Source organism: Phycodurus eques, chromosome 6 (genome assembly GCF_024500275.1).
Source record: "Phycodurus eques isolate BA_2022a chromosome 6, UOR_Pequ_1.1, whole genome shotgun sequence".
NCBI classification, from domain to species: domain Eukaryota; kingdom Metazoa; phylum Chordata; class Actinopteri; order Syngnathiformes; family Syngnathidae; genus Phycodurus; species Phycodurus eques.
Genome location: NC_084530.1, coordinates 8,511,744 through 8,655,922, shown reverse-complemented (window position 1 = coordinate 8,655,922; position 144,179 = coordinate 8,511,744). Strand labels below are relative to the sequence as shown.

The 144,179-nt window shown below is 39.9% G+C and overlaps 1 protein-coding gene across 2 annotated transcripts; it reads left to right on the top strand.

Annotated features, from left to right (window-relative positions):
• The first annotated feature begins 44,272 nt into the window (after positions 1-44,272).
• tusc3 (tumor suppressor candidate 3) lies at positions 44,273-125,470 on the top strand. 2 transcript variants are annotated; one of them, XM_061679415.1, is made up of 10 exons: positions 44,273-44,387; positions 82,602-82,771; positions 86,263-86,380; positions 89,975-90,115; positions 94,729-94,869; positions 94,983-95,072; positions 111,865-111,928; positions 117,665-117,739; positions 123,727-123,817; positions 125,137-125,470. In XM_061679415.1, exons 1-10 carry the CDS (start codon positions 44,283-44,285, stop codon positions 125,150-125,152), a joined length of 1,011 nt encoding a protein of 336 aa, XP_061535399.1. In that variant the 5' UTR covers positions 44,273-44,282; the 3' UTR covers positions 125,153-125,470. The 2 variants fall into 2 exon arrangements, with proteins under 2 accessions (XP_061535399.1, XP_061535400.1); XM_061679416.1 differs by lacking the exons at positions 111,865-111,928; positions 117,665-117,739; positions 123,727-123,817; positions 125,137-125,470 and adding an exon at positions 110,711-111,858.
• Positions 125,471-144,179: the final 18,709 nt, after the last annotated feature.

Here is a 144,179-nt window from a genome sequence, read left to right as displayed (position 1 = left end):
TGTTCTCAAGAGGCGTTTGTGAATGAGGCCCAATAAACAACTCCTGAGATGAGTTTGACAAGACAGAACAAGTCCCAGAGTCCTCGCCTGGCTTCCACTTGATCTTGAAAACCAAGCAAGCAGAAAGATGACACGCATGCTAATGAAAAAGATGATAAATGTACTCACCTCCTCATGAACCAGTGCTGCAGAAGCCACAATTAATGTGTCACCTAAAACAGCTCATGATAGGCAAAGGCCTTAGTCAGCATCTGCCTCCTGTCCTGTTTTACACCACTAATCAGCTGTGTTCTTGATACAGTGAAGGTGTCAACGTTTTCTCTCTATTTAATGCAAGGGTGAGGGAGCTTTTCCTGATAATTGTTTGACCTTTTTAGAACTGCATGGCAACTGGATGAAATGCTCTCACAAGTTGTAGATTCCCCACACCAGATTTAATGTCAACAAGGACCTCAATTTGCTTTCACACGCACACAAAAAAACATTTCTCACCACTTAAATGTGACATTTCTGAACATTTACGGCACATCTTCATACCATCGAAACATACTGTATCTTGCAGATATCAAATATGAAAGACAGTACGGAGCAGTGTTGGCTGTGACTGCTCTTGGCAAAGTTGATGGTACCCTGACTTCATATTTTTTCGCACAACCTTTAGAGGCAATAACTGCAATTAAACCATTTCTGTAACTCTCGATACTTGTGCACCTGTTCACCACTCTTGTGAAAACTGCTCCTGCTGTCTCCAATTTGATTGTTACCTTCTCCTGACTGAATATTACAGCTCCTTCCGCAGATGTTCAATAGGATTTAGATCACAACTCAGAAAAGACCACTTCAGAATAGCGCTTTGGTGTTTTTAGCTGTGTGTTTTGGGACTTTGTGCATCTTATACCAAGGTCTCTGACACTGGGCAGCACATTTTCACACCAGAATGTCTTGATAGTCTTGAGATTTCATTGTATACAGCACAGCTTCAAGACCTTTGCCAGATGCAGCCCCAGACCTCCATGTTTCAAAGTAGGTATAATGTTCTTGTCTTTGTACGATTCATTTTTGTGCCCATAAACAAAGAGCTGATGTGATTTGTGCAAAAGCTCCAGTTGTGTTTCATCTGTCCAAAGGACACCCTCCCTCAAGCTTTGGGGCTTATTTCATTTACTCATCTCAACTCAACTTTATTTATGAAGCACTTCAAATACAACCACAGCTGAAAACAAAGTGCTGTATACAGATAAGAACCAAACTTTAGAAATAAAAACAATTTAAGATAAACAATTAAAACAAAAAGCACAATAAAAGCATTTTAAAAAGATGCTGAGTCTTAAGCTAAGTTGAAAGCCAAAGAATAAAATTGGGTTTTAAGACGGACAGTGAGAGGACTCCTCCCATGTGCAGAGCGAGGTCCTTCCACAGTGTGGGACCAGCGATGGAAAAGTGTGGGACCAGCGATGGAAAAGGGGCTATCGCCTCTGAGTTCAGACCTCAGTAGCTCAAGAAGCAGCTGATGAGCTGACCTGAGGCAGTGGAAAGGAGGTTAGGGATGCAGTAGCTCAGTGCAGTAAGGCAGGGCAAGACCACTTCGAGATTTAAAAACGAATAAAATAATCTTAAAATGTATTATAAACTGCACAGGCAGTCAGTGGAGGGAGGCCAGGACCGGAGTTATGTGCGCTCCCTCTTACGTACTACAGTTAGGAGGCCAGCAGCAGCATTTTGAGCTAACTGGAGACATTTAAGGGAGGACTGGCTGACTCCAAAATAAAGTACATGAGAGTAATCCTTACCCTTGTGGGTTTTTATTTCTTATTTTTTTATTTCTAGAATAATAGATCCCATGGATGGATGATTTTCATATGAAAACATCGCAAAGTAAACTTTCCATAAGATATGTGCATGTCTGTATTTCAGGGACTGTCTTCTTCATGCATATCACAAGAATTACACAATTCAGAAAACATTACTGGAGGCCTATTGGAATTAAAAAGCATAATTAAAGAAATGAGAAGTGAAAGCAGCGTCCCTGAGGAACAGATGCAGAGGCAAGAAGAAGAGCAGAGGAGGGAGATGAAAGCCAAAATGTATGAGAGTCGAGCCTCAGAGATGGCAGATTCCAGACTGGATAAGTACAAGTCTCCTATCACAAAACGTGTGCATATACATACAGTACATCGTGCCTGTGTGTGTGTGTGTGTGTGTGTGTGTGTGTGCATGGGCATGTGTGTCCGAGCATGTGCCAGGCCTGGACGTTTAAGTTGCCATATCTCATTCAAATAGTTTATTTGATCAAACGTCTTTGTTTTCATCCACTTTCCTGAAAAGCGGATGAAGTGGGGGAGCTACGAGTGAGGGAGGAATGCAGGGAGCATGTGAGGTGAAACAATAGAGAGAAGGTGGGATCTAGGTTTTGCGTTATAGCCCACTCACACAAAAGCACAATGGAAGACAAATATTTGGGTACAGTATAATAATCAAAATTACTAGCACATGTGCAATCCTCTCACTCTAACATTTGTCCATGTCAATATGTTGTCCATTATCTATACCGGTTAGATTATTCTCAGTCATGGATAAATTGGAGTATTATGTATCCCTGTTCATGAATAACATGGGATATTTTTAATCGTTATTGTTCATTTAGAATTAAAAAAAATTATAACGCATTAATTATGTAATTGTTATGCATCTGTCTGTCTTTATTTAATTCAGAATGTGTTTTAGAATCGACCAGCCAATGACTTCTTCAGCAGTAAAAATACCAATCACATTGCAGCCAGATTGTGCATGCATGCTGAACTTGAATGATATGCAAACCACAGCAAAGCAGAAGAATCCATGTTGATTGAGATAATGGGGAAATTCTGGATGATTTTTTTAACCTGGAGATTTTTTGTCAACGTCTTGTTGACAAACCTAGACCGGCCAATGACCGTAAGAACAGTGACTAAAATTTAAGCTTAATCAATGTCGATTTGGTCCACGACCGCCACTGCAGGAATCCTCATGAATCATACAGACTGTGTTTTGTTTGAGTACCCCAAACTTCGTTTTGTTCTGTTTACAATGCTGCTAAAGTCTGAGAATGAAATTGTGATGCGGCGACACCTTACAAAAACGTATAAGTGCTGAAATAAAATGAGTACAGGAGGAGGAAGTGGAAGAGTGAATGCTGATGAAGACAGTGATGGAGTGAAAGAAAAACAGATTGACGGAGGGGCCTTGAGAATAGAAACGCTGGGAAGCGAGCAGGTGCAGGAGGAATGATTTAAAGACAGGGTACAATTTGAAAAATGGAGGGCGAGAAAAATAGAGAGGAGAAAAACACTGAATCCCAAATGAAGGAGTTTTGTGAGAGTGGGAGTAGAGATGGTGAAGAAAAAATAAAGCTTTATTAAAGGTGGGTGGGGGTTACTCAAACACACCTTAGGTAGCTACATGAAATGAAATGCAGACACACACGCCCACACACACACACACACACACACATAATTATGATGACAGTTTTTAAGTACTGCTGTGTTGACAGGAAATGTGTTATACTGTATATACCTGTTTGGGGAATTCAGTCTGAACCATATGACATTTAAAGTACATATATAATCTCTCTCTCTCTCTCTTTCTCTCTCTCGCTCTCTTTCTCCCTGCTTCGCTCTCTCGCTCTCTCTTCACGGACATAGTGCCTCCTGAGGGCAGTATGTGGGACACCATTCTTTGTTCTGTGTTCATTGATCCAGAGCTGGAAAAGTCAGACCACTCAAGCTGTGACACAATCTTGGCTCCCACACACACTTATGCTTAAACAAGTATAATATACCGTACACACACCCATACACACCTGTGTGTGTGTCTGTGTGTGTGTAAGGTGGGGGTTGGAAGATGAATGGATGGCATGGAGGCACAATGTTGGTGAAGGAAGGAAGGAAGGAAGGAAGGAAGGAAGGAAGGAAGGAAGGAAGGAAGGAAGGAAGGATGGATGGATGGATGGAAGGATGGATGGATGGATGGATCGATCTCCGTTCGGGCAAATCAAAGAATCACACACGACGAGGACGCAGACAGCAAATATGCAAGCAAAAATGTTATGTACAACACAAGCTACATTTTTACTCTAATCTGAGTTTGACTGTATGCTTGATGGAAGTGTGTGAGAGAGAGAGAGAAGACTAAGCAGACAGCAATTGCTGCACAAGGTCAGGCCTACAGTATATAGATCATTTCCCAATCACCATATTATTGCCTTCAGCTCAGGATGGAAGAGAGATGAACATAACAGTTTTACAGCCTTTTCTCATTCAAAGGTGTGCACACACTCTCTCTCTCTCTCTCTTTCTCTCTCTCTCTCTCTCTCTCTCTCTCTCGGTTTTCCAACCCTTTTGAATTTTACTAAACCTACTCGGCCCAACGCGACTTTACTATTTCTATTATTTCTAAGTGTGCCAAGAAGATACTACATGGGTGATGTACAGTAAATCCCTTCTGGCTGATCATTGGCCCAACAGATTCATAATTTTTGCAATTGAGGATAAACGACTGGAAATGACCCAAATAAACTCACAGTGGTGGAATTTCTGGGACAGATAAATAATTTCTTGTGCTTAGTAATTGTCTTTTCGTGTCGTCATTGAAGAATCAAAGTGCAGAAATATTAGAGTTATAACCGGGCCCTACACAATAACTTCTCACCAGTGTGGTCACCCTATTCCAGTTTCTCAGGACACATACAGACATTGGTGTCGTCTGTGGGTGTGACATTAAGGCTATGTGTGCAATTTATGTAAGCCTAATCAACAGACCAAATAGTTCTTCTGGACAGGTACGTAACCCTGTGAGGAACATAGGGCAGTTAAATGTCTGTATAAATTGTGATCCTTCAGAGTGACACAACATAAAATGAATTTTAAAAAAATATTAAAATGAACTATTGAATATAGTAACAGAGTAAATACAATTTCCATTAAACCCACATGCTATGTTAGCATTTGCTGTGCCTTAGCACTAGTCTAGACAGTTTATTAGACTCCACAGTCTCCACTTTGCTCCAGCAGACAATTTTCTTGCTGCCGAACTTCTCCATCCATCAATCCACTTTCTATAGTGCTTGTCGTCATTAGGGCTGAAGCTTATTCTAGCTGTCTTTGAGCGAGAGGCAGGCTACACCCTGGATGGGTCGCAATCCGATCGCAGGCCCCCAGTCTCTTCTATGATAAAATGTGTATCCACCGGAGCCAACAGCCACATGCCAAGAAGTAAATGTGACCCAGATCATATTTCTCCATTTTTGTTGTTTGTCATTGTTTCTCGTCCCTTTTCACAGGTTCCCACAGTAATATTTTGAAATGGAGAACTAACTGTGCCAAAAGGAGGCAAGCAGAGCTGAGCCATGGAATATCTGCAATAGACCACTCTTGGGTGCCGGGTCACAATGATAGTAACAAATATAGCATTGTCCTTTTATGAGCCAGAATACGATTAAAAGTCTAGGCTGGCTTGTGTACACTTTAAAATTGACTTTTACAGCAGTTCCTCCAATTATTGAAGGATTAATTTAGTACATATTACTCCTTTAAATGTACTTGGAAAAACTTGCATTACCTCCACTTGACTGCATAAGTTCCCAGCCTAAAAAAAAAGTTTGTTGAAGGGTTTGAACTCAGATTCAACCCGTTCACGGAAGAATTTGTGAGAACAAAAAACAATGTACCAATGGGGCTTGACAGAATCGGGAGACGCACTTGGATGGTGGATGGTGCATGGCTCAGTAGAACGGGAATCATTAATGTTATTTGTTTATTGGCTTGTTGGCTACCAAACCTTACAAGCTGAGTTCAGGTGATGTGGAAAATAGGCAGTTCAACATTTGCCTGGAATTGAATATTGATCAGGGATCTGTTTAGTTCATCTGATGGAAAAATGCCATTATTTCTCTTGTTCTGCTACCTTTTGTCAGCGTGCATCCAGATGCTGGTGCAGCAGATTGTTTTTGTGAGAATTTTGTAGAAAATCATGCAAAACGTACTGCACATCCTTGGTCGAAAACTCATTTATTTTGGGGATGTGACAGTGAAATCTCTTAGTTTGAGATAGGCAATATACAGTGCCAGCATCATGGGGGAGTATGTGTGAGCCACGCCCCATCAAATGAGTTACTGTGCAACCCTCAAATGAGTTGTGCCCTCCCACAGGTCCCGGCAGTGTAGCCTTTTCGTGCCAATCTTTATATCTAATTTCATCAGTGTCAACTACTAACAATGAGCTAAAGATATAAGATAATCAAAATAAGAATGCATTTAAAATAAAATGAAAGTAAGAAAAACTGTCTTTGGTCATTTGCATATACAGTAGGAACGTCATTTCCTATGTCATAAACTAAAAGGCGACACCATGTTGGTTCAACTGGTGTTTGAGGGACGTGACGTGACTCAAGCGATTGGAAGGACAAATAAAGAAGCAGTGTCAAATGACCCTGAAGTTGTACAATTGTTTTATGAGTTTGTCAAACATTTCCAGGAAAACTTAAAACTCTGAAGCCACACAAAAATCTGTTTCATGAGAGTATTTGGCAAATCTAGTCAATACTTTGTTTTGCAATGCCACCACAGAAGTACAAGTGAATTTCCACATGTGAAATATGTCCTATGGAAAACAAATAAAATCAAATCCTGCCAAGTTTGAACACATCCACTTTCTGATTTTGTCCAACCTGGTCTCCAACATTTACACAATAAGTTAACGTGAACTGTGAACACATCTGTCAGACTTCATCCAATATCATATGATATTGTACACGTTTACTGTTTGCTGCCAGCAACACATAATGATAATGTTTACTGAAATGTACGTGGTATCTTTTCTATACAGTCAACAAGCATGGGAACTGGCCAACAAACATTCTGCAATAGGTTTGTCTGTACTCTCTTTCACTATTTTTCTCTTTCACCCCCTCTGGGGCAACCAGCTGTCTCATAGCAACAGAATCACACACACACATGCACACATTGAAAATATTAACTTGTGGATATTTCTTGTTCAAATGTGTGTATGGATATTTCTATCTCCAAATGCATTTCTATATGTGGTTTGCCGTGTGAGTTGTGGCAGTGTCAAATACTACGTTCACACTTGAGTTCTTAATGCTCAAGACAGATTTTTTTGTTCAGATTTGTTCTCGAGTGGGAACGTAGAGTACTTTGGCCCCATTGGACAAACAGAAGACGTCTGCTCTGGCGTCACTAGTTGGAGAGAGGTACTACCAGCAAAGACAATGGAACGGAAAGAGGCTGTTTTATTCATACATTATCTCACTTGTATGTTCTAAATGTAAAAAAAAAAAAAAAGTAGAAAATCAAAATAGGAATCAGAAGAAAGAAACTTTTTTTGTGGAGTTGCATAAAGGAGCTGTCCAGTTATTTTCCCTGTGGTATGTTAGTTGTGTGCTTAGTTCCTGCTTCTTGTCACTCAAGCGATGAAAATAAATTCCTGAAGCTGCATTTTTATCCACATTCTCACCAAAATGTTATGGCTTTTTCTTTCTGTCAAAGTAAAATGGATGAATATGTCTGTTTCCCATGTACTTTATTAAGATATAATTTAAAATAATAATTCACTGAAAATGTATTTCTACTACTAACATTTTTTTCTTTCCTCTGCTTTTCACTACTGGATATGCACAACATTTTAACAACATAATGAAACTTTAATGTGTCTTTTCAGTTTGATTTGCACGCCTTTTATTGACTATAAACAGCTTTGTTTTTATGTATTTTAGCGTCTCTGTGGGGGCCGGGCAACCAATTCTGTTGGGATGTTGAAGGTGATGTGTGGCTTAAAATGTTTGGGAAAGGCTGCTCAATCTAAACATGTTTGCATGTAGGTGATAAGCAATAGCAGATTACCTTCAAGGTTATTTTTACCTCCTTTTTTCCAAACTCTGGTTTGGTGTGATGAAGAGAGAAATTGAAAGTGGCAGGAATAAAGGGTGTTGAATGTAGTAACAGTCAAGGTGGGAGTCTGGGAGACACATGACGGGACACTTACTGTGATGGATCTTTCCTTTGCTCTCACAGCCAATTCAAGCATCGTCTTAACTTCAGCCTTTCTGATGGACTAAGTTATCTACTATGTAAAGGAAATTTACCAGAACAGACTGTTGAATGAGATCCAATAAAGTCGGTGTCTTTCGACTTAGTGGAGTAGCGCGTGCACCATTACCCAAGGTCATTCCTGTACACAACGTTCTCTGTAACCGTAAACAAATGCGTGTTGATCGCAAGCCTCTGCAAATTAGAACACCTTGTATGCGTGACCATGCAAGCTGCTCTATACAACCTCTCCACTTCCATCCCTCTAATAAAATGACAAAAAGAATACCAATGGTGTTTCCTAGAATTTATTACTGTAATCCAAAAAAAAAAAAAACTATTACCACAACATACTATAAGCATTTAAATTACAAAAATAAATTCAAGATTTTTCATGGTAGGTTAATTGAAAAACTCTAAATTGCCCATAGGTGTGAATGTGAGTGCGAATGGTTGTTTGTTTGTATGTGCCCTGCGATTGGCTGGCAACCAGTTCAGGGTGTACCCCGCCTCCTGCCCGATGACAGCCGGGATAGGCTCCAGCACGCCCGCGACCCTAGTGAGGAGAAGCGGCTCAGAAAATGGATGGATGGATGAATGGATGAAGTATTTTACAAATTGGAAACTGGTTTGTATGAAGGAATATTAGGGCCACTTTAAAATAAAAGTTAAAAATATAGGCCAAGCTACCATGTAGTTAGCCTTCGGTTGCAATACGTTCTATGAGTGGAGTTTGTCTTTGCAAGATATCTGGAAATGTTTGCTTCAAAGGAAAATGGCTCACTTTCTGTGTGATCTTCAGCATGTTTTTTTAGGTTGTATGTGCTGTCAGGTGTACAGTAGTGGATTTGATGAATAGGTGTGAAGGATTCCATGTCATTCAGTGCTGCTCACTGGTGGCCTCTAAAATACTGTATGTACACTTTAGCCAGAATAGATACGCCGAGAAATTTTGATGAGAAAAAGTTTGGTTTTAGTTGGCGGAATAATAATAATAATAACACGGAGAAGAAGGAAAGATTCCGAGAGCGCCTCCAGGCTCTGCTTGTCAGTTAACGAATGCCTTTTCAGATGGGCGTGCCAACCAGTGCCTTTGCTATATTTGAGGATAGACTTGGCTAATCTTCAAGTGACCGTGCTCCTGGTCTAATTTTTAGTAAAAATATTGCTATATGCTTGAGGCACCGCTGCTGGTTTGCTGCACAGACCCACCACTTGTTGATTTCGGAGAGGAGCCTGTCTTGTTAATGTCAAAACACGTGATTGGTGATTTATCGACTTCAAGCTATTTCCGGCCTTGCAGAGTGGCAAAGACAATTAGTCGGTTCAACCCATTGGAGGTGTAGGAGTAGTAGTAGGATAAGCAATTTTACATGTATTTACAGTATTATTATTTAGAAATGTTTTATTTATTTATTATTATTTATAGTGAAGGGTTTTCTTCACCAGGGAAATAATTCTTCAGCACGACGGTTCACAGTGCAGATGGACTATGACTCGAAGCATACTGCAAAAGAAGCCAAAGTTTTTAAAGGCAAAGAAGTGGAATGTTATGCAATGGCCAAGTCAGTCACCTGACCTGAAAGCAATTGAGCATGCATTTCACTTGCCGAAGCTGAAGGAAAAATGCCCCAACAACAAGCAGGAGCTGAAGACAGTTCCAGTAGAGGCCTGCCAAGAGTATCATCAACATGGATGAAATCCAGCATCTGGTGATGTCTACGCGTTCCAGACTTCAGCCTGTATATTCGCTGCAAAGGATTTGCAACCAAGTATTAAAAAGTGAAAGTTTGATTTACTGTATGAATGTTAATTTGTTGCATTACTTTTAGTCCTTTAAAAAATGGGAGGCATATATACAAACTGTTGTAATTCCTACACCGTAAACCTGATTTTGATGTAAATACCCTCAAATCAAAGCTGAAAGTCTGCAGTTAAAGCACTTGATGATGATAGACAGACACGGCATGGTGGACGACTGGTTAGCACATCTGCCTCACAGTTCTGGGGACCGGGGTTCAAATCCCGGCCCTGCCTGTATGGAGTTCGCATGTTCTCCCTGTGCCTATGTGACCGGTGATCTTCCGTGTTGTGTCGGTTTGAAGAATGGTGTGACACCGGGACCTTTCTGGAGATGATCTTTTATTCTGACAGAATAAACAACAGCCGAACCTCCGTATAAATTCGACTGTCCACTCGAGCTCCTACACAAAGAAAATACAGATGACGACATCGGCAACCCGGAAGTCAGTTCGGCTTGTCACAGCGTTAAGCCAGTGGTCTTCAACTGTTAAAAATACTATTTTTAAATGTAACTCCGCTGACATATACCCTCTATTTGACAGGAAAAGACATAACAATAACATTGAGACTAAAGATGCATAATAAACCAAGAGAAACATTAGGATGGTTCAGGATTACCAACTGAATGAAATATGTTCACCCACCTCTCCCACAGGACGATTGTACAAAAATGCAGAGGCGGGGCCGCAGAAAACATTTATAGTGAGGAGCACCGAGCTACATACACACAGTTTACACTGGATCGAAGGCATTTTCTTGTCAGGCAGTAACAGATTTTGTGTAATTATATATAAACTTCAATAAACACACAGAATGACCCGGTTACACCTGGGTGAGTCTTCTCCGGGCACTCCGGTTTCCTCCCACATCCCCAAAAAATGCGTGGTAGGTTGATTGAAGACTGTAAAGTCCCCTGAGGTGTGAATGTGAGTGCGAGTGGTTGTTTGTTTCGATGTGCCCTGCGATTGGCTGGCGACCGGTTCAGGGTGTACCCCGCCTCCCACCCAAAGGTAGCTGGGATAAAAGTAGAGGACTATCAAACCATGCGTAGAAGGCAAACTTTGCCTTCATTCACAGAGACACAGGCGAGACAAATGAAGCAACAGCAGGCATGAGGGCAAGATCAAGAGACTATTCCCATGAAAAAGAAACCGCATCATGCGTGCCACATCAAAACAAGTCTCTTTAATGTCTAAAAGAAAAGGGAATATGTTATTTTCCCTCTATGTAGTTTCAATTTCGTGAATAAAAGTTGCATGGGCTGTCTGTCGTCCTTTGTGGCATTGAAGCAAAGATGCAGGAACAAAGATGTGAGGAGTTGATTTGCTTTGAGCTTAAGATGAATGCTCCCAAACGTCAAGACTCATCCTCAACATTCAATACCTGCACTGATGTCACACCTGAAAGAACTTTTTATTTACAGTAGGCAGTGGTTGCTGTGATTTGGGAAGCCTGGAACAAGTGATGCTGCTGTGACATTGATTGACAAAATGCTTGTCTTTTATTTGTTTATCTAGCCTTTGTTTTCTTTTCTGGAGAGCAATGAGTTGAAAGTTTTGCACGGTGGTGCATTTTGCGTGGTAGTTCTTATCTTCCTGTTTATGTTGCCTCACATTAAACATGGAGTTTGCTCCTAGAAAAATTGGAATATTCACTTTCCTAATTGGGTAATGTCTGCAGTTAAAATAATAATAAATACCACTACACAACACAGCACAACTTAATTTATATTTAAAATAATAATAATTATAACTACCCAATCAAATTTAATTGGCCACTAGGTACACTCGCACACTCGGCTAATAATAACCTGTATCAAAAATATGACATTTAATCCTCAATTTTGAGGGACAGTGTCAGAGAGGTATTCGTTTAGCAATGTCTTTATTAGGGTCCTTCTGTGGTAAATAAAACAAAAATTTAAAAAAGCACTGAATAGAATTTACAGCCGCACTTTTAAACATATTGTTAAAGAACTCAACATTGTGAATTGCTTTTTCTTAAGGCTTTGATACAGCTCTTGTATTAAATAAGATTGTGTACATGTAGGTGATGTTTCTGCCAGGAAGTATATTTCAAAGCATTTTTACTGTCTTAACAAATATAATGGATGATTAGTCATAGCTTAGACTTTTAAAAAATGTGTTGTATCATGATGCTAGATTTTTTTCGACATGTATGACTGATTTGGGATGCTTAATATTCATTTCATGGAATTTCAATCCAATTACAATGTCACATTCTGGTTATAAAAGATTGTGTGTCTGCTATCTTCATTCATAAAGGGAGAAACCATCAGCCTGTCCGAGTGTGAGAAGATGTGATCCCATATCGACTTTTGCAGACGCTTGCATCTCAGCCACAAGCTCGCTGTGTTCTCATTCACTCACTGTGGGCCAAGCTCCTACACGCACGTTTGCTAGCCACTCACCCAAGAACCCCTGCATGACCTACTCCCATCAGTCACTGCTCCATCCCCTTAGCCTCAAATTGCAAAGTGCACTTATGTTTACCATGCCTGCTGCTGCTTTCAAAGAAAATACCACTACAGTACTTTAAATGGTGAGTATTGCCATCCCTTTGCCTTGTATATTCAAGCTGTCAGCTAATGTACCTATTCCCATTGAACTAATGCTGATGATATTTATGATTACGTTACCTGCTGCAAATTTAAGTAATACTGTCATCACAACCCGAATGACATCTACAAATAGATTGTATTGTGTTAATGGCATTGAGGAGGCCATCCAACAAGACACTAATTGCAGGTTTACCTGAACTGTCCAACTAAATGTTTTCAAATTCATTGCCCGTGGAATTAGCCTTTTTTGGACCAGGAGCATTTTTGTATTGCTAGAGTAGGGCTTTATTGCTGTAAGTGTCGCTGTGCTTTATTTTGCCAATTTGGAACTGCGCTGTCAGAGAATGGATCAGACTCTGGCTCTCATAGACTCTCATTTTACATAATGTTTGAACATTCTTAACTCTCATACACGTGCAAAATTAGCTAACCACTGTTATTATTAAAGCACTATCTTAAAACATTAAATGACACGTGACAGAGGTGGAATGCACTTCTCACACCTCATTAACTGTCACATTATGGTGTTGGTTTTACTGTTCTAAATGTGAGTCCGCTAACCTTTCTTCTCTCAATGACCCTTGTTTAGTTTGGGCCTTCTTTTGCCACAACAAAGCCGATGAAAAAGTGAAACACATATGCACAGTCCATACTTTGAGCTCACTGAAGTAAACTGTAGTGAAATGTTTATTTCAGTTAAATTGTAAGAGATCAGGTCGTAATCTGTTATGCTTATGTAGGCTCTTGCTGTATTCGATTCAGAATCCGTTGAGATTCCAAATTGTTGCTCTTGTGCTTTTTGTGCCATGCGCTCTCTTAACTCCTCTTAGGGCTTACTGCTGGTATTATTCGTGTTATTAATATCATTAAATGAGCAAACACTTTCCTTCAAACCAAGCCACTCTCTCTCCTCCACCAATTCCTACCCTATTTATTTATTTCTTAAACCAGTCAAGACAGCACCCCATTAAAGTCAATTTCACAACGACAAAGTAATCATACGTGTTCTCTACTTTTATAATGCCCAAAAGGGCCACCACTCAAAAAGGCTTAACGTCAGACCCTCCTTCGTTATTTGCTAGAAAAAATATTGTGCAGACATCATTTTGAAGAAGAAAACTTTAATGGTTGCCTTTGGTGTGGAATACTGCGTAGAAGTCCATGAGTTTTCTGTTCTTATTCTGTGATGTTCTTCTGAACATCAATGCTGTCTTTAATTTGTGTATTTAATTGAGGGATGTTTTGATCCTTAATAAAAGTTTCAATTTCTTTTTAATCTGGGTTGTTTGAATATGCGTATAAATTGCTATAAAAATGGTAAATTTAATTTATTTCTAGCGGTGACTGTGTACTATTGCCATTTGAATCTTGAATGGCTGTAATTAATGACATTTCTTTATTGCGCTGAAGTTTGTTCGCAAGGAATTTTCCCGATTTATTATTGTACTCAAAGTTAGTGTACCTTAACTGTTTGATACGAAGTTGGTTTCTTAGTGCATCTATCGGATTAACTGCATATTGTAAATCACATTCTAAATATGCTATATTACCGAAGCATAGACTATCAAATAGGGGACACCGATTGCAATTTGTGGTCAGTGGAATAATGAGGGTATCTGCATTTAAACCAATGAGGGAACAGTCAACATAGCCAACACTAATCAGTATGTCATATTTAATTGTTGTCACTTAAAAGTTTACATCGTCAGTCAATAGATTGGATATAGACTCTATCAAAACCAAGCATTTAAGACCTGCAGCCTCTTCCATGGCTGAACAGTCCACATTTGAAGCACCAGATTGCACACCTTCATCTCCTGCAAATGATTGCATGCCTACACATTGCCTGCCAGAGAAATGTTTCTAAAAATGCTATTTCAATGTTACCCAAATGGAAAATATCTTCCATGATCTTACACTTTTATTCTGACCTGTAACAAAAGTAACGGTTGCTATTATGCTTCATCTGTTTCAATAGTTGTGCATGATCCTGCTACCAAGCAAATGGGTAATGGGCAGATGCAGACTGGCGTACAGGGAAACTCCTGTTTCCCCGGTAAGAAACAGGGGTGATCTACTCTATGCACTGAGACTGCAGTGAGACTGTACAAATGGCCACAAAGTCATTTATTGTTTAAGGTAAGTGATTTAAATATTTGCTAATTTTATATGCATTTGTAAATTAGTTTAATTTAGGTGGCAATTGTCAAGTTCATGAGCGTCCTTTCGCTATGTTGGTTAATTGAACATTTCTGGCTTAACATTGTTTTGATAGATTTGCTTCGGAAAGTGTACTTACTGATCCTATGTTATGTTTGCACTGTGCTTGGCTTTTTGTAGGCTACTTTTTGTGCTTCCCTCTTAGAAAACCACACCCACACAACTGAACATATGCACGAAGATGAGAGGAATCGTGTTCAAGGAAATACTGAGGTAAAAGAGAAGAAGTCACAAATTTGAATTTGCAAATCTTATCATGATTGCCCTGTGGAGGTTTAAGCTATTAAAATTGAGCACCTTGTGCATTTTTTTGTTTCATGCTCATTTGCGTAGTATTGTTATTGGAGCGGTTTTGGTTCACAGGCATGGGTGGGAACGTCACAGTGGCTGGAGAAACAAACGTTGAGATGCAATTGGCGGAAGATGTGTGTACAGGAATATAAGTCTAGGTGCTTGATAAACAAGTGGGTAGTGACACACAAGTAACAATGCCCTGTTAACATTAGCCTTTACCTGCTATACCCGAGTGTGTTATTAAGTTTATTTGCTGTGCTCTTAATCACAAAACAGTCCGAAAGGGCTTCACAGGCCCGCAATTAGCAATGATTGATGATGATGTCGTGCAGCAATCGTTAAGTTAGACTCGTAATAAATAATTACAATAAATAAAATAAAAATATGCTGTCACATGATACCCCCTTAACATTTCTGCCTGCCCCCTCAACTAAGCATGCCTAGAACCTGCCCTGTTTACATGTACAGTACCTTGTCTTTCGGTGTGTACTCTTACCTTATAACTTCTGACTTGATTCTCCTGGATGTGTAAATGGTGGTAATTGCTATGACCCTTTTTCCTTGTTTATATTTTTAATTGAGATTTTTTTTTTTTTACAGGTAATTGATAACAGAATGAACTGATGAATTATGGTGCAAAACAACATCAAATGCAATTTTGTTTTCATCGGGTTAAATGAACCTGCCGACTGGCTGGCTCCTCACAGTGCGCATGAAGTGGGCCGGTCTGCCAACGACTCCCGGGCCACTTTCCCCCTAGTCCGCCCCTGGTAATGGATGGAAAAAAACTTACAATTTCAGATCATATCCCATATACTGTGCATCCAAATGCCCAATAAGAAATTATCCAATTTATTCTTGTCCTGATTTGCACTAAAGAAAGATAAAACAGTTAAGGTGCAAAATGGATTAGGAAACACAGATTTAGGGTTTTGCAAAGAGATTGGGAGGTTAATAATGTGTTGGCTGATTACTTGCCTGCTATCCCCCCTTGCCTGCTAGATATCTGGGACGAGGAGACAAAGCTTTGAGCAGTTCTTTCAAAAAATGAAAAAATAGCACCAAATTGAGAGCACTGATTTGTCTCCAAACTGGGGCTAGTGTTGTATTGTCAAACTCAAATTTAGAGAATCCTGTAGTGTTACTGAGTCATAGATTATGCTTTTTGTCTTGCAAAATTAGACTGCGTTTAATCGCTTATTTGGAATGTATGAAGATGCAGTACTATCTTTCTATTTCATGACCCTGAAAACCAATCCATGGCACCCAGCTTGACAGGCTTTGATTGCTCTTTCCTTCTCTCCTTGACATTCAGTGACTCATTTGGCTGATGATGAGCTCTCTGTTTTGTCCTTGAGTGAGCGAAAATCCCATACAAAAAGTGTTTCTGCGCATATTTACTGTATATGCCTGCAAGTGTGTGGGTGCGTGCGTGCTTGTGTGGCATATGCCTTTAATACACGTGGCCCACCCTGGCCTGTAAAAGTGACAGGCACGAGGATTGCGCTGTCACAGCCGGAGAAGAGATAACTGACTTGTCAGTAGAGTGAAGGGCGGGACGATAGATACGTGTCGATGCAATATGCTGCTGGTGACTTCATGTAAACATGCTGGACCATTCTGGTCACACGTATGGTGCACCTTTGGGGGAAGCGCTCATGGACAGTTAGATAAAGAGCAAATACTACCTGCTACAAAAATTTTTCTGTCATGTCAGTTTCAAATATAAATGTGCGTATCATTTACTTTTTACACAAATTAAACAATGTTTAATAATAAAATTATACTTAACTCATTCACTCCCAGTCCTCCATGTTAACACGGATATTTGATTTCAATAGTCGTCAGGATAAGGATAAATGTATACTGACTTGCATACAGAAAAACTAAGAAATATATCATACCTTTACTTTTCCATCGTAATTCTTGCTTTTCTAGGAGGACCAGGTGCCCAATTTTCAGGCAAATCCCTTTTCTGAGACTTATAAAAAGTACGGATTTACTGTTTTTAAATTAATTGTTCTTTATTGAAAAACAAATGGCCATATGGAATGACAAACTAATGTAACTTAGAAGGGGATATCTCAGCTAGTAGGCATTCTTGCTTCACTGCTTTTGAGTTACTCTTAATGCAGTCATTGGATGGTCTCCAATGTCGATCAAGATAGCATTACCGCTTTTTTTGTATTTTTGTTTTGTGGACACACTCTAAATAGAAAGGATTATGACGAGGCAATTGCTAGTGGAACTAAGTGATGTGTGGCTCAGAAATATTTGATTTATTTCGTGAAAACAAAGTACAAGAGTTCAATGGAAAATAGGCCTATTAAGGCTACCAGCATTTTCAGTTTGCAGTTACATCATTGTGCTCTTCAATACATTTAAATCATTACAGTTAAATGCCACACTCCCCAAGAACCTAAGCACTGACATGCAAATTCATACTGGCAAAAGGGTTTCCCCAAAAAAACCTTTTGGGGATACAGCTAGAGTGCACGTTTTACTTATTCTAAACAAATTTGGCGTCTTTGGCTAGTACAACTGAATAGTTTTCATTGTTGTACTACTTCTAAATATTGATTCATGATAGTTTTTTTTATATATAAGGACATCCAAGTGTTCCAGTGAGTCCATGCTGACTACATTTAGTATTTTGATGTTCAACTTAAGGAGCCCATTATCCATCCATCGATTTTCTGAGCCGCTTAGCCTCACAAGGGTCGCGGGAGTGCTGGAGCCTATCCCAGCTATCGTCGGGCAGGAAGCGGGGTACACCCTGAACTGGTTGCCAACCAATCGCAGGGCACACATAAACAAACAACCATTCGCACTCACATTCACACCTACAGGCAATTTAGAGTCTTCAATTAACCTACAATGCATGTTTTTTGTGGGGGATGTGGGAGGAAACCTGAGTGCCCGGAGAAAACCCACGCAGGCACGGGGAGAACATGCAAACTCCACACAGGCGGGGCCGGGGATTGAACACAGGGTCCTCAGAACTGTGAGGCTGACGCTCTAACCAGTCGCCCACCGTGCCGCCCAATTACTCAGTCAAATATTATAAATTATCGACCTAGCTATGGTAAGAGCAGAGTGGGAATTTTGGTAGAGGACGGAGTGACAGTCTTTGAGGAACAATATTTACTGTTTCAATGTCATTTCAACAATCCGTCAGTATGATAGCTACCTTGCTGCTTCGAGATGACAAATTAAACAGTATCAAGAGAGTAATTGTCTTCAGGTAATAATGGCCGCCACCTGCATGGTCTGACGATTGAGAAGGAAGGTTGAGAAAATGGTACGATAAGCACTTTAATTGCGCTTAATTTCAACATACGCCATAGATAAAGATACTGGGACACCCACTGCTTGTTATGATAGTGTATACACATTTTTGACAGGGATTGTCTAATACTCCATATGGGATAAATGAGATGAGATCAATCTTATTAGCGTAATTCAAGCCGCATCACAGAAAAAAAATAAAAATAAAACTGAATTACACTATAGCTGTTATGGCTTAAAGATCAAATAAACAGTCTGCAGCCAGGCTTTATGTATAAGCTACTCACGGAGTGTTGAAGTGTTAATGATTGAAGTAGAGGTGATTTATGCAGTGTGAATGTTGGATAGCGCTGCCAGTGATACACATACTTGTAGCATCAAGGCTTAAACACTGTGATATGAGGGAGAGCTAATTTGCCACATGCATCAATGAAATCACCTGGAGCATGTCCAAAATCCAACTCAACGGGTTTGGGAAATGATGACAATTGCACACAATGTCAATGCTTTACATCAGGGCCAGGTGGAGTTGTTGAGTTTTTAAACATGGTGTGTTTTCTCAACAGCTACAAATATTTGGATCTGAATAATGTCATTCACCGGACACACGACCTATCTACTTTTTATGACCTAAAACAATTTTATATTGTAAACACATTCCAGGATTTTACTGACTTAAAAAAGAATCAAACTCACATTTTAAAAGATTTTGTTACTTCAAATGGCATGTGCTCCATCACTGTTCTGTGATTACACTTTCTTGTGCAATCTGACTGCATGCTCATTGGCTTTTCAGTCACTGGCTGTGTAGTCGTGGGACAGTCTTAAGAACATGTCATAAATTTTTGGAAAAGCAGGCATCTCATTTTTGTCCAAAATAATAAGTAAAGTAACATATAATATTATGTAGGCAAACTATCATTCACGGTCACATTTATTTTCACAACTTACACAATTTAGAGTGTAAACCTCCAATGCTTGTTTCTGAAAAGTAGGAGGAAACCAGAGTACCTGGGTGTGTGTGTGGGGGGGGGGGCACGAATACATGGGGAGAACATGCAAATTCCACACAGGAAGGTTGGAGCCCAGATTTGAACCCACGGCCTCTGAACTGTGAGGCGGATGAGCTAACCAATCGTGTACCGTAGCCTGCCCTGTTTGGATATCCAATAAATTAAAATGTATCATAATAATAATAATAATAACAACAGGAAGTATATCAAACTCCCCACTTGCACAGCAATACTGTTCTGGCATAAAAAGGCACACAGATCTACCATTCTGCATGACCAAGCAGCCGAACAGCAGCAATGCAGCAAGGGAGTCTAAAAATGGCATTTTTTTCCCCCCTTTTCTTTTGTTTTTTTGGGTCATCTCAGTGTGTGGACTGGATCATTAGAAGTCACTTGCTTGAATTAGGACTACAACAATGATACATGTGGCACCAACGTGTTTTTCTACCTTATAAAACTATGTGTCAGGGTTTATTTGTTTCCCCCCGCTAGATCATTTAACCATAGGTGATATCCTAGAGGACTAGATGTGTAAATGTGTGTTTTACGTGTAATTCTTGTAGCTGAAGCATGATGTGGACTGTGGAGTTCCCTCTTAGCCCATTGTTTCCGCCATCATGTTTGCTTTTTACAGCCTGTTCTCCTTCACATCCCCAGCTCACTGATAATATAATCAATTGTACAGTATGGGCGGCACAGTGGACGACTGGTTAGCACATCTGCTTCACAGTTCTGACATTTTCAGCAATCAACTTGATAAAATAAAAATAAAAATAAAGATTGTCACGTAGTAGTAGTATTACTGGCACAGTGGGCACTGCTATCACAGAAATTTAGCACAATACTATTTGCTGTAAAACTTTGGATCCGTACTTGGGGTACTTCTTTAAAAAAGTAATTTGATTTGCCCTTATCAGCCCATAGCTCATTACCCTTTGCTTTGACTGTGTATTGGATGTGATATTAATAATGGTAATAGATGGCATGTAGGTTCGTGGCCTCTACAAGCTTTTCTTTAAGTACAAATCTGCACCTGTTCCCCAAAGTAGACTTACTGCACACGTCTGGTTCCAATATTCATGTTTCCATGTCTTTTCCTGGTTAATTATCAAAAACGAACTTGAATATAGTTGTTTTGTTTTTAAAGGAATCAGAATGCTTTGGTGCAAACAAACTATTGTAACACTCTGTGAACGCATAACTATCTGATGTCAGATTATCCATCAATCCACTATTAACAATAAAATAACATACCTGGATATATTAACGCACTATATGAACGTCTTATAATTGCATTTATTAGTCAGGGTTTGGATGTGGATCCCTTATTCTCCCTTTAATTTATGTCTGACTTTGTGGGAACAGTTTTTCTGCTCCCAGGGCACAAAACAAGCAAGCTCAATCATCAAACACATTTGGGATGAACTAGAACAGAAATAGTGAGCCAGGTCCTCTCTCGCATTCTCAAGGTAACCACTGTAAGCCAACCCAGTTCACTGACTATAAAGACTGTTAACACTTCACCAGCACATACATTTAATATACTAACATAAAAGTACATTATGTTCAGTAAATAGAGGAGTAAGCACTGCTTAGAAATGTGTGAGCACAGTATTCCCCCACGAGGTATTTTTAGCTGGAAGTGTTCTCCTGCAGGAATTGGTGTGTGTTGGTGGAGTTGCAGTGTGTAACTATTATAGCTGTGGAGAGAGGTGGACCCTGTAGCCCGCCCTTGGGCCAAGTTCAACACCATCATATTTGCTCTCAGGTTGGAAAGCGCAGTCGTTCTCCAGCCAATTCAGCGTCACTTCCACCGGAGTCCTTCACTTGAAAAAGCACTATTATGATAAATCTCTTCTCTTCTGTACATTTCATATCCCAATGAAAATTTCAGTTTGAAGAAAGAAACTAATGGCTAGTTGTGTTAATCCTTTTATAGGACACAACATACCCGCAAACAATAACGCATGCATACTTGGTTGAAATTATGTTTGCATGTCAGTCATTTAAATTATTTATGTGGAAATTTAAAGATCTTTAAATAGCCACAATAAAAAAAAAAAGATAGTTGTGCTTGAGTCTCATCAATACAGATGCATATATAGTATATAGTGCATATTTAGCAGACGTTAGCTTTGTTATGAATTTGATGTTAATCTCAGTATTTCAATAGCATGCAGCCTCTTCACCCAAAAATAAAAAAATAAAAAACTTTTACACTGCAGGAAGTTGTGCATCAAAGTTCCACTTGAGGTTACACCAGTTTTTGTTATTTTGTTTTAACAAAGAGTTTGATTCCCCCTCATTGTTCTGCAACTCCTACAGAAGTGCCCTTGGAAAAATCACTGAACCTCTAATTGCTCCGTTTTAGACGCTCAGTGCCCAGAAACGCATGACTGAACGAGCCTCGGGTGGCTACTGAATGGGGGAGAGAAACCTCAACGGGTAAACAGCCACCATGCGAATGTTGATTTTCTCTGGCTGTGGTTTAAAAGATGATATCTTTTCATAGCCAATTTAATGGGTAACTGACCATCATTTGGATTTTCTGAAACTTTACTTGGCAAGTTGGAAATATTTTAACTAACAGCTATAAACAAAACCCTCTGGAAGGTCTGTGGGACTAATGGACACAGTTTCAAACCGATAATTTATGTCAAAAGAAATTGTGTCTGTTTGTTTATTAAGTTTGACTTTTGTTTAAATCCTAAAAATGAAAATATTTGGAAATAGGCATCAAAGTGAACATCTTTTTCGACAATGTCTTTAGGCGTGGCATTTGGAGATAAATCACCACTAAAAAACAACAATGGAGAACCACAACTGTTTTTGCACTTGTGTTTTTATGCTTCCTAAGCAAAGTGTACATTTTATTGTACTCATGTGTCCAGTGGAGTTGCAACTACTTTTTTTTAAACAATGCTATTGTATGTATGTCACATTTTTCAGAAACTCACATGTAAACATCTAGTTTTAGATGTTTATACATTAGTTTTTAATGTGTGAATCAACCAAGCAAGAACATTTAGGGCCTAATAGCGAGTGGTAAATTGCGCATGCTGTTGATGGGCATTGGGATCTGATTTATTGAGATTGGCCTTTTAAAAGGACCCCAAATACTGTAATAGGTGCTAATTTGCATGTTGACTCACTCTAACAGATCGCACACGCTAATTTCAACAGGTGTAAAAGTGTTGGAGACCAATGTATTAAATATAATAAGTGTTAGTGGAAGAGGCTAACAAACATACGACTTAAATTCACCCCATTTAGCGTTTTTTTTGTGTACCTTGCTTTCATGTGGACTGTGTGTGTGTGATTTATTTTGTTACTGTCGCTGCTGATCTTTTCCTTCTGACACTCCAGGTACAGCGAGCAGTTGGTTGTCCATCACGCCTTTACTTGAAATGTTTACCAGCCTGTGTCTCTAACCAGGGGCAAGTCGAGGTCGAGTACTTACGAGACCATTTGGTGGAGGACCCAAAAAAGGGCTAACCTCACCACTAAATATAATAATAATATAAATCAGATGCAAATGCCCATCAAAAAAATGCTTATGAACATGTCCTATCGTGGCATAAGATACTTCACAGAGACGTTTCATATCGTATCATATACACTATTCAATTAGCTAGCGATCGGTCCAAGTGCCTAATTAGCATATTAGCTAATAGCTACGCAATACGCACCATTATAAGCACCTGCCCAGTCATTGCCGACACATAACACAGAGAAATTCAGGAGGAGACATTGAAGCATCGCCGTGTGGTCAACTGTCATTTCATAGATTGTGTCAGGGTTGTAAATCAAGCATTACCTGGGCATTAGCATTAACACAGCTGGAAATGTGCGTCGCGGTTTTGACCACAGATACGTAGATATGTAATAAATTTTGAGGAGAAATTCATAGGGTGGTGAAAGGCAAGTTGAGCCCACCCAAAATAGGGCTGGCCTCGCCACTGTCTCTAACCCGTATTAGTATTATGCAATACCTGGAAAACCACTCTGGGAGAGGCCAACATGACAGCACCAATTGTTACAGTGCACTGAAATGACTCCTAAATTCAACTGTTTGCCTATACTCCTCCCACAATGTGCGAAATGAACTCTGCTGCAATTTTTCGCATTTGACAGATTTAATGTGGCCAGTCAGTAGATCAGCTTTCCCATCAAGTTTGCATGCACAAACCTTCAGTAAATTCGGCCTTTAGTTTCCTGCTACGACGAAATGAAAGAATGGCATGTATCAATACAGCTATTTAAGAGCTGTTTAAAGACTAAACCTGAACTTGTAAGCGCAAAATTAAACTATTTGTTTTTTCAGATACAACTTGATCGCAATGTTCGAAATTCATTCCGCCTTTATTCTAATGCATCTACTTCATTACCCAGCTATTTGTAACAATCAATAGCACTTAAACCTCCCAAATTGATATTGAAACCTGAACTGATTTAGAATCAGAGACACTTTAATCACAATCACAGACACACACAAAAGAAATCCTTAATATTACATATTGCATCTAAAGTGGTATAATCCCAATGTCCCCAAAGTTGTCCTTGTTCACATCCTGTGATTGCATGCGCGCACACACACACACTCACACACACAACCTGAAAATTATTTATTTTGCGGGGAAATTAAGGTACCGAGACGGTGAACGACCGGTTAGCACATCTGCCTCTCAGTTCTGAGGACCGGGGTTCAAATCCGGCCTCGCCTGTGTGGAGTTTGTATGTTCTCCCCGTGCCGGAGTGGGTTTTCTCCGGGTACTCCGGTTTCCTCCCACATCCCGAAAACATGCATGGTAGGTTAATTGAAGACTCTAAATTGCCCGTAGGTGTGAATGTGAGTTTGAATGGTTGTTTGTTTATGTGTGCCCTGCGATTGGCTGGCAACCAGTTCAGGGTGTACCCTGCCTCTCGCTTAGAGTCGGCTGGGATAAGTTCCAGCACGTGACCCTAGTGAGGATAAGCGGTACGGAAAATGGATAGATGGAAATAAAGGTCTTTTCAGTAGTGTAATGATACACATGCTCTTCCCTCTAAAAATAGCTCAGTGGAGGAGACAGCAGATGCATTCAATGGTGCCAAGGATCTGATATACTAGCTCTCTAAAACACCTTGCAGAAGGACAGATGGATGGACAGGTGGAAGTGGACAAAAAAAATAATGTTTATTCAGCAGGCAGGGTGATGCACTCATACTGGGGTTGGTTGAAATTTGATTGGTGGACACCCAGAAATGTTCCTTGTGAATACAACATCTTTCATTCGGCCACGGGAGGTGTGCCATTACCATATGAACAACTTAGTTATGACCTCTGACAAGAGGGTGGGAATTTCACTTGTGTAAATTTGTTTTTGTTACTCAGGGCATCCTAACTGATTTTGGTTGAGGGAGTTAACATGGCCTGTCTAACATGGTCTCTTAAACAGAATTTTTTTAATGGGTGCCTATTTGTATAATACTACACTAAACTTAGCTTGCAATAAACTTCAGCACCACCACATCTAGAAATAGCCTTTAAAAAGACCTTAAGGTACAATAGCTTACAAGAAAAAACAATCTGATAAACCTTTAAATGTAATTCATAGCTGGTCAGATATTTTTCACTGCATGGCATCTCATCATTTTGATACAGCTATAGACTCAAGATTGACACTTAAAACAAACAATAGCTCTCATTCTGCAATCAAAAAGCAACAACAGCCTGTGTTGCAATAAATACAAGAAAACAATTATTTTTATAAAAAAGAATGTACGATGCTTGTCATTTTCAGATACAGTATGTTACCATGTCCACTTAAAATCATCAAGTGCAAGTTACAGCATCAGGAGAAACAAAGACAATCAATATACGATATGAAATACAATACACCCAACAATTCCTTAGGTCAAGTTGATGGACTAACATTTAAGTTTTTTTTTTTTTTATCAGAATGTCAATTTTCCTCTTTGGACTGTGCAACCAGTGTACCGGATCAAAGTCAATATCTTCTCAAAAACGTGATCACATAAAAAGCTGCCTGAAATGTCAAACCCCAGGAGAATGGCATCAATTTGCTGATTGTTTTATTTGTTGGGTACCAGCAACAGCAAGCAGTAAAAATAAAATGAACATTTCCACCCACAATTATTGGCTATGTTACAGTCCCATATGAAATGTGTCACTGTAACATTAGACCAAAGCCACAATCCCATGTGTTTGTATGCTGTACATTATTTGTTGAAGCTGGAAGATGTTGACTTGTTATTGCTGGAAAATGATTTTATTATGTTGCTCAAATTTCAAAGCTCCTTTGAATACATGCATGAATGATGAACAGTATTGGAAAAAACATTTTGCTATAGTTTTATTTTTACTCAACATTAATTTCATTGACATTAGTGAAATGTATTATTCACCCCCGCTCACTCACTCACAGAAATATACTGTATAGTATTTACACTGTAAATACTATCTACTATATTTGTATACTGTATATTATACAATACAGTATTGAACTTTCGTTACATACATCAACAGTCGAATGACATCCAATACAAAAGCTGTGTAAAAAAGAAATTCTGCCTTTACAAAGATGGGAATAGTCAATTTTGATAGTGTTCATACATCAATTTTTTAATAGCGCATGGCCTCATTAGGGTCATGGGAGAGCGGAGCTGAAGCCAATCCCAGCAGCATCCATCCATCCATTTTCTGAGCTGCTTCTTCTTACTAGGGTCGTGGGCGTGCTGGAGCCTATCCCAGCTATCATCGGGCAGGAGGCGGGGTACACCGTGAACTGGTCGCCAGCCAATCGCAGGACACAAATTAACAAACAACCATTTGCACTTACACTCACGTCTACGGGAAATTTTGAATCTTCAGTCAACCTACCATGCATGTTTTTGAGATGTGGGAGGAAACCGGAGTGCCCGGAGAAAACCCACGCAGGCACGGGCAGAACATGCAAACTCCACACAGGGGGGGCCGGGCATTGCTCCTCAGAACTGTGAGGCAGTCTAACCAGTCGCCCACCGTGGCGCCAATCCCAGCCCCAAAAGAGGCTTTTCCACCAACCAGCCCAGGAACTTAGTTCCTGGTAGCAAAAGGTTCATGTGGCTCATGTGGTTTATGTTTCCATCGCACTAATTAGTTCAGGAGGGTAGTTTAAGCAAATATTGCTCATTACTGACACTTACTGGATCTAAAAAACTTTGGTATTTCAAGCTTTCAATGTCTTATTTTATGTCATAATCTAAATTTGAAATATTTTTAATACCTTTAAAACCTAACCCTTTATCCTGGTGAGGCTATTGAGAACTGATTTGCATTTGCATTTGCATTTGTAATGCCAACCTAGCTGCATACAATCTTTGAGGAGTTTTATTATATAAAAGAAAATTTCAATAATTTCAAATATATTTATTTTATTGAAATGACATACCTAAATAGATTGCACAACAGAAGCTTGCAGATGACTATAGATGTGATTTATTAGCTGGAAAATGTGACATGAACCTGAATTTTTACAATAAATCACATCTATAGTCATCTGCCGGCTTCTACATTTATTTATATATTTATTTATTCTAAAAGAAGTCACTGATGGTGTCGTGGTACACTCGCCTGACTTTGGTGCAGGCAGCGTGGGTTCAGTTCCCACTCAGTGACAGTGTGAATGTGAGTGCGAATGGTTGTCCGTGTCTATATGTGCCCTGCGACTGACTGGCGACCAGTTCAGGGTGTAGTCCGCCTTTCGCCCAGAGCCTGGGATAGGCTCCGGCGTCCCGCGACCCTAACCAGGATAAGCGGTGTTGAAAATTGATGTTTTTTCTAATGTCTATGTCATGAACGGAACAGAGGACAGGATAGAATGCTGTTTTCCATTCATTCTCACTTATCCTGACTAGATGATATGCATTTCTTAAGTCTAGTTTGGTGAAAACCATAGCTCACTCCAGGAACTCAAAGGTGGTGGAGATGAGAGGAAGAGGGTACCTGTTTTTCACAGTTATGTCGTTGAGACCCCGGTAAGCAATACACGGTCGCAGAGTCTTGTCCTTCTTGTCCACAAAGAAAAATCCTGCTCCCGCAGGGGATGAAGATGGGCCGATAATCCCGGTTGACAATGATTCATCCACATACTCCTTCATAGCCTTGTGTTCCGGCACTGAAAGAGAGAACAACCTCCCCTGTGGAGGTGTGGTTCCAGGCAGCAAGTCAAAGGCACAGTCATAAGATCTGTGGGGTGGAAGGGATTTGGCCTTGAACTTGGAAAAAACGTCTTTCATGTCCTGGTAACAGGTGGGCACTTGAGATAAATCAGGATCCCCAGATGGGATTTGTGGATTGTCATTTGAAACATAGCTCTGAACATCACATGGAGGCTTGAAACAGTTCTGGGCGCAATTGCTGCTCCATGACATAACATGCCCAGAGGACCACTCAATGTGGGGTTTATGTAATTTCAACCATGGGTTCCCTAAAATAAGGTCATGATTCATGCCGTCAAAAACATGAAAACTAATGGGTTCCGAGTGAGAATCAGAAAATGTCAATGTGAGTGTTTTGGTGCGGTGAGTGTTCTTGCCCATAAAACTGCCGTCTGCAGCATAGGTGTTGCGGTGGCGTTTTATTTGAAAGGTTCTAAGGTGCATCCGTCTAATGAGGAGGGAGCTGAGTAAGTTTGCGTCAGAACCAGAGTCACTTAATACAGGTGTAGGAATTTCTTGATCAGGAGAGCATAGTGTCACTTTAGGAAGAACCTGAGTAGGCTTCCTTTAATGAAATTTAGACTCACCGCTCCCGTGCCCTTGTTACCGCCAACTTTGATGTGACAGTTGCTCACGGAATGACTCAACTGCCCGCAGTAGAAGCACCGCCCTTCTCTCAGTCGGGGTTGACGTTCCTCAGGGGAGAGATGAAACCTGCCCAATTGCATGGGTTCATCAGTGGTGACGCTAGCCAGTGGATTGAGACAGGGGATCTGCCTCGGTTTGGCTGGTCACCGAGGCTCGTCCTCCAAGTGCGCGGTGATGCAGCCCTCCACCGAACTCCATCCAGCTCGCGATCCAAAAGCCTTTTGTCGATATTTACGGCGGGAGCGATGAGAGTGTCCAAGTCGGTCGGCAGGTCTAGCGGGACCAAATGATCCTTGACAGCGGGGGATAGTCCTTGAAAAAAATGCATCGAGCAGTGCCCTATTATTCCACTGACTCTCAGCTGCTAGAATGCGAAACTCAATCGCGTAATCTGAAACCCTGCGCTTGCCTTGGTGTAAGGTGACAAGGGAGCGAGCTGCTTGGTGTGGAAAACTTAAATATTTGCTCCATAGTCTTTACGAAAAAAGCCCACAAATGACACGCGGCTGAATTGCGGCTCCATTCAGCAGTAGCCCACGCTTCCGCACAACCAGTCTGGTGGGAAATGACGAAAGCGATTTTTGCCCGCTCGGTGGGGAAGGCAGTTGCCTGCAGCTCAAAGTGGTGTTCGCACTGAGTGATGAATGGCTTAATATTCCCAGAATCTCAAGAGAACCTCTACGGTCGAGTGAGCTGCGGGCAGACAGCAACGGAGGTGGAAGGTGGTAGCATGGTAACTGCTTCACATGGAAACGTTGGTACCATGGCGATACCGGTTTTGTGCCAACTGGTTCCTTCTTCTGAATAATTTTTAAGAAGAACTTCAAACTGTGAGGCTACCTGTATCATCATATTGTCCTGATGCTCTGACAATCCCTCTAGATGCAGGTGGAGGGCAGCAAGCTGCTCATCCTGCTTCGAGAGGAGTTGACCCTGCGCTTGAAGGGCTTTGCGCACCGGGCCCGAGTCTGCTGGGTCCATTTTATGGCCAGCTCATTCTGTCATGAACGGAACAGAGGATAGGACCCAAAAATGCACGACTCCAAAACAAATGGACAGTTTCAAAAAGAGAGGTTTAATGTACCGGCAGAGGTCGGTACAGAGGCAGGCAATCCGAAAAAGGCAACCGTATCCAAAAACGTGAGGCAAAAAGGCGAGGTTGATAATCGGAACAGGGTCTAGTCTTACTGTGAGTCTTTGATGTGGAAACAAGGAATGCTGCAACGCGACGACAAGGTACAACGAACTGGCGACTAGAAAGAATGAGACACGAGGTTAAATGCAAGGGGTAATTAGGTTGAACGAGGCACAGGTGGTGAAGATGCTCTCAGGAGCAGGTGTGTACGAGACAGGGGGAAGACAACAACCGGAACACACGCCCCGTGACAGTCTCAGCATTCAGACAATTAAATTTTTTCTCCAGCTTGAGAGAATATCCGCTCATATGCTTTTATGGACCTTTTATTCACAATGTGCTATGATGTAATGTAATATTGAACTTGTTGCTATATCACATTGTGCAGTTTGTATATATTTTTGCTTCTATTTTGCTTTGTTTTACTCTGCTGTCTGCAGCCAGGTTGGCATTGCAAATACCTTACCAGGATAAGGTTCAATAAAAAAAATACAAATTATATATGACTTTATTGACAGCTTTTAGTCCGTTTTTAAATACAACACTGTGAAGTATTCGGTATCTATAAATGAGTTTTTATTGGGGGGTTCCAAATAAATCCAAGATAAATAAATCGAAACTTCCTGCAGCGGTTCCTGCGGTGAGAAAGCCCCTATAGACAAACAACCATTTACATTCACATTCACACCTATATGTGTAATTCAGAGTCTTCAATTAACTTTCCATGCATGCTTTTGGGACTACATAGAGAAAATGCATGGAAAACAGGCAAACTCCAGAGAGGGATTAATTTACCAAAAATATTTATTATCATAGTTTGCAGTGGTGTGGAACTGCACTGGATCAGACTTAAAACCTGACTTAAAGACTCAAACAAAATATTGGGTACAGATTTCATAATAATGCAATGCAATTCAACATCACAACAACTACAATAATAAACTGACAATTATTCTTATTGTAAAGGCAGACATTTTTGTATTGATCTCATTAGATTGCGCAGGTATGCCTCATGATATCTCCGTAGGGTCACCATAATGTTTATACAGTGTATAAATATAGCTAACGTATATATTTCTGGTCAGAAGTACCAACAACATCACACCCACTCCACCAGCAAGTAATATCTTTCAAGTGGGTGCTGTGCACTACACTTGAAAATGATCACGAACTGCTAGTATCACAACGTAAGAGTGGGGAAAGAGAGAGAAACAGCGATGGGATGGATTTTTCCCATCTCCGCTCTCTCTTAAGAATTCTTGCACATACCCTAAGAGAATTCCGTCCCCTTATTCAGGCATCCCACCGACGCACACAGCAGCTCTGTGCAAGCCAAGCATTATTGAAATTCTCCCCACGCACTGAATTGACGTACCACGACTGCAATTCGTTGAATGCCCTAACCAGAGCGCGATGCGCGGTGTTTGGAGAACCACACCAGCACACACTTTTTCTTTTCCTTTCTTTTTGTTGTTGTTGTTTTTTTGTTTTTTTAATATTGCGCTAAAAAAAAATCAAGAAGTGTAACATGAATCTAATGTCAGCATCTCACACAACTGGTCCCCCGTAAATCCATTCACCCAACAGCCAAGCTCGATGAATCCTAACTCTGTCCCCGGGGCGAGCGCATATGCACCCGGCTGAGCGTCTTACCTTGAGCGCTTCTATATCCAAAGATGCTGAGCGTTCCATGAGGAGGGTGAATCGGGCTAGTGGCACTCTGGAACCAGCATAGAAGTCCCGTGCGATGACCAAATCAAGGAAACTGTATATAGGCCTATAAATTGAATTGGAGAAAAGTTCAGATGTTCTTTAGAGTCCCAAACTCTGCTGCAACATCTCCTGGATCGCCATCATTAGATCGCAGCAATGGAGTCTCAGTGGAGTTGCATTTCCTGGGTGGACGTGTTGCTAAAATCTGGACTCGTAACACAGCCAAAGTGGTTTTCTCGGCGTGCAGAGGATGCGCACTTATTGCCCCTCTTGGTCTCAGTTACATTTGAGTAAGAAATCCCCCTCTGCTGGAATGAAGGATCTCCAGTGACCGGTTGCGGTGCAGTCTAGTGAATGCGTTACATCCTTGTGTGCCCGTGCAGCAGTTGAAGAGCCCGGAGAGCAGATGATGTTGAGTCTTTAGCGACCATGCGGCAACCCGCCAGAGATAGCAGCTCTCCCAAAAAGAAGAGGAAAGAGAACAGAATGTGAGGGAGCAAGAGAGAGAGAGAGAGAGCGGGGAGTGAAGAGGGCGAGAGAGGAGGGGATGGGAGGGGTGTGCGCTCAGGAGAAGATGCGAGGACAACCGCAAGAGTTGACACACAACAGAGGTGGTGGACACAAGCTGGGTGGTGGACACAAGCTGGGTAAGACGCCCCCTTAAGAACAACAATGTCGATTTTCTTTAAAAATATAAATAATTTCAATATCAACATAATGTACAGTATGCTTCAGTAAAAAATATTTAGAGGGCAATGAAATCAGACTTAGATTATAACTTTGTTATTATAAAACAAAATGTAAAATCTTCCAAATGGAAGATTGCCCCCTCCCCCACTGGTGGAAGACACCCCCTACCCCACAAGTCATTTTGATCCAGAGAAATGTGGTAGATATGCATAATCTTCCATTTTATTTTCAAATGATGACACTGCGGTACACGACTCAAATGTTACATAACATATACAGAAATGATTATTGAATATTTTCAACAATCGTTTGATTATTGCCAATTTCAATTTAGGCCTGTGACAAATCACAATTGCAAAGATTTGTGTAAAAGATGTGTAACTAGTATCTTATTTTAAATCAGATAACTTCACACACACACACACACAAGCACGCATACAAACAGGGGCAGAGCTATGTCGTGGCCATGGCCATACATGACAGAAAGCTGGCCACCCCGCCGGCAGGGGCATTCATTGTCCGCGGCCACCCGCCGGCTGGTGCAGCCACCCCACGGAAGCCGCAAATAGAGTGTTTTTCCAGGCGAAATATTTAGATCAGCAGACGGTATTCTGCTACCACTCGTTCAGTGTGGCTGTAGGGGGCATAAGAGAGCACATAGGGGCACGTTGGTGTCCTTCCTCTGCGCAGATGCCTATAAGTTCTTTAATTGTGTACAATGCAGACATAAATCAATGGTCATAATCAATTAAAAAGGCATAATATTAAAATAAGGCCTAATATTTCAAAGATATTTGTAATATTTCAATTACAACAGGACTCAATGAATTTTGCATAAGAAAAAAATATATACTGTATCTTGTTGTATTCTTGCAATGTCTTACCTTTCTGTACCATAAGGAAATGCCAGAAAAGTCTTATTATTAAAGAATAGCCTCATAAAGAATTGCCAGAGGTTGAATATATTTCCCTGAGTACCCTATAAAAGCCTAAAACACTTTAACTAATGTCGTAGCACTAAACATGTTATCCAACACAATTAGTGGTTCCTTGTAAAAAACTGTACAGCATCTCTCTTTCTTATCTTCCTTGAGCTTTGTAAGAATGTCGCCGCCTGCCGACCACGAGAGTATTTATATCATTTGTCACACTGGAGAAGCAACGAGCAGAGGAAGAGAAAGAAAATTAGTGGAACCACAGTCTTTTTCATTTATCATATTCATTTATTGTAGAAGTACAGTGCTGTATATCATTTGTGTGTGTCTAGTAGTTGAAATGAGTTAGACCATGATTTACAAATGGAAATAATATTTGTAAAGCAGAACTCACATTTTTATCATTGCATTGCTACATCTGCGGCACGGTGGACGACTGGTTAGAGCGTCTCCCTCACAGTTCAGAGGACCGGGGTTCAATCCCCTGCCCCGCCTGTGTGGAGTTTGCATGCTCTGGGGGGGTGCGTGCGTGGGTTTCCTCCCACATCCCAAAAACATGCATGGTAGGTTTATTGAAGACTCTAAATTGCCCGTAGGTGTGAATGTGAGTGCCAATGGTTGTTCGTTTATATGTGCGCTGCGATTGGCTGGCAACCAGTTCAGGGTGTACACCGCCTCCTGCCCGATGATAGCTGGGATAGGCTCCAGCACTCCCGCGACCCTTGTGTGGATAAGCGGCTCAGAAAATGGATGGATGGATGGATGCATTTCTACATCTGGAATTGGGTAAATAATAGACTGTACATAGGTGGGATTAAAGTGTGGGGAGGGGGGGGATTATTTTCATGCACACGTGAATCAGGTGACTGAAATTGCTCATTCTCACAGTTTTCACACTTGACTGTGATGTCCCAATTTACTCTTACTCTGTTTAATTTGTTCTTTTGGGAATACGCTGGCCACCTTCCCAATGGTAGATCGTGATGATCTCAATCAAAGGGCAGTTGTGAAACATGCACCAAGAGCAAATTAACACCAACCCAGCTGCATGGAAGTCAACTACGTAAACAACTACACTACCAAAGTCCAACCTATAACTCAGCAACAGAAATCATAAGATTTGACGGATGACAGAATTCTAACTTTCTTTGATTTTGGGGAATGGGGCTTCCATCTTAACTCAAAAAACAAAAAGAGAAAATATACTCCTGTTCAAAAGTATTGCAACAATTAAGCCAATTCATTAAATTTTTCTGTAGACTGAAATGTTTGGGTTTGACACTGAAAGATGAATATGAGAGAGATCAAACAGTTCAACTAAAAAGATACCAAATCTACTAAGCCCTTTGTTTGTACTAACTGCATCATGCCAGTGACCCACTGGTATCACCATACTTTTCCATTCATAATGTTTGATGCTTTATAGCATTGTGATGTCAATGCTGTGGGCAACAGGCAACAAAACTAAAGAATGGGTATAAGACAATCGTTCAAATCTGTTTTGTTGCTCCTTTTGTGGTGAGTATAGGTATATGTAGTGCTTCAGACAAGCAGTGAGTTCTCTAAGGATAGCTGAGCCATTTGTATCCGTTAAGCCACTTTATTAAGGAATTGTAGGCGAGCAGGACCACAACCTAGCTTGTTGTCCCTGAGGTGACATGAAACATCCCGGCAGCTAGTAATTTCAACTCATAATTTTTGTTGGCATTGAGTGGAAAACTTATTCCTGTCAACTCTCATTTTGACACTGCTTTGCGTGCTGGTTTACACCTGCCTTGCAGATGCGCTATTAATTAATTCATTCATTTTCCGGACCGCTTATCCTCACTAGGGTCGCGGGCATGCTGGAGCCTATCCCAGCTATCTTTGGGCAAAAGGCGGGGTACACCCTAAACTGGTCACCAGCCAAACGTAGGGCACATATAAACAAACAACCATTCACACTCACTTTGACACCTACGGCCAATTTAGAGTCTTCATTTAACCTACCATGCATGTTTTGGGGATGTGGGAGGAAACCGGAGTATCCAGAGAAAACCCACACAGGCACGTTGAGAGCATGCAAACTCCACACAGGCAAGGCCAGATTTGAACCCGGGTCCACAGAACTGTGAGGCAGATGTGCTAACCAGTTGTTCACTTTGCCGCCATTCACTATTAAAATATACAAAATAAGCCAGCAAAGTTTGTCTCAGGTTTGATGAATATCATTGCATGTGCTAAATTATTTGTGTATACTCCTCCCTCAATGTGATAAACGAAAATGTCCAGACATTTAGAGTGCTTTGCTGACACAATCCACTTGTGCCGGTTAGTAGATCAGCTTTCACCTCTGACTCTGTGCGCAATCAAGTTTGGCCCTTAGACGTCTGTTATTACACCAGTGGTTTATTTCTTCTTCAGGAATTCAAAATGATTGTAGGCTTATGCTTGTCTTCTCTCTGCAAATGTTTCTCACCCATAGACAGTTCTCTGGTTTTTATGTTGGTTACTTTCTAACTAGTATTATTACTCCACCCATATCCATATTGTCTACCGCTTATCCCCACTAGAGTCACAGGCTTGCTAGAGCCCATCCCAGCTTTCTTTGGGCGAGAGGCGGGGTACACCCCGAACTGGTCACCAGACAATTGCATTCACCCCCACTCACTCACTCACAGAAATATACTGTATAGTATTTACAATGTAAATACTATCCATCCATCCATTTTCTGAGCCGCTTCTCCTCACGAGGGTCGCGGGCATGCTGGAGCCTATCCCAGCTGTCATCGGGCAGGAGGCGGGGTACACCCTGAACTGGTTGCCAGCCAATCGCAGCAATGTAAATACTATCTACTATATTTCTATACTGTATATTATACAATACAGTATTGTCCGTTACATACATCACCAGTCGAATGACATCCAATACAAAAGCTGTGTAAAAAATAAATTCTGCCTTTACAAAGATGGGAATAGTCAGTTTTGATAGTGTTCATCCATCCATTTTTTTATAGCGCATGGCCTCATTAGAACTGGTCACCAGCTAATCGCAGGGCACATAGAAACAAACATCCATTCGCACTCACATTCGCACCTACGGGCAATTTAGAGTCTTCAATCAACCTACCACGCATGTTTTTGGGATTAGAATCAGAATCATCTTCATCTGCCAAGGAATTTGTCTCCGGTAGTTGGAGCCGCTCTAGTATGAGAGAGTCAACTGACAGAGAATACTTTTGAGACATAAAGACATTGAAAAACAGTCACTGAGCAATAAAATGTTGCTAGTAATCTGGTAATGCCGGTACAATTATTATTATTTTTTGACAATTGTGGAAAATAATGCAGAGCCCTCAAACAATTAGACCAGTTTGAATGACTAATAGAGCAATAGTCCGATGCAATGACCATTTTGCAAAGGGCGCCGATACTTCAAGAAATGTATGCAGTTTAAAGTGACTAGTAGTGCGATAAACTAGTCAAATGTTGCAGATACTACTCAGTCCATTGTGCAAATGGTGCAGATGCTACTCAGGCACATGAGTGGCCAATATTGGTCAACAACAGATATGCAAATCGTGCAGCTTGGCGAGATTTCTACAGTGAGTGCACAAGTAATGTATAATTGGCCCAACAGAAATGTGACAACAAACTCAAGACAGAAAATTGGCAGTGTGTTGCAATGGAATAGTGAGTTAACTGTTTAAGAAATTAATGGCAAGAGGGAAGAAGCTGTTGGAATGTCTGTTAGTTTTATCTTACATTGTTTGATAGTGCCTACCTAAAAGAAGGAGCTGGAAGAGCTGATGACCAGGATGTGGAGGGTCCAAGATGATTTTGCATGCTCTTGTCTTCTAAACTGTTTTTCTGACTTTACTGCATAGTTTCTCTTTGCAATGTTAATTTCTTTAGTCAGTTGGTTTCTAGTGCGATTATACAGGGCCCTGTCACCACTTCGATATGCGTCCTCTTTCGCCTGGCGAAGTTGCTTAGGTTTGGCATTGAACCACGGCTTGTTGTTATTGAATGTGTGAGATGACTTTGTTGGTACACAGTATATATATATATACAGTGTATACAGTGTCCGTATATTCAACCAGGCTGCCAGCTGAATTTTCAAAGACACTGTAGGCTGTAAAGTCTAGACAGCTTTGAAGTTCTATCTTTGCTTCGTTGGTCCACTTTTTCACTGTTTTCACCGTAGGCTTCGCGCATTTAAGTTTTTGTTAAGTTAATTAAGCAGTGATCAGACGAGCCCAGTCTTGCACGAGTGATGGCACGTTATGCGTTATTTAGCGTGGTATAGCAGTGGTCTAAAATGTTATTTTCTCTGGTAGGACAGTCAATGTGCTGCTTGTATTATATATTTAGTGTATTGAGTTTAGCTTTGTTAAAGTCCCCGAGAATAATGAGGGGTGGTTTTTTTTTTTCAATTTCATTTACTTAGCAGTGCGGCGTTCGTGTTAGCTTGAGGCGGAATGTAAACACCAGCGAGAATGAAAGATGCGAACTCACGCGGCGAGTAGAATGGCTTACAGTTCAGAAACAGCGACTCTAAATGCGGGCTGCAGTGTGTGCTGAGGTCTGTGATGTCCCTACACCATTTTTCATTGATATAGAAGCATATCCCGCTGGCTTTTGTTTTCCCCGATAATTCCATGACACGGTCTGCCCGATGAAGGTAGAAGCCAGGAAGCATAACGGTGCCGTCGGGGATAGCCTCACAAAGCCAAGTCTCCGTAAAGCACAGGGCGTCGGAACGTCCGAAGTCTTTACTGGTCTTTATCAGAAGATGAAGCTCGTCCATTTTGTTGGGCAGAGAGCGTAGATTCGCGAGGTGGATCGACGGGAACGCCAATCAGTTGTCCACTGTGTCGCCTTGTATTATCACTCAATTACTTAAATAAATAAATTAAATTAGTTACTTAAATAAAAGTTTTAAAAAGTAAAATTGAAGTCGTCTTGAAAATATCTGGGACAGATTAATATACCCTACATTATCTATTGGGTCTCTTCACTTTTCTAATCATTACTCTCCTCAATACATTTTCAAGTTAAAAAAGTCGTATACGATTTCCGATTTCACATCGATATTGAGTTTCATATGATTCCAGGATGTACCCCGCCTCTTGCCCAAAGGTGGCTGGGATAGGCTCCTTCATGCCCGTGAACCTCGTGAGGATAAGCGGTATGGAAAATGGATGGATGGATGGATGATTCCTGGAATGTATCACGTTTCCAGTAGATGATGATCCTTTGTTACTCAAAAACCCATCTGTCCTGAGTCCTACAGCTCAAAATGGGTGGAGGAGTGATTATTATTTTTGTTATTATCCACTGTTGACAACTATCAGTGAATGAATTCATAAAGTTCACTCTATAACCTCCTTTAAACAGCCAGCTTTACAATGAATGAAAAGATGTTGCTTCACAATGCAAACAGCCAGGAGCTTCACAATACAGGGCTGACTAAAAGCAGCGTGAGGAAAAGAATAAAGGATGGACATAAGAAAGTTTTTCAAGATAGTAAGTCTTCATCACTGCTGGTAGAAACAATTAGTTAGCTAAGGCCCCCAGCTAACAGCAGAAAGTCCATTGCTACTACTAAGTACAGTAGCTTGTCAAATACAGTGGACCCCCGCATACTTTGGCACCCGCGGATTCATGCAGATTTTTCTTTTCTTTTTCCTTTTTTGGGGGGGAAACACTCCCAAAAATGCGTTTTGGTGGTTTTCCCCCACTTATTGAAGAATATTTGGGGTACAAAACAAAACAAAACCAAAAAAAACAACTAATTTTTTTTTTCTAACAACCAAATCATTTAGGGTGGCTTAAGAACATTTTACAGGAGCTGAAGCTAAAATAGGACTAATGACGAACTGGTGTGGGTTCAAATAAAAGGTACCATCTCCTAGTCTCCGATCCAGATGAATACACCTGGTCCTGGAAATAAAATATTTCGATTTTAGAAAACAAAACAATTTTAGAAATGTTGTTTTTAGAATCAAAATCACACTGCACTGTATGAGCTAATCAACACAGACACAATGGCAACACTAAAAGTTGAAGTGCTTGAAATTGACTTGAGAGGTACGACCTAGTACGAACAGTACTGTATATTCAGGCTATTGTTGTTCCACTTAACTCTTTTTGATGTCGTAGAAGGCGTTTTAAAATGTTGGCGACTGTCAAACCTAATCAAGATGAACAAGATATTTGTGACTCTGAAAAGCCGGGGTGAAATTTAGCACCTCACTTCACCTAACCCTTTTTGATTAAAGCAATTGTAGCAATTGTCGTAGCAAGTCGTTTATACGCAGTGTTGGGAGTAACTAGTTACATGAAACAAGATTCTGTAATTTAATTACAAAATTTACATGATTGTAATCGGTTATATTACTGGGAGAAAATGTGTAATTAAATTACAGTTGCTTTGGGAAATGTCCATGATTACAATTTTAGTTACCAAAGGAAAAAAAAAAAAGAAAAACTTAAGTTTCCACAAATTTTCATGGAAACTGTCTCGTTTTTGTGTAATCCGTCTAACTATAAAAGCAACACAGATCAGAACAATATTTCTTTTACAGCACATATTTTCCATTTTTGTGCTTGGAAGAGGGCACAAGTGTCCATCCATCCATCCATTTTCAACACCGCTTATCCTGGTTAGGGTCGCGGGACGCTGGAGCCTATCCCAGCTGACTTCGGGCGAAAGGCGGACTACACCCTGAACTGGTCGCCAGTCAGTCGCAGGGCACATATAGACACGGACAACCATTCACACTCACATTCACACCGTCACTGAGTGGGAACTGAACCCACGCTGCCTGCACCAAAGTCAGGCGAGTGCACCACTACACCATCAGTGACGGCACAAGTGTCGCTATTAGTAATTCTTAATTATTCTCTTTGCTTCTACCACTCTTATTGTTCATGTAGCTTGAATGTCGTCTCAGATGTATTAAAGGATACATTCAAAGGTAAATAACATCTGTACTTGATGAACACATACACACACACACAGAGCGATGGGCTAACGGCGCAACCTCTAGAGAACACAAAGGAACATTTGTTAACGAGTCAGTGAGAGATAACGAACATCATATTAATGACCGTTTCGCTCATTCTCGATATGCCTTCTCTTGTTTTTTTCCTCTCTTTTTTTCTCTTTCTCTTTGCCTGCAATCCCCCCATTTTCCAAAATCTCGCTCCCTCTCCCCTCCCTCCTTTTTGATGTTGTGCACGCTCAACTGCGCTCCCTCTCTCACACTCATATGCTCCACAAACAGCAGCTCTTTTTCTATAAACACTGTCCTTTTGGTGTGTCTTTCAGGAGACATTTTTGTAAAGGCTTTGTCATATTTTTCAGAAGGGAGCGACTGACCTCAACCACAGTCACCTGGTCCTGTGCCAGCTCCATGACATCACCGACCCCAGGTCTTTCTCTTGCCTCCATGTCCCTCAGCTTCCTCTTGAATTAAAAAAAACACCATAAACAGTTTATTAATTCTGTCTGTCATTTACTTGGCATGGTACCACAAGCTGCTTGCTCACATATGCAAATGTTCCAGATTCATCACTTCAGTGCCAAAACTCTTCATCAGAAACAAATACTGCTACGCAATTAAATTACAGTACTTCTCTCACGGTAATGTAGAAAATTATGAATGAAAGAATAAACGAGACAAAGATATAGTGTCTGTAGTAAGTGGGTTAGTGAAAACAAAAGCTGGCTTCAGATACCTGTGTACGTATTTCCCACCTAGAGACTATACAGTGATGCATCAGTGTCAGCAGCACCTCTGCATAATTTGTCATCACAGTAAGGCTATACTGGATCCCATGTCAACTTAAATGTAATATTCATTAAGGAAGTTCGTGGCTGTTTTTCTTATTTTGTACTTTGAAGACTTTGGGGTCAAAGGAAAAAAACAATTAATGACTTCAGTTGCAACATAGCAATCAATTCACAGTGCTGATTTGTATATAATGAAAAATTGCCATCCCCTCAGAAATTGGATGCATATTAAGAGTTAACCAAGCCAAAATGGTCACTGGTCATCCACCAGTAGCCTGTGGCATTGAGTTTATGTGATCGTAAGGGCATAAATCAAGGGGTTATTATTCATCCTAGCGGTTAATTTGGCCCAGTAATTATCATGGAATTTGTCACTCACTGTCCATTGTAATGCTTGAAACTGAAGCAGATGTGTTGGGTAGTTTCTTTTAGAGTTCCTGAACTTCCGACTTGTAAATGCCACCAGGTACAACCCCTCTGGGTATTATTGATGAGAACTGCACCAATTCTCTCAAAACTGGCATCAACTGGGACATGGGTGAGACAGTCATGTTTTGGAAGGCCTGCAGGGGTCCACACTCTCCAAATGGCTTAGATCATTTTGTACTTGTCTGCAGACAAGCAGTTTTCTTGTTTTACTGTGTGGGATGGTGGCCTTTCGTGAGATCTGTAAGTGGTTTTACAATAGCTCAGTAGCTGTCAAAGAAACATCTGTCTTGGAACCTGTGTATATCTTCAGTAAACTGTGGTTTTCTGGGATAGCACAGAAAACCAGTTGCTGTTTTCTGAAACTCTGAAGTAGCTTAAATTAAAAAGCAATTTCATGAAATTATTTAGATGGATCAAGAATCTCAGGTGAGCTAATATTATGAAACCTTGCATCAATCAACCTGGTTACCTGATAACCAAATAAGACAATTTACACAACCTGTATTGCATTATTTATCCATGCCATGCTGTACAAACGTGTAACATACCAAAACACAAAAAACTGACTCCATTCATTTTTTTCAGCTGGTAAAACTTACTTGAGGAAAGCAGCGCAGCAAATCCATTAATGGATGCCCTGCAAGACAGAAAGAATTTAGTCCCATGCTCACATCCTTGAAAAGACAATATACAGGCTTTCGTAATGATTTGAAATTACACAATCACTATTACAGTACTTTAAAAAGTGACCAATGTTCGAAACTGAGTCTCATAAAGCTCATAAAGCTAAACTGAGTCTCAAAAAACTCCGCTGTCTGTAGCCAGGTCAGCATTGCAAATGAGAATCTGTTCAAAATTACCTTACCTGGATTCAAAAAATATGGCAAATAAAATGAATAAATAATAAGATGAATAATAGACCTGCTATGATGTGTGCTCCTTTTCAGTGGGCTCTCATGCTGTTTGAATACCTTAGTTCTAGTGCAGGGGTGTCAAACTAATTTTTGTCACGGGCCACATCGTAGTTATGGTTTCTCTTGGAGGGCAGTTATGCCTGTGAACCCATATGAATGTATGATTGCCTCATATTACATATGCACCAATTGATGGATAACTACTGTCAGGCTCCATAATTATTATTTTTTCTCTTAGGTCAATAAGACTCGAGAAATTGTTTAATGACTTCCTGAGGTGGTCAAAGGAGATAATCACCACAGCTTCAAAATCTTCTGGTCTCCATCACTGCTGCGTGTCACTGACGCATTCTATTCCAGACACAGAGCAGTACCGTAATTTCTCATGTATACCAGGCATTTTTTTTCAGAGCTTTGAATGTGAGTGCGAATGGTTGTTTGTTTAGATGTGCCCTGCGATTGGCTGGCAACCAGTTCAGGGTGTACCCCGCCTCTGGCCCAAAGATGGCTGGGATAGGCTCCAGCACGCCCGCGACCCTAGTGAGGATAAGCGGTACAGAAAATGGATGCATGGATGGATACTTTGTTTAATAATTGCATCATCTTATATCAATGCATACATGTCATGAACATATGTACCTCTGAGGGGCTGTGGGAAGAATATGCAATGTAAAAACTATTTGATTAGATCCTTATGATATACTCTATTGCAGAGATATTTCCATTAGCGTATCACTGCTTTTCTGCCTTATAGTATATTTCTTAAATGTATTTTATTTATTAGTTGTCTTATATGCTAATAAAATTCAGCATTAAATGCCATGTTCTGGCATTTAGTCAATTAGCTAATGAACCGTTACAACTCATACTGTAGCTATATAGCAGGTGTCCTAACCAATACTAAAGCTGATAGCTTTGGTTTTAATATCAATCTTAACAGAGAAAAGAATCTGCTTAATGTAAATATCGAAATGCCAACAGCACTGATGTAATGCTCTTGAGCATATATGTCAAACTCAGGCCCGGGGGCCAAATTTGGCCCACAATGTAATTATATTTGGCCTGCAAGACCATATAAAATGTGTATTAAAGCTGGCCCGCCAGTATATTGCACATGCGCCACTAATATTACAAATCCCAGAATGTGTGTGTTGGCCCATCAGTCTAGACCGGCGAGCGCCCCTTCCCTTTCTGTTGCTTTCGTTAGTAACTATGCTACCAGTCTCCTCGGGCAAATTTACACTTCCCCTTCCCAAAAATGGCCACACGAAAGAAGGAAAACAGTTAACTTCCAAGACAGGTGGGAGGCAGATTATCTGTTCACTAAAGTAACTGTTTGTCGTGTGCGGAGCAACGTGGCTGTAACAAAGAATATAACAAAATTGAATTAATGTTTTTTTTTTAATGCCCTTTATCAACTAGGCAGGAACTGTTAATAGTTTGAAGTTTGGCTTTTTATTGAAGGACATCTTATTTTTTTGGGTTGTTTTATTGTTGGCCTTTGATAAAAGATTTACATCAAAAAGAAAGGTCATTGGAGATAGATAAATAGAAGATAGAGAGACAGAAGAATTCATGTTATCTATTTAAATACAAAACAAAAAACAAATACCACTGATGTCCTTTATCGCAAATTTGATTTCTCGTGTTTATAATATTAAAGTTTGTTTTTTCCAGATTCGGTGTTTAAGCAAAATTTAAGTTTGTTGTCATATGATAAACTTTAATGCTACATTTCTGCAGAGAAGGGAAACATGGACATTGCAGTGATTTTTCATTAAATATTGAGTTTGGCCCGCGATGTTGTCCCAATTTTTTTATTTTGGCCTACCGTGAATTTGAGTTTGACATCCCTACTCTTGAGGCATCTACACTCAAATACCTTTTTGGACAAAAAATAAAATAAAAAAATACACCCCTCTTGATTGAGATGCTCACCTCGCACATAGAAATTAGATCAAGCATCCAAAAATTGATTTCTAACGTATATTGTTGTCATTGAGTGAAATACAGCTATTATTGACAAAATTAATTGATATGTAGGAAGTAGTTCTCTATGAAAATGTGCAATTTAGCACTAATCCAAAACGGGATTTTTGTGCCACGGGTCAGGTCGGAGTTCTGCTGAGTGCCATTGTAGTTTAATGTGTACAGTAATTTAATAATAATAATAACAATAATAATAATAATATAAAATCACCTTTCATTTCAAAGAAAGGTGCTACAGAGTGCTACAAAAATACAATACAATACAAAATTGCTATTGGGATAAAAGGCGTACTAATACACTGCATATTTTTTTGTACAAATAACTTTTTATTTATTATGAGCGTGTGTGTGTGTGTGTGAGTGTGTACGTGTTTGTTTGACCCCCGTGAGGATAAGCAATACAGAGAATGGATGGATGGATGAATGAGTATTTCGAGTTCAGCCTTCTCGTCTAAAAAAACTTCACTACCCAGAGGTGTGTGCGAATAATCGCTTTACGCTGATTGGTCAAAGCAGCGTCCAATCGCTTGGCCGAGACGTGTCTCGCAGCCAGAGCATCCTTCCGTCATGGCGTCTGTTTGGGTAAAATCTTTTGCTAACCTCCCGATCCTGTGTGTTTTCGTCCTCTTTGTGCTATGGCTGCCGTCTGGAGGAGGACAAAAGAAGAAGGAGGTAACGCTTTAACCGCCACAATGTATTTTTAGGAGAATATTGTGGTGTTGATTGATAGACCATGCAGGTTGAATCCGCCGTTGTGTGTCAAGGTACTGATGGTTTCACATCTAATGAATGACACCGAATGATACGTTACTGAATGACAGTAAAAACCATTAGTTTTGTGCTTTGTATTTGAATATGTTGTAGCTGCATTTTACGTCTCACAGTTTGTTGGATAGTAAGATTTCTTTAGCTTTCTATACATGATTTCCATAGAATCGCAGGCCATCGCAGCAATATTAACGATGGGCATCATATTACGGAAGAGCACTACTTAAAAAGTATTTTATGTTACCACTGTAACAGTAAGTTTGGATTCATTGGGAGCACCTGCAATGGTTTGTTTGCACTGTCATCTGGCACTGGATTGTATGGACTGTATATCCCAGTGGTTCACTTATTTTTTGCACTAGTATGAGAATGTATAAATGTTACTTAAAAGTGCCTTTACAGCTGTGTGTGTATGTAGATATTTCCCCCCTCAATTTATGTTATTCCATGTAGTCTGTGGAGGCAAGTTGCATTTACTTCGTTGTTGTCTGCTGGGGGAGAAACATCCGTCTGAGGGATGCGAACCAGATGGATGAAGTTATGAATAAAGCTGTTTACATTTGGAGGTGAAGATTAAGACTTTTGAATCAGTGAGCGACGAGATCACGAAGCGAACTCCTCTCCATCTTGCAGACTCTTTCAGATCCTCTCCATGACATTACAGTAAGAGTGGAGCTCTTGCTCAAAAAGACTCATTCAGCAATGCTACCATAAGAACTTATTTAGATTATCTATCCAACCATTGATATTCATTCATATAAAAAATCTTGGACTGTGTGGGAGGTGTATTTTCCTCAAATTGGTGCAAAGAATAATACATATTAAATTAGGCTTTACACGATCAGGATTTTTGGGACCAATCACCGATCAGCGAGTTTAAAAAAATGATAACCGAGCACCGATCCAATCACAAGATGGAGGAATGTGTCTATTTAAATGACCTGTTCATTTGCTATATATACACGTGTGTACTTAATTGCTCAAAAAAATATAGTTACAATAAATAATGTATCTTTGTTCCTCTATTTATACCAGTGAGGCATAGTGACAGACAGAACAAATGAATGGTCTTCTATTAGATGGCAGGAAGTAAATACAGTAATTAATGTATCCACATTTTTTTGTTTGTTGGTGTGCTGTGAGATTTCTCAATTGTAAAATATGTTCCTTGGCTCCATAAAGGTTGGAAATCATAGTACAGGCAGATGTGTATGTACATTTTATATTATGTTCCAAATTGTTGTATTGGCTCTGCCAAATGGTTGTGCAATAGCTCTGATCAATTTTCCCACTTCTCTTAGCTTCAAAATGGTTTTATTTTCTCCTATAGACAGCTCTCTGGGCTTCATGTTTGCTTAACAGCAAATGCAGTTTTCACAGGTGAAACCCAAAGCCAAAAGCAAGCACTATTTAATGTTTAAGCAATCAATCTAAAAGGCAACACCTGAGCAACTAGAAACACCCATCAGTCACGTGTTCCAATGCTTTTGGTCACTTGAAAAGTGGGTGACTTCAAACAAAAGGTGATTTTCCTTAGTTGTTTAACACTTCTAGATGTAAATACCATGAAATAAAAGCTGGCATTGTGAACTTTTGTCGCATATTCATATTTTGATCTGAAATCCAAATGTCTTTAGTATACAACAAAACCAAAGGAATTGACCTTGCCATTCCAATACTTTTTACACGCCGCTCTCTGCTTTTATTAATCAATTATTGCGTGCGCGATCTATTTTTAGACTTAGACTTCTACTTCCGCGTTGATGTCTATTTGCATAAATCAAATGTTACCACGAGTGTTGTTTGATTCCAGTTCACAAATCAAATGACACACACAGGGAGACACATGACTGCACACAAAGCCTTCGCGGGCCAATTCAAAGGGACAAATTTTTTTGGCGGGACGACTTGTGTTTGGGTTCAAAAGAGAACATTTCCTTAATTCCACTTTTATGGTATTTTGAACATGTTTTTTCCTCACGGTAGGTCCTTCATGGGGATTATCAGTTTTATATTCATCAAACTGTAATGATTCCAAAAACATTGCCTTAAACTTCCCTGCTGCACAGCCTCATCAGCACGTTTCTTCTGAATTAACTCTGCATACAAATGGAATGGAGTACATTAGGAAGGCATCGACAGAACACTAGATGTGTGCACAAATAATTGAATGGACAAATTAACAGTCAATATTTCAACAGCGAGTTGAAAGGGGAACAACGAACTGACAAATACATGCAGTGATTATCCACTGTTAGAAAAGCATCCTATGAGACATTGTATAGTTGATCGTAGAGCTGTGCTGCGAAAATTGTTTTTCTTTTCCTCCACTTAGTAATATTTTTACACCAGGCGTGGAGGGGCACACCAGCACTCGGATAAGGGTTTAATGACTAACAATTTTTTTTTTGTCAATTTTATGCTGATTATCAATGTTAATTTGCTACAGTTTTATAGAGCAGTAAATGAACTGCAGTAGTTTTGAATATGCTAAAAAAACTCAAGGCCTTTTCCCACTGCACTTTGTTTTCTTGGTGTTCACCTCTGGACAAGGTGCAGTGATGACAGTGCCATGGCACAAACCTGCCCATATTTGGAAGTTGTTCCTTTACGGTCTACCAGGAAGTATATCCAGGAGGCTTTTTCCGTTGGTTTGGACGTGAAGTAGACCATTTGTTATTTCTCTTGTGTTCCAAAGCACGGGACACTGGGACACCGCATTTATTATTACGTCCTCCATTTTCTCCATGCTATTTACTGTACAAGTCCGCCAAAATTTTTGGTTGTTAGCATTCTGAAACCACTCCAGCAATGAATGGGTTCGTCGATGCCGTGCTGCACTTTGCGAAGTGCAGTGTGAAAAGGTCTTAAGGCAATAAAGGCACAATAAAGTGTAGCGTGTATTGGATAAAAGCGTAATTCATTTTGGAAAATAATACGTCGGAAAGTGAACACCTGCCTTTACTTCCAGTGTAGTTCGACGTACGTCTAATGTTACAATCAAACTATCTTTGTCTTTTATATATTCATAAATTTTAGGAAGGCCGACGAAAGACCTAGCTCAATCTCAGTTCTTAGAAGGCTCGGTACATTAATAAAAATGAATAGTTCTCGATTATAGTGGTTTTAGTATTTCACTCAAACACACAAAGGAAGTAGAATTTTAGATAATTTTTTATTCAATCTACAAAGGAAAACTACAGGGTAAACAGTCAGGGGGACTTTACTACAAAAGGGTACAGATAACATTCGTAAAGAAGGCTGAACTGGTGACGTAAGAGTGGAATGAGGATGTGCGGGGAGCAATGCGAGAGCTCGGAATTTCTGTGACTGTTAGTATCACACAATTATGCACCAATTTGTACTCGGTAATCAGCAAGTTGTACTCTCGTTGCGCCGAACAAGATTTAGGCAGGCGGGTCGATCCTCCCGACAGGTGAATTTGAAGAAAAAGGAGAAAAAGAAAGAATTCAAGCGTAGGGGGGCTGCAGCGCTTGGGTGGCGTTGTTCGACACATGCTCAGAGGAAACTTGGTCCCTAAATCCTTCCTGCCGGATTCTTCTTTAGTGGTGCTTCACCCACACACAAAAGTGTAATTTTAGTTAGTTAGTTTTTAAGCACTGACTTTAACAACACTTCGTGATGGATAATACAATGCCAGATTACTAGTTTCTGCTCGGGTAAATTTTTGTCACTTTATATTGCATTCTCTTCAAAAGACCAACATGTATTTCCTGTTAGATTTGGACCATCCTTTGTTGTCATCCCTGCTAGCTTGTCCCATTTGAGTCCCAAATGGTCCAAACATTCATTTACCCCTATAAATAAATTACTCCCCACCGCAGTCCCGTTTATTGACTGGACAGCTGCCAGTTTTTTCAAAATTTTGAAGTCCACACTTATCCCATGTACAATGTAGCTGACCGTACCGTTAACGTTGCAGCTCTCACCCAAAGCCTGTGAAAAAATGTCAAAGTTTACCGCCCTGTGCTTGCACTTAAAGGTCTAGACTTTTCACAGAGTACTCAGTCCTGCTTATGTCAGTTTGTCAGGAGAGGGCTACATTATCAGACGCCTCCTTTTAATCAGGACATATTAGTTCTTCAGAGTCCACCAAGCATTCCTGATACACTCCATCGACAGAGGTTACTGTTTCTAGCAATTTTGTGGGATATAACGTAAGTGTTTTGGAAGCTAAATCTCTGGATGCATGAAGCCTTGTAAAGGGTCCTTGTTGGTTTTTCATTTCAGCGAGCAAAACATAATAAAAAACAAAATAATTTAACACTTCAACCTATGTGCCACAAACTAAGCAGATGGCTTTACCTTTTGACCGCTATAAATAATTATTTTGCAGTCAGGTCATAAAAAAATGGCATCGTGTATTATCTTTTCTAAAGCTTAAGATGACCTTTGGAGGGCCTGTTACACAGTCACCTCTACATGCATACAGTCGAGCTCACCATTATTGGCACCCCCTTCATTTTTTGCGTAACCTGTATAATAAAAAATAAATAGATATGTAAACATATAAGGATCTTTTAATTAGAGGTCCAAAGTCATGTAACAAAGAAAAAAATTTTTTTTCAACTTAGATATTGTAATTTCCAAGAAAAAGAAAAACAGAAAACAGCATGTGCAGCAATCAAGGCACCCCTCCTTAATATTTGGTTGCACACCCTATGGCAGCGATGACAGCCTCCAAACATTTCTTGTATGCATCTATGAGCTTTTTGCACTTTTCAGGTGGTAATTTCTCCCACTCTTGCTTTGCAATGTGTTTAATCTCTTGAACATTTGCAAGGTTCTTTTCCCAGTGGCCGATTTCTGCCCCTCCCAAAGATTTTCAGTTGTATTGAGATCAGGACTCATTGCTGGCCATTGTAAAAAAAGTCAATTTATTCCAGTAAAGTTCATTCCTGTGTGCTTTTCGATGTGTGCTTTGGGTCTTTGTCTTGGAGACAATATATTGAACCCATGATCTTCTCCTCAAACCAAGTTTTCTTACACTGGGTAAAGGCTTCTTTATACTCGCGCGGACGTCACTGCGGCTATCCCGCACGCAGTTTGTCTTTATACTCGAGCGCAACCCACGCACGGTGTTTTGAAAGTGTGCTGCAGTTCTCCTCCACTATACGCTCAGAAACAATGTCTGCCATGTGCGCGTCAAGCAGCGCAGGCCAATTCGTCGGTCAGGTGATGCAATCCGGGCGTTGTCGGCCACGCGAACGCGGGAGTATAAAGAGGCCACAAGACAAGACATTTGGCTCTCAAATTGTTTTTGTTTTCTTTCATGATACCTGTGAAACAGTCAACGCCTCCAGTACCAGATGTAGAAAAGCAGCCCCACAGCATTATGCATCCTCCTCCCTGCTTGACTGATGGCAGGGTTTTCTTTTCCTTAAAGGTGTCATTGCGCTGTCTGTGCACATACTCTTTGTGTGCATTGGTAAAAAGCTCTATTTTTGTTTCATCTGTCCATAAAATATTGTTTATCATTTGCTCTTTTTGTATCAAACGGATTCTCGATAGAATTTTTTTTTTCGCGTGATTCGTTTTCTTCAGAAGATACACCACATTTCGTAATTCATGGTTGCCAATAATGGTGACCACGACTGTTAAAAAAAAAAATAATAAAATAAAATCACACTTTAAAAATAAAAGCACAGCATACATGGATTTATAGGGGTTTATTTTTTTTTCTTATTCTCATGTGGACCGTACAGAAAAGGCCAACGTGCTAGATGTGTGGCCCGTGTGTGATACTTTGCTCAGGTCTAGCTTAGGGGCTGAGTAATAATGTACATTGAGAGAAGAATCTGACACAAATGAAAATAAAAAGTGTACTGAGGAAACATGGTTATGGCGGCGTGTGCTGAAAGTGGTCACTAATGTGAATGGTTTTGGAGGTTTACATCCACAGACAGGAAATATACTTTGCTTATTTTCCTTCGCAAGGAGTCAACCAGGATTTATGTATGTACGGGAAATAGCTTAATATAAAATTGAGTCCAAAAGGAAAAGGCGAGAGTTCAGCATTGAGATTCTGACAGACAGTAGAAAAGAAATGAAACTAATTTTTGAAAGGAACTTAGGGCAGCAGCGGTGGACCCTTGCCTCGCTAAATCCTGTAATATACCCCTCAGGAAATAGAGGAATATAGTCATGGAAAGTGAAGAATATTGCCCGTCAACTGTTGCTCATTCATCCCCTCAGCTTTGCTAGATATATCTGGCTTGTGTTGTGTTTCTGTCTTAAGGCTGACTACTGCACAAATAAAGAACCAATGTAAGCACTTCCTATATTGCGGCATCTGGAGTCAGCAAGGGGCAAAGAGAGGATAAAATGTCCAAGGCAGCTTCAGATGCATGAAGAATTATGGCTATCTTGAGACTTGTATATTTACAAAGTGACAGAGTTTGCAAAGTACTGGTACTGATACTGCTCCCAGGGACCAATATTATCGTTAAAATGATGCCATGATAAACTACTGAGTAATCCTTTAATTTTCAGGTCATAGGCTGAGCTGCTAAGTTTAGATCGTGGCTTAGAAATCTTAACACTGTGCAAGCGCTATTGACTCTTTTTTTCAGCTCTGACCTGTACTAAATTGAGTGTTTTCTTTGCTTGTTGCATTTATAGGCAGTTTTGTTTTTGTTTTAACATTTATAACTATTAGTCATAGTTGGTGATAGTAGCAGAATAAAATAATTGCTCATTGTTGCTCCCAGGCTACCCCTACAATTACGAAAGTTATTCTCTGTTTACAGTGTATTTATTCATAGACTGACTAAGGTAACAGCCAATAAACAAAAAAATAGAACTTAAAGTTGTGACATAATGTCTTCAACAAAACATCTATCCATCCATTTTCCGTACCGCTTCTCCTCACTAGGGTCGCTGGCGTGCTTGAGCCTATCCCAGTTATCTTCGGGCGAGAGGCAGGGTACACCCTGAAGTGGTCGCCAACCATTCGGAGGGCACATATAAACAAACAACCATTCGCACTCACCTTCATACCAACGGGAAATTTAGAGTCTTCAGTTAACCTATTATGCATGTTTTTGGGATGTGGGAGGAAACCGAGGTACCCGGAGAAAACCCATGCAGGCACGGGGAGAACATGCAAACTCGACACAGACGAGGCCGCATTTGAACCCAGGTCCTCCGAACTGTGAGGCAGATGTGCTAACCAGTTGCTCATTGTGGCGCCTTCAACAAAATATTGTCTCATAATTTCAGTGTCTTCAGTCGACTCTCAACAGTAGGGGTGGGGATCTCGCCACCTCATGCTTTGAATATTGATTAAATTCAGGGTTACAAATATCGATGCATCTTCTATACAATGGTACCTTGACTTACAGTGACCTAACTTGCAAGTTTTTCCAACTTAGAAGCAGTTGCATGGTTTTGCTTTGTGTTGCAAGCCAAAATTTGAGTAACGATTAAGCTTCCAATACGCCGCTGCTTGAGTGATGTGACAATAAAAGAGAGCTATAGTGGCCCATGCACTTTCAGCAGTTTATTATATGATACAGTCAAACACAAATGTAAAAGGCAAACACTTGTGAGCAGCTACTGTTGGCCAAAATTCACATTCAGACAGTTAAACAAAGACTAACCAGCTATGGTCCTGATGTCATTCCCTAGGCCACGCCCTTAAAGCAGACATACAAACCTACAGCATTTGTTGTTGTGACTTCTTGTCCCAACATATGGTAGTTACACTTTATAAATCCAGATTATTTCTTGACTTTCTCTTTTCCCTCATCTCGCTTTTTTTAATACAGTAGAGTGCTATTTTTGTTTAGCAAAGCTAATTTATTTATATAGTGCATTTCATACACAAGGTAACTCAATGTGCTTTACATGATTAAAAGCATTTAAGAACAAAGAAAAAAAAAACAGTTTATAAACATTTAAAACAAAGCAAAAACAATAAAAAAATTTAACCTGCACTTAAAAACATGCACACTTGGGGCTCACGTCACTTCTGTTGGCAACTTATTCCATTAGTGTGCAGCATAATAGCGAAATGCTGCTTCACCATGTTTGCGTTGGACACTGTACACCACTATTTGACCTGAGTCTGTGGATCTCAGAACCTTATTGGGTTTATATTCCATTAGCATTTATTTCATGTTTTCAGGACCTAAACCGTTGAGTAACATATAGACCAGTAGCAGAACTTGAAATGTATTCTTAAACTGACTGGAACCCAGTGTAAAGACTTTAGAATTGGAGTAATATGCTCTGACCTCTTTGTTCTGGTCAGAACCCGAGCTGCAGCATTCTGAATGAGCTGCAGCTGATTAATGCCTTTTTTGGGGAGTCCAGTCAGAAGAACATTACAATAGTCAAGTCTACTTGAGATAAAAGCATGTATGATCTTTTCCTGGTCTGCTTGACACATGCAAGCATTCACTCTGGATACGTTATTCAGATGGCAGTTTTAGTAATTGATTTGGTATGATTGTTGAAAGTCAGGTCGGAATCTATCAGAACACCAAGGTTTTGGACTTGATCTTTGGTTTTTAAAGAGAGTGACTCCAGGTATTTACTAACAGCAATCCTCTTTTCTTTATTGCCAAAAACAATTAACTCAGTTTTGTTGTGGTTTAATTGAAGAACATTTTGGCTCATCCAGTTATTTATCTGTTTTAGACAGTGACACAACACCTCAATTGAACTTTAGTCATCTGGAGACACTGCTAGATATGACTGCATGTCAACCATTTTAGACCACTGAAGTCGGTGATCTGGTGGTTTGAATGGACAGAGAAATTTTTTTTTAGGGTGACACAAATTTACTGTTGTCTGAAATGTAAGTCAGACAGAAGTCTAATAGGTGGGATATATTGAGTACAGATGAGTGCATTGTGTTTTTACACACAAAAAAAAGCCATAAAAGACAATTTAGATTGTAAGGTGCATCTTTGCAGTTGAATCAGTATCATTAATACGTGTCTTTGGTGGTGTTCATTTAATGGGAAAATAATTCGTCTTTCAGTGTACCTGTAAATTATGTTAAATTGTGTATTTCCCAAAATGTCAAACAGTTCTAACAAACATTCAAAAATATGCTGAAATCATTACTTATGATATGATACTTGTTTTGGTGGAATTGTTCTCACAGAGTGTTGACAGGAGAAGGGGCCTTGAGTCTGTATGGTTGTATTTGTCTCACAGCTCGTGCAAAGTAATGAAACGGTCAGTTGTTGAGATGATCATGTATTGAGAATTTACCTAAATAAATCTACTTTGACAGTAATTTCCTCTTTCTGCCCCACCTATATTGTTTTTCAGATAATAGGAATCTTCCTCACTCTCTTTAAGCTGTATAGCTGCAACTGAGTTTTTAGTCTTTCTATTTATGTGTCATCTTGTAGATGCTGGTCACATTGAGGCGTCCTCAGGTTATGTCGCCTGATCTACTTATTTTCCCCTTGACCTGCTGTCAAGCATGTCTTCTTTGTATTTTTTTCCTGACAATATTTGCCTTCACATGTGGCAAGACTGCAAGGGGAATAGCTTATTACTATAATTAAACGCATCATTACGCGTCATTTTTTTCGTGCATTGTTACAAAACATGAATTTGTAAATGCTAAGAAAAAAGGATTATTTGAAATGCTAATGTACAACTGTAAAATGCATTTTTATTCTTCTACAAGTTTTTGAATCACCATCGCTCATTGGATTTGAATTCAATCAAAGAGGAACAAGGGATAAGTTCGGTGGTGCTTTGTCACTTCGACAGTGCACAAGAAGCAGACGCGCACCTCTACTAGTCCCAATATCCTTGTTTTTGGCTAAAAGTTACAAGCTGAGCTTCTGCCGCCTCTGCTTTTTAAGTCCATTTTAGAGACAAGGAGGTAACTGCGATTGTGCTGTGTCGAAAACTTCAATTGTGGTTCCATGGATTTGTGGTTGCTGTTGTGAATGTTCACTCATCACCTGAACTTCAGCAGCAGTCACTAAGAAGGAAGGACAGAATCTCCTTTCATGACTTTCTTCTTTTTCTTCTTCTGCCTTATTTTCTGTTTGTTTGTTGTGAATTTTTTTTTCTTTTAGTATTCCACTCACTCGCTTCTCTCTTATGCATGCATGCCAGTTCTCAGTCAGTCTCTGTTGAGTCTCTCCATCCTTTTCTGCGCATGAAAATGTGTATGTTTCAACTGTTCAAGAGATGAATATTCTATCTCCTCCCTCCATTTTCTTTCTTTGACAATCTATGCCAAACTAATGCTGAAAAGCATTTGTAATTCAGCCGTGATTTGTTTGGATCACACTCATTAGATCTAGTTATGTAAATTATTTATGTAGTAGTGCCGGGCCTTTTCTCATAGTGACGGATAGCTTCAGTCACTTCAGTCAATTCATTTAACTCCTCTGTTCCTCCTCCCTCTCCTGCCATGTTTTTTGCTCATTTTATGAGTTGTTTAAAAGTCGGCTGACTCAATTTGGATTCAGTCGATCAATTTTAAGTTTTGTTGGGTGTCATCAGTCGTGCATATTCAAAGTAATAAAAGCAAAAGTAGTCAACTCCAGACCAGTCGGATGATGATTGGATGGTTTTCTGGCGTGTAGTTTAAAGTCAGTTTATGGAGATAGTCAACAAAAACTCAAACAATTGAAGTAGAGTTAGGACAACAGTAGATTTCACGCACACAAAGTATGGATGAACAGAGTGCACAAATTATGTTATGCAGGGTCTGACATTTAGCCTTTTTAGGTGAGCCAAGTTGTGGTGGCCCTTTCAGAACCTGTACTGGCCCCATATGTCCATGATATAATACGTTAGGCTTTAGTGTTTTATTTCATTTTTAGTGTCTTTATACTGTATTATATAAGCCTCTTTAGGAAATGATTAGTACAATTGCATTAATGGTGATGACTGTGTACTAACCTCACTAAAATCAATTTGCACAAATTACTAACAATGCTTCAAATAATAAATCAATGTCAAAATTATTAATATAAAACAATGCTTTCTCTTGTGCGTTGTTGTGTACATTATGTATATTATGTATTAAAATACATGTACATGCATATTGTGAAATATTGGGTGGTTGGTGGGAGGCTAAGCTTAGGGTAGCATTGTGTTTGTGTGTGTGCATGTGTGTTTAGTTGTATTTGTATTATGATTTAATTTTAATTATTATTTTGGATGTTGGTGTTGAAAGGACCCCTTATAAATGAGAGAATGCATCCCAAGGGGCTAGCCTTGAAATAAATAAATACATTCATTAATTAAATAAATAAAATACAAAATATTACAGATTTTTATTTTTTATTTTTTTTTATGTAAAGGCACCGGTCCACAAAAAGCGCCGAAACATAGTTTGTTTTTTTTACATTGGTTTTCTGAAGTGTTCCTGAGCCCATGTGGTGATATCCTTTTCACATTGATGTCGGTTTTTGATGCCGTGCCGCCTGAGGGATCGAAGGTCACGGGCATTCAATGTTGCTTACATGCAGTGATTTCTCCAGATTCTCTGAACCTTTTGATGATATTATGGACCGTAGATGATGAAATCCCTAAATTCCTTGCAATTGTACGTTGAGGAACATCCATCCATCCATTTTCTGAGCCGCTTCTCCTCACTAGGGTCGCGGGCGTGCTGGAGCCTATCCCAGCTGTCATCGGGCAGGAGGCGGGGTACACCCTGAACTGGTTGCCAACCAATCGCAGAGCACATACAAACAGACAACCATTCGCACTCACATGTACACCTACGGGCAATTTAGAGTCTCCAATTTATGCATGTTTTTGGGATGTGGGAGGAAACCGGAGGGCCCGGAGAAAACCCACGCAGGCACGGGGAGAACATGCAAACTCCACACAGTCGGGGCCGGGGATTGAACCCGGGTCCTCAGAACTGTGAGGCTGACGCTATAACCAGTCGGCCACCGTGCCGCCCGTTGAGAAACATTGTCCTTAAAATGTTCAACTATTTTCTCACGCACTTGTTCACAAAGAGGTGAACCTCGCCCCATTGGGATTGTACATACAAACAGGCAATATAAAAATACTCTCAGGAATATATTCAAACTCTGTGAAAAATTAGTAATATTAAAAATATTCGATTGTGACTTCTACTTTTTTTGTTACTGCAAGTGTGTATCTCATTGTGTGCACCACACTGCCTTGACCTCTGAGGGGGTTAAGACCTACATAGCACCAAGAGTGAATAAAACTATACCCCAGATGCAATGCCATCGCCCGTGGAGAAAGCAAATGCTGTTCCCACCATATACTGACAGTAAAAAATAACTGAATTGAACTTGAATTGTTATTTTGCACTTTAAAAGTATAATTTGTATTTATTATTTAGGTTTTTTTTCATGGTTTTCAAAAATATTATATATTCAGAAAGTGGTAGGAACATGGACTTATGGGCCAGTGTCAGCCGTCTTTCTTTTTCGGTTATGTGTTTGCATGTACTCCATTAATAGCTTCAGAAATTGCTTTCTCTAGTTCAAAGATGAAAATGAATACTCTATATTAGAGTTCTCCTGATCCGGTCACATGATTGGAAATTGGGGCCGATCAAGTAATTTTCCGCTGAAAATAAGGGGCAAGAATCAATTTCTGAAGCTATTACTGGGCAAGAAAATACACTCGCGCGGGCGGCGACTGCGCTGACGTCACTGCAGCTATCCCGCACGCAGTTTGCCTTTATACTCTAGCGCAACCCATGCGCGCTGTTTTGAAAATTGCTGCAGTTCTCCACCAAGTCAGGGGTGTTGCTACGGCTGGTATTGGCTGGGACACTACAGGGTGGAGTTTCCTCTGCATTTTTTGGCCATTTCTGTTAGCCGTTTTTATTTTCCTTTCCGGAACAAAGCAACAACCACGGCGACCGTGGAACGGTGTATGCTAGAACAAATGGACCTAGATGACCAGATGATGTTTAATTATGCTGCAAAATCAATCAAGAAGGCGGCATGTGGTATGTAGAACCAAGGGGAATGCCGAGTTCGTTGTCACAGCATGTGACTAAAACGGACCAATCGTGAGAGATGATGAGCAACAATTTCTGCCGTGTGCGCATCAAGTGACGCAGAGGGGCCGTGGGCCCAATGGTTCGGGTCACGTGATGCAATGCGGACATTGTCGGCCGTGCGAGCGCGGGAGTATAAAGAGGCCTTAATGCATTGCTGAGGTATCGAATCGGACTTGGTATTGGGAAGATATTCAAAATCAAGTGATTTGGACTCTGGTGCACAAAAAATGTGATTGGGACATTCTTACTCTATACCGTTGCTTCAAATTTTAAGAACTGACAAACTTATTTAAAATGCCAGTAATAAAGATGTTTGTTTTTAAAATAATGGCTGAATTTAACATCAAGTTTATACTTGCTAGGATAAGTATATAGTACAGTCATAAAACAAAGGAAAAACACATGATATGAGTGGTAAAAGGCTATGAATAAACTGTGACAAGCCAGCAACTGCGACATCCTCAGCATCCCTTTACTCACTTTTATGGGCTGCTCAGGGCTTCTCTCCTGCATGAGTCACGGCTCCCCTCTCCTCTGTGTGCTGCTCGTTTTCTGAGGGAAACATAAAAAAAAAAAAATACACTTTTACAGTCGGTCCTCCTGGCAGGTCTCCACCAAATAGATTCTGCCTGCTGTGTTTCGGGCACCTATGGTGAGGCATCCTCAGCTCTACAAGTAAACTTAGATTGTGTCATGTTGCCTTAAATTGCTGCAGCCAAAATCAGTCGAAATCTATACTGTTAATGGTTACTGTGCAGAGGATGAAAGTGTTTTTTTAAATTTTCTTCTAAAAGATTGGACTGCCACCATGGATGACTTACACATTTATGTTTGTGCATTTTCTGCACCGTCAATTAGAAATAATGTCCTATTTTTTAATAAAGGGATGGAAATATAAAAAGTTTTTTCCAATCCATCGATTAATCAAAAAATAATTGACAGATTAATCGAATATTACAAATCGTAAATTACAGCACTAGTATGCACCAAAAATTAGTGTATGTTAAGTAAGGAGTCACATTCAAAGTATTAAGAAAGTAATGTTTGATGGTCGTATGTTATAAGATCGCTATACATCTTTATACTCTTGTGTAATATGGAACAATTGTAAAAATTGCTCAAATGATTTGTTATTTCCTATGGGAAAACAATGTTTTGGAGCTGGACTGGTGTCCTCGAATGGCTTTTGTTCCATGTATCTACTGTATGTTTTACAGACTTTACAGGATCAGGCCAATCAGATTGGTAAAGTCTAGTCTTTGTTAAAGACATTTTACTTGTTTTTCTAAAAGCAAACTGTTAGCCATCGTAACTTGTGATCAGAAACGCCATCTTCTCATCATTCTTGACCTCCAAAGAATTTAACATTGCTCTTTTAGGCCCTTTATCTTTCACTATCACTTCTACTGACCTCAACACTTTTGAATTTTCATTCTTCACCCCTCAGTTTGCAGGCCTGTCCCCTGGCCTTTACTCCACTGCTTCTTTCCTGCAGCTTTTTTCCCCCACACATCAAACCCCCTTACCAAAGGAAGATAGGTGGCAAGTGTTACTATATAGCTGATATGAGTGAGTGTGATTTCCTGTTGTGCACCCTGTGTGCCGTGCGTGTGCGTATTTGTGTGTGTGTGAGCAAGAGTGTGTGTTTGTGTGTGTCTGGCTTGTAGCTGATAAGACCCCACACTCTTATCCTCCCAGACAGCCTTGTGTTGCTGTGACACTTCATAGGCTGAACCCATATAGTACTGTAAGACAGTTTCACATCAAAACGCATAACTACACACTGACACACACTAGTACATACAGTCACACATAATGCTGACTATAATGTTTGATTGAAAGGTTTAAAGTGGATCCTTACTGTAATGCTGAGTGTTGGGAGTTTTAGTGGGTGTCCATGTTGCCTGTCAAAGATAACTGATACATTTCTTATTAAATGCATAGTCTTTGTGGTTCAGTGCCACAAAGCCTTTTAACACTGTGTAAGGCTTTAATCTACACCTGTGAGTGTCCGCGTGTGCATATATTATATTGAGTAAGATTTCATGCAAAAAGTTTATTGAATTCCAACTGCAGTATTTTGCAATTGTGTCACTGCATGAGTTGTGTGGGCATATTGCATGACAGCAGTGAAAGTTAGCTTCATTGTCAAAACACCTCATATGCAGGAATCCAAATGGCATCTTTCACAGACTGCTATATTAAAACAACTTTTTCGAAAAACTATATTATACTATATATTATACCATATTACATTATACTATTATACTATTTTGTACTATATTAAAAATACTACATGAAACAAACAAAATAAAAATATTGCCATGTAGTATTGGTAACAAATCTCCGAATCCTTGTGAGAAGAGGCCAAAGGCTGTCACAAGACTATTTCATTTAAAAAAAAAAAAAAAAAAAAAAAAAAAAAAGATTTGGCATGGCAGGGTAAGTGCCAGTTCTGCCTTATCTCATTTGAGTTCTTATAAAAGACAGACGTAGACATGATCAAAATGGTTATCAACTATGGTATTGTATAGGACCATCGACTTGACAGCATTATCGATTCAGGGGGATGTCAAATAGTTGACAGTTATCTTGATCATTTTAAAAATTATTCTATGTAGTCATTAGCCGGGTTTTGTCATTCCGATTGAAATCATTCTGATTGAACATTGCTGATCAATTGTTTACGTGACATGATGTGTTCCGAATGGGTGTATACATGCATAAATACTGTAGCTTTAATTGGAACAGCTGTGTGACATGCGGACATCGACATGAACGTCAGGTCATTTATGAAGATGGAGGTCCGTCATCTATTTAGGAGTTGTTGGGATTGTGTTTACACGTTTATTAAAACAACCGCTTGATAAAAATAAGTTATAAGTAGTTAAAAACAAGCTTTCCATCGCGTAGGAGCTCTGGTCGGGAGCTGCCATATTTACGCCGTTCATAAACGTTGACGTCACCGCCCATTTACGTCGAGACAAATCATGCGCAGAGAGTGCTGTGTGAAAATGTACTTCTGATTGGTTTGGCAGGAGGAATATTCCACCCCTGTGATACCAAATGAAATTCTCTTCGGATTCAGACTCTTTATTCAAATTGAGGTGTTTATATCGAGCATCTTCAATCGGTTCGGCTTCTAAACAGATTATAATTGGAATAGAAGGCTTCATGTAAAACCCCCTATCAGAATCAGAATCATCTTTGTTTTGCCAAATATGTCAAAAACACACACGGAATTTGTCTCCGATAGTTGGAGCCGCTCTAGTACGACAACAGACAGTCAATTGACAGAGTATACTTTTGAGACATAAAGACATTGAGAAAAGCAGTCACTGACCAATTATCACCATAGTAACCATCACACTGTATTATACAATAGAAGCAGTTGCTAGATTAAGTACAAGAGTGGAAATTGCCATTTGTTTTTTCTTCCGCCAATATAATACAATAATATCGAAATTATAAACTTAGTTCGATTCCGGTTCCAAACGATTCTCGATTCCGATTCTTTTAGGGGGCTGGGTCAAAAAGGGTGTCCAAATTATGAACATCAATTTTCTTAGCAGCCCACAGCATAGACTAAAATGAACATTTGACTCAAGGTTCTTTTATAACCAGTATCAATATCAAACCTCCGAGCTAAAAGGCAATCTGTGTGGAACTAACCCAATTGACTTAATATTCATTAATTGTTTCAGCTAAAAGTTAAATTTAGCTTTGTTAAAATAGTTATTTTAACTGTTTTAACTATTTTATTTTGTTTCACTCACCCAGTTGACTGAGCATTGAATTCACTGACAGCATTGTTAAAATTATATAGCTGCCCCGTATTCTGTTTCATCGCGTCAAATGGTTTATATGTGCAAGTTTTAATTTGACTTCTTGTTTTAAGCTTGTAGCCTTTTATTTTGAAGGGTCAAGTCTCTGAAAATAAACTTAAATTTCATATTTTTTAAAAAAACTAAATCTGAAAATGCACAAATTAAATTACTCAAAATGTGTATTGGCCCATTCAGGCAACTTTTTTTTTTTTTTTATGTAATTATTTTATTGTACTGAAACTCTTCATTTCAGTAACAGAACTGTAAGTAACAGTAAATAGGATTTTAGCATAGATTTACAAAATACATTAAACATAGCCACTTGGCATTTATGCTAATAGAAAGTTGACACTTGGCACATTAGGTATCAGATTGGGACTCAATATTGACAGATACTCAGAATCAAGTGAATTGGACTCGGGTGCAAAAAAAAAAAAAATTATCAGGACATCTCATTTAAATTGTTATATTTCATGATAAAGTAATTTTAAGACGTGCATACAGGCAACACTATTTTTTTTCTGTGTTAAATGTAGTTTGAATGTATTTTTAAATTTCGAATTAATTAAATATTCAACAATTTAAATGTGCAGAAAACTGCTTAATTTAAAAAAAGAGAGTTACGTTTTTCATGCATTTATACATTTTATTTCCTGATTTCCTGATTCGGTGGAACGGCCCTTATACTGTATGTGTCCATGTTTTTTATTGAACACAACATGTAAATGTCACTGTGCAGGGTAGAAAAAAGTATAGGGATCACTGGATTTAACAACTGGTTGAGCAAAACTGGTACTGTTCACATATTTTTTCCACCTTGCTCTTTGAATGTATACTTGGTGTGTCCAATAAAAAACATGAAAACAGAATTTTTTTGAATAGTATTATTTCAAGCAGACTGTTCGCCTATTGATGTGACTTAGATGATGATCAGATCACATTTTATGACCTGCCTCTGCAGAAAATCAGGTCATTTCAAAGGGTTCACATCCTTTTTTTTTGCGACTGTATGCCGCAAATCAGAAAAGTTGCTGTAATGTAGTGTTAGGAAGTGGTCCGGTGATCAAGCTGCGTCGTGGATGTGTTTTAATATAAATACAAATAAAAGTGAAATTAAGCTTATACTACGAATGCATATTTCAATTAGCCTTGATCACTATCTTATCAAAGATCAAGTCACACATCACTGATGTTAATAACAAACAGATTTCACACTCAGTCCCTGTTGGTACATCTGCATGCTACGATACATGTAAGAAGCATTAGCCCCCAAGTTACTACTCTACCTACAAACTGTAATCAGTTTGAATAGCTAAACTGTTGTTTTGCTGGATGTTTTGATTTAGATTTTTCTAATATTTTATACTTTTGAGGACCAGGGTTTTGGAGTTTGAATCCTTTAAAAATATTTTTTAAAGCGATCCAAATTCCTCACATGATTGCATAAAAGGCTTTAAACATCTTAACTTTAGACATCATTGAAATAAACAAGAAGCAAGAAGAAAGGCTCTTTCAACCATGTTTGACAGATCATGACTAATGAGGAGTTTTATTGTGGATGATCATTGCACTCCTCATTTCAGCTGAGCAACTGGTGGCCACACCCCCTCCCAGCTGTTCCCATTGCTGACCAGGCAATTAGTTTTTATACTTTTTTTTATACTTTTTTTATACTTTTATACGCAGCGCAGCACAGCAGAGATTGAGATCCTTTGTGCAACTACCTTACTATACTTAACCAACGCAATCATGCTTTCACCATTGTTACAAGTTAACACAGCCTCTTAAACTGCATTTTAGAGTACTTTAAAAGAGGGGGTTCTTTTAATGCAATTTTATTCTAGACAGTAAAACAAGAAAGGTTCCAGCAAGCAGCTTTTCTCTCCTGACTTTATTGCAGGCTCATTCTGAAAGCGCTTTAGCTCTTTAGTCAGTATGGCTGCCCATTGACATCTTAGTGCCTCATCAAGCTAAGGTCGCAATAAAACATTGGCTGATGTGTCTAGTGGTCATTATGTAAGACCTTAACGGGATATCATATCTCCTCTCTTTGTTTTAACATGTTCTAAATGCCAAGTTCATAGAGGTAGCTTTAGCCCAGCAATAGATGTCTTTATTTCCTCATTTATGAACATTTTTGCACTTTATCGGCCATGAAAAAGTACGTTAAGTTGCATGTTCGATCATTGTCCCAGATGATCGCACTACTCGTCACTTTAAACCGCATACACCCCTTGAAGTCTCAGCGCCCTTTGCACAATGGTCATTGCACCGGACTATTGCAATATTAGTCATTCGAACTGCTCTAAGTGCTAGAGGACTCTGCATCTTTTTGCACAATTGTTTTTTGTCAATGTCTTTATGTCTCCAAAGTGTTCTGTAAATTGACTGTCTGTTGTACTAGAGCGGCTCCAACTACCGGAGACAAATTCCTTGTGTGTTTTGGACGTACTTGGCAAATAAAGATGATTCTGATTCTGATGTCAGCCCTGTTTTTTTTCCATCACAAATTGTACACGACTTTCAGATTTGACAGGTCACTTACTGCTGGTTAAGATCCAAATTATGGCATTCAGAGTAAGAGTATTCTTGTGCAAAAAGTGAGTACTGTTCATGTAAAATCAACATAAATAGGTATATTTTTCTGATTCTGTCTTTTACTGTATTATCCAGTTTGTACAGTTGCAAGACAAAACCCCTTTGAAATTACCTGGATTCCTGCTTACATTGGTCATTAAATACGGGCTGATCTTAATTTATGACACAACAATATATATATATATTTGCCAACACAGTTATGTTTCCATGTTTACTGCACATGTAACATGTCAATGTCATTGTAAAGGTTAAATAAATAAAAGAAAAAAGTATATGGACCTCGATTTAATAACTGGTCGAACCTCCATTAGCAGCAATAACCGCAACCAAATGTTTTCTGCACCGTAGTTACAGATCAGATGATCAAGAAGAATTTTAGACCAATCTTCTTTACGAAATGGTTTCTGTACAGCAGTACTCTTGGGATGTCTTATGCTTATTACTCTCTTGAAGTCATGCCACAGCATCTCAATCAGGTTTAGGTGAGGACTCTTGACTGGTGTACTCCAGAAGGCATATTTTCTCCTGTTGAAACCATTCGGTTGTTGATTTACAGTACTTCTGCCCTTTATATCGTTGACCTGTTGCACCTGTCTTCTGTTAAGTTACAATTAACAAACAGGTGGTCTTGAGTTCTCCGGCAAAATGTCTTGATAGACATTGGAATTAGTTTTTCTTTTTTGTCAATAATAGCAATGAGTCCGTGCCTTTGGGAAGCAAAGCAGTCCCAAACCACGATATCCCCTTCCATCATACTTTCGAGGTTTTGTTGTTTTTTTCCCCACATGGTGCCTGATTTACTCAGCAAAAATGGGTGCAAACTTGATTGATCATGAAAAACAAATGTGCCGCGGGCAAATGTGCAAAATTGCCCTCCAGTTCATGTTGTATGTTCTGGGGGAGTACTTTTACGCTTATATAGACATTTATGAAATGCCAGTAACAAAAATTATTGCGACATATCATCTGTTAAGCAGTGCAATTTTTGAGCTTCTGAATGTCTAAGGGCTGACCTGGTGCCCGTCACAAGAAGTCTTATCACCATTGCCAAAACTCCTTTCAAAGCTGCATTTTTCTTGGGTCTGGCTCTTTTCAGCCCACTGTGAAAAGTGGTGCTTGCCCCTTACAAAGCAGTTTTTCGGATGTGTTGATTAGGGGGGTAACGGTTCACAGACGTCACGGTTCGGTATGTACCTCGGTTTTGGGGTCATGGTTCAGTATGAGTTTGGTACAATAGGAAAAAAACAACAAAACGCCCCAAATGCAAAATTATAGGTTTCTTTTCATTTAGTTTCACCAGACAGTAGTCGTAGTAGAACATTTAGAAGTGCCTTAGACAACTTTGTGTAAGCTGTAGTCTTTATGCACCACGTAAGGTTAAGCTTAATTCTATTTTATGTATTTATGTGTTTATCTATGTATGTATGTATTTATTTATTTATTTAAACCTTTCATTCAACCAGGTAAGGCAATTGAGAGCAGTTTCTCAATTATAATGCCAACCTGACTGCTGACGGCAAGGCAAAATAAAAGCAAGTATAAATAAAAATTAGGTGGCACGGTGGATGACTGGTTAGAGCGTCAGCCTCACAGTTCTGAGGACCCGGGTTCAATCCCCGGCCCCGCTTGTGTGGAGTTTGCATGTTCTCCCCGTGCCTGCGTGGGTTTTCCCCGGGCACTCCGGTTTCCTCCCACATCCCAAAAACATGCATTAATTGGAGACTCTAAATTGCCCGTAGGTGTGACTGTGAATGCGAATGGTTGTTTGTTTGTTTGTATGTGCCCTGCGATTGGCTGGCAACCAGTTCAGGGTGTACCCAGCCTCCTGCCCGATGATAGCTGGGATAGGCTCCAGCACGCCCGCGACCCTAGTGAGGAGAAGCGGTTCAGAAAATGGATGGATGGAAATAAAAATTATTAAAAACAACTAAATACATGAACAACAAACTGTACAATGTGATATAGTTACAACCCCAATTCCAATGAAGTTGGGACGTTGTGTTAAACAAAAACAGAATACAATGTTTTGCAAATCATGTTCAACCTATATTTAATTGAATACACTACAAAGACAAGATATTTAATGTTCAAACTGATAAACTTTATTGTTTTTAGCAAATAATCATTAACTTAGAATTTTATGGCTGCAACAGGTTCCAAATAAGATGGGACAGGTGGCAAAAAAGACTGAGAAAGTGGAGGAATTCTCATCAAACACCAGTTTGGAACATCCCACAGCTGAACAGGCTAATTGGGAACAGGTGGGTGCCACGATTGGGTATAAAAGGAGCTTCCCTGAATTGGTCAGTCATTCACAAGCAAATATAGGGCGAGGTTCACCTCTTTGTGAACAACTGCGTGAGAAAACAGTCGAACAGTTTAAGGACAATGTTCCTGAACTTACAATTGACGTCTCTAAATTGCCCATAGGTGTGAATGTGAATGCGGATGGTTGTTTGTTTGTATGTGCCCTGCGATTGGCTGGCAACCAGTTCAGGGTGTACGCTGCCTCCTGCCCGATGATAGCTGGGATAGGCTCCAGCACTCCCGCGACCCTTGTGAGGATAAGCGGCTCAGAAAATGGATGGATGGATTAAATTACATCATAGCACATGATGAATAAAAGTTTCATAGCAGGCTTAAAACAGGTGCAGCGATCATGTACAATATCTCTCACTAACCTTTTAAGTGATGATATTGGGATGAATGAGGTGGGTTAAAGTTTACGAGTTTTTCTTTAAAAAATGTGTTTTTCCTACATTGTCAGTTGTCAGGAAAGACTATTACAAGAACCTGCTGTTGAGAAAACCCTTTCGCTGGGGACTAAGATGGAAGGTACAGCCAGTTAGAGTCTGGTAAAATTGTGTAGCGTATATTGATGTTGGATAAAACATAATTTATTTAAGAAATAAATTTGCCGAAGGTGAACGCCTGCATTCACTTCCGGGTTAGTTCGATTAACGTTTTAACGTCACAATCAAACTATCTCTCTCGTAAAGGGCACCACGTTTCTTTTTTATATGTGTAAAATTTAGGAAAAGTGATGAAAAACGTCAGTCTCATAATCTGAAGGTTGCTACATTTTCTTACAGTCCTTGATTACAGAGGCTTCATTATTAAACTTAAAACACACACAAAACACAAGGTGTGGAATTTTCTAGAATATATAATGAAATCTACGAGGGATCTATAGGGAAACGCACAGAGGGGTCTAACTACAAAAAGAAAACGCTACTAATAAGACTAATAGAAATAAACTGGCATACGAAAAGGGAAATAGGACATCGTGTGTTGCTGGGTTAAAAATGTGTTTAATGCGTTGAGTCAGAGCGAGAGAGCAAATTTGGGATTTGTGTGAAGCTAGTATTTTCCCCCAAATTATTAGGCACTAATCTTGTACATTTTGGCACCGATTGCGGTGCTACTCACGACCGTAGATCAGGTGTCCCTGGGAGTGGTCTTTCTCCACGTGTCTCAGGAGGCAAACAAAGCAGGTTTAGTTGAAGAAGAAGCACCAACAAGTAAAAACAAAAAGAGGTGCCAAACGAACAGTTGTTGTCCCGGCGGGGTGGGCTGGTAACTTTTCCTGCCGTTTGAACTTGTGGCAGGCCCAGCTCTTGCTCTCTGCGTGCGTGACCGGTACGGAATGCCGGTAGTTGCCCATCAACTTGAATTCCTGTCTACAATTTAGCCATAAAAAAGGTTTGACAATCATATATTAATATAAAATACTCCAAACTTTGTACTCTTACTCATAGATCAAGCACATAGAATGATTGTTTAAACTTTAGTCTCGGCAGATCGACTGCTTATTGTTCAAGCCAACATTTTGTACTGTTTGGCTTCAAATCCAGACGAACAGTTCTCAAAGTCTCACAGCTTGACCTGTAAAGCTGACACAATGACACAGGCATCAAGGCATACATTTGGAATATTTCTGCAGCGTTTGTAAAATATCAAAACAGACATTTATCTTAAGTTAAAGAAACTTCGAATGAGAGCACAGGTTTGCAGTAACTCTCAAACGCCAGCTGATGTCGCCTGTGTCCCAGCAATTGTTCCCAGTGGGCGTTTGCATGTTTTAATATCAAACAAATAGTTCATTGCTGTATTTTAGTTCCTGAAAAAGGCTGGGATTAAACATAACTCAAGGTCTGGGAATAATAGTTAAATCTGTGGCATATCCAACTAATAAATCTGTCATTTTCGATCTTTCCCAGCTCAGTTTTATTGGAGAGAGGATCTTCCAACCTTCTGGTTCGCTATCAGTTCTGCACATCACAACTCAATTTGGGACGAATACGAATACTATTACACCCATAGTGCTAACCCAAGTTTTAAGCAGATCGTTACACAGGAAGGGCAAATACATCCTTTTAGCTACCCAACACATAGTGTTGATGCCTCACTGCTTCTGCACAGTATTGAATTTGTATGTAGTCAATCCTTCACATCAACCACACAGAGCTGGGAGCTGTAAATGAGAAAATCTGGATGGGAGGATTGTAGTGGGTGGGGGGCTTGAATAAACAGACCGTTATACTGACCTTTAATTGAGAATACATTATGAATAAAGCTCAGAATGTTTTTTTAGTTTGCAGACGTACTGCTGGTAACTTGGCCCAAGAAAAGTTTGCAGGTTGTAATTTTTATATGCTGGACAGGTTCATGAATTTAAAAAACAACATATACTTTTAAACGTGTGAGAAAGTTTATCTAAAGCAATAAACTATACCCTAAATTGAGAATTGATAGATTGAAAATATTCATTTCTCTCGTGCAGTTTTTGAGGGTCATATGCAAATGAAATCCTTTAATCCTAAAACCCAAGCCATTTAAACTGCTTAAGGTTTGTTAATTAAACCCACCTCTCTTGCTCTCTCCCTTTGATTTGATAATGGGTAGATTTAGGCAGATGTGCTTCTTATTTTGTTGTCACCGTGTAGCTTAATGAAATCATCGGACCACCGACAGTTGACCCATGCTGCTTGAATTACTGAGTAGAACGCAAAATATCTTTGTTTGTCGTTCCATAGAATTAGGCCTACTTGTTCATTCTAACTTTATGCAAAATTTAATCTGATCCATATAAATAGTTGAGGACATTTCTGTACATAGATGTCTACTTTCCATTATACAGATTAATTACGTATTTACATGTGGACAGTTTTTATGTGATTGATTCATTGTAATCTCTTACATATATACAGAAATAAAAATAATTGAAAAAAATAATAGCCAACCCTAGTCTGGCTTCTCATATCAGACGGCCTTGCAAACAGAGCCTGTTTTTTTGTGAATGTATTTTAAAACCATCTGTTTTGATTTCTTTTTATAAACCAAGCCTTATCTTTATATCTTTATATATGCTTCTTTGTTGTGTTTATAATTAGGTGTTCTTTGTTGTGTAGCTGTCTGCCTATGCATTGTGTTTTATCTTCCAACTTTTTCCTCCCCTTTTATCTCTTCCTAAATAATCTTCAAACCATGCGATAAAAGTTAACTCTATTGGACTGAATGCACAACCGAAATATATTTCTGGGCACTGCTTATAGAAACACAGCTGCAGAGTATACGTAGCCACAAAATGTAAAAATATGAAAACATAAATTACACAAAATCAACCCACCTGAGGGTGATAGGCAGGATTGCGTATGGACAATGGCAGGAGAAAAATGCTTTGAATTGAAATATTTGCTACTTGGCAGATAGGATGACAAATCCCCTCCCTTCATCATCAGCTCATGTTATTTCTGGGAATGGCAGCTTGTGGGAAGGCAAATTTGAAGCTGGAAATATGAAATGTTGTTCTAATTCAATGGAGTTGACAGATGGAAACAATAACACAGACAAATACACAAGAAAATGTATGTGGCATATGGTTAATATCTCACTTCATCCTCAGGCGTTCAATCATATCCTGAAATGTGTGTAACAACAAGCAAATTAAGGCAAATAATGAACATTGTTGACTTGAATATATAGTGTAATGTTAAAGGTCAAACACAGTCCATTCCGAGACACTGGTGGACCTCCAATTTGTTTAAATATAATAACGAGAAATAATGCAGATTGAGTTATTGTGTTCCCGAGTCAAACTCTTACTGTAATAAAACCTGCATTCAATTTACAGGTAATTTTTAATGTTCCAACTAGACTTTACGCCGATCTGATCGGTGTTATCGGTATCGGCCGATAATTAGCATTTCATGCTGATCGGCTTTCATGTCATAAGTCACCGATCCGATCAATGACGGTGAAAATCTTGTCGGTGAAAAAACATGTCGTCGGTGTGGGACTATTTTGCGGTGGCTCAGACAAACAACACGTAAATTATTTGCAGTCTGTACACAACTGAAGTATGTCGTGGGGAACGTCATCTAAATGCTTCAACGCAACAAATTTGATTGAGCACCTGAAGAATGTACACGAGGAGCATGCCGCGTTCAAGCAACGCAGCGTGGGGGGAAAAAAACAAGTCAAACGGACTCGTCCATATAGCTGGGACAGTGAGAAACTCCTGGTTCACGCAAAACATTGCAGGTGCTTTAATAATATAATGGTAACAATAATCTGATAATGTACGTAAGCTAAATAATTGGGTGTGGTGGAGGCAATGTTCCCATCAAAGGCAATTTATGTATATTGAATTTTTTGTCAACATCAAAGCATGTTTTATTAATACAGAACGTTTGAAAAAACAGCCACAAATTATTCTAACCTATGAATTTGAAAGTTTATTCCCAGCAAATATGGTGTTTTGCTTTTCATGAAAAAAACTTAAGACGTCTGTACCATAAATGAAAACCTATATTGATCCTGCTAAAGGAAAACAATGCAGGAACACAAATAAATGTATTCCCAAAAAACACTGAAATATACAATGCCGTTAAAAAGTATTGGCCCTGTTCTCAAATTGTTATATTATTGCATAGTTTCCCCACTTTGTTGAAGATAATCAAACAAATGTAAATATACAAATACAAATATAAGGCAAGTGAATTTAAAAAGTTTTTTTTTTTTTTAAATGATGATTTCATTTATTAAGGAAAAAAAAAACTATTCAAAGTTACCTGGTCCTGTGTGAAAAAGTAATTACCCCCCTTTTGTTAAATCATGGTACCCATCAGCTGCCTCAGCAGTCCCACAGGCCAAAAAGGACGTTCCCAGCAGACCCTTACAATACGTTTAGGCCTGCCACGTCGGACCGGCATCTTCCCCCACCATCGGAGCCAACTCACCACCAGGTGGTGATCAGTTGACAGCTCTGCCCCTCTGTTCACCCGAGTGTCCAAGACATGCGGCCGCAAGTCCGATGACACGACCACAAAGTCGATCATCGAACTGCGAGCTATGGTGTCCTGGTGCCAAGTGCACGTGTGGACACGCTTATGCTTGAACATGGTGTTCGTTATGGACAATCCGTGATGAGCACAGAAGTCCAATAACAGAACACCGCTCAGGTTCTGATTGGGGGGGCCGTTCCTCCCAATCACGCCCTTCCACTGTCATTGCCCACGTGAGGATTGAAGTCCCCCAGCAGAACGATGGAGTCCCCAGCGGGAGCGCTCTCCAGCACCCCCTCCAAGGACTCCAAAAAGGGTGGGTACTCTGAACTGCTGTTTGGTGCATAGGCACAAACAACAGTCAGGACCCATCCCCCCACCCGAAGGCGGAGGGAGGCTAACCTCTTGTCCACCGGGGTGAACCCCAATGTACAGGTGCCGAGCCGGAGAGCAATAAGTATACCTACACCTGCTCGCCGCCTCTAACCGTGGGCAACTCCAGAGTGGAAGAGAGTCCAACTAAACAACAACCATTATAAATTTCTTTATAATTATGTTTTGTTTCATGTTAATGCTTTTCTGAAATGCTTGACAGTTTAATTTGAATCCCATTAAAATGTAATTAAATGTGTTTCGCCTGGTCCTTCATGTTTTCTTTAAAGAGTTGTACACATCTTACAAATTCTGAAAATTTCACGTTTACTGAGGCACCATAGAGACAATATTATATCCCAAATACTAGAAAAAGTTGGTTTGACAAAATACGGGACCTTTAAGAAAGTGGAGAGGGAACCTTGCTGAAGGCGAGTCGATTTCATGAATTGTACTTTTTAAGTAACTTCAGTAATGTTAGTGTAAACTCAAGTTAACCTGCATATTAAACTGTAAATTGGGTACCTACCACTAACGCAAAAGACATCGATGCGTGGGAGGCTGTGCCTGGAAGGTAAATATGTTCACAGATTATGGTCTATTTTCTGTGCTTGTTCTTTTATTGAAGTTTATTTCTTGTTGCTTATCGTACTGAACAGCCAGAACAGAGTTTCATAACAGAGTTGCAAATACCTGCGTCTCTATGTTCCCCCATATTAAGACTTCTGTTTCCAGTTCTATGGTCATCGTCACTGGAGGTAATCCTTTAAATCAGACTTGTCTCACTCATCATTTCAATTCATATACATGTATAATCACCTCATAATTTGTTACGCAGGCACAATTTCCCCTGCATTTCATGATTTACGTTATACAGTGGAACCTCGATTTAACGGACTTCGGATTTAACAGACCAAAAATAGTGTCCAACATTTTTTTCCAGTTGTCACTTAAACCGCCGTTGACAAATTCAGTTACTTCCAGAATAAACCGCTGTATTTTACTGGTACTGTGGCGAATCAAAAGGCAGAGACTGGGACACTTATTTTCGGGTATTGCTGCTGTTGTCATAAATATACAGTATGAAGACTATATATATCCAGCTAATAAACGTGCCTACGTGGCAGTCGTGTTGGATGTGGCGGCGTTCCCCACAAAGGCAATGCACTGACATACGTGGCGGCAATGATGGCAATGCAGGCAGGCTCACGTATCTACTTATTCACATCTATGTCTGTTGTATACTGGCGACAGATTGAATATGCAATCCTTTACTGTTAATTGACTTTACTCGACAAGTAACAGTACTCTTACTTGAGTACAATATTTGGCTACTCTATCCACCTCTGCTTGCAAGACATCACAAATGATGATTGTTCAACATTTTTGTGCAACCTTAGGTTTCCAATTTTTATAACGTTTAGGGCATTTGAATTTGGAGGTTCCTCTGTAACTACTGCCGTGTCTGTGTCATCATGTCCTGCATTGCCAACTTGTCCATTCTTATTGCCTGATGTCCTTTTGCTGTCTCCTTTCACTTCCACTGAGCCATATAAACACCCTCTTGTTCTACTTTTACAAAAAAGGTAAAATCTCAGTTCTTCTTTTCACTCCTAATTTATTGTCCTTTTTTTGTGTGAAAGACAAAACATGATACGTATGGTTCATTGATTTGCAATGTTTTTTTATGCTTCTTACTAACTATTGTGCGTCCATGTATATGTGTGTGATTGTGTGTCAGAGAGGGAAATATGAGTGTTGCCTGCGTGTCAAGAGAGGGAAAGCTGTTTTTGTCCGCTGTTACACAGAGCCAATTTTAAGTAATCCCTCTTTTCAATGGGAGAATTGGAGGAAGCTATTGGAACCCATTGGCCAAAACTGAGATCCATTTACTCACAATAGAAGCAGTTTCAGAGCGCAGAGTGCAAAGGATTGTGGATTAAACAAATGCTGTTAGTTTTTCATGTGGGAGGTACATAGAACAAGCTACTGACTGGTTGGAAAACTTCAATGCTGCCTCCATCCAGTGATTCAGGTACCACAGAAAGTGGGGTGGGGGTCTTACACGAGTGGTTCTGTTAGAATAAAAAGTTCAACAGGACGTATGTTTTATAGGCAACCAGGCTACAATCTTTTCACACATTATTTAAACTAAGATATAAGATAAAATGCTTCCCAAAGCCAAGAATATGTTTAACTTTTACACCGTGTGCTATATTAAGGGAGTGGGGCTCAAATTTGAAGTGAAATGTGACAACTTAGATTATGATCCAGCAAATTCAAGTTAAAATCCCACGTACTCCAAAATCCAACTACTGGAGACAAATTCCTTGAGTTTTTTGGACATACTTGGCAAATAAAGATGATTCTGATTCTGATGACATAGTATGTTGCATATATTCCTGGCATTCCTTTTTTTTTTATTTATTCCTTTTTTTAATTTCTTTTTCTTACATTAATTACTAGACTGAGGCTGATCAGTATCGCCCGATATTTAGCATTTTATGCTGATCGTCTGATCACCTTTAATGTCATTCGCCGATCCGATCGATGACGTCATTGATCGGCTCCGCAAAAGACATTTTGCTAACTGGTATTATTACTCCACCCATATCCATATTCTGTACCGTTTATCCCCACTAGAGTCACAGGCTTGCTGGAGCCCATCCCAGCTTTCTTTGGGTGAGAGGCGGAGTACACCTCGAACTGGTCGCCAGACAATCGCAGGGCACATAGAAACAAACAAAGATTCACACTCAGTTTCGCACCTACGGGCAATTTAGAGTCTTCAATCAACCTACCACGCATGTTTTTGGGATTAGAATTAAATTATCTTCATCTGCCAAGTATCTGACAATCTTTTCAGCAGTTTTGATTGTCCGTTGCAGTCGGAGTTTGTCCTTTTTTGTGGCAGCACCAAACCAGACTGGGATGGAAGAACACAGGACTGATTCGATGACTGCTGTGTAGAACTGCATCAGCAGCTCCTGTGGCAGGCCGTGCTTTCCAGTACATCCTCTGCTGGGCCTTTTTGAGGACGGAGTTGCTGTTGATCGCCCACTTCAGGTCCTGAGAGACTGTAATTCCCAGGAACTTGAAGGTCTCGACGGTTGACACAAGGCAGCTGGACAGCGTGAGGGGCAGCTGTGGCGAAGAATGGCTCCTGAAGTTCACAATCATCTCTACAGTCTTGAGCGTGTTCAATTCCAGGTTGTGTCAGCTATACCACAGCTCCAGCTGCTCCACTTCCTGTCGATATAGAGACTCGTCACCGTCCTTGATGAGGCCGATGACAGTTGTGTCATCTGCAAACTTCAGGAGTTTGACAGCCGGGTGCCTTGAGGTGCAGTCGTTCGTGTAGAGAGAGAAGAGCAGCGGAGAGAGGACACAACCTTGGTGCACCCCAGTGCTGATGCTGCATGTGGATGAGGTGGTATCCCCCAGCCTCACCTGTTGTGTCCTGCCCGTCTGGAAGCTGTAAATCCACTGGCAGGTGAGATGCTGAGCTGGAGAAGCTTGGCGGAAAGGAGTTCAAGGATGATGGTGTTGAATGCTGAGCTGAAGTCCACAAACAGGAACCTCGCGTAGGTCCCTGCACTGTCGAGGTGTTCCTGGATGAAGTGCAGTCCCATGTTGACTGCATCATCCGCAGACCTGTTCGCTCGGGAGGCAAACTGAAGGGGGTCCAGCAGGGGACCTGTGATGCTCTGGAGGTGGTCCAGCACGAGACGTTCGAAGGACTTCATGACCACAAATGTCAAGGCGACATGCCTGTCGTCATTTAGACCCGAGATTGTTGTTTCTTTGGGGACTGGAATGATGGTGGAGGGTTTGAAACAGGATGGTACTTTGCACAGTTCCAGAGATCTGTTGAAGATCTGTGTGAAGACTGGAGCGAGCTAGTCCGCGCAGACTTTGAGGCAGGATGGGGACACATGGTCTGGGCCTGCCGCTTTGTTAGTCTTTTGTTGTTTGAAGATGCGTCTCACATCCTGTTCATGGATGGTTAACGCAGAAGTCAGAGGTGTGATTGTGGTGCGGCTGGGTGGGTGTGTGGTGTGAAAGTGTCCTTTTCAAATCTGCAGTAGAAGGTATTCAATTCGTTGGCTAATGTGCTATTGTTCTCAGCTTGGGGGATCGTCCCTTGTAATTTGTCAGCGATTGTAATGCATGCCAGACTGATATGAATCCAGGCTGCCAGCTGAATTTTCAAAGACACTCCAGTCTGTGCAGTCTAAACAACTTTGAAGTTCCATCTTTGCTTCATTGGTCCACTTTTTCACTGTTTTCACTGTAGGCTTCGCACATTTAAGTTCTTGCCTGTATGTCAGTATTAAGTGAATTAAGCAGTGATCAGACGAGCCAAGGGCGGTTTGGCACGGTATGCGTTATTTAGCGTAGTATAGCAGTGGTCTAAAATGTTATTTTCCCTGGTAGGACAGTCGATGCGCTGCTTGTATTTAGGGACTTCGTGGTTGAGTTTAGCTTTGTTAAAGTCCCTGATAATAATGACGGGTGAGTGCAGGTGTTTTTCTTTTCAATTTCGTTGAATTGTTCGGCGAGCATTAGCAGTGCGGCGTTCGTGTTAGCTTGAGGCGGAATGTAGACACCAGAGAGAATGAATGATGCGAACTCACAAGGGGAGTAGAATGGCTTACAGTTCAAAAACAACGACTCCGAACGTGCGCTGCAGTGTGTGCTGAGCTCCGTGACGTCTGTTACACCAGTTTTCGTTGATATAGAAGCATATCCCGCCGCCTTTTGTTTTCCCTGATGATTCCATGTCGCGATCTGCCCGGTGATGTTGGAAACCGGGAAGCATGACTGCGCCATCGGGTACAGCCTCACAAAGCCAACTCTCTGTAAAGCACATGGCGGTGGAACGTCCGAAGTCTTTAAAGGTATTTATCAGAAGATGAAGCTCGTCCATTTTGTTGGGTAGGGAGCGTAGATTCGCGAGGTGGATCGACGGGAACGCCAATCTGTATCCTCTTGCGTAGCTTCACCTGGATGCCGGCTCGCTTCCCACTGTGGCGTCGCCTCCACCTCCATGAGCCAAAGACTGCAGTCGCTGCTCCGATGAGTAACTCAGGGAAAAAAACTGAGCAGATTTGCAAAAGTTGGTGACAGGAACCTCCTTGATGGTTAGCAAGTCTCCCCTTGTGTAAGTGAGTATTGTAATGTCTCCAAAGACGAACGAAAAACAAAAACAATACTAGAGAGCACATAACCGAGGCATCCACACGGGTAGGCGCCATCTTGGAAAGCCTATTAATTACTCCTCAGCTTCCTTTAGTGATTACTATGGTTTCATAAATGTTGCTTGTTACCTGCCATGGAGGCAAGGATTAGGGAGTACACCAGCACCAACTTCTAACTATTTTCCTCCTCCCAACTTCCACGCTTTTTCGGTGCTTCATTATAACGCACACCCCTATTTAGGTAGGACACAAAAAAACAACTTGTCATCACCTAAATAGGCTATTCAGACTACTAAATAGGCTATTCATACTACTAATGAGTAATTTAGGAAAATATAATTTTAAAGATATGTTTACAAAGACTTGAGTGGCACAATGTCACCCGAAAACCTTTTAAATGCATGTTTGCATGAAGGAGGTGCTTAAAATCAGATGGATAAAGCATAATATCTGCAGTCAGTTAGTGTATCATCACTCACTGTTACAGTCTTAGATTTATTTTTTCTGTCCTCGGTTGGGTGAAAAATAAATATATTTAATGGTCCTAGGCTGTTAGGAGTGTGTACATATTGAACATGTTTTTGTCTGCTTGCCAGAAAGCATAGGGAGCCATAACACTGATGTGTGGGAGTCACTTGAAGGTCTCACGAGGGCTTTTAAAATACTGTGTGGATCCCGTGGTAGGTGTAATTGCTAGTTTTTGTTTGTTTTGGTCTTTCTAGTCTGATAAACCTGAGCAAATGTGCAGGGCAATCATTACAAATGGCTATTACTAGGGTTGGGTAGCTTTTGAATTTGAGCGATTCCGGTCCCGATTCCGGTTCCAAACGATTCCAATTCTTTTCGGGGGCTGGGTCAAAAAGGTTTGCATGGTTTAAATAAAGAGTGTCCAAATTATGAACATCCATTTTCTAAGCAGCCCGCAGCATAGACGGAAATGAAAATTTGTCTCTGGGTTCTTTATAACCAGTATCAATATCAAACCTATGAACTAAAAGGCAATGCTTGTGGAACTTACCCAACTGACTTAATATTCATTAATTAATGTTTCAGATAAAAGTTAAATATAGCATTGATAAAATTATTTGGGACTGTTTTATCACGTCAAAATGGTTTATATGTGCAAGTTTTAACTTGACTTCCTGTTTTAAGCTTGTAGCCTTTTATTTTGAAGGGTACACACTGTAATTCAGCATTTTGGCACAAAAAGTAACTTCACACTGCACTAGTCATTTTAATGGATGCAGCCAAATGCTATAAAATGTTGATTACTTTCCTTATCCACCGATGAGGCACATGGTTAGTGTTTGTGTTACTGTGAGGCCTTTGTGAATTTTGTCCCAATTCATTGGAATGTAAAGTTGCTACGGTGAAGTTTTAGCTCAATGTTAAGCTTTTTTTTTTTTCTGTCATCTGCTCTTACGCTGGCTTGAAGAGTAAAATAAACGGTAAAAACAATCAGTGCAAAAGTGCAACTAACCGTTTACCTTGTTAGTTGTCTCAATGTTGGCATAGACGTGTATTATTGTTTCACCCAATTGACTGAGAGTTGACGTCACCGAAGTTCCGCGCGGTGTAGGCTGAGGCTCGGGGCGGGACTCGGGAGGGAGCGCGTTAGATGCTACACATCGTGAAAGCCTCCTTTGCACAATATAATCTTATTCCAAGTGTTGCACTGAGGCGACGGGTCATTCATTTTAATGAAGTTAACACACTTTTGTTCGCCGCCGTTGGGCATAAGCACGTCTTCGTGGGAGTTATTTTTCGTTAGTTTTCACCGCTTCTTAATTGGTTTTCTCCATTTATTCTTCAGGGTCGGCGAACGAGGCATCAAAACTGGGAACCGAAATTTTTAACTTTGAACGATTCTGGGAGAACCGGAACGTTAGTCCTGGTTCCAATCGGTTGTCGCTTCGCGATGTCCAACCGTAGCTGTTACATTATCCTTGATTGTTTTTGAAGAAATAGAACTACCAATTAGTTGATTAATTTGTCATTAGGTGTCAATGCAACTGTGAATGGTTTTGTCTATATGTGCCTTACGATTGGCTGGCACCAGTCAGGGTGTACCACGCCTCTCACCCAAAGTCAGCTGTGATTGAACTTCACTTGTGACCCTAGAGAGGAGGATAAGCGGTATAGAAATTAGATAGATGTTTTGTTGTTATTTTCTATTTAAACATTTGAAGATCTCTGAATGTTCTTTTCTCCTATTTCCATAACTGTGTTGTACTGAGCAGAATAATTTTACCTAGAAAGTTGTACAATAATAATGTATTAATTAGTGATGCACTGAATTTTCTGACAGAAAGACTTTTGTTACTGAAATAAAATATACAAAACAGTATGTGGTTATGACACAAGCAAAAACCGAGGCCAGTGCGTGGTCGTTTACAGTACATAAAAATTTAATAAATAAAATAAACGGCGCATCCACATCGAAAACCTCCCTGCTTTCCGTTGCTGGTATCGGGGAATGCTTGTTGCACACTCATTTGAAATTCAATCAGTTAACATTAAGGATATGGCTATTTCTGACCATATTTGTGTATTTTTTGGAATGACATATTCTTCCAAAAGTTCAGACAACCTCTATGTCTATTATGAAAAGGTACATAAATGAAGAGTACCGCCACTGAGTTTATGGAGACCATAGCTGTGCCACAAACTGTGAATGCTGAGGCAACTTTTGGATAATTTTACCTGGAACATCTCAAATGTCATGAATGCTGTCGGTCCTATCAAAACTAAGCCAATCTTGAGGCGACCTAGAACATCGCGGAGCATCACAATGATGGTAAAGACCTCTAAATTAAATATCATCAAAATGATACTACTACATCTGAAGCCACCCAGGAAAAAACTCTCTTACCATGTCAGAATTTTATACAATTGACCAAAATACTATAGAGAAAACGGTTCAGCAGCTGAAACCGTCAACGAGCTGTCTTGACTCAATACCATCTGATTCTTTTCAAAGCTATTGTGAAGTCTGTGATGGCTGATTTGCAGCAAATAATCAATTGCTCACTTCAGTCAGGTGAGTTTCCTAAAGCTCTTAAAGTAGCAGCCATTAAGCCTCTTATTAAGCCTCTAAAAATTAAACGCTGGACGCTTCTATGTTAGCAAGCTATTGACCCATCTGAAATCTCCCTTTCATAGCCAAGATTGTTGAGAATGTTATTTTTAATAAGTCAGCAATGTCTTGAACTAACATGGACTGTGACAAATTTCAATCAGGTTTTTGAACTAATCACAGTACAGAATCTGTTCTTATCAAAGTGCAAAATGATATAAAGTTGAATACTGACTCGGGAAAGGTGTCAATTCTGATCTTGAATTTTTTATATGGTAGATCATAATATACTGCTGAACAGGTTGGAAACGTGCGGAGGACTAAATGGAACAGTCCTTAAATGGTTCAGGTGCTACTTGGAGGAAAGGAGTTATTTTATAACCATTGGTATCAGGAACTTGGTGGAACGTCCGTCGTAATTGCCATTTGTATCAACTCTTGGTGGAACTGCAATTTGAAAACATGAAATGCTTGCATGCATGCTTTGTGCATTTGTGTGCATGGAAGAAACCTGTGAGACAGTGCATCATTACTGACACTAGGATTGGCATCCAATGCTGACTGCACTCCTTTATAGGCTGAGTGCACATGGCCAAAACCCAAGATAAATTGAGGTTAAAAAAAAAAAAAAAGTTGTACTGTACGTCATGTTCAGAGTCATGTGAGCATGACGAGGTAAAGAAAAGTTTTGTTGCTCGATATTGTATGATGATATTGTAACACAAATTCTGTGTCACTTTTCAGTATTAACATGGTTGTTAGTTGTAGTGGGTCTCCTCCCATACAGGTTTGCCAACAGCTACTCATATCACCATCTCATAATTTAGCCAAATTTTAAAAAAAATGTTAGTCTTCGTCTCATTAATGGCTTATTATTAAGGTTCATAAATTGGTATGACTATACATGTAAATTAATCAAGAATGTAGCTCTGTTTGTGGAGGTGCTATCTGTTCTAAGCGCAACGTCACATGACCAAACCCGGAAAACAGGTTCACGGGCTTCCTGTGTATGGCGGAATAACCAGCAAAACAACGGGTTGATGGTTTGAACCCAAAAAAATAAAAGTCTTTATGGCTTGTGTCTTCAGACAAAAGTGAAATAAATGTACCTCAATGGAGGAAAAATTATTTGATCCCTCACTGATTTTAGATTAAGAGTACTTCGTTAAAGTGAGAGGAGTTGCCTGTGGGAGCAGTTGAGAATGTGTGAGAATTCTTTATTGTTGGTAGAGGATGAAATACTTATTTCACTCAATGAAATGCAAATACACTTTTTTTTTAAAATGTGATTTGCTAGATTTTCTTTTAGATATTCTGTCTCTCACAGTTAAGATACAGTAAACCTACCATTAAAATTATAGACCGTTCATGTCTTTGTCAGTGGGAGAACTTAAAAAATCAGGGAGGGATCAAATTATTATTTCCTCCACTATATGGAAACACAAATGAAACACTAAACATCAGCTATTGTCATCTTTGGTGGCTCTGTGGTAACAAAAAAAAAAGGACATTGTAGACGTTTAAAGTTCCAAAGGTTGTTTTGTCAATCCAGAGCATCTCAAACATGCTGAATGAATGACGTGCGGTGTATGCTGACAGTGCAAGAACTGGGATGTTTTCATCTTCCAGAATTGTGCGCAGATCCTTCTAACATGGGGCTGTGCAATGTCATGCTGCAACGTAAGGTGATTGTCTTGGATGAAAAGCACAACAATTACACGTCTGTCCATACCATAACTCCACTGCCACCATGGGCCACTCGATCCACAACAATGACATTGGCAAACTGCCCAGCCACAGGCCGCCATACACACTGTCTGCCATCTTCTCTGTACAGTGAAAACCTGCAGTGTTTGGCATTGATGGTGGCCCGGGGCCAGTACGCTGCTTTGTCGGGCCACCACCTGTGTGTGTCTGTATGTGCGTGTGCGCGTGTGTGTGTGTGTGTGTGTATATATATATATATATATATATATATATATATATATATATATACACACGTTTGTATATATATGTGTGTGTGCTCACAAGTGGGTCTTCTACACGGAGGCAATCAATCAGAGGAAAGGGGGCGGTCTTAGACAAATATAGACAAAGCGGATACAAAACTGGGTCAAACAGAGCTTTCAGAGGGGCCTTTTTAATGGACACATGTATGACAAAAGCAAGGTGTTTTTTTAAATGAAATTGACACTTTTATACTAAGTCCATGATAGAGAGTCACTCTATGGCGGTCTAAATAATATTATTATATGGGACTTTTAAACTTTAAGGCAGTAATTAATGTTCCACTGCACATACTTTATACACTGTCCGATGCAACACTATCCATCCATCCATTTTCTGAACCGCTTCTCCTCACTAGGGTCGCGGGCGTGCTGGAGCCTATCCCAGCTATCATCGTGCAGGAGGCGGGGTACACCCTGAACTGGTTACCAGCCAATCGCAGGGCACATACAAACAAACAACCATTCGCACTCACATTCACACCTACGGGCAATTTAGAGTCTCCAATTCATGCCTGTTTTTGGGATGTGGGAGGAAACCGGAGTACCCGGAGAAAACCCACGCAGGCACGGGGAGAAACATGCAAACTCCACACAGGCGGGACCGGGGATTGAACCCCGCTCCTCAGAACTGTGAGGCTGACGCTCTAACCAGTCGCCCACCGTGCCCCGATGCAACACTATACAATAATTTTTCAATCTGAGCCAAAAAAAATGTGTCTTTTCTTCCTCTTTGTTTCTAGAACCTCCTGTCAGAGAAGGTTGACCAGATGATGGAGTGGTCCTCTCGTCGCTCTGTTGTACGAATGAACGGTGACAAATTCCGTCGCTTTGTCAAAGCCCCACCCAGGAACTACTCTGTCATCGTCATGTTTACAGCATTGCAGCCTCAAAGGCAGTGTTCTGTCTGTCGGTACGTAAACCTACACACAAAGCTCAAGCTCAGTTACCATGAACATGCTTATAGTAGGAGCCATTCATCCATCTTCTTGTGAGTTGACTTGCATCAGTCAACCCTGAAGGAGTCAGCATATTAGACAGGAGATGCTTTGCTGAGGCATAACTCATGTTAGAGAACATTGGGCTCATCAACTACCAAATAAGTAATGTTCTCACCGGTGTTTGTCTGTTAAAAAAAAAAAAAAAAAAAAAACGTTAAAACTAGATTAGCGTGGAAATGTTTCTCATTTACAGATCTCCTGGGTCAAAAAAAGTGAAAATCTTTTTAGAAGCAAAGAGACAACCTTACATAATTGTTGTTGATGATCTAAATAAATTCAGTGGTAAATGTTTTTAAATGGTCACTGATGGTGTAGTGGTACACTTGCCTGGCTTTGATGTGGGCAGCGTGGGTTCAGTTCCCACTCAGTGACGGTGTGAATGTGAGTGCGAATGGTTGTCCGTGTCTATATATATATATATCGACTGACTGGCGACCAGTTCAGGGTGTAGTCCGCCTTTCGCCCCAAGTCAGCTGTGATAGGCTCCAGCGCCCCGTGACCCTAACCAGGCTAAGCGGTGTTGAAAATGGATGGGTGGATGTTTTGAAATGGGGAAACCATTCAAATAAATTCATCACATAAGTAAGTTAAATATTCACATTCACACCTACGGATAATTTAGAGTTGTCAATTAACCTGCATGTTTTTGGGATGTGGGAGGAAACCGGAGTGCCCGGAGAATACCCACGCAGGCACGGGGGGAACATGCAAACTCCACACAGGCGGGGCCGGGGATTGAACCCCAGTCCTCAGAACTGTGAGGCAGACGCTCTAACCAGTTGATCACCGTGCCGCACAAAATCATCCAATGAATTAGAAAAGAAACAGACAAAAAAAAAACACCTGAATCAGAATTTCCCAATATTATGGAACAAGGCTGTTCTTGTCTTACAGGGGAAGATTACATTACAGTATTTGATTTGTGTGTTAATTTAGTAAGTTATGGTGTTGTTCTTACTATATATGAGGGGATTGTGGTGCAGGGAAAATCAGATTGAAAATATAAAAAGGGATTTATTAGATTAATAGAAAATTATTGTTGTTTTCAATCAAAGCAAAGAAATGGGGACTGCTGTAATCCTTGACAGCTGAATGTGGTTTAATCTCATAAAGACTGAGGACCCTTCAAAATAATCGTTACGGCTACAGTGATAAGCATGACATCGCTACACATACAGCATAATGCTTCCTGACAGGCAACTTCCAGCTAATTTTGAGTCATCACAAGAAGGCAGCTAAAACAAAACAAAAGTGAAATAAGCACTGGGACATTATGCAGAAATAAATATAATAGAAAACACAGCATTTGTTGTCAGTGTGGTCTTTTGAGGAAAAAAAATGGTCAATGTTGTTTAAAAGACGCAATGACAGTGTTCCCCCGGGGATAGCTACTCGCGAGTTTACCTATTTGCAGATTATTTATTTTGAACCAACGTTTGCTGAAAAACTTTGCAGTTAAGTCACCTATTGCTGCTTTTTGTGCTCTTTCTGAAAACCCATAAGATGCTATAAGATGGCGCCAATGAACTATGTGACAATTCTCGACTGAAAAGACAAGTTTGGTATGTCGTCAGGGAGCTAAATTTAGCCTAGGAGGCTGAAGAATTCCCGAGCGAGTCATCGCCACGTGCTTTGTGTGCATTTCTTTGTTTTTGTTTTTATTTTTTGTCCTGCTCGGCTGTTAGGTCAAGTAGAAAGGAAGATCTGTATCACTTTTATGCCGGAACAGTTTTACTGTGTTACAGTTTTAAGATGCCACTGTGGTTTCTTTGTATTCTGATGGATTCTTATTGAGAATTACAGTAGTTCAGTTTTTAAAGTGGGTTGACAGAAAAAACAAAGGAGAATGAAAATGTAACTAAATGGACGGCTGTGGCTCAGTAGGTAGAGTGGGTCATCCAGTGACCGAAGAGTAGGTGGTTTGAATCCCGGCTCCGACTGTCCGCATGTCGAAGTGTCCTTGGGCAAGATACTGAACCCCAATTTGCTCCCAGTGGCCTTGGCAGCACCTTGCATGGCAGCAGTCACCCATTGGTGTATGAATGTGTCTGAGTGTGTGAATGTGAGGCTTTGTAAAGCGCTTTGGGCACTGTGATAGTTTAGATAAAGCGCGATATAAGTGCAGTCCATTTAAATAATATTGGAAAGACAACAAAAGACAGCACTAGCAGTAAACAAGATGAGGAATGTAAAGCATTATATAACTAGTACAATGACACATACAATGTGTTGTATGGGTCAGTAGTGCTACACCCTGTGAGGGAAGGACAGGACAATATAGGACAGGACTGGACAGGACAGGAAAACGAGGGGAACCCCCATACTTATATGAAAAGTATGATATGATTCAACCTCTCATTACAGATTCCCCTGTTTCCCACAGCAGAAATGGAGATATGGTTGGGCAGTCAAGGGATTTAAAAAAAAAAAAAAAAAATCATCCCATTATTTCTTCACAAATGAATCAAAGTCCGGGTCTTTCAATAGGGACATGGTTAAAGCGCCACGTTGGTGGAGGTACCAGATTTGACTTATGTTTGTTTTTTAGCCGCCATATGTCAACGAGTCCAAAGTCCTCCATAATATATTGCCGCATTGTTGTTGATTGCTATTTTTGAGATTTGAGCGATGTATAAAAGGAATAAGAGTAAGGTAAAAGTCGCCTCCCATAATTATTGTAGAATTGGCTGACAAGCAAGTGTGAAAAAAGCGAGTGGAAAAACGCTGGGTTGTCTTAATTAGGAGGATATACATTGACAGTTGTCAAATGGAAAAAATACATGAAAAGAGAGAGTTTGTGTTTTTGTAGCTGCTTTTTTCAGTTCTAGGCAAGAGGCGCTGCCATATTTTCGTCTCTGGAAATCACGCAGTCTCTCGTGTTGTCACAGCATGCTCGCCATTCACTGCATCCTCCGCATACCGTCCAAATTGTTAGGTGTGTCGTCTTGGTGGCATTTCTTTGAAATCAAATAATCTGTGAGACATTTATTTTTAAGGTTAATGTCATAAGATGCTTTTGAACTATTTTGCGATCATACTATATATATATATATAGTTTGTGCTATATTTATGCTTTAAACTGTTAAAATAAGCAATTAAAACAATATTTTGAAGGGGTGTCAACTCCTAGTGTTTTTGCTATTTGTAGTAGGGCTTGGTCTCTATCGCTGCGAATAGCGGGGGATTACAGCATGTTATATTTTGTCATACTTCTCATTCAAGAGCATTGTAACAATGGAGCAATGTTTAATAACATTTGTAATCTAATGTGCTTGCTAGCAAAGAGAATGCTAAGTATTGCAACTATTCTGATTGTTTTTGCATTTGTTTGCTTAGACCTGAAATTAATGCTTAAATTAAATTTGTCCTCATTCCTATTATTTGGCACATTTACATCTTTTAGGCAAGCAAATGAGGAGTACCAGGTCCTGGCAAATTCATGGCGCTACTCATCTGCTTTCTCAAACAAGCTATTCTTCACCGTAGTGGACTATGACGAAGGAGCGGATGTTTTCCAACAGGTTACTATTGTTTATTTATTTGCATTTTGAGTGTTACCCATTCTACAACTGCTGTATTTTGAAGAACACATGGACTATGATTTTACTCTTCTTCAATTTGTTCTAGAGTTCAAACTGTCAAATCATTTTGATCACAGTCTATTCATTTCTGCTAGTCAAGCTCAGATTTGTTTGAACATCATTTGAGAAAACTGAGATAATTAAATTTGGAAAACTGTATTTGGAAAAATTTATTCCTGAGTACAATGTGTCACCATTATGAAACCTTTACTGTGAAGGCAGATTTAAGTAACATCAGAACATGAACTACCTTCCAAGTATAAGTTTACCATTCATCAAAACAATTAAACACTCTTTAAACATTTTCTTAACATTAATGACCACCGAAGAAGTGTAATAAACGGATCTGATGCACTTCACACATCTTGTTTTTCACCTTAGCTATCACACAAGTATAATTTAACCAATGTAAGTTAAGACATATAACACACATGTAAGACGCATACTGTAACTACTTTATCGTGCACACTTTTTGAAGTTGGTCTCACCTTCAACCCTTTCAACAATGATGCCACATTTGAAATGTAATGCAAGGTGATTTATTTATTTTTCCGCAGAAAGTGGTTGGTTGTTTTGTTGTGGTTTTGTGTCTTCTTCAGTTCTGTTGTATGAAACAGGTTTAAACATGTTGTGTGACAATTTCAAAAAAAAATTTGTAACATATATGATGTGTTTTGGCACGGTTGTACACACTATTGATCCACATATACAGTCAATCCAGGTTCTCAGGGGTACAATTTGTCAAACCTTGGCAGCTGGCTTTCCAAGGGGGCTGTGCCAATACAGTAGGTAATGTAAATCGCCACTGGTCTCTCATTGATGGAGCAGATTTGCCATTGCCGCATCTTTACGGAGTTTTCACATGAATAGCATTAAGATTTGAAGATAGGCATCGAGAAATAACGAATGAAACGCTAATGCTAACGTTAGGTTAGCCTGTCCGCTCTAGCCTTTTGGGCACTGCTTTGTCATAATAGACGGTCAACTACACAAGAGCCCTGTACTAACGTGGCTTTTTCCTCTTACAGTTGTATTGGACAAATGAAGTGCACATGAATGCCTTCTCTAAGTCTTCAAAAACATGCTTTTTAAAGACAATTTGCTTTTTATGGCTCGATCCATGCTCACAGCCCTATTAAAAATGACTGATATGATTTTTAGGACATCATTTAAAATATAATCATGCATAAATCCAAATGAAGCCATTGTGTTAAGATTAATTATAGATAAATTATCAGCAGAGGCAGTGTATCAGTTAAATGATAAGTGAAGAAATTAAGCCAAAGTGAAGCTGTTGGAGGTTCTTATGCTGTGCAGCTGACTGTCTGTCATGCTGAAGTCCTGCTTTGGTGCAACAAGTCCTGGAGGCATTGAAGGCATCAAAGCTATGATCAAATCAGAAGATTATTTCAGCATCTTGGAGCAAAATGTGTTAACCAGTGTCTTATAAACTAGTTTTCAAGGCACAGATCTCAGGCCGAATAGAAAACCACCCAGCAGCATAAAAGTATAGTTGGAAAAAAGAAATAAGTCTTGACCTAAATAAGTATTGAAATATTTTGGAGAGGCAACACTTTCTGTTGCTGAAAAAAAGACCTGGAAATTAGAAAATAGCTTAAATGCACAGTAATGGGAAATGGTTGATAGTTCCAGCAGACACATTTAAGACGATTCTAGACATTTGCCTTTACATTATAGTGATTTCCATTTTCTGCATTCTGAAAATTAATTTGAAGGAATGATTTTTTGCATATCAGTGGATATGAAGCCAATTGTTACAGCTACATGCATGGATAAAATTGTTGGCACCACTCTGTTAATGAAAGAAAAACCCACAGTGGTCACAGAAATAACTTTAAAATTATGAAGATTAACCAATGAAAATCTGACATTGCTTTTGAAATTTGGTTCAACATAATTATTTTAAAAAACAAACTCATGAAACAGGCCTGGAAAAAAATGAAAAGATGAAAAATAACTTAACAATAGGGGCATATTCATACAAGGTGTGTCCCCTAACTAGCATCTCAGGTCTCTTCACACTTGTAATCAGTCAGTTGGCCTATTTAAAGGGTGACAAGTAATCACTGTGTTGTTTGGTGACATGGTATGTACTCCACTCGACATGGACCAGAGGAAGCGTAGGAGAGACTTGTCTCAAGAGATTAGAAAGAAAATTATAGACAAGCACATTGAAGGTAAAGGCTAGAAGACAATCTCCAAGCATCTTGATGTTGCTATGACTACAGCTGCACCTAATGTTCAGAAATTTAAGATCTACGGGACTGTAGCCAACCTACCTGGACATGGCCGCAGGAGGAAAGTTGATGACAAATTGAACAGACAAGGTAATATGATTGGTAACTAATGAGCCCAGAACAACCGCCAAAGAAATTAAAGGTGAACACCCAGGTCAAGGTACATCAGTGTTAGATCGCACCATCTGTCATTGTTTTACCCAAAGTGAACTTCATGGGAGACGACCAAGGAGGACACCAGTTGAAAATAAATAATAATAAAGACTGGAATTTGCTAAGCTGTATGTTGACAAGCCACAAAGCTTCTAGGAGAGTGTCCTATTGACAGATGACACAAAATTTGAACTTTTTGGCACAGCACATTACCACTATGTTCACAGACCCAAAAATGAAGCATACCAAGAAAAAAGCACTGTCCCTACTGTGAAACAAGGAGGAGGCCCTGTTATGTTCCTGGACTGCTTTGCTCCATCTGGCACAGGGTGTCTTGAATCTGTACACGGTACAATAAAATCTCAAGACTATCAAGGTATTCCAGAGAGAAATGTGCTGCTCAGTGTTAGAAAGCTTGGTCTCAGTGGCAGGTCTTGCAAAAGGATAATGACCCAAAACAAACAGTTGAAAACACCCAAGAATGGCTAAGAGTAAAACATTGAACTATTCTGAAGTGGCCTTCTATAAGCCCTGATCTAAATCCTATTGAACATCTGTGGAAGGAGGTAAAACATGCCATCTGAAGAAAGCACCCTTCAAACCTGAGACATAGTTTGCTCCAGTTTGCTCCAAAATGTGCCAAAATGCCTGCCGAGAGGTGCAGAAGTCTCATTGAAAGTTACAAAATCATTTGATTGCAGTGATTGCCTCAAAAGGTTGTGCAACAAAATATTAAGTCGAGCGTGCCATCCCTTTTCTCCAGGCCTGTTTCATGAGGTTTTTTTTTTTTGTTTTTTTTTTTTAAATAATTCTGTTGAACCAAAATTCTAAAGCAATTTCTGATTTTCATTGGTTAATTTTCATGAAATTTGTATTTACTTTTGTCAGATTCAAGTTATTTCTGTGACCACAGTTTTTCTTTTCCATCAACAGAAGGGTACCAACAATTTTATCCACATGTATAAATTGGATGTAGTCAGTTATTTACAAATTAGTTGCACTGTAAACATACTGTTTACCAGTATTGATTTAGCAATTGCAGGACCTCTGGATATACAAACACATAAATCGAACAAAATATTAACTCAATACTTGATGATTAATTTTCTGTTTTTATTTCTAGCTGAACATGAACAGCGCACCAACCTTTATGCATTTTCCAGCAAAGGGAAAGCCAAAAAGAGCAGACACATTTGACCTACAGAGGATTGGCTTTGCTTCAGAGCAACTGGCCAAGTGGATTGCAGACCGCACAGATGTCCAGGTATGTTAAACACATAGGAGGAGTTTTTATGGGCGGGGTGAAGTAGGGCAGTCTCGTTAGCAAAATGGCCATAGCACACTCACTTTGTTAGCATGCTACCATCCTGTAGTGAAACAAACAATGCTAAAAGAGTCAACTGGTTGCATTTTTATTTATAACCGTAATTGCAATATCAGAATGAGACAAAAAAAATTACCCCTTATATAAAATCCAGGTGTCTGGTGTAATTTATTATTTTTTATTTTTGGACTATAACTGCGCTTTCAAACAACAAATCTTTTCACACCTATGCCACTTACATTTATCAGTGGAAGATAATTTTAAGTTACACTGTGTATTGTGGAGAACAAAACCCATTTTTCTGCCTAGTGGCAGTTTACTTATGAAAGCAAATGATTTTGGCAGAATAAGCTTCAGCTCCTGTTGTTCTTGTATTTTGATAGCATCAAAAATTAACACAGTTTATTTTTCACTCAAAGTTGTTAAAAGTTATTTTTGTTTATAATTTCACAAGATTTTCATACACACTTCCCTCGAAAAATATTTAAACCGTTGGGTCAATCCCTTTGTTTTTGCTGTAGACTGGAAACATTTGAGTTTGAACATTCGGGCATCCAAATATAAATCTGAGACAAGGATCAACATTTAATCTTTTATATCCAGGCACTTTCATCTGGATGCGATGTGTGTTTGAACCTACGTTTTCATGTGATCAGAAGTATTGGATCATGTTACTGAAATGTTTTGTTGCAGGTTTTTTTGCCCAGGTGTATCCTATTATAGTCAAAATTGCAGCACACTTCATTTAGTGCATTCAGAAAAGGGTACCGTAATTTCTCATGTATAATCCACTCTCAGGTAAATGCGCACCCCCAAAATCTACACCAATATCCTTCTACCTAAATACAAACCCCAAACTTCCAGTGAAGTTGGGACGTTGTGTAAAACGTAAATCAAAACAGAATACAATGATTTCCAAATCATTTTCAACCTATATTCAATTGAATACACTACTAAGACAATATACTGTATTTATTCTTCAAACTGATTTTGAGTGAAAATATTGAGATCAACTGTTGTTATTGAGCCAACACTTATTTTCCAGCATAATTTGCTAATAAATTCTTTAAAAATCAGACGTGATTTTTTGGAATTTTTTTTCTCATTTTGTCTCTTGTCGGTGAGGTATACCTATGATGAAAATTGCAGGCCTCTCATCTTTTTAAGTGGGAGAACTTGCACAGTTGGTGGCTGACTAAATTCTTTCTTGCCCCACTGTATGTTCTGCTTTCCTACACTTTCATTTAGAGGTCTTTACCATCATAGAAGGTCACCTCAAGATTGTCTTAGTTTTAATCAGGGTGAAAGCATTCATGACATTTGAGATTTTCCAGGTGAATTAATCCAAAAGTTCATCAACTGTCTCAGCATTCACAGTTTGTGACAGTTATAGTCTCCATAAACTTAGTGGTGGTACTCTCATCTCATCAGAGGTTGTCTGAACGTGAGCTTTGAAGTCCCTCAGCAGAAGAATGGAGTCCCCAGCGGAAGCACTCTCCAGCACCCCCTCCAAGGACTCCAAAAAGGGTGGGTCCTCTGAACTGCTGTTTGGTGCATAGGCACAAACAAGAGTCAGGACCCGTCCCCCCACCCGAAGCCGGAGGGAGGCTATCCTTTCGTCCACCGGGGTGAACCCCAACGTACAGGCGCAGAGCGGGGGGGCAATAAGTATACCCACACCTGCTACGGTGCCTCTCACCGTGGGCAACTCCAGCGTGGAAGAAAGTCCAACACCTCTCGAGAGGACTGGTACCAGAGCCCAAGCTGTGTGAAGAGGCGAATTCTGACTATATCTAGTCGGAACTTCTCCACCTCATACACCAGCTCGGGATCCTTCCGTGCCAGAGAGGTGAGATTCCACGTCACTAGACCCAGCTTCTGTAGCCGGGTATCGCATCGCCAAGGTCCCTGACTTCGGCCACCGCCCAGCTTGCACTGCACCTGACCCCTATGGCCCCTCTCACAGGTAGTGAGCCCAGGTAGTGAGCCCATGGGAAGGAGCAACGATACAATTGCCTTTTCTCATTGTCTCATTGTTTCTCATTGTTCTCATTGACAATGGTTTGTTAGGTTCACATTTTACCCTCACGAAGGTTGTAGCGCTACTTTCTTTCTGCCACATTTCTTTGGCCAACTTTGTTCCTTGTAATTGCAGGGTTGAAAAAAGCCTGATCTCCATCGGGTCTGACTTATTCTGGAGAAGAATGTTGTTTTTATCTGATTTGCGACCTTGCACATATCAGTCAGATTTGGAGATAAGATTCTTCATGGGTGGAGGAGGGGCCCTTTGCATTTTAGTGGATGTTGGATTTAGGCATGGGGGGATGGGAGGAAGATCTTGGCTTGGTGTGCATTGGATTCCAACATTGACAAACGCCTTCATCCTGTCCATCTCATCTAATTTAGGCGAGATGATAGTGAGTGTTGCGTTGGGCTTTGCGCCAGTGGTCTGGGAGATTCCAAGTGTTGCCTCATCTCATACCTCCGATTGTTTGGGTGACGCTGGTGACTCCATCCGCGCCTCGTGTCGTTTTTTCTCTTGTTTCTCTGATTGTTTAGTTACAGGTGGAGACTCCTTCTGTACCTTTTGTCCTTCAGCCACGTCAACAAGGCCAATGTTTTCCTTTCATGACGCTGAATAACGTATACAGTCAAAAATGTTGGCAGTCAATAGCTTAACTCCTTGTTTATTGAGTCAGAAACCGTCTGCCTTGTAAAGATGTCTGCACTCCCAAAAAAATTCAGAAATTTTCAATGTAGGTCACGGATAGCGCAGTACACACTTTTTAAAGCCACTTATATAATTGTAAAAGCCTGCTGAAACTTTCATCTCCAGCTCGTACCATTCGGAGATGTCCATTTATGAAAACCTCAGCATCGAAACATTGCACTTTTGTTAGGAGATAAATGAAATCTCATTTTAGTACATTCACTAAGTTAGGGATGTCAATGGTTACAGGCTTGAAGCAACAAAAGCAAGCAAATGATATTAAGGATATTATTACTTGAAATATTAACTCTTAATCAAATACACTTTTTAATTGCTTGTTTACAAATACAGTGGTAGAATTACAAGTCTTCATGTTTTGCCATTTGGTCTTTTTTTTTTTTTTTTTTTTTGCCTTGACTTACAAGCCCAAATTTGAGATACGAGTGCTGTATGGTGGCAATGAACTCAGTTCAACTCACCTCACAGTAAGCAGCCGTTTGGCAAACTTTGAAAAATTCATAAAAGAGACTTTGATCTGTTTAATGCGACACCCAGTTGAAATGTATTGTAAAAAGTAAACATGAGGCTGTCTTACACGCTGTGTACTTTAACCAATCACATACAGTAGCTTTGCCTTAAGAAAAAAAAAACATTTATAATTTAGCTTAATGCTAACAAACAGTATGAAACATCAATGACATGCTAACATTTAGCATTGATAGTTGCGGTTGAAGAAGCAACAAATATTTGAGCGCAAATGGTGGAGCAACACATGTACACAGATAATATGACAATAGCAACATGACAACCTTTCCCGAAAATGACAGTCTGTAAAAATTCTGAAAGTAATTGGATGGCCACTTGAAACCTGGGTGCAATGCACCAACAATTTTGAAAATGTTCTGGAGAAATGTAATTATTTTTATTTAATAAAAAAATGCCTTTTTGGGGAACATTTTTATGTCATATCACCCATAGAAAATCAGGTTTAAAAAAATGGTGGTCAAATTAGAGTAAAGCAGGACATTTAATTATTTCTCAACATAGTTCCTTGACCCTTCACCGTCTTCTATTCGGGGAACCCCTTCTCCGATTGGCTGACAAGTTTCAGTAAAAAATATCAACCAATAAGCTCATACGGGCTAAAATTGCCATTACATTTCAAACGGTGTCACAATTACCATTATATTTCAAATGGCGTCACTTGTTTCTTAACAATACTAACAGGCATATAAGCTTTATCGTCCACACAAAATTACTAATACAGTATTACAACAACTTACTGAGCAGTAGTACTGTAAACAAGGAGTCTATTCTTCTTCCTTTGTGTCTTCATGACTGTATTATACAGCACCACCTCCCAGTGGCCAAGGTGGGCACAACAGAAGCATACCACTTTAATGGATTGGAGCATTTAATCACGAAGCACATATTCTTAAATGTTTTACATTCTATCAAATTCAGTTATTACTGTTTTCATAAAGTACAATATTATAGAGTGCTATTTTTCTTATTTAAAAAAACAAAAAAGCAAATGTCTTTTTATGCGGGAGGCTGCAACGGATTAATGGGATTTCCATTCATTTGAAATACAGTGCTTTGAGTGCCTGCGTGGTCACAGTAAGAACTTAACTCATATCTATAGTACTCACTGTAGTTGGGTCTCTATACTGCCTGCCTACACCTCAAGTGCCCATTAAAGAGAAGCTGACAGCATTTGTCAACTCAGCTATTTCACTGCTGAATTGATATTTTGGGGGGCTGAGAAGCTTTGATAAGACATCTATTAGTTCTGGTTGTTGTACAGTTTTAGCAATTAATTTTTTTATGTCCCTCTCTCTAGATCCGTGTCTTCCGGCCACCTAATTATTCAGGGACCATTGCTTTGGCTCTGTTAGTGTCTCTTGTCGGCGGTCTACTGTACCTGAGAAGAAACAACTTGGAATTTATATACAACAAGACTGGATGGGCCATGGCAGCACTGGTATAGACAACAACGCTCCCTCACTTAAAATGAATGAAATGGTTCATCGAATACTCTGTGTATATGATGTGTATATATGTGTGTATTTTCTTCTCTCCCCCACTTTAACTCAGTGTGTCGTTTTTGCGATGACTTCCGGTCAGATGTGGAATCACATCAGAGGTCCTCCCTATGCTCACAAAAACCCCCAGAATGGACAAGTGGTAAGTTTCACACGAACAAACAAACAAACATACACTCCCATCTAAATTTGGCCATCCCTGATGAGTCATACTACACTTTCTTAGCGTTGTCACCGGTTTCAGGACAGCACTGGGCCAATGTCCCCATGTAAGTGTTCTATAGCAATGAGCAGTCAACAGGTGTTACTGCTACTGACTGTAGGGACAGGTCAGAGTCATCTTCTACCAAGCCATGGGAGTTATCTTTTTGCGATGCGAGCGGCCTCTATTTTCATTGCTTATTTTTTTCCTCTTTGTTTTCCTAGTTTTCCTGGACAGTTAACAATTATTAATACCGTAATGTGTGCATTATTTTAGCAAAGCAAAACAAAGCAAATTTATTCATATAGAGCATTTCATACACAAGGTAACTCAATGTGCTTTACATGATTAAAAGCATTTAAAAACAAAGAAAAAAAATGCTTATAAACATTTAAAATAAAGAGGAAAAAAATAAAAGTACAACTAAAACGGCATACAGTGCAAGAAATATAATTTAAAAATTGAAATGCTCTAAAAAGCATGAGAAAAAAGAAGAGTTTTTAACCAGGACTGAAAAACATTCACACTTGGGGCTGACATCACTTCTGTTGGCAACTTATTCCATTTGTGTGCAGCATAATAGCTAAATGCTGCTTCACCATGTTTGCTTTGGACTCTGTGCGCCACTATTTGAGTCTGTCGATCTCAGAGCCCTACTGGGTTTATTTCATGTATTCAGGACCTAAACCATTTAGTGAGCATTTGCCTCCATGACTTGGCATTGTATTCAGCAGTGTTAGCTGTAGCCAATAGGTAGCTATTCCATATTTGTTTAACTCGGGTCCGACATTAACCCTTTTAGAGTGGTGACCCTGAGAGGCCACCATGAGCCAAGCCAAGTTCTGGTGGCCCTGTCAGAACCGGTACTGACCCTGTATGTTCATGATATCATAAGATAAGTTTCAACAATTACACAATGATGCACATACATTGCCATGAAAAAGTATATATCTCAAATTCTTATTTTTTTCAGTTTCCCCACTTCAATGTTTAAGATCATTAAACAAATGAGAATATCAGATGAAGGTAACCCAAGTAAACATAAAATTCTATTTTTAAATTGTGATATCATTTATTAAGGGGGAAAAAATATTCAAAAAAGTGTGAAAAAGTAATTGCCCCATTGTTAAATCATGAATTAACTGAGGTTTATCCATTTTTAGGAAAGCTTAATTCATTTTCACTGACCACTGGCCAGGCCTGATTACCTCCAGACTTGTTCAATCATGACATCACTTAAATAGAACCTGTCTGCTAAAAGATTTTAAAAAACTGCAAGAAAATGCCACAATCCAAAGAAATTAAAGAACAAATTAGAAATAAAGTAATGTGCATACTGTTTATCAGTCTGGAAAGGCTTCAATGCTCACGTAGGTAATGACAGTGAGACCTGAAGGGCATGATTGGGAGGAACCCCCCCCCCCCGCACCCCCGATCAGAACCCGGGTGGTTTTCTGTTATCGGACTTCTGTGCTCACCACGGATTGTCCATAACGAACACCATGTTCAAGTATAAGAGTGTCCACATGTGCACTTGGCACCAGGACACCCTAGGTTGCCGTCCGATGAGCGACTGTGGCCGTAAGGTAGTCGTCGCCTGTCGTGGTGGCAATCCCCGAACCCGTTGGTGGACACCACATTTACAGATTTTGGAACTCGGTGCACACATAAGGCGCGCCGGATTATAAGGCGCCCCGTCCATTTTGGAGAAAATGTAAGACTTTTAAGTGCGCCTTCTGGTCGTAAAAATTCGGTAAATAACATTTTATAATTTCCCACAGCACACCTGAAGATCGCTCATGGCACACTAATGTGGCACGGCACACTGGTTGGGAATCAGTGCTCTAACAGGACTATGTTTTTGAGTAACGAGTAATCCAACGCATCACTTTAACCTGTTATGACTTGAATACATTCTCAGTAGACCTGACATGGCTGGCAGGCCTCATTCTTTTTATTTTATTTTATTGTCCTGTTCGGCTGTTAGGTCAAACAGAAAGGAGGATCTGTATCCCTTTTATGCTGGAACAGTTTTAATGTGCCACAGTGGAGTTTTTAAACTGCTGCTGTGGTTCTTTGTATTCTGATGGATTTTTATTGAACATTTCAGTCAGACAGAACAGTTTTAAAGGGGCGTGACTGAAAAAAACAAAGGGGAGAGACACTCAAGAGAGATCACTAAATAATATAGGAAGAGAAGACAACAAAAGACAGAACCTAGGTGGAATAAAGATGAGGAAAGTAAATCATTATATGCCTACTACAATGACACATTAGAGTCGAGTGTTGTATGAGGCAGTAGTGCTACACCCTGTAAAGGAAGGTCAGGACAATATAGGACAAGATAGGACAGAACAAGGAAAAGAGGGGAAGCATGCAGGACAGAGGTAGTGGACCTAGCTGTACAACTGAAGTGTGGTAGGAGTGGCTATGTAAATTCTAAACATCTTTAGAAATAGAGTGCAAGTGAAGGGGATACCCAGGAAGTTTGCCTAGTCATGAGTTATTTATCGCAATGAGTCTGGGGGTATTTTGAGTGTACTGTGTCCATATATTAGCTGAAGAGAAGCCCATTATATGCATAGTGTATTGAGTAAAGTGTGTTCTATGGAGCACTTGATATTATGCAGTATAAGATGTAAATTTGTATTTTTTTTGTCATCCGTGTTACATATCTGCATCCAGTAATTACGGTCAGCAGACATACTGTAGGTCTTCTTCCCATTGAGTAACTGGTACGTGCATTGATTTTGTACATGAGATTAATTTATAAAATTTTGAGTTTTTTTTTTTTTTTTTTTTTTTTTTTTTTTTTCTTTCTGCGAGAACCTTTACTATTTGCATAACAAACTCCAGCAGTTGAAGGATGCTCTGAAGTGTTGGGAATCTTTTTGTTTATTGTATTGAAGGACGTTTCCGCTTATTTAAAATTCTTGGAACAATTCATCACCTCTCATAAGAATATTATTGTTCAGTAGTTCTTGTAAGTGATCAATTCCACATTGTTCCCATGTATCCCAACAAAGGGATATGTTGTTAATTTCAAAATGTGGATTGTGCCAGATTGGGGAGAGCATGCTGGGAGATAATTGAGATTCTGTAGCTTCTAGACTTTTAGTTTCGGTAAGGCGGATGCGAGTATTGGGTTCTTGAAACATTATGGTGTTTGAGACTTTTAGAAATAAATGGGAGCTTTGAGAGTTTGATGTTATTGCAGTCTGTCTGTTCCAATTATATCCAAGAATGATACTCCTCATTGTTACACCCACTTGATAAGGTATTATAATTGGTTAGCTAAATAATTGTTAAAAGTTGGAAGCATTTAGGCATCCCTCCTGTTTACTTTTCTGAAGAGTGACCAAACTATCCATCCATCCATCCATCCATTTTCTGAGCCGCTTCTCCTCACTAGGGTCGCGGGCGTGCTGGAGCCTATCCCAGCTATCTTCGGGCAGGAGGCGGGGTACACCCTGAACTGGTTGCCAGCCAATCGCAGGGCACATACAAACAAACAACCATTCGCACTCACATTCACACCTGTGGGCAATTTAGAGTTGTCAATTAACCTAACACGCATGTTTTTGGGATGTGGGAGGAGACCGGAGTGCCCGGAGAAAACCCACGCACGCACATGAAGAACATGCAAACTCCACACAGGCGGGGCCGGGGATTGAACCCGGGTCCTCAGAACTGTGAGGCAGACGCTCTAACCAGTCATCCGCCATGACGAAACTAATTCTATTTTTTTTTCTCTTATTCATTGAGTAAAAATTGATTTGGCAGAATTAAGATTTGAATCTTGAATGGCTGTAATAAATGTGTCTTTGTTGCGTTGTAGTGTACAATGTACTCAATATGTGTGTCTTAACTGTTGTTGTATAAATTATGTTATTTTTGTTATGATGTTGTCTGATATTTTGGGTTTGGGAGTTGGTTTCTGAGCATATCTGTCTGATTCATTGTATAGATGTCTTCTGTGAGATGTTTAATTTTGCCCTCAACTTCCTATGCTCATTTTAGTTCTTGTTGTTTTTCTTTTACGAAGAGAATGTTATGATTTGAATTGTGGAATTGGCTGACAGGTCAAATTTATTAGGAGCGCATAGAGCGCGACAGTTGTGTATAGTTTGTTAAATACTGTTGCCTGTATAATTATGAATCGGCCTTCTGGGTCCGCTACTGCTGGCAGGCCTCATTCTATGACAGTGGGCACCCACTATTCACAGGGGATAGGGAGAAAGTCTAACCATGAATAGCGAAACTCTGTAAATAGTGGGGGTCACCCAAAAAGTGATTATAATTGCCTTCTGGTATATTAACAGTTTAAACAATAAATATACCACAAACTACAGTATGACAGTATGCTCCCAAAACACTTGAAATAGAGTCACAGCATTTCAAACCCTTACAAACATACTGTAGACAGTGTTTTACCATGAAGAAAACAAATATTCTGACTTGTATTTTTTATTTTATTTTTTTTAAATGAAAAAGACAGTTTTCTGCCAATAACGGAGGTTAGGCTACCAAAAATGCTGAACCGTGAATATGTGGGCATCCACTGTACTGAAATAATGTGTTTCTAAGTACCTTCACTTCATCAGTAATTCCTGTCACATACAGTACAAGCCATGCTTCAACTGATCCACTTTCTCTAGAGCTTGCAGGCCAAATTGCCTCTTCCAAAACAGTCAACGAAAATAGAAACAGCGATTGCTATATTCGAGCTTGTGTAAATGGCTCTCATATTTTTATATTTGCCCATTTTCCACCTTTTTTCTTCCATAAATACTACCCTCAAAATCCCTTGTTCCCTTCAGTCTCGCAGTCAGTGGCTTGCACCTGCCAGATGATATTCAAAAGATATCTCTCTTATCATGTCTATTCCCCTTCTCTCCTATTTTTGTGTTACTTCCTTTTACAATCCAGTCTAATTTTCCATTTGCCTCCCCATTTGTGTCAGCCTCCCCAGACAGTGTAATTCTTTCAAAGTGATGAGCGAGAGAGGCCAGGAAGACTTTATTGAAAGGATTTGCAAACTGACAAATAGCACTAGCAGGCAGATATAATTTGCTTCAACTTCTCACTGTGTAGGCACGAAAATGCTGCCTGCTCATTTTTGCTTGCACACGCACGATTGGACAGAAACACAATTGTGGCTGGAGTGGCCCACCTACAAACAAATATGGCATGAGTAATCCAATGGAATGAAGGAAAAGAATAGAAGCACAATCACTCACATTTGCAAGAATGCACATGGAATATTCATTAAACAATACCAAATAGACAAGATACATGCACACTTTAAAATATTCAAGTCTGCTTTCCTGGCCTCCTATCAACGCCTTCTTTGTTTGCATAAATTAGATGAGTACATTACCATATTTTCGTCTGATTTCGCATGATAGGGTGCAAAAATACTTTGCCAATTGTCACTGTGTTACAGAAAAGCAGTTCTTTTTTTTTTTTCTTTTTGTATATTCCAGAAAAACATAAAAACACATTGCCTTGAAAATAATAGCCTGTCAGTTCTCAGTGGGACACCACTGTGTTTTTTTTTTTTTATGTCAGCGAGCATGTGCAGTAAGCTATTCCTTACACCAGTGTGTGTACTCGTGGGCTCCGTCTCTTACTATTTATTGAAACCACATGGAATGACAGAAACGGTTCAGTTAGAAAATGAAACAAATTGACCTTATGGATGAATATTTTATCAAATAATCAGATCCTGATCAATATTCACGCTCAACTGAGATGAGAGAGAGAAAATAAAGAAGACAGTCGGCATTGAAATAAACCAAAAACGTGAAAAGTATGCAACTGTTTTCTTTTTTGTGTGTGTGTCTGTCTGTCTTAACCATAAAGACAGACTGTGTGTCTGTCTGTCTTAACCATAAAGACAGAATGAGACTGCAAAAAAAATGTTAATGGAATGAAAAGTACTTATGTAGTATGGGTTAAACCGACTAGTCGAGATGTCGACTTTACCACTGCACAATGTCAGTTATAGCTTGAGATTGATTAATCGGCAGTCTCTCTTTTTTTTTTGGTAACAATACAGACACCTACTGAAATCAAAAGGTGGTGGGTTCGCGCAGAAAATTAGCAGCGGTGCCTCTAGCCTGTGGCAATATTTTACTGAAGTACAGTGCAGACACATTTTCTGCTTTTTCTCGCCCTTGGTTGCATTTTTCTTGCTGATAAGCTTTTTTTTTTCTTCTAAAGAAACGAGAAGCAGCAACTCCTGGATACTTTTAAATCTGTGGGACTGTACTTTTTTGTAGATAGTCAACCATGCCCATATTTCTACATTTTTCGATACCCCTTACCATAACATGGCCGCAGCCTGCTACTAGAACAAGCCTGTTGTTAGCAACAAGACCAGCAATGAGATGCCTTCCTTTTCCACGGAAGACTATCACAAACTTCATCAGAAGATGGCAGCACTGGAGGTGAGAATGCACCACCTCGAAATGTATGTTTAGTTAAATGGAAAGTTGGGGATTTCAAAGACCTTAAAGATGTCTTAAATTAAAGGAGAGGAGCAGACTAACAGAGAGCTAATTAGCTACACAAAGGAGACGGATGTAGCCTGTGGAATCAGCCAGCAGCCCTCCCTGGAATTTGCTAGGAGCAAAGCCGAAAGATATGGGACGGCGGCAGAACCCAGCGCCAACAATTTAAGGATGAAATTAATAAGTTGTTGGGCCCCTCTGAAAGTCTCTTCAACCCCAAGGAGAAAACAGCTGCGGACAGTGGCTGCAGCAACAGGAAAGAAAAAATCAATTCAAAACACAGACATCCAACAAAAAAACATATTTGTTCCACTTCTATAAATCCCTGACTAGCTGGAAGAATGCTCATCTCCCAGCACCAGTGAAATTTATGAAACAAAATCCATTTTCCTTACCACTTATCTTCATTAGGGTAGCAGGTGTGCTGGCGCCTATCTCGGCTGACTCTGGGCAAGAGGCGGAGTTAGACGGAAGTACCCGGAGAAAACCCACGCAGGCACGGAGACGACATGCAAATTCCACACAAGGCGGCCGGATTTGTACTGTCCTCAGAACTGTGAGCCAGATGTGGTAACCTGTCGGCCACCTTAGTTTCTGTCTAAATAAACAAGGGGTTAAATTATTGGCTGCCAACATTTTTTACTCTGTGCGTGCAAAGACAAACATCGGAAAAGATGACACTGAACAACAGAAGATACAGAACTCTGAAATATAAGAAACGCAAAAAGAGCCTTCAACTTAACCCAAACAGTCTGAGTTTGGTGCGTTGACCCCCCCCAGAGCTGGAACAAAAGCAATCAACTCAAACCCCAACACAAGACTCCCAGTCCCTTTCATCCAGCCCAAATAGCTCTCCTGGATATCACTGACAAGATGAAGAACCTTGTCAATGTTGGAATCCGACTCACACTACGCCCACCTCCCACATTCCCACCCATTAACCTTCCCCATCATTCAGCTCCTATATTTGCAGCATAATCGCTGCAAATCTGACAACGCTTTTGGAATAAGTCCGGGCCCTATGGAGTTAAGGCATTTTTTATACCTGTGATTACAAGGGACAGAAAGTTGGTCAATGAAATGAGACACAAAGAAAGTGGCGGAACAAACTTAGTGAGTATAGTATGTCAGCCTCACAATAAATTATTCTGTCCCGTTATCTCTGCGGGGTTAACTCTATTCAACATTAGATAACTCATTTACAAATCAATGGTGAGTAATGACGTCATTATGACCTATGGTCTAGACTTTTTAGTCCATAGTGAAACATGGTCGACTGAATGTAGCTTTAGCACCATTCTTAATAAGGGAGCGCCAACAAATGTTTGTCTCATGAACAAGTGTCGAATGGGCAAAAAAGGCAAAGGAGTGTCCGCCATTTTACAATCTTTATTTAGTGTAAAGAAATTACAGTCTACTGGGTGATTTTTAGCTCTTTTGAATATCTTTGTTATTTTAGTAAAAAGTGCTCCAAAGCTTATTGTTTTCATAATTTATAGACCTCCAAGACACATTGGAAAATGTATGGAGAAAATCTTAGAACTGCTGTCAGTTATCTGCACTGACAATAACTATTTTATCATAGCAGGAGACTAACATTCATGTTGACAAGGACATGGGGGGAGCCCAGATTATTGATTGTTGTTTAATCAACTCAGCAATTTCTTGAACTTAAATTAACTTTTTGACAAATTTCAGTCAGGTTTCCGACCTCATCACAGTACAGAATTGGCTCTTATCAAAGTGCTCAATCATATAAGGTCAGTTCTTGCCTTGTTGGATCTCAGTGCGGCGTTTTATACAGGAGATCACAACATACTGTTGAACAGTTTGTAAGCTTGGGTAGGACTCAATGGAACTGTCTTTTAAATGGTTCAGGTCCTACCTGGAGGAATAGAGTTATTCCGTGACCATTGGAAGTTTTTAATCTGATCGTATTACAATTTCATACAGTATGTGGTCCCTCAAGCGTCAGTTCTTGTACCCCTTTTGTTCTGCCTGCTAACCTTGGGTCAAATTCTTTAGAACTTCAATGTTGACAATCATAGCTACGCAGATGACATACAGTTATACAGTATCTAGAAATGTCTCCAGATGACTACAGTTCAATTGAGGTGTTGTATCACTGTCTAAAACAAATAACTTGATGAACCAAAATGTACTTTAATTAAGCCACAACAAAACCGAGGTAATTGGTTTTTGCAGAAAAAAAAAAGAGAATTGCTGTTAGTAAATACATGGAGTCACTCTCTTTAAAAACCAATGACCAAGTCCGAAACCTTGGTGTCCCTGTGCTTTCTCATTGGGCACGGGACCTGTACCATCTCGGTCCACACCAGCAGGCCGGCAAGAAAGGGCTCCTGCACATCTTTCTAACAGACGCTGTGATATGGACTAATCAAAGCCAATCTTTTTTCAATTTTTAAATTGGCAAAGATCCAATCAGAGCAAAGCTCCTTTACATGTCACATAATAATGAGAAATCCAACCATCTTGAAGCCAGGTGGAAAAGACCAACTGCAATAGTTTGAAAAAGGAAATTTTTGGCATTTCCAACCAAAATTATCATGCAAACCAGATAAAAATATATCAAAGATTATCAAAATTAAATTTAAAATCGTTTAAAATCGTGCATATGCGTGTTTGATGCACAAATCTGTGATTTGTCAATATGTTGGTACGTGTTTTTTTTGTTCGTACTTTGTGAACAACTTTAGAAACCTCGTCCAACCATGCGTACACACAAATAATGAAAGATGAGCCTTCAAAAAAAAAAAAAACATCAGACCCACAACCTTTTACCCAAGATGCACAATGTATTGGAACTACATTCATTTACAAAAACAATAATGACTAAAGATAACTCAAACCAGGAATTTCCTAATGAATTGACTCATGTCCTACTTAGCCGTAAAAATGACACCTCATCACTTTTACCCTCGTTCTGTTCAAGTCCTTGCACATTATATGCATTATTGCGTGTTGTCATCCACTGCAGCTCTCTGCATACAGTACGAAGTTGTCACTTAATGACCAGGAAATACGATCGGGGGCTCAGTATTCTTTTTAATCCCTACGATAATCTGATTTATATATTTTTCTGTGATTCTGCATTGTGCAAATGGGATGTACATTGATCACACACATGCACACCAATGCTGGCATGGTTGGCACACACTCATAATTTAGAATTAATTCTGATTCACTCACATACGAACAGTGGTGTGAAGAAAATTGTCATGTCTGACGGTGATTTTGCACATACGCTCAACATTTCTGTGCATTTATTCGTGAATGAGGCCCATTGATATTTCAGAATTGTGGTCCTCTATGCCACTAGATTCATTATCCCCCCATTATCAAAAAGGCAAACGGGCAAAACTCCTTTTTTTAACAGAAACAAAACCTATTTTTCTACTTCATCACTCCTTCCTGTTACATACCCTCCTCCACGATCAACTTTGTTGATGTTTTATTTTCCCCTCTTCCTGTCTGAGAGCCTCCTGACCTTTTGCAAGCTAAACAGATACACACACATGCACACGAACCAAAGACATGATACGATCTAGAATGGGAGGAATGTGGCCATTTGCAAAGGTTACATGGCCTTTGACTATTTACGGCTATCACTGTTGTGGTTTGGATTAAGAAGAGATCAGTAATCATAAATACTCACTCAGTTGAAGACTTTTGCGTATACTGTATCTAATTCCCACTCTTTACTGTTTCTTAGGATTTATCATATGGTCTGTGACATGAGATACAGTAAATTTAAATTGCCACTTACCACAATGTACCTATTCATAGCTTTTAAAAGTGTGGCCTTTAAAATGGGGATGTACAGCTGTATGTTAATCTTTTTAAAAAAAAAAAAAAAAATTAACCTATTACACACTTATGCTGAGATGCCTAATTTGCTTCATTATCTTAGAAAAGGACTGTTTGATTCTCATAAAAACATTATTTTTATGAAAATGTATTCAAATGAATACGTAATGCTAGACACTCGGACTGTCAGATCAGCTCTTTATTCTTGTGGTAGAGATTACATAAACATATTGTATATTATACTAAAGTAAGTTTTTGAAAGGTTCTAGCCTGTTCTTGGATAGTTTTTCAGTGCACTCTTAATATGTATGCTATACTGCACAACATAATATAAATGAGTACATTTAGTAAGCTTTTTGTTCATTTTTCAGTGAACACAAAACGTATTTTCATTCATTATGAGACTCAAGTCTCTGATTACACTCACCCGCAGTTGAATTTTTTGAAAGTTTATTTTTTGAAAGTTTATTTTTATGCAAAATGTAGCAATGCTAGACTTTCGTTGTTGTGCACTAATTTTTGCAACATTGCATTGTAGTAAATTCATTAGAAAAAGTACAATTGTGTGCGTGTTGCCAAATCCAATTTACAATGAATGGTCCACATTTGTGGGAGTATTTTCAAGGTTGTTTTAGCAAATCGGTTGGAGTGTACTTATTTACTGTATGTTGAACACAGTATAAAGCGTACGCAAGTGCATTTGATCAATGAAGATTCACTACATGTAAATATGTCTTGCTGTACTTTATTTGTTTTTCTTTTGGATGCAATATATTTATACAGGCCTCACAATTCTATAGCACTGCAATAAGAATATTACTACTAGACTAATTTTATTCTGTGAAGATGTGCAAGTATTAACCTCTGCAGTAATACAACCTGGATTTGCTTTTTGTTTTTTCACATCTCAGAGATTCTCACATTATTTAATGTCATACTGTGAGTGCAAATGGTTGTTTGTTTATATGTGCCCTGCAATTGGCTGGTGACCAGTTCAAGGTGTACCCCGCCTCTCGCCCGACGATAGCTCGGATAGGCTCCAGCATGCCCACGACCCGAGTGAGGATAAGGGGAATGGAAGATGAATGAATGACTTCATTATTTGACCTTGGCACAGGCTTAAAAATCTAAAAACTAATCCATCACAATATATGAGATGTCACCAGTCATAAAGTTGATAAAAGGGATTTGTTGACAGTATGCTGACTGGAATTATATCAATAAGCAAGATGAGATGTCTTTTAAAAGTATAATTTGTTAGTGACAAAGGAATATAGAACCCAGTCTGGTCATGTTGTGTTTTTGTTTTTACACTTCAAATGCAATTTTCTTTTTGCTTTTACATACAAGGCTTTCTATTCCAATGACAAGTTCTGACAAAAGTCCTATTCACAAGCATGCATTTATTTACGAGTTTTTAATTATACAGTACACGTGTGACTACAAAGGCGGAAACACAGGTTCAGCATTGCTCACTAGTGAATGGAATTCCTGCATTCTAATCCATCAGGTTAATTGGAGGTGCCCAGCCGTGGATTGAGGAAGTTTTCATCCTAAGCACTGTTCTTGTTTTAAGACTCTATATGCAATACTTGTATAAAAAATCGGTAGAGTACTGTAGCAAAGTGTCACAATAAAATCATATTAATTTAAATCATTCAAGACTTCCACATTGACTTCCACCACTCTGAGTTATTTTTCTTTTCTTTCTTTTTTTTTTTCTTCTATACTTCATTTCACATATTGAAGTAAGATGCTTAAGTGTGTTTGATTGAATTAAAGATTGGCTTGGTAAAATTTTCATGAGTTAACGATCATTTGTCCCTCAATCTTTAAAATGTAATTAAAGCATATTTTGTCTACCACCACAATTCTTGCTACCACCGTGCTTAATTTGGGATTTGGTTTTGTAAGTGTGTCGCAGTGCACCAAAAACTCAACTGTCTTTATGTGCTGCTGACTTGTCATGCAATATACAGTAAGAATTTCTTCCCACTCCGATTAAGTTTCAGAGGTAAGGCAGGTCCTGTTGTATTTTTGTGTATTTGAAGTGGCTGGACCATATAAAGGCGTAACTGAGTTCATGCACTCTAGAAACGTATTAGTAATGGCTTTGTGAATGGGAGACTACAGTTTTTATTGGACTTTTTTCGATAAACAATAGACTAGTACAGCTCAAACTTTCTTGTTCTCGTAAGGATTCTTCAACATTAAGTTTTTGAGAATGCCAGTCTATTTTAAAGTCAGCATACATTTGGATATCTAGCAAGACAGTTGGCTTTTTTGTTTTGTTTACTCAACATTACTGTTAGTCTTGACAAAGAAGTCCCTTTTCTCAGCACTCTCATTATCTTTGGAAAACTAATTATACTTACCCATTACAGAACATATAATGCTATTTAAACAATTTCATCGCAACTCACAGCTTATTAATGGAAGAATCAAACAGCAATTTACAAACCTCTCGTCGTGCCACCAGAAATAACCTTTTGTTCTTGTGCTAATGAAGAGTTGCTTTGTTGCCTGACTGAATAACGAAGGCATCTTGATAACAATTCAAAAGCCCCATCTTGTACAAGACAACACTGTCTGTGGGGAAGACAAAAGTATCAGCTTTAGCCCTCATCTTTTGTCGTTTTTTGTCTGCTTTCAAGTGCAAACGTTATTAATTTCCTTCCAGCGAAGCAAGAAAAATCTGTCCACCCTTTTACTCCTTCTTTGTCATCTTCTATGCATCTCTCCATCCTCATCCATGTCTGATAGGAAAAGAAATAAACACCTGGGCAGTCAAGTGGAAAAATGGACGTTAGATGTGCTGTAAACTGGGGTGCACATAGTCTGTAGAAGCTTAAATGATTACCAGACCTCCATTCGTCCGTTTTCTAATTTCTTTGTCTTTTTACCTTTCCTCCATCACGTATAGCGGACAGCAGTAAAGGGGGACAGAAGTCAAGCCACAAGAAATGTGAATACCCACCACCCACCCTATTACTAGGTTATCAGGTCCCCGACTGGCAACCATTATCCCTGTACCGTGTTAGTGTGTTGTGGGGTGTCGTGCATTAACGTTTGGGGAGACTGGTGGGGGTGAGCAGAGACGGTCACGGGGCAATGATGATCCGCAGTCGTCACCCCCCTCCCCCCCCCCCCCCAGGCCAACCAGCTCCCCAAAGGATGTGCGTATATACGTGGTTCATTAAAAATCCGCGGGGGAAAGGCATGGGGGAGAGAGAGCAGGTCGGAGTGCAGGAACACCTGGCCGAGTGTCCTCCTCAGCTCGACACTGTATCATCTGTATCATACACCTGACGGGTGTATGATCATACACCTGACGGGTGTATGATCATACACCTGACGGGTGTATGATACATTAAAACTGGAGGACCGGTAGGGTTGAAAAGGGGGAAACCAGCACAGATGTGCCAGCACCCGGCCAGGCGTCCGCCTTATCATGCCTCGTGCCAGTCACCCAGGGGAACCTAAATGTATCACGCTTATTTTTGGGACCATTGATGATCAGCGAAAAATTACCATTGGTACACTTTTTCTCATTTCATCAAGGTTGACAACATGACGGTCGCTCCGTTTATAATGTCAATGACTGGTTTTTGGAACTTTTGCTGAGTAAATGTGAGGTTATTATGAAGAAACTGTACAACATCAGCACACAACAATAAATGGGAGTCTCCAGTGGTGGCGAGATCTTGAATATGATATTATATTAAAGTGTTTCAGCGGGTTTACATTGAACTCTCTGCCCACTCAGAGAAAATCTTTGACCCTTTTACACCTACGTAGTACACAGAAATTTGTTAGGACTCACAAGCATAGAGGCACACTTGGTGCCTGCACTCACATTTTTGAATGTCATATCGCATACACTTTTCACATTTCTTTGATTATTGTGATAGTAGTCATATGGTGGCGAAAACTAGAATGTATCATTTATATTTTTTTTGCTTTTGTGTCTACTTCTGCTATGAAACAGGAAAAATGTCCCAAAATTTAAGAAATGTGGCAGCCAAAATATGAGAGGGTTCGCTGCTTAGGTGTTCTCAGGGCACATCTCTTCAGGACTAACCTCTGCAAGTGTTGCAGTCTGCATTTTCTTCCGCTAAACTCAAAAGCTAAATTGAAAACTTTGCCTCATGTCCCAGCTCTTTCTTTACCAGGACAGACCGATATAGAATCCTCATCAGTTCAATGCAGACGCTGCAGCGATCCACCTGTCAATCTTCCATTCCATTCTTCTTTTGTGAAAAAAACCCTGATATACTTGAACTCCTCCACTTAGGGCAGGATCTCTTCCTTGACCTGTAGAGGGAACTCCAACATTTTCTGACAAAGGACCATGGCCTCAGATTTGGAGGTGCTTATTTTAATCCCAACTGCTTCACACTTGATGACGTCATCAGAATTACACCATCTGCAAAAAGCAGAGACGCAGTGCTGAGGTCACCAAACGGGACCCTCTCAACGTCTCAGCTGCACCTTGAAATTATGTTCATAAAGGTAACAAACAGAATCAGTGACAAAGGGGCAGCCTTGGCGGAGTCCAACCCTCACTGAAAATGAATTTGACTTACTGCCAGCAATGGGGACCAAGCTCTACAGGGATCGAACAGCCCTTATTTGGGGTCCGATATCGATAATAGCAGAGCATCCTCCACAGGATCCTGTACACTGGTTGGGTGAACTACCAGGCACCCTTGAGTACCCTGCTGAAGGTGTAGAGCTGGTCCACTGTTCTATAGCCAGGACGAAAACCACATGGCTCCTCCTGAATCTGAGATTTGACTTCCAGGGAGACCGTTCACTCCAGAACCCCTGATTAGACCTTACCAGGGAGATCAACAGGTTCAGGGATTTCCGCCACAACAGGTACCAACAACTTTACAGCCACCGCTCCGGTCTGCTGCCTCGACTCTATGACTCTCTTCTACTGATTTGGGAGTCTGCTAGACGTTCCCAGCAGACTCTCACAATAAGTTTGGGTCTCCCAGGTTGTACTGGCATCTTCCCCACCATCGGAGCCAACACACCACTAGGTGGTGATCATTTGACAATTCCGCCCCTCTTTATCTGAGTGTCTGCAAGACGTGGCTGCAAGTCCAGTGACACGACCACAAAGTTGCTCATCAAACTGCAGTCTAGGGACACCCTTATGTTTGAACATGATGTTCGTTATGGACAATCTGTGACATTAACCCAGTTATCCCAATCATGCCCTTCCAGGTTTCACTGTCATTGCCCATGTGAGCATTGAAGTCCCCCAGCAGAATGATGGAGTCCCTAACAGGGGCACTCTCCAGCATCCCAAGGTGGAGGGAGGCTACCTTCTCGTGGGATGAACCCCATCATACCGGCACTGAACCGTGGGAAAATAGGTATGCTCACACCTGCTCGGCGCCACTCGCCATGCGCAACTCCACAGTGGAAAAGAGTCCAAAACCTCTCAAGAAGACTGGTACCAAAGTCCACGCTGTGTGTTGAGGTGAGCCCGACTATGTCTAGTCTGAATTTTTTTCGACCTCGCACACCAGTTCAGGCTCTTTCCCTCCCAGAGAGGTGGCGTTCCACATCCCTAGAGCCAGCTTCTGTAGCCAGGGATCAGAGCGCCAAGGTCCATGCCTTCGGCTGTCGCCCAGCTCACATGGTGTGAGCCCATGGGAAGGGGGATCCATGTTGCCTCGTCTGGCTGTGCCTGGCCTGGCCCAATGGGAGCACACCCAGCCACCAAACACTCACCATCGAGCCCCACCTCCAGGCCTGGCTCCAGAGGCGGCTCTGGTGACCTGCGTCCAGGCATGGGAAAACGTTGCCCAAATATTTTTGGTATCATAAGGGGTCTTTGAGCTGTGCTTTGTCTGGTTACCTCGGATCTCTTTGCCATGGGTGACCCTGCCATCTATGCTTCTATGATCATTGGGACACACAAACTCCTCCACCATGATAAGTTGACAGCTCAAGGAGGAGGTTTGGTCAGTAATAGAACATTAAACCTTGTGTGGCTGTTAAAAAGTGGAAAACACAGTGCTATCTTCTACACCCGCAAGCCTCTTTTGGGCCATTCGAAAAGGATGACATACTTGTGATTGTTTTGTTTTTAAACACCACCACAATGGATTTAAAATGTAACAGTCAAGATGTGACGTTTAGACTTTTGTATTTACCATTTAGGAATTGCAGGCATTTCATACAGAATACTTGTTCTACATTCTTCAGTGATGAAGTCAGATGACTGAGCTCTACCCAATCAAGCATGTTTTTTTTTCTAATCGAAAAAACTAAAAGAATCACCAACCACAGTAAAGTAGGAAATGAAGGTGACAGCAGTTCTTTCATAATTTTACTTTACTATCTCTCTCCCTGTCTTTTTTTTCTTACAGAGTTACATTCATGGCAGCAGTCAGGCTCAGTTTGTGGCGGAGTCTCACATCATCCTTCTCCTGAGTATCCTTCAGTCAATATGTTTGTCTGCATACATCTAGTATGCAGCAAATTGCAAATCAATTATAAACACCCTGTGCGTTGTACATCATCTCATTTGGCCTGCAAATGTATTCGATTCTCCATGCTGTATCGTTTCTCAATTTGCTCACATACGCCACTCAGGACCCTACCTTTTTATTTCTGAAACAACATCCAAATACTGTCAGTTATATTGGTCCTCAGAGTGCTCTCTCCGTAAAAAGGCTACCAATTCGGCCACATTGAACAAAGACAGGAGATTGTCCTCTTCTCACCTCCATGTTTCATTTGTTCTAAATTCAACCCTCAATGATAGGTTGTGTCTCTTTAGTTGTTTGAAGTAGAAGTTCTGTTGATGTTTGACTACTTCTGTCTGCCTGTGCACCGGTGTGTACTTGCACTTTGCGCTTCTGTGTGTGTGTGGCTAATGATGCCATTCACTCCGAGCCATTGTGTTTGTCCCCACGGGAAATCACAGGTCCAAGGTCGCACCTGCCACAGAGCTACATTTTCTTGCCCATGCTTACCCGTTTTATTTTGTCTCTGTTTATCGCCTTACAACTCAATTGAAATGATCAGACCAGCAAAACACACACAAGAAGGATGTGATGTCTACTTTTTCGTTAAATACATTTGTTTTATTTTTTGTTGCTTCATTTTTGTGCATGCTCTGCGTTGCGCTGATGCTTGTGTTGCTGCTGAGTACAGTGTAATAAATATATTTTCTACACTCAATTATCATGAGAACACGTTGCATGGATGAATAATTTATTTTTGTGAAAAGATAGAGAGTAATATACAGTGCCTTGAACCTTTTCACATTTTGCCTCCTAACTCCCACAAATTTTTAGGTGATCAACCAACACAAGGTAACACATAATTGTAAAATGGAATGTAAAAGATATATACAGTTTAAAAATTTTAAGCAAAGAAAAAAAATATATATCTAAAAAATGTGTGTATTTGTATTCAGCACCCCTGTGTCAACACTTTGTAGATACACCTTTTGCTGCAATGCCACGAAGTCTTTTGGGGTATGTCTGTAGCAGCTTTGCACATCTAGACACTGAAATGTTTGCCTATTCTTTGCAAAATAGCTCAAGTTTAGCCAGATTGGATGGAGAGCATCTGTGAACAGCCATTTTCAAGTCTTGCCACATTTGCTCAGCGGGATTTAGGTCTGGACTTTGACTGGGCCATTTTAACACATAAATATTTTTTTATCTAAACAATTACATTGTAGCTCTGGCTTTATGTTTAGGGTCGTTCTCTTGCTGGAAGATGAATCGCCTTCCAGTTTCAAGTCTTTTGTAGCCTCCAACAGGTTTTTTTTTCCAGTATTGACCTATATTTAGCTTGTCCGTCTTACTATTAACTTTAACCAGCTTCTCTGTCCCTGCTGAAAAAATGCATACCCACATCATGATGATGCCGACACCACGTTTCACAGTGGGGATGGTGTGTTCAGGCTAGGGCCACGAAAAAAGAAAAATCATCTTACTCTGATAAATCCACCTCAAAACTAGGTTGACACAGATATCTCCACCTTAATGCTCTGCCATGCCGGAGAAGCCACCTTCCATACAGACATACAGTATCACATATACACTGTATTGCCAAACTTATTCGCTCACCTGCCTTGACTCACATATGATTTTAAGTGATATCTCATTCGAAATCCATAAGGGTTAATATGATGTTGGTCTACCCTTTGCAGCTGCAACAGCTTCAACTCTTGTGGGAAGGCTTTCAACAAGGTTCAGGAGTGAGTTTATGGGAATTTTTGCCCATTCTTTCAGGAGCATATTTGTGAGGTCACACGCTGATGGACGAGAAGGCCTGGCTCACTGTCCACTCAAAATCAACTCAAAGGTGTTCTGTCAGATTCAGGGCAGGACTCTGTGCAGGCCATTTAAGTTCATCCATACCAAATTCTCTTATCCATGTCTCTATGGACCTTGTTTTGTGCTATGGTACACAGACATGTTGGAACAGGAATGGGTTATCCCCAAGTTGTTTGACTGTCAAAAATCTCTTGGTATGCTGAAGCATTCCGAGTTATTTTCACTAGACCTCAGGGGCTAATATTTTGTACATTTCCAACTTTGTGGAAACAATTAGGAGATGGCCCCTTCCTGTTCCAACATGACTGTGCATCAGTGTTCAAATCAAGGTTCAGAAAGACATGAATGAGAGCATTTGTTGTGGATGAACTTGACTGGCCTGCACAATCATGACTTCAACCCTGTAGAACACTTTTGGATGAATTGCAGCGGAGACTGAGAGCCAGGCCTTCTTGTCCAACATTAGTATGTATGCTCACAAATGCGCTTCTGGAAAATGGTCATAAATTCCCATAAACACACTCCTAAACCTTATGGAAAACCTTCCCAGAAAGGTTCAAGATGTTATATGTATTGTTTTTAGAGTGGGCTGTCGGCTCACTCATACCCACTTGAGGTGCACACTTTGTAGGCATGCAATGCCGACCGACTTTATTTATTTTTTATTTTTGTTTTGTGCAGGGGGCGATTACTCTGTTCGTCGACGAATTATGTATAAGGATTTGATCGTAACAGCCCCAGTTCATTGTGATAAGCAATGTTTCCACCACACATAGCGCTTTGCATTTAGGCCCAACTTTAATCTCAGCTGACCAAAGGACCTTCTTCCACTTATTTGCAGTTTCCCCGATATGGCTTGTGGCTTCTTATGCCTTGCTTTCAGCAATGGTTTTCTTCTTGCCACTCTCCCATTAAGGCAACCCCTATAGGGGGCACAAGCCAGTGCAAACTGTAGGCCGGTTCCAAGCCCGTATAAATGCAGATGGTTGCATCAGGAAGGGCATCCGGCTTAGAACTTTGCCAAACAAATATGAGCATTCATCCAAAGAATTCCATACCAGATCAGTCGTGGCCCGGGTCAACAACGTCCACCCAACGGCGCCATTAACGGTTAACAGGGCGCGGTTGGAAATTCAGCTACTGTGTGTTAAAGATGGAGAGGTGGAAAGCGGGTTCTTAGGCAGAAAGAAAAGAGGAAAGCACAGAGGCTAGAACTCTGTGGGTGACCTACAAAAGCGGAGTTAGAAGCATGCAGGTGGATTGCATTTTGTGCTGATAATGTAATCTCAAGGAGGTTACTGACTGTAAGGTAGTGGTAGGGGAGAGTGTGGCTAGACAGCATAGGATGGTGGTGGGGAGCAAGATTAAGAAGACAAAGGCAGAGCAGATAACCATGTGGTGGAAGCTGTGTTGTGCGGCTTTTCGAGGTGAGACAAGTTCTCGGTGGACAGGAGGAGCTTCCAAAAGACTGAGCCACTACAGCCAGGGTGATCAGAGAGACAGGCAGGAGAGTACATGGTGTATCTTCTGGTTGGAAAGGGGAGAAGGAGAGTTGGTGGTGGAACCTCAAAGTACAGGAAATCATACAAGGAAAGAGTTTAGCTCAGAAGAAGTGGGAACACTGAGAGGACTAAGGAGATGAGAAAGGAATACATGGAGATGCGACATAGGGCGAAGGTAGAGGTGGCAAAGGCCAAACAAGAGGCATATGATGATATGTATGCCAGGTTGGACACTAAAGAAGGAGAAAAAGATGGATACAGGTTGCCCGGACAGAGGGATAGAGATGGAAGGATGTGCAGCAGGTTAGGGTGATTAAGGATAAAGATGGAAATTTCTTGACTGGTGCCAGTAGTGTACTGGATAGATAGAAAGAATACTTTCAGGAGCTGATGAATGAGGAAAATGAGAGAGAAGGAAGAGTAGAAAAGGCAAATGTGTTGGACCAGGAAGTAACAATGATTAGTAAGGGGGAAATTAGAAAGGCACTGAAGAGGATGAAAAATGGAAAGGCAGTTAGTCCTGATGACATACTGTACCTGTGGAGATATGGAAGCATCTCGGAGAGGTGGCTGTGGAATTTTTGAGTAGCTTGTTCAACAGAATTCTAGCGGGTGAGAACATGCCTGAGGAATGGAGGAAAGCTGTGCTGGTGCCCATTTTTAAGAACAAGGGTTATTTGCAGAGCTGTGGGAACACTTGAGGAATAAAGTTGATGAGCCACACAATGAAGTTATGGGAAAGAGTAGTGGAGGCTAGACTCAGGACAGAAGTGAGTATTTGTGAGCAACAGTATGGTTTCATGCCTCAGAAGAGTACCACAGATGCATTATTTGCCTTGAGGGTGTTGATGGAGAAGTACAGAGAAGGTCAAAAGGAGTTAGATACAGTCTTTGTAGATTTAGAGAAAGCCTATGACAGAGTACCCAGAGAGGAACTGTGCTACTGCATTAGGAAGTCTGAAGTGGCAGAGAAGTATGTTAGAATAGCACAGGACATGTATGAGAGCAGCAGAACAGTGGTGAGGTGTGCTGTAGGTGTGACAGAGGAGTTTAAGGTGGAGGTGGGACTGCATTAGGGATCAGCCCTGAGCCCCTTCATGTTTGCAGTGGTGATGGATAGGCAGACAGATGAGGTTAGACTGCAATCCCTGTGGACCATGATGTCGCAGATGAAATTGTGATCTGCAGTGAAAGCGGGGAGCAGGTGGAGGAACAGTTTGAAAGGTTGAGGCATCCACTGGAAAGGAGAGGAATGAAGATTAGCAGAAGACAGAATATACAGTATGTGCATAAATGTGAGGGGTGGAGGGAGAAGAGTGAGGTTACAAGGAGAAGAGATAGCAAGGGTGGAGGATTTTAAATACTTGGGGTCAACAGTCCAGAGCAATGGTGAGTATGGTAAGGAAGTGAAGGAACGAGTCCAAGCAGGTTGGAACGGCTGGAGGAAGTTGTCAGGTGTGTTGTGCGACAGAAGAGTCTCTGCTACGATGAAGGGCAAAGTTTATAAGACAGTGGTGAGGCCAGCCATGATGCACGGATTAGAGACAGTGGCACTGAAGAGACAACAGGAAGCAGAGCTGGAGGTGTCATAAATGAAGATGTTAAAGTTGGATAGGATTAGAAATTAGCTCATCAGAGGGACGGACAAGGTTAGATGTTTTGGTGACAAAGTTAGGGAGAGCAGACTTCAATGGTTTGGACACGTCCAGAGGAGCGATAGTGAGTGTATTAGTAGAAGGATGATGATGAGGAGCTGCCAGGCAAGAGAGCTTGAGGAAGACCAAAGAGAAGGCTGACAGATGTATTGAGGGAAGACATTAGGGCAGTTGGTTTTCGAGAGGAGGGTACAGGAGATGGGCTTGCATGGAAAAGGATGACACACTTTGGCGACCCCTAACGGGACAAGAAAGAAAGTAAAGGGCGCTGAATACAAATGCACACCACTTTTCAGACTTGTATACCTTAAAATTTTGAAAATCGTATTTAATTTTTGTACCACGTCACAATTATGTGCTACTTTGTGACGGGCTGTCACATAAACTCTTAACAAAATACATTTAAGTTTGTGATTGTAAAGTGACAAAATGTGAAAAAGTTCCAGCGGTATGAATACCTTTTCAAGGCACAAAATTCCACCATATATTATACATACCGTATGTTTAGGCTTGGGCATTTATACTGGGTTGCCTTATATTGCAGTATATATTGCTGTTCCTGTTAATGTGTGCATCTCGTGCATTTGAGCAGGAACTGTATCTGTGACCGATGGTCTTGGAAATCTGTTAAGCGTGACTCTTAGTATGTTTCCACCAGTTTTTCTTGGGGCAATACATAAGAATGAGTGTATGGTTTCCTTGACAACCATTCCCCAGATGCTGCTATCACCATGGGAATGGTGCTGCTAAATGAAGCTGCTACCTCCAAGGGAGATGTCGGCAAGAGGAGAAGTAAGTAAACTAAACTAAAACTAAACTGTTGTCCATGCATAAACCATCCAATTCACTCGAACAGTAATGTTATTTGTTTGCAAATTAGAGTGCTGAGTTTTAATTGACTTTTGAGATCTGATTAATTAATTTAATATACTTTATTATTATTATTATTATTATTACCAAGGTTGAAAACAGAACAAATTAATCCAGAAACATATTTTTGAAGATGGCACGTCAAAATCTCATAGACTTTGATTCAGGCTGCAACTGGGTCCACCATTAGAAGTTTGTTGCAATAAAAACAAAATAACAAAATAATTTAACGATTACGATTATACAACCCCAATTCCAATGAAGTTGGGACGTTGCGCTAAACATAAATAAAAACAGACTACAATGATTTTCAAATCATGTTCAACCGATATTTAATTGAATACACTACAAAGACAAGATATTTAATGTTCAAACTTGATTGTTTTTAGCAAATAATCATTAACTTAGAATTTTATGGCTGCAACACGTTCCAAAAAAGCTGGGACAGGTCACAAAAAAGACTGAGAATGTTTAGGAATGCTCATCAAACACCTGTTTGGAACATCCCACAGGTGAAGAGGCTAATTGGGAACAGGTGGGTGCCATGATTGGGTTTAAAAGGAGCTTCCCTGAATTGCTCAGTCATTCACGAGCAAAGATGCGGCGAGGTTAACCCCTTCAACAATGTAACTTCCTCCTTCGTCTTTAAATTCATCACATCTGGGAGACAAAATATTGCGCACAAGTCAATCTAAAAATAGGAAAAATAAATTAACACACCATTTTCACCCAGATGTTAAGGATCTTAAAGGGTAAGGAACACCCATCCATCCTTTCATTTTCCAGACCACTTATCCTCACTAGGGTCGCAGGCTTGCTGGAGCTTATGCCAGCTATCTTTGGGCAAGAGGCAGGGTACACCCTGAACTGGTCGCCAGCCAATCGCAGGGCACATATAAACAAACAGCCATTCGCACTCACATTCACACCTATGGACCTTCAATCAACCTACCATGCATGTTTTGGGGATGTGGGAGGAAACTGGAGTACCCAGAGAAAACCCACGCAGGCACTGGGAGAACATGCAAATTCCAAACAGGCGAGGCCGGATTTGAACCCAGGTCCTCAGAACTGTGAGGCAGTTCCAGCACGCCCGCGACCCTAATGAGGATAAGCGGTACAGAAAATGGATGGATGGATGGTTACCTACGTTCACGTGAACAAAACGGGTACACAGACTCTGTGTGCGTGCTGCGGGTTGCTGACATAATAGTTTGAATGTGAATTTACTGAAATGTTCAGAATATCATCTCAGCAAGCGCAACATACACAGGTCAGCCAACAACAGGTTCGCAGACTCTCTGTGTATGCTTCCGTCTTTGGTCACATGGGAGCTAAAATTACAATTGAGACAAATCTGTCAGTTATAGTGAGTATCATGACGCCATATGGATGGAACGTTAGGCATTGTTGCAGTAAGAATGGGTTTATTGACCTCTATTGTGGAAATTAAAAAGTAACAAAGTTACAAAGCTGAAGCATGTAGAAGACCATCAATACAGTTTAAACATGATTTATAGTAACCAGCAATGCAGCAACAAACAATATCCTGCTGAGTCATTTTATGTCTCTGTTGTGCAATGGTTCATTATATTTATCTTCTTAATAAGATGACCATATTTTTATTGGCTAGCCCATACTTGGGAAATAAATTGTTTGTCTGTGTCATTATATTGTGATTTTAATTAACATAAATAAGTAATTGAGACAGTGGAGGGATTCATGAAAGATGACTACCACTGTCCCTCCAGGTTGTAATAGCATGTTGGTGCTTAATCCAGTTTGAATTGTTTTTTCCACCACAGTTGTTGTCGTTGTTGGATGTGACAACTAACCCACAATTATGCATTACAACTATGTGAACCACAGCTCTTGTCTTGAAACATTTTAGTCACACCTGTAATTAGCCATGAAAATTGTATAGCAAATAGTTGTTTTGTACTACAGATGTCATACTGGTGGCCAGATCCGGGCCAAAACAAGGACAAAATTATTGTTGTTGTTCTTTTTTTATTTGAAAGTGAACGTTGAAGTCAGGCACAGAAAATGTTGATCATTAAGCTTGAAAAAGCCGATGAACATAACCACTGAACATAAGATCGAACTTCAAAGCTGTTTAGACTGCACAGACTGGAGTGTCTTTGAAAATTCAGCTGGCAGCCTGGATGAAAATACGGACACTGTCACATCCTATGTCAGTTTCTGTGAAGAGGTGTGTGTACCAACAAAGTCATTTGGAATTTTTCAATAACAACAAGCCGTGGTTCACTGCCAAACTTAAGCGACTTCGCCAGGCTAAAGAGGACGCATATCGAAGTGGGGACAGGGCACTGGAAACCAGCTGACTAAAGAAATTAACATTGCAAAGAGAAACTATGCAGTAAAGTTAGAAAAACAGTTTACCGACGATTACAAGCGACGATCCCCCCAAGCTTAGAACAATAGTAGACGAGCCAACAACTTGAACACCTTCTACTGTAGAGATGATTATGGACTTCAGGAGGCATCCTTCACCGCAGCTGCCGCTCACGCTGTCCAACTGCCTTGTGTCAACCGTCGAGACCTTCAAGTTCCTGGGAATTACAGTCTCTCAGGACCTTTAGTGGGAGTTTGACATCAACTCCATCCTCAAAAAGGCCCAGCAGAGGATGTACTTCCTGCGGCTTCTGAGGAAGCACGGCCTGCCACAGGAGCTGCTGAGGCAGTTCTACACAGCGGTCATCGAATCAGTCCTGTGTTCTTCCATCACAGTCTGGTTTGGTGCTGCTTCACAAAAGGACAAACTCCGCCTGCAACGGACAATCAAAACTGCTGAAAATATTGTCGTTACCCCCCTACCCACCCTTGAGGACTTGCATGCTGCGAGAATTAAGACAAGAGCATGCAAAATCCTCTTGGACCCTCCACATCCTGGTCACCAGCTCCTTCCCTCAGGTAGGCGCTACCGAACAATACAAACTAAAACTATCAGACATTCCAACAGCTTCTTCCCTCTTGCCATTAACTTTTTAAACAGTTAATTTACAATTCCATTGCAACATGCTGCCATTTTTTTTGTCTTGACTTTGTTGTCACATTTCTGTCAGGCCAATTATACATTACTCGTGCACTTACTGTAGTAGTCTCGCCACACTGCACTATTTGCATATCTGTTGTTGACCAATACTGATCACTCATGCCTGAGTAGCATCTGCACCATTTGCACAATCGACAATTGACATTGTCCCAGATTATCGCACTACTAGTCACTTTAAACTGCATACATTTCTTGAAATGTCGGCGCCCTTTGCACAATGGTCGTTTCACCGGACTCTTGCTCTATTAGTCATTCAAACTGCTCTCATTGCACAATTGTCAGAAAAATAAATAAATTGTACCGGCATTACCAGATTACTAGCAACCTTTTATGGCTCAGTGACTGATAAACGATTATGCAACGTGCACTGAATAAAAGTCTCAAATGCCTGTTTTACCTTCCTTAAACTGAAAATTAAAGATTAAACTGAATTACAAAAAAGAAAGCTTTGCTTCATTATGAAAATAATGACAACTAACCCCAAAATGACTTGAGACATTTTGCCCCAAACTACCATGTTTGCCAATACTAGCTTGAGCTTTAAGTTATTTTCAAACAGAACAATGGCTATGGTATGACAAGATGCCTTAATCTCTCCTCTAACAAGTCCACATGTACAACACCAATTCCAATGATGTTGGTACTTTGTGTTGAACATAAATAAAAACAGAATACAATGATTTGCAAATCATGTTCAATATATATGTGTAATGGAATACACTACAAAGACAAGATATTTAATGTTCAAACTGATCAACTTTATTATAAAAGGAGCTTCCCTGAATTGCTCAGTCATTCACAAGCAAAGATGGTGCGAGGTTCACCTCTTTGTGAACAAGTCCGTGAGAAAATAGTGTGTGAAAGTAGGTGTGAATTTGAGTGTGAATGGTGGTTTGTTCATACGTGTCCTGCGATTGGCTGGCGACCAGTACAGTGTGTACCCCGCCTCTCGCCCGTAGCTAGCTGGGACAGGCTCCAGCACACCCACGACCCGAGTGAGGATAAGCAGTACGGAAAATGGACGGATGGATAATCAAGTAGAAACATTTCACTTTATAATGAATGACCAATTGGTTTCCTCTTTAAGACAATCATCAATCAAGCGTTTTCTTGTCTACAAACATTTCTAGTGTGGCAATTTCAAACGCAAATAAAAATAAAACAAACAAATATAAAGAGGTTTCAGTTTAAAATTGGCTTTTCTTGTATCAAAAATAAGGCATTAATTTAAAAAAAGGAGCAAGTTTGCGGTCTTTTTATACAAGTGTATCCAACTGTAGTATCTCAGTCAGAACACTAGGGGGCACAACATGAAAATATTACATAAATAACAGGCAAAGAAGAATGTTGCTTCATGTTAAATAGATGCTAGCCGTTTGCTGATCGGTAAATAAAGTGAATAAAAAAAATAATAATACAAGACTGATTCTTGAGAACACTACACTGACAAAACAGGAAGCCCAGACAGCACACGGCCAGCCCGCTGTGTAACTATTTGCATGACGTCAAGCTGCGCAATTCCCACAATGCAATGTGGATTTTTATTTTTATTTTTCAATAATTAATGTCCTTATTGTTACATTAATTGTCATTATCGTTTCTGTGTATGTTGCCAGTACTCCGTGGAATGTGTACCTTATGTAACTGCCACATTTATTGTTGATTTATGTCGCACTGTTTTTTTTTTTTTTTTTTTTTTTTTTTTTTATAAATGAAACCATTATTTCAGGTAGTGTCTGAAAGAATAACCTGGTCAATTCCTGTACATCACATGTGTCAAACTGCTGGCCCGGGCACCAGATCCGGCCCGCCACATCATTTTATGTGGCCCGTGAAAACAAATCAAAATTGCTCATTGTGTTCTGATGTAATACCATTGAGATATTTGCAACCATTTTTTTGTTACCAATCCCCCTTTGAAAGGGAAATGTAATAGTTGAAAAACATGTTTTTATAGGCTTCTTATTTCAAAACTGGTTATTCATCAATGTGTGGTGTATACTGTATGTAATAACAGTATATGAGGTAATATTTCATTTATATGGGTTCACAGTCGTAGCGGCCCGCTGACGGAGCCATAACTACGATGTGGCCCATGACAAAAATTAGTTTGACACCCCTCCTCAACATGAACGTGCCCAACAGCGTGTTAAATCTTGAAAGAAATAAGATGTAATTAAGCTTAAGTATGATGGGACACTTCCACCTGAGTGTTATATGTTGAGAACATCAACATTATGGTTACATAACTCTGAATTTTCTGTCATAAAATAAACTTTGGCATGTTGAGCTATTGTAGAGAGAACTGCAGAATGTTTGTATCTCAATACTTTGGTAGAAAAGGCTAGTCTTTTTAACTCAATGGGCTCAAGTCCGAGTGAGGTCACAAGTCACAGCTGTTCAAGTCGAGTTATAAGTCTTGTGACATTTTTTTCAAGTCGAGTCTAAAGTCATCAAATTTATGACTCAAATCTGACTCGAGTCCACATCTCTGTTTGGAAGTATATATTTCCTTGCCTACACAGGGTTCCACACAGAAACACAAGACAATGAATAATTTGCTCATGTGGTTTAAGCATAATAGTAGTCACTGAGGACATGAAAAGATAATCTGCAGAAAATAAACATGCTCATGATGGGCAAGAGGTCAGGACTTGAAAATTGAAAAAACAGAATTGTTGAGCTTCAAGGCAGCTGTAGACCTACAGTTGTGCATGGATGAAACTTGGATACTTTCTTAAGCAATATTCTAATATCCAGTTCAGCTCTTTTGGTTTGGAAATCTTCTCATTTCACAGAAATCTTCGAATGTCTGTGTGTTATTCCTTTGCAGTTATCTGCTTGGTTGGCCTTGGACTGGTCGTGTTTTTCTTCAGCTTCCTGCTTTCCATTTTCAGGTCGAAGTATCATGGATACCCTTACAGGTAACTATAGTAACCAGTCTATTTAATGGATCAGTTATTTTATCCAGCTTGGTTCGCATGCAATTATTGAAAATTGAAATAGTACACATAAATCAATGACATTGACATACATTTGCTGCTAAGTTATTTCATCTTCATGAAAACCTTGCCAAAGCGGGATCCTCCAGTGCTCCAACACACCACATTTTATAGCCAAGGCCTTTCCTCTCGAGACTAGTTTGGGCTCTGCTGACAAAGTTTGAGACATTTTGCTGTGCACAGACTGTACCTCCTCAATATAATCCTTAAACATAGGTGAACGACTGTGCAGTAGGAGTTTGCACTACAGGTCAACCCTGTATGAAGAAACAGTACAGGATGCTGAAGACAAAGAAAAGGTGCAAACAGAAATAACTCGAGGACCGAAAAATTACAGTCAAGTGTGCTTGAATCCTCTTGATACGGTTAACTTTAAAAACTACCACAGCTCTTTGTTCCAGCTGGCTTGAAGGACTTTTAGTCTGACTGTTACCAAGGGAAATAAATGCACTGATGGAAGCTCAGCTATGGCTTGAAACGGGGATGTTTTGAGCCAACAACTCTTAAATTATGGTGCTGTAGGGAGACTTGCTACCAGTAGGATTGTTTTTCTGTGTCATCATCATAGCATATTTGCGATCAGATGTGCATTCAGTACTCTTTTCTTTTATACTGTATGTTGTGACGTAATCAACCATTTTACATTGTATCTGGTTGAATACGTTAACATAATAACAAAATCATAAGCACCGTAATCACAGTCCATTTTCAGTCTCAATACAGTGGAGCCTCTCAGGTCAAACACAATAAGCTTATTTTACTAAAGGTTTGCACATGCGAAAAACGGGCACATACTTGATTACTCGTGCAAACAGATGTGTTAGCTGATCTGTTAATTGGTGCACCCAGAATTGAGTCAAAAATTGCTGCGAAGTTCATTTGGCGCATTCTTTTTCAAAGAATATTTAATTATATCAGCCAAATTGCTGCTCATTGTCAAGAGAGTGGTGCCACCTGCCGCCATACAGCGCTCGTTTGTCAAGTTTGGGCTCACAAGTCAAAATAAAAACTCGGCCGGTCGACAGCTCGTATCTCCAAAAAATGCTAAGTGGGGACCCTCGTATCTCGAGGCACCACTGTATAGATAGATATAGCCTTTTGACTTAAAATTTCCCACTCTATTCAATATCCAGTTTCTGTGTTCATTTCTTGTCAGTAATGTCTCATGTACAGTAAGTTGATATACTTATTTGTTCTTCTGTCTGACTGTCTTATATAATAAACCCTCCCCTGTCTTTCAGTTTTCTTATTAAGTGAAACAAGGAACAGTAGGTCAGAGAATGACGGCGGTGGTGGGTGAGAGAAGTCGACAACATACTTGAAGAGGCGGGAGCAGCCTTACTGTCGAATCTCCAGTTCATGATATGGTTTTATGTTTTTTAAATAATAATATTCATCATAATCATAATAATGATATTAATAAGAAGAATAACCCTAACCCGATAAATATTGGTAGTGTTATTTATGTTTTTGTTACTATAGTGGTTGTTTTTGTTGTTGGTGTTGTTGTTTGTTGTCATCTCTGCTAGCTGAATGGAGAAAGCCCTTCCTTACAATGGAAAATAAAAGCGTTTGTCACAACTCTGCATCTTTGTCATTTATTTCTGTCAGTGCTCAAGCAATGCATTATCCTCTACATAGACGCTGCTGCAGAAATGTTTCACTACTGTCTCGGCATTGTGTCAAAGGTATTTTAATATCAGCTCTGTAGGAACTAAATTTCAGTCAATTTTAGCTAGCTGTTGTGTTGGTTCAAAAATATATATATTTTTTTTATTTATTTCTCAAGCCGTTGTTGACCTGCTATCTTCAGAAAAAACACAGTGACAGTGAAAAAAAAAATAAAACGAGCATGTGCTTTTAATTTAGTCTGCGAATTATGGCTCCAGTCTCACAGAAACCTCATTTGCAACGTACATAAATACGTCGTCCAACTTTTCTGCAAGTGTATTATTTTACAGTACTTTTAACTGACCGAGACCCTTGAGACACACAAAAAAAAAGAATACATGAATTATGCTGTCTTGCGCAGTGCCCAGTGAAACATTGAGTGGGTTGTGGAGCATTGAAACCATTTATGTAACCTGTTGTGAGTGGGCAGGGAGAACAGTGATGTTGCGAATAGTATTTGTGAATCTTGAAATTAAAATATCCCTGTTGTTTCTTTTAAGATCCAATTCCAAATCATTTGGACCTTGTCAGCTTATAAAGGGAGTGTTAAGAATTCATTTGAAGGGAGAATTCAGGGAGGCAGCGGTTAGCACATCTGCATCACAGTTCTCGGTTTCAAATCCGACCTCCCTGTGTGGAGACTGCATGTTCTCCTTGTGCCTGCGTGGCTTTTCTCTGGTTTCCTCCCACATTCCGAAAACACGCATAGTAGGTTATTTGAAGACTACATTTTCCGCAGGTGTGATTGTGAGTGTGAACGGTTGTTGGTGGTTGATTGGTTGGTTGTTTCTACATGCCCTGCGATTGGCTGGTGACCAGTTCTGGGTGTACCCCATCTCACGCCCAAAGTCAGCTGAGATAAATACCAGGACCCCCCGCAAACCCTAGTGAGGATAAGCGGGTTGGGAAATGGATGGATGAAATTCAGGAATGGTTGTGAACATACGGACTGTATTGATTGATCAAAGGTGGTTGATACAGTTGAGATCAAATCAGTCTATGTTCCCGAGTGGTCATACTCCCACCCTAAAACCTCATTGGCTATTCGTATTGACAGTAACAAATGACCAGAGAATCACATCGAATCATTACTCCGTGTACTATTCAGAAATAATAGCCCAACAAATGAAAAAAGGTATTTTATGAATTGAAAACTATTTATTGAACCTGTAAATACACTGGCACGTTTTGACTGACAGGTTTTAGCTGCCGCGTCTCCGTACAGAAAGGTTTTTCTTACTTATTTTATTTTTTTTGGCTTATTTTAAACCATGATCCCTCGCTCTATCTGTTTTGCGCTCGTTGGTGCCATAAATCTTCGCGGCCCAGACCAAGCTGCCACTGATTCGTTGGTAGCTCTAATTAATGTTCACTGTCAAGCCTTCGCCAGTCCTTTTTTTTTTTTTTAATTTTGATATACGGGGATAATTTTTTCATATTTAAAGGTGAAACCTAATGACTTTGAGCCATTCTTTTGTTCTTTGGATGTATGCTGCAGTGGATAACAACAATCCTTCTCGATCAAATTCACTTCCATTGTTGTGTTCACGATTTAACATGAACACAAACATCTACAGGAGGATGTGCACAATTTTGTAAAAGAAAGTCATTGAAGAAAGATGAGGAAAGGAATAATTTCCCATTAAATGTAGAAAAAAGTAGTAAGTTTTTGCTGTTGTGTTCCCCTTTTTAATTCATTCCAGATATGTTTCATGTTGTATAAATCAATGATTTGTGGAGATATTTTTAAATGACGGAACAACAAAGATAATCTAGTTGCACTGACAGTCGCATTTGTCCTAAACTCCCCCTTCAGCTGTTGGCCTTTATAATGTGGAGGAAATAAGTAAAGTGAAATGTCACCTACCAGGGTGTCTGACTATTATTAAATGGAGCGAAATCAATGTGGGTATTAGAGGACAGTTATAGAACACAAGACATTGGATAATCTGTACCTGCTGTGTCAAAAAGTCACTGCGGACAAGCAATAAAATGACAAATTATTAGTGTTTTCTTAATCCTTCAACGTATGTGTGGCAAGCATGGAACTCACCATATATAACATACAGTATGAATGATTGACATTTGCTATTTGTAAAGTACCAAATCTAAAACTACAGTATCTCAGTAACAGTTTAAAACTAAGAGGTAAACCGTTTCTTGTTCTTCTGTTTTTTGACGACAACTGAAAAACAGTATCGCGCACTGCTCAACTCCATAAAAGGGCATTTGAGTGCAGACGTGTGTGCTCGTATCAATTAAAAAGAAAACTTTTGAGAGAAGTCAAGACTGCCAGAACAATCGATGCAAAGATGGAGTGCTGGACTTAGGGAATGCAGAGCTACTTCTTCAAATGAACAGAAAATGTCTGCTAGTCATATTTTGTATTGACAGTGGGGGTTAAGGGTAACTTAAAAAATACATTACATGCAATTTCTGATTAAGTGAATTCTGTACCGAGAAAATACATCTGAGGAGGTAAAAGCTTAGAAAACTGCTAGAAACTCTGAGGTGTAAAATTATTTAAAACCCAGAGGAGAGATATTGATGACTAGTGGGTATGGCTTGCACACATGTATCTATACTGATCCTCGCACTGTCCAAAGAGAATACAAATAGAAATACAGTCATAGTTTTGGCCAGCGCAGCAGTCTAATGGTTAGCACATCTGGCACACAGTCCTGAGGTTTGGGCTTTGGCTTTAGAAAGTCCATCCGTCCATCCATTTTCTGTACCGCTTTTCCTCACTACGGTCGCGGGCGTGCTGGAGCCTATCCCTGCTATCTTCGGGCGAGAGGCGGGGTACACCCCGGAACTGCTCGCCAGCCAATCGCAGGGCACATATAAACCAACAACCATTCACACCTACGGACAATTTCGAGTCTTCAATTAACCTAGCACGCATGTTTTTGGGATGTGGGAGGAAACCGGAGTGCCCGGAGAAAACCCACCCAGGCACAGGGAGAACATGCAAACTCCACATAGGCGGGGCCGGGATTTGAACCCGCGTCCTCAGAACTGTGAGGCAGATGTGCTAATGAGTCACCCTCCGTGCCGCCTACTTTAGAAAGTATTTACAAAAATACAAAACGTCCCCTTCCCACCAACTTGGACACATTTGGTGTCCAATATGCATATGCGAAAACAATATTTTACAGAACTTTTGTGCTCAGCGTTATCATTGGGCATTTTTAATTATCTTTCTACTGTCATTGTGTTTTACCTCAACCAGAGTATGAGTTTTATTGTTTAGTTCTTTGACCACTATGGAGAGGAGCAGTTGAATGCAAGAGGATGACCTTAACAATGTGTCCCCCTCGTCCCCCCTTCTGTTATAATGGGTACGCCCCTGCTGCACACCTCCACCCAACCCTGCAGCTCCATCACAAGCCTCTGAATCTGAAACAGCAGTGTGGTGTTTAAAATACAGCAACATCATGTTAAGAGCATAATGTTGCCAACATTATACTCTGTTTTAAAGACCTATATGTCACACAGCGACAGTGATCAAGGTGGCCGCTAGACTTATGTTGCTTTAAATGCAAACAAACAAACAAAAATACTTAGATTTAAGTTTTATTTTAAAATGAGTGGTTACAGTATTCCAATTGAAACGATAATTGAATAGAAATAATTTTAAAAACTAACATTTTTCTTCTTCCTCGTCAAAAAAAAAAAAATGAATGAGGAGAAATTAAGTAAAAACCAGTAAAAGATCAAATCCATAGAAACAAGATGTAGAATATAATAGAGACAAGAAATAGAAATTATAGAAATATACTCTTTTGTCATATTCTGAGACTGGCTGTTTATGACTGATAATAGGGAGGCATTGGTTGAGGGCAGTAATTCTCAACCAGTGGATCCAGACCCAAAAGTGGGTCATTTTGGGTGGGTCGCAGACAGCTAGTAAAAAAAAAAAAAAAAAAAAAAAAAAAATTGAATTGGTCATACTCGTATGCTGTTTTTTTTCATCACGGTACAGAGGCGTACCAAGTTCCCACATGGAACATATTAGATCAGCGAAAGGAAATGTTACTCACTTGTGCTCTAGTCACTGGTTTTTAAACAAATACAGCGCAGATCGACCTCAGGCTAGGAGGGAATATGTCTGCTTTCACCGGTATGTCAAAACTATTTGAAAGAACATTTAAACGTGTAACCTACAGTATGTGTGTTTTCAGACGCTAATTTTAAACAAAAAAAGAAATGCTTTATTGTTCTTAACGTCGATGAAAGTGGGTCACGACTTTAGTACAGTAGAAAAAGTTGAGTCCCTCAGTAGGCTTATATACAGTCCAGTCCAAAAGTAACGCAATGGCGGCAAGGTCAAGTCCTTTGTTTTTGTTGTATACTGAGGACATTTGGGTTTCTGATCTAAAGATGAACATTAGACAAAAGTTCAGAATTACAGCATTTATTTCATGGTATTTACTACTTATAATACTTATAATACTTTAAAACATGTGTTTCAATACGATGAAGGGGTGGGGGGATAAAACTATTTATTATTTGGTCTCTTTGTATTGCATCTTTTCACCTTTCAGGAGTGGGTCTAAAATGTATCCAAGATAATGTAGCCAAACTATCAATGTGCTATTTATTTTGTCCACAGCAGGAGTGGAACCCCCATCCTCAGATTCCAAAGCCCCAGTCCGTACAAATGAGTTACTGCCACCCCTTGAGTTACATCTTTTCTTGGATTGATTGACATCTAGTACAGTATTCGGGGGGGGGGGGGGGGGGGGGGGTTGATGCAGGCGCCATCTGCTACGTTTCAGCCTCCTCTCCGCTGTGACCTCTGTGTCAGCATCCTGTCGAGCCTGACAGACTTTGACAAAAGTCCTGCTGTTTGTCTGTTTAAGGCCTGATGCCACCTCGCTGCGGAGCCTCCTCTCATCTCATCAGTCCATGCGCACGTTTTTCAGGCTGCGAGAGTAATTATCGTCAGGGTGCTGCTTCGGTTGTTGCTGTTTGGTTACATCACTGTTTGTATGTGTGTGAGTGCCTCAGTAGCATTTGGGCATGATTCTATATAAACAGATCATCTTACATCCCAGAACTACAACAATCAATTTGATGTGAAACATTTATAAATTGTGTTACATTTTTCAATAACAAATACGTCATCAACGTGTAGCTGCGTGTGTGTACTGTATCTTATTGCGTCTTCTTTTCTCCCTCTACTCTACATCCACGGCCAATATATGAATGGAGTATTTATCCAAAATTCTTCATTTACATATATGATGATTCCGATTTTTTTCTTTGACACACTCACATATGAAATGTGTTTATCATGGTAGCTGTACTTTGCAGTCGTGTGTTACCAATGTTGGGGAGTAATTAATTACATGTAACTAGATTATGTAATTCAATTACAACATTTATGTAATTGTAATCCAGTATATTACTGTGAAAAAATGTCAATAAATTACAGTTGCCTTTGGAAATTTACATTTCAATTTTAGTTACATTTGAAAAATAGCCCCAAAAGTTCTGATTTTTTTTTTTTTTTTCCCCATATCACTGCATGGTTCTAAAATCGATGCATGTGATTGGTTCTCTCTGGTCATGTGCCATTCTGCTGTTGTCTCAAACGAAGCGCCACTTTGTGGTGCTATCTATTGTCTAAGATTTAAAAAAAAAAAAAAAAAAGTTAGACTCATAGTTACACTTTTGGACACATAAAAGAACATTGACTTTAGAACATTATCATCTTATTAATTTTGGACTTTTGTATGGAACATTCACTTATCTGGCTTGTCATATGAAGCGATATTGTCTACATTGTGCACATTTGTCATTAGGTCAACATGCTATGGTATGGTGGTTTTCCACATACACACACACATATAATGCAACAAACGCGTTTATTACGTATTTACGTCATCATTTTTGTTATCAGTTTATTATATGTGTACAGAACAAATATGTGGTTAATTCCAAAACAATGATCTATAGCTGAAATCCACCTTTTAGAGGAAACATGCAACGGTCCTGCTGATGCATTCCTTCAAAATTAGGAAAAGTAATCAAAATGTAATTAGTTATATTACTTTGAGAAAGTAATTGAAATAGCTACACTACTATTCAATTTTCATGATAGGGACATACTTGACACAGTGATGATGCAGTGGCACACTACAATAATGAGCATTTTTTATAATAAACAGTGTCCCTCCCATCACCCAGTTTTGTGTCTGGCTAGTGTGTAAATACCTGTCACACAACTGTCTAATACTGGGTTTCCGAATTTTTTGGGTCATTGATTGATTAAAATGTTGTAATTTGTTTTATTGATCATCAAGCAGGCACATATCTTACGAACAACGAGCATTTTGACAAGAATATATTCACATGAAAGCTGATTCGGGTTGGGTTAGGTTTGTAATAATAAATGTGTCATCTGAGTTCTAGTTAGTTAATATACAGTATAGTGTATTTCAATGGCAATGTATAGCGTGTTTTAGAAAGTTTGCAAAGTATGGTCTTGAGGTGGAAGAAAATGGTTAACCTTTTGCCACTTATTACCGATGATATTTTCTATGTGCAGCTAATATGTTAACTTGAGACAGCATGAGATTTGTCTGATGAGTTTTATACGATTCACCAGTGCAGGGCACTGTTTTCCAATAAAGTAGTGTTTGTTTCAGCATCTGTACTGGCGACTTTACAAAGATAAGAATGATGGCTTTTGGTTTCTGATCTGGAAGTCACATCAGTGGAAAGTCCAGTCATGGGCTGAGACCCGTTCTGCAGTAAAGTAGTCCAAGCTGTACAGTGTACCCAGTTAAAATGTTTCGATCTGGCCACTGTCCCTCCCTCCCTGTTGCCTTACAGAACTACCATCAAAGCACAAGGCCATTCATGCTGGGTCTAAATCCAGCAGCTTAAACACTTCAAAAATCTTCTTTGAAATCCCCTCTCCTCACAAGTCAGCTATTCCCAACAACCCAAAACTCTTCTAATCACCGCATCGTTTATGTAGTAAACAGCACCCAGATGGCTTTTAGGATTAAATATTTACCAGACATACAGATACTTTGTCCTTATTTTCCTTTATTCACTGTAATTGAAATGGATTCGACTAAAATAAACAAAAAAGAAAATGTGGAGCATTTGTTACAATGATTGCCTAAATTAGCACGCTAACTCAAAATCCACGACTACATTGGTCTTTATTATTATCACTTGACTTTGCCATATTGTGCTGAGCGGCCAGGAAGAACATAGCCAGGGATAACACTTTCGTAAGTCATACATAGTAAGTTCCATTTCTGGTTCCACAGAAGTCACACACCGCACTTTTCCTCTATGTCTTCACTATAGTATCTCGCTATGATGGCACCGCAATAAAATACAAAACAATTACGAAAAGCAAAACAGAAAATCAACTTGGACTGTTTTGCCTAACACTAGAATACAATCGTCATCGATCCATTCACACTTACATCCTCGCTGTAACTAAGTGGGAACTGAACTCCAATAAACAAATACACCATTTGTGACTTAAAATACAACATATAATAGTCAACCTTCACCCAGTCTGTTCTTTTCTTCACTTTATATTATGGATGTAGAAGATATCGGTCTCATCTCACCCACGCCTACAGTCTATGATAATACAGTATAATGTTTGCTAATTGGTAATAATAATATGTCGAAGGAATCCAATATATTCCACCCTTCGTTTCGCACAGGACTGGTGGCGTCGCAAGCTTCTTTCCATCCCCGCAAACAATGACGCATCTTCTTTGATTTCAAAGCACAACATTTGCAAAACGTTAGTAGCCATCCTCTGAGCGAGCACTGAGCTAATTTTCTTCCACAAACAAACTGTCAAAACACACATTTCATACAACAACCACAGGGCTCTGAGATCATCATCACTGACGTACCAACTTTAAAGAGAAGTGCTTATTTGGGAAAGAGACCTTCAAAGAGCTACCTTCAAAGGGGGTTTAATTATTACTGGGAGACTCTCACAGCTTCTGCTGTCATCCCGCCTTTGCGCCAGCTCGGTTTTCCCGCTTTTGGTTTTGTGTTGTTGTTACTTTCGTCATTTTTGTCCTCTCGCAACAACCTATCAGATTTTGATTACTTCACGTGCGGAAGCAAGACCCCTTAAAATGAATTTTGGATTATATTAACACTCAGTGACTGTAGCTACTACACTCCCTCATGAGGAGGGGGGGAGTTATGTAAACATACACTTGTGCATGCCTCAATTGGCTCACAGGCAAGGGTAGCATGTAATGTAATTATAAAACTACACACATTTTTGGGGGGGGAAATTGGTACAGTACAGTTGGTACTACCCACTGCTACCAATTGAGTAGTAAATGGGAGAAGCAGGATACCGAACATCACCAATTTGCACAACTGCTTTGTGCCCTCTCAAATTTGCTGATAAGTAAATATATTTTGTATGAATACTCATTTTAGTCCTTCCATGGGGTTCTCAATCTACACTGGTGTATAATTTTAAATTGTATTTGCTGTACTTATAATTCCCCTTAGGGAAATTCAGCTCACTCTGTTGTATATTTTTAATACACACCAAACAGAAAAGCAGACCACACACTCATGCAAAGAGCATGCTCATGGGCACCTCAACAGCAGACAGGATGCAGTCTCTTCAACAAAGAGTTTCAATTTGTTTTGCCCGCAGCACGATCCAAAACGAGATCCTGTGTTTCCAATGCCAAAGTCTCTATGGATTAGCTACTTCCACACAAATTTCATCTACATCAACTTTGTTTGTTATTTTCCTGCTGCAAATAAACTGCTCTTCCCTTGACACTTTTCGTGTAAAAACCATCTCCGGCAGTATCTACAATGTGATTCCCCATGGTCACACCATCCACTAAAAATAAGCGACAAACTCACTCTTATATTGGCAACATTGTCGTTTTAAAATCATTGTGCACAAATAAAAGTTTCTTGCCAAAAATTGGTCTGGTTTGCTGTGGCCACAGCTTCTTACACTGCAGAGACATCAGTTTTCAACACCCTGCCCTGCCCTGCCAACTGTTATCAGAAAAACGATAACAACCAAGATTCAAATAGCACATTTTCAAAAGAAATACATAAAAGAAGTACAAAAGCAAAATTCATAAAGTTCTCCTTTAACATTTATTGTTCGGCAATTGCAAACAGAGCGCTCCACACCTCTGTATTTACTCTCTGAGACATTTTCATTATGTGATTTTGTAAACAGAAAGATTTTCGTATTTTTGTCCATGGCAAGACAGCCGTCTTACATTATGTGTGCATGTACAAAAAGATGCTGATATTATGTTTCACATGCAGTATGTACGGATGTGAATCGACAGATTGATATTTACATCCGTGCATGTGCGTGCATTTGTTTCACTAATAGACGTTCACATAGTTCAGGGGTGTTAAACTAATTTTTGCCGCCAGCCACATCGTAGTTGCGGTTTCTCTCAGACGGCCGTTATGATTGTGAAATATAAATGTTGAATCACCTTATATTATTACATAGACAACAAATCGATGGATGACTAGTTTTGAAATAAAAAGTCAAGGGTAATACAACTATTATTATGATTATAATATATTATAATTCAACTATTATTCAAGTTACCGTACTGTAAAAAGGGTGTTGGTAACAAAAACGTGGTTGCAGTATCATAACTTTAATATTCATTACATTCATTCATCTACCGTTCCGCTTCTCCTCACTAGGGTCGCGGGCGTGCTGGAGCCTATCCCAGCTATCGCCGGGCGAGAGGCGGGGTGCACCCTGAACTGGTCGCCAGCCAATCGCAGGGCACATATAAACAAGCAACCATTCACACTCACAGTCACACCTACGGGCAATTTAAAGTCTTCAATTAACCTACCCTGCATGTTTTTGGGATGTGGGAGGAAGCCGGAGTGCCCGGAGAAAACCCACGCAGGGACGGGGAGAACATGCAAACTCCACACAGGCGGGGCCGGGAATTGAACCCCGGTCCACAGAACTGTGAAGCAGATGTGCTAACCAGTTGTCCACCGTACCGCCTATTCATTACATATGACAATAAAAACAAAAAAAAAAGTTCATATTTTAGCAAGAATCCTGGCGTTTCAAGCAAATGATTTGCTTTCGGGAGCCACATAAAATGATGTGGCGGGCCGGAACTGGCCCCCGGGGGCCTTGAGTTTGACACATGACATAGTTGGTCTGAAAAAACACTCTGATATTCACATTATGTTTGTGTGTGTGTGAGAATAAATTGGCAGACAGATAACTATGTAGATATGAGTAAATATACTGTACAAATGCACAATTTAACAAACAATGTGATTTGGGAGGAACAGATGCATGAATTGAAACAAATACAATGTATCCCTCTGGACTTACTCTGGATTGTCGAGTTTCATGAAAGCACAAAAACCGTAGTATTTGTATTTAGTGGGGGAGTTTATTTCATCGTTCTGCAAATCCTTTGACAACAAGTGCAATACATTTAAAGTAAAGCCTTGGGATACATATTTGCTACAGCTACAACCATAGATAAGTCAATAAAATACGCTCAAACAATATCTTCCGTCTGCTGTCTAATGCCTTTAAAGGCATCTGATTTCTTTTGCCCCTTAGAGACATCCGATTCTGAACAGCTGAACGTTCCCAAAAGCCCTCCTAGCTGAGATATCTGCAGCTGCTGAGACAGTGGAAAGAAGGTTGCCATGTACTGAGGTGGTGAGGGAAAACAGTAACATTAAACCTTGCGAGGGGCATTCGTGACCCCCTTGGAACCACAGCTTTAAAATGTATAATTTATGACTGTATAATATTAAATAATATTTGAATATCACCTAAGGGTTGGGCATCGAGAACCGACTGGAACCGGGACGAACATGTCGGTTCTCCCGGGATCGTTCAAATCTACAAATTTCGGTTCCCAGTTTCGATGCCCATTCCGCCGGCGAAAACCAACGGACAACGCGCACGAAGACTTGCTTGTGCTCAATGGCGGCGGCGAACAAAAGTGTGTCTTAACTTTGTTCAAATGAACGACCTCAGTGCAACACTTGGAATCATTTTATATTGTGCAAAGAAGCCTTTCTCGATTTGTAGCGTCTGACGCACTCCGAGCCTCAGCCTACACTGCACGGAGCTTCAGTAAAGTAAACTCTCAGTCAATTGGGTGAGTAATACAATAAATGCCAACATTGAGACAGCTAACAAGGTAAATGGTTGGTTGCACTTTTGCACTGATGTTTTTTTTGCGTTTATTTTGGTCTTTAAACCAACATAAGAGCCGATCACAGAAAAAAAAACCATTGATCTAAAACTTCACCGTAGCAACTTTATGTCACAAAATTCACATAAACGTTGTCTCACAGTATCACTAACACTAACCTTGTGGCTCATCGGTGGGTAAAGAAAGGAATCAACATTTTACAGTATAGCATTTGGGTTCATCCATTCAATTAAAAAATAAATTAAAAAAATCACAGATGCCATGTGAAGTTACTTTTCGTGCCAAAATGCTGAGTTCCAGTGCGTACCCTTCAAAATAAAAGGGTTTAAGCTTATAACAGGAACTCAATTTAAAACTGGCACATATACACCATTTGAGGAGATAAAACAGTCCCAAATAACAATTTTAACAATGCTATATTTAACTTTTATAGCTTAAACATTAATTAATGAATATTAAGTCAATTAGGCTAATTCCATACACATTGCCGCTTAATTCATAGGTTTGATATTGATACTGGTTATTAAGAACCCCGAGTCAATTTTAGTCTATGCTGTGGACTGCTAAGAAACTGCAGGTTCATAATTTGGACACCCTTTATTTAAACCATGCAAACTTTTTTGACCCAGCCCCCTAAAAGAATCGGAATCGAGAATTGTTTAGAACCGGAATTGAAATAAGGAACCGGAATCGGGACCGGAATCGCTCAAATTCAAATGATTCCCAACCCTAATCACCTTTCATGTGAATATATTCTTGTCTACAAGTTCAATTCGAATGTATTAGGTTAAGTAATCACAAAAAATCTTAGGTTAGCGTAATATTATGTTGAACCAGTTGTCGAGAAGGAAACATTAATCAAACTCACTGATTTGTATACACTTTTTAAGGTGGAACTCATCGATGTTATTTATTTCTGCTGCTCTCACAAACCAGCAAAATAAGAGATTAAGGGCCTGATTGACTAAGATCCCAAATAGCAGGCACCAAATTGAGTGTGCACTCTGACAGATTGCATGTGATTCACAGCTCTCCTTTCTGGCACTCTTTTTGTTTGTTTGTTTGTTTGTTTTTGTACTTTTTTCTTGCTCTGTGGAAATTTGGTACACCCGCCAGGACCTTGAAGACATTGGCAGCTGGCACCAGATAACTGCTTCGAGTGCATTTCATCGCTCGCATAACATCCCAGATGACATAGCAAGGACCAGCAGGCTCTCCGTGGATTGTTCGATCTAGGAGGCGGCAAAGATGGAGGAGGGAGAGGAAGCGGAAGCCTCTACCCTCTCGTCCAGGTGGACGAGAGGGTAGAATCCCTCTGCCTTCGGGTGGGGGGACGGGTCCTGGTGGTTGTTTGTGCCTTTGCACCAAACAGCAGTTCATAGTACCCACCCTTTTTGGAGTCCATGGAGGGGGAGCTGGAGAGCGCTCCCGTGGGGACTCCATCAGTCTGCTGGGGGGCTTCAATGCTCATGTGGGCAATGACAGTTAGATGTGAATCCTGTCAGAAGGACTTTCTACTCCAACCTCTGGCAGAACTTCATCCACGTCCCGGGGGAGACGGGGGACATTGAGTCTGAGTGGACCACATTCCGCGCCTTCATTGCTGAAGCGGCCGACCAAAGTTGTTTCTGTAAGGTGGTCGTTGCCTGTCGTGGCGGCAATCCCCGAACCTGTTGGTGGACACCAACGGTGAGGGACGCCGTCAAGATGAAGAAGGAGTCATATCGGGCCTTTTTGGCTTGTGGGACTCCTGAGGCAGCTGATGGGTACCGGCTGGCCAAGCGGAATGCAGCTTTGGTGGTCGCTGAAGCAAAAACTCAGGCATGGGAGGATTTCGGTGAGGCCATGGTGAAAGACTTCCAGACAGCTTCAAGGAAATTCTGGTCCACCATCCGGCGTCTCAGGAGGGGGAAGCAGTGCACCACCAACACTGTGTATAGTGGGGATGGGCCGCTGCTGACCTCGACTCGGTACGTTGTATGCCGGTGGTGAGAATACTTTGAAGACCACCTCAATTCCACCGACACGCCTTCCCATGAGGGAGCCTCAAGTTCCTCAAGGCTCTGGATGTTGTAGGACTGTCCTGGTTAACACGCCTCTGCAACATCGCGTAGACATTGGGGACAGTGCCTCTGGATTGGCAGACTGGGGTGGTGGTACCCCTTTTTAAGAACGGGGACCGGAGGGTGTGACACAGTGAGTCGTTGCCATATTGAAGGTTGTGTGAAATCTAGACAGGCGTAGCTTGGGAGAAGGAACAGAACAGATTAACTGTATATTTGCAAGCCTAAGACATTTGTCTGGGCTTATTTAACATCTGTTGTTTGGAAGGAGTGGAATTTTCTGGCACCTTCCACCTTCCTCAGATTATAAGATAGATAGCACCCCTTTGTTTAGGCAGATAAATGGTTGCACCATTTGTGAAACTATCTGTCTCCAACGGTTTGTTACTTCTTGCCAATAAACGACAGACAACGGTCCATTTGGTCTCCTGGAACTTCATTGGCTTTTCCTCACATAAAAGAACTCACAATTGGTTGGAATAAATACTTTGGGCTAAACATTTTCCCCAACTTTAACATTACTCCAAGATACAAGACAAAGTTTCAACACCGCTGCTTAACAATACTATATGTTTATGTTGCATACTATTTCCCCTGACACACAATAACAATTGCGGCACTGCACCTAGTTTAGTGGCCAGTTAATTTATTTGTTTGAATGCATAACTTTACACACAAACAAACAGTTTTACTTTTAAGTGTACTTTTGGCTCACACGCACTCCTGACAAGAGCCACGTTACAATGTGCTCCATCACGTGTGTATCAAATTTGTGTATGAGCGTGTTTCAGTAGCGTGCCTTAAATACTTATCATACTTTGGATGCAGCCAAATCAACTAAATTGGCTAGTTTTTCGCTCTTTGTATGGTGGGGTCTCATAATAGCTATTATGAGACCTCACCATGCACGTTTAGGTCACAAAAAGCTGCAGTCTCTTTTGTTTCTTCAATGCAGCCAAGCTCTCCTTCAAATCTTAATATTTAAATAAAAAGATTTTTGTAATTTTTTTTGCAATAATTAAGTTTTTATATTTTAAATTTGAGATTTTTGCATGTTGTCCTTTGAAATAGTTACATACACTGTGATTTTAGCTGTCAAATGTATTTAAAATATTTTTTTAATTAACAAGTGAAAGGACTTTAACTGTGCAACCTTGTCATGGTTTTTAAAATTGAATTTTATGGTTTTGGTCTTGTCACTGTCTTGGTCTTGTCTCGGTCTTGGTCTTGACTCGGTCTCGATCCCCAAAAGTCTTGGTCTCAGTAGGCTCTGGTCTCAGGTAGTGTGATCTTGAGCACAACACTACAAATAGTTCTCAGTCTTTGGAGAAATTGTCTTGAAACAAGTAGGTATAATATATTTAGAAACACAGCTATGATTTCACTTTACAAGCACTTAATGCATCATAACAAAGTGCATATTGTTTTGACCATGATGTTTAAAAACACATGAATAAAACAATTGGATCATTCTGAACTCTACTGTTTGTTGTTTAGCATTATTAGTGAGTGTCATAAAGTTGGAGCAGATCATTTACAACTGGTGGGACAGATAGTTGTGAATGATATCCAAACTGAGGCATTGCTATGTGTGAGGGGGCGCACAAGAATGATGTTCTGTCACTCCCAATGATCATTTTCCTTGTGAATTATATAGCACTGGCTCATATTTGGCAGACAGAATAATGTTGTTACTGCTTATGGATTCATTTCAGGGGGGTTAGTCCAGGTCAGGTTATTAGTTTGTTGTTCATTGACACAAACACGCAACAGCAATAACCATTAACCATACATCACAAAAGCTACTCATGTAAAACATTTTCATTTGGATGGATGAGAGTGTGTATATTTTAGTTTGTTTTGTTGCAATCAATCACGTGAAACTGTATATGTGAGGACATAGACAGTATATTCTAAACATCAATATGGAGAGATCATTATCTATTTTAAATAAATAGGTTTGATACCAAAACAAAGTATAGTCTATGAATTAAAATTTCAAATAGTATGAGTGCACATTTTGAGTGCATTATATTCACATAATGCCCTGCGATTTTTTTTTTTCATTTATTAATCTATCCATGCAACTTTAGAATAATAATAAACAATATTGAATCGATTATATAGAGAAGGCCTGATTAAAATAACAGTTAACAATGTAATCGACAATCTTTTACTGTGTTACATCCATTGCTATGATTTGGACCCAACACTAGCAGTCTACGGTTTGCTAACATTGTAAGAAACTGAACACAATAAGCAGCACCACTCACCTATCGTACCTTGAAAAATACAAAAACCTTTTAGTTTGTGCAAGCCTTTCTCAAACATATTTGTTTTCTTTGTGCTTATTCGTCTTCCCCTCTCAGTCCTGACCTCTTGATCTGTCATTGTGGTTTGTTAATATTCTGAAGATTCTCTCAGATCTGACCTTGGGGCAGGCCTCTCCAGAGGTTTCATTCTAACAGTCAGGAAGCTGCTAATAAAAGAAGAAAATCACAAATGAAGTCACACACACAATACCCATGCAGATCCTCCAAAGCATAGAATAAAACATTCACATTCTGCGTGTGTAAGCACATACATTTATTCATCACATCTTCGGCCACTTGAAACCAATAATGGGAGTAAATATTGTAAAATCTTAGCAACCACGTAGACACAAACCTGAACTGAATGCATGCTTGCTGGCATTTGACAGTTAAACTTTGACTGATAATATTGTAGCAGATAATTTGGTTTGTGTATTTATTTATTTTTTAGATTTTAAAAAAAACTGAACCATCATCCGTAAGTGTTTGCTGCTGTCTTAGTTGGACCAGTGTGACAAATGAAGAACAATGACTAACAAACTATGGATGTTTTCCTCTGTATAAGTGTTTTTATCCCTTCTGAATGATCTGTAAACAGGAAGGGCCTATTTTTAGGGAAAACCCTATGTGAAGATAGCTACCTAACTATTAAGCTATCTTCACATAGGGTTTTCCGGAAAGATGTTTAACGTTTTATTATCTCTGGAGCCATCTAACTAACTGGTTATTTACCCAGGATGACCGACTGGACACATCCACTTTTTCTACCCATTTTCTTCTTGATTTTAATTCTGCTATTAAATATAAGAGGGTGTCTGCTCCGGGACCACTCTAGAAGATGTAGTTTCCACAGGAGAGGAGCCAGACAGCTGAAGGCCTTTTGCATCCCCATTCTCCACTGTTTTCAGCAGTCTCTCTCTCTCTCTCTCTCTCTCTCTCTCTCTCTCTCTCTCTCTCTCTCTCTCTCTCTCTCTCTCTCTCTCTCTCTCTCTCTCTCTCTCACACACACAAAAACACACATAAGCAAGTATGCACACACATGCACACACACTACGTAAGACTAGCTAGGGAGATCATGAAGCTGTTGCTGAGACTGCCATGAACTTCCATTCTTCTCACAAGCAAGTAACCATGACCAGAGGTGCGTAGTAATGCAGTACATTTACTCCGTTACATCTACTCAAGTAACATTTTGGATAAATTGTACTTGCCAGAGTAGTTTATATGCACCATACTTTTTACTTTTATATGAGTATTTCTGTGAATAAGAATCGATACTTTTAAAGTTATCTACATGCCACGCGCTACTTTTTTTTCCTTTCAATTATTATTAATTATTATTGCGTGCGCAATCTATTTTTAGACTCCATTTTAGGGGGCCATTGTGCTAATCCAACATGATCAGTTGTGTCATTTGACTCCAGTTCACCAATCAGACAGCACAAGGCAGTCACATGACCGCACATGACCTTGGGAAACAGCTGTGCGAGCGTTTCCTTTACAGACTCCAAAAAACAACAGCTTTGTCATGCAGTGCTTAAATTGTGACTGTCCAAACTTGGACATTTCAGCCCACTTCTAACTTGAGAAAACACTTTGCAGTAAGTTGCAGATGTTTGAATTGTTGTTTTGGCAGGGGATCTTGCAACATTAGCCCTGTTTTATGGTCTTACACACAAACACACACACACACACTATCAGTGAGTCTGGTCAGCAAACAGCCTCTTGATTCAATCATTTAAGTGGATAAAGCACATAATGTTTCTGTAGGCCCCAATGCATGTGTTGTAGGTTTTTGGGCAGTTAAAAATTTAAATGGTGGCAGGTGTGTGTGGACTCCTATATATGATTTTTTTAAATTTATTTTATTTGATGTTCATGCTCTGATTTATTTTTTAATCTGAAGTTCCAAGTTAGTCTTTACTTTTTTACTCTTACTCAAGTCAATTTTTGGAGGACTACTTTTTCCATTTACTTGAGGTATGTATTATTATTATTATTATTATTATTATAAAGTAACAGTACTCTTACTTGAGTGCAATATTTGGGGCCATGGTCCATGACTCCCAATGGTTTAGAGTGGGTTGTAACATTCAAAGGGTGGCTGTTGGCTGTGACGAAGCCAGCTGAATTAGAGAAAAAGAGAAATGTTGAATTTGTTATTAAGCTTGCATTTTTTCATTTGCAAAAATAGTTGAACAGAAGTCATGTCCTTGGTCAATAGAAATGTGTTGTTACAGATATAATGGTATCGTTTAATTTTAGTTGTATTGTCTTTTGGATTAACTGCCTGTCATCATATTCATATTGAGCGCATTTACGCCTTTTCTTATATAGATGTGCGTCACATCTTTAATGTGTCCTTTTTTGGTCCAGGACGTATGGTAACCTCAGTTATTTACACATGGACATCAAAGAAAGAACTGCTTGGCCCATTTGAAATCTCTTGTTAAACAAAACAGCAGTTCCTACCAAGGGATGTAAACAATCTCTCTAATTAATTACATTGGTCACGTTTTTCCGCAAGTTCCTGGCACTCTATAAAAGATCATCTTACATAAGTTGGAGACAGCGTCATTTCTGGCGATTAGTGTTCAGTTAGACTCTCACGTGCTTGCTCTGTTGTGTTTATGTTATGGGGAATCAAGCACATTCACATTGATTCTGCCCAGTCTTCCTCTGTTCTTGACATTTCTTGCATTTCCCCATAATAGTACTTTAATTTGGTTTTCAACTCCTAGTTTCATTTGGCATACATTGTGATACACAAACATTATTTTAAACAAATTACATTTTAATTATTTAAACAGAAGATACATATATACACAGTATGAAGAGATTACTATAAAAACAAAAAGCAGACTTAAGTCAACTCTGAATATAGACTCCAAAAAAGATGTTTGTATATGTGGTTGTAAAGATGGGTGTTGATGTTGGCCATGAAGGTCAAGCCCTATTATTTAAGCAGTGATAATGGCTGGAGTCGACCCATGACAGTTTGACAAACGCATCTTATTAT

What these genes read in the sequence shown, in the direction of transcription:
- tusc3 (XM_061679415.1), top strand. Translation starts at nt 44,283, where the DNA reads ATGGCGTCTGTTTGGGTAAAATCTTTTGCTAACCTCCCGATCCTGTGT. An exon ending in AGGCAGTGTTCTGTCTGTCG is followed by an intron (nt 82,772 to 86,262) that starts GTACGTAAACCT and finishes TACATCTTTTAG; the next exon opens with GCAAGCAAATGAGGAGTACC. An exon ending in CAGACCGCACAGATGTCCAG is followed by an intron (nt 90,116 to 94,728) that starts GTATGTTAAACA and finishes CCCTCTCTCTAG; the next exon opens with ATCCGTGTCTTCCGGCCACC.